The sequence below is a fragment of the Rattus norvegicus genome, chromosome 10 (genome assembly GCF_021556685.1).
Source record: "Rattus norvegicus strain SHRSP/BbbUtx chromosome 10, alternate assembly SHRSP_T2T, whole genome shotgun sequence".
NCBI classification, from domain to species: domain Eukaryota; kingdom Metazoa; phylum Chordata; class Mammalia; order Rodentia; family Muridae; genus Rattus; species Rattus norvegicus.
Window position 1 is genome coordinate 108,320,829 of NC_141543.1, and position 140,237 is coordinate 108,461,065.

General features: G+C 49.5%; 6 protein-coding genes across 35 annotated transcripts; 2 read left to right on the forward strand and 4 right to left on the reverse strand.

Moving 5' to 3' along the window:
* Positions 1-13,036: 13,036 nt before the first annotated feature.
* On the reverse strand, positions 13,037-23,440 carry St6galnac1 (ST6 N-acetylgalactosaminide alpha-2,6-sialyltransferase 1). The gene is given in 9 exon segments (NM_001105859.1): positions 13,037-13,986; positions 14,136-14,235; positions 14,321-14,410; positions 14,607-14,710; positions 15,042-15,180; positions 15,782-15,953; positions 16,046-16,214; positions 16,906-17,407; positions 23,227-23,440. Coding segments are annotated over 9 exon segments (1,563 nt in total). The 5' UTR covers positions 23,343-23,440; the 3' UTR covers positions 13,037-13,815.
* A 19,930-nt stretch (positions 23,441-43,370) lies between these two features.
* Positions 43,371-68,715, reverse strand: Mxra7 (matrix remodeling associated 7). Of its 7 annotated transcripts, none has more exons than XM_087574486.1 (5): positions 68,385-68,658; positions 56,871-56,928; positions 52,250-52,343; positions 51,096-51,175; positions 43,371-45,080 (listed from the first exon to the last, which is right to left on the reverse strand). In XM_087574486.1, the coding sequence occupies exons 1-4, from the start codon at positions 68,637-68,639 to the stop codon at positions 51,142-51,144; spliced, it is 441 nt and encodes a 146-aa protein (XP_087430612.1). In that variant the 5' UTR covers positions 68,640-68,658; the 3' UTR covers positions 43,371-45,080; positions 51,096-51,141.
* A 9,692-nt stretch (positions 68,716-78,407) lies between these two features.
* On the reverse strand, positions 78,408-84,497 carry Jmjd6 (jumonji domain containing 6, arginine demethylase and lysine hydroxylase). 6 transcript variants are annotated; one of them, XR_015630830.1, is made up of 7 exons: positions 84,082-84,304; positions 83,349-83,737; positions 81,992-82,278; positions 81,313-81,410; positions 80,716-80,809; positions 79,870-80,008; positions 78,408-78,740 (listed from the first exon to the last, which is right to left on the reverse strand). XR_015630830.1 is itself a non-coding variant. In XM_087573301.1 (7 exons), the coding sequence occupies exons 1-7, from the start codon at positions 84,208-84,210 to the stop codon at positions 78,609-78,611; spliced, it is 1,263 nt and encodes a 420-aa protein (XP_087429427.1). In that variant the 5' UTR covers positions 84,211-84,304; the 3' UTR covers positions 78,408-78,608. The 6 variants fall into 6 exon arrangements, 2 of the variants coding, with proteins under 2 accessions (XP_087429427.1, NP_001012143.2); XR_015630829.1 differs by having other exon boundaries at positions 80,716-80,804; positions 81,275-81,410; XR_015630828.1 differs by having other exon boundaries at positions 81,275-81,410.
* Positions 84,498-84,564: 67 nt separating this feature from the next.
* Mettl23 (methyltransferase 23, arginine) lies at positions 84,565-89,293 on the forward strand. Of its 2 annotated transcripts, none has more exons than XM_087571052.1 (5): positions 84,565-84,930; positions 87,748-87,852; positions 88,495-88,732; positions 88,805-88,889; positions 88,973-89,293. In XM_087571052.1, exons 1-5 carry the CDS (start codon positions 84,928-84,930, stop codon positions 89,136-89,138), a joined length of 597 nt encoding a protein of 198 aa, XP_087427178.1. In that variant the 5' UTR covers positions 84,565-84,927; the 3' UTR covers positions 89,139-89,293.
* Positions 89,294-89,472: 179 nt separating this feature from the next.
* Positions 89,473-92,649, reverse strand: Srsf2 (serine and arginine rich splicing factor 2). Of its 7 annotated transcripts, none has more exons than XR_015630871.1 (5): positions 92,125-92,648; positions 91,577-91,887; positions 91,201-91,304; positions 90,431-90,536; positions 89,478-89,928 (listed from the first exon to the last, which is right to left on the reverse strand). XR_015630871.1 is itself a non-coding variant. In NM_001009720.2 (3 exon segments), coding segments are annotated over 2 exon segments (666 nt in total). In that variant the 5' UTR covers positions 92,487-92,649; the 3' UTR covers positions 89,473-90,536; positions 91,577-91,583.
* On the forward strand, positions 92,055-112,466 carry Mfsd11 (major facilitator superfamily domain containing 11). 12 transcript variants are annotated; one of them, XM_087573304.1, is made up of 14 exons: positions 92,055-92,635; positions 93,561-93,726; positions 94,198-94,253; positions 98,018-98,125; positions 98,874-98,953; positions 99,079-99,175; positions 100,644-100,702; positions 100,939-101,086; positions 101,567-101,607; positions 103,624-103,689; positions 106,552-106,677; positions 108,985-109,159; positions 110,522-110,657; positions 111,038-112,137. In XM_087573304.1, the coding sequence occupies exons 2-14, from the start codon at positions 93,631-93,633 to the stop codon at positions 111,200-111,202; spliced, it is 1,353 nt and encodes a 450-aa protein (XP_087429430.1). In that variant the 5' UTR covers positions 92,055-92,635; positions 93,561-93,630; the 3' UTR covers positions 111,203-112,137.
* Positions 112,467-140,237: the final 27,771 nt, after the last annotated feature.

The window sequence follows — 140,237 nt, forward strand, 5'->3', positions numbered from 1 at the left end:
TGAAGTTTCCCCAGGGAATGTTACTCCAATATGTGGATGATCTCCTCATCAGAGCAACTAACATGGACGCCTGCACACTGGCCACTGAAGGGCTACTAGAACCTCTCCAATGGCTAAGGTATTGGATATGTCCCAAGAAGGCTCAACTCTGCACCATGAATGCCACATACTTGTGATTCCACGAAGGTAGGAAAACCTAGTCCGTGTCATATGAACAGCAATCTTGAGAATTCCCAACCCACAACAAAAAGGCAAGTCAGAGATTGTAAGCTCTGGATTCCTGGATATGCTGAACTAGGCAGACATTTATATGAAGCCACTAAGGGGCCTAACAATACCTTTCAATAGACTGAGGCTGAAGAGATGGCCTTCAGATTGATTAAACGAGCCCTGTTTTCTGTCCTAGTCTTATCACTTTCTGACATTAGTAAGGGTTTACACTGATTTGTGCATGAGAAGAGGAGGATCACGAAAGGGGTCCTTATCAAACAGTTGGCCCATAGCAGTAAAAAAAAAATTAGACCCTGTTGCCGCTGGTTGGCTTCCCTGCCTAAGAATTAATGCAGCCACAGCCTTATTGACAAAAGACTAAGAAAAATGGACTTTTGGACACAACTTGATCACTACCACTCCTCCTCTGGGATAGACCCTACTCATGAGTCCCCTGTGACTGGTGCATGACTAATGAACAGCTGACTCAACATCAGGCTTGCTTCTTTTTTTTTTTGTTTGTTTGTTTTGTTTTGTTTTGTTTTTTTTCGGAGCTGGGGACCGAACCCAGGGCCTTGCAGTTGCTAGGCAAGCGCCCTACCGCTGAGCCAAATCCCCAACCCCCAGGCTTGCTTCTTGAACTAACTAAAAATAACCTTTGACCAGTCAGTCGACTTAAACCTTGCCACCCTGTTGTCTGCCACAGCCATGTGTGTTTGGAAATAACCTCGAAGTTCGAAGAGTTGAGACCTGACCTAACTGATAAGCCTTGGAGAGATTGTCATCTTATCAGTTTTACTGATGGGAGTGGCTTCATGGAGCAAGGCTGTAGGTGACTTCATCAGAGGTTCTCTGGGCATATGCATTGCCAAGGGAAACTTTGGCCCAATGGGTTGATTTAATAGCCCTCACTGAAGCCCTTGTTTTGTTCTAAGGAAAGACAGGACATCTACACACATAGCAGATAGCAGATATGCATTTGGTACTGCACGTGGATATGAGGCTATCTACTGGGAAAAGGGGCTTCTTACCATAGAAGGAAAGACCATCAAAAACAAACTAGAAATCTTAGACCTACTGGCAGCTATCTGGGTACTCACCAAAACTGGTTATAATTCACTGCCCTGGCAATCAAAAGGATATTCATCGATAATCATCGATATCAAGGAATCCATAAAGCACAACAAGTTTCCAAGAAAGAATCCAGTGCTCCAAATGTATGTAACTTGATCCTGGTACCTGTACCAGCCCTACTCAGATGACACTTTTATTCTAAAGAAGACTTCAAGCCATTCAAAGCCTCCCCAATACCTCCACTATGGAAGACTGGCACTTCACTACTGATATGAGACAAATCCTTCCCTAGTTCCTGGGAATAACATTGGTACAGCAATAATATAGAAGGAGTCATCTAGCTAAGGGTAAATTGACCACTGTACTCCATAGCCCTGGTCTAGACCAGGTTCTGCAAAATACAGTCTCCAGATTTCTAACCTGTCAGGTAACTGACCCTATTCAGAGGAAGGGGAACTACCCTGGGGGTATGCTGGGAAATGGGCTTCACTGAGATCAAACCAGTTCAACGTAGACACGGGTAGTTTGTACTTCTTGTTGATACCTTTTCAGGGTGGACTGAAGCATTCCTGAAAAAAAAAAAAACTGCCAACATCACACGTAGTTGGAAAGAAACTCTTGGATGAACTCATTGCCAGGTGTGGTATTCCATTAACCTTAGAGTCTCACAATGGCCTGAATTTATATCTCGACTTGTACAAGGTATAACTAGAGCTTTCGGGTTAGTTGGAAATTACACTGTGAACATCGTCACCAGAGTTCAGGGCAGGTAGAATGAACAAATTGGCCCCTAAAGAGACCTTAACTAAATTACCACAGTCGTGTGAGGACTGAATGGCTTGCCTCCACTTTGAGTTTTAAGAGGTAGAAATATTCCCTACATGCAAGGAGTCACTCCTTATGAAATTATGTGTGGAAGAACTCCCTTCAATATGCCCTAGACTGAAGTTTGAATTAGTGACAGAAATATCTATCCAATACTTACTCCAGTCTTTCAGATCTTACAAAAGGTCTGTTGCTCCCCACCCCTGTCCCACATGGTATCCAGCCCTTAGATCAAATCTTATGTGGTGACCCTGATCACTCTGACAGCTGCCAGTGTTGACAGAATTTGTTCTTGGATTCATCATTACCGCCTGAAGGTGGTACCTGAGGAAGAAAGAAGACTCCTTGACGGTGTACCAGTGGGTCATTAATGAGACCCTACTTGCCTGCTGAAGCTAAGACTGGTCAAACCTTGATGTTCTGCTGTTGGGTTTCCATGTCCAGGACTAGCCCCAACAATTAGCAGCCTAAGGTTTATGACCAGGAAGTACTGAACATTTATGACAGACTCTGTCATAACTAAGGGTATTGTGGATTTCCCTGGTGTTGTGTATTTTGATGCTAATTCTATTTCCTCAATCGGGGCTGCCCCAAGGAGGAGTGGATCACGAACTCAGGTGATTTCATGTGAATCTTCTTCCCTTTCTAACTGGCCACATAAATGCTAGAGCCTTTGATTGGGCAGTGGAAGGAAAGGTGAGGCTGGAGGTTTTAGAGAGAGGAGAGGAGGAGGAGTATGGGGAGATGAGGAGATAGAGGAGACAGAGGAAGAGGAGGTAGAAGGGAGATGGAACAGACCCAAGTGGCTTGGACAAACAGCAAGTAGCGAGGGGTCTCCTAGCCGGGGAATAGAGTAGTGAGTGGTGGATCTGCCCAATCTAGGTGTGCAGTTTATAAATATTCTAGCTGAGTTGTGTGCATGGGCTTATTGGGGTCAGAGATTTACTTCAGCATAAGGGTGCTCAGCAGAAGGATGTACTGCTAACCTTTAAGAGATATCTCTGCCACCTATGGGCAGACTTAGGATCACACATTCAGGCATTGGCTGGCTTGATAGAAGGAAGGTTTGCATTCGGTTTTATAACCCCTACCTGGTAGGGGTGTGGAAGACTCGATTTTGAGATCTCATTTTGGAATCCCCAATTTTATACTTGTCCTGCTAATACTGAATCAAGTTGTGAACAAGATGACGGATGTCACTGTAAAAACTGGGGCTGCCAGACTAGGTCCTCTTCATCCCAAGACAATGATCCTTGTATCTGTATTATCAAAAAGGCCAGTAGAGCTTACAAGACTCTTGGCTACTGTAATCCTGTAAGCATAACCCTGAAAATTGGATGTGTTCCCTCCAGGAGATATCTGGGATGAAGAACAGATGGGGGGGCTTGGAAAATGTCAGACAGTCTGAGACCTGGGGACTGAGTTTACTATCCAGAGACAGCACTTTAGGCTACTCTCAAACCCTATCGGACCAAATACGGAGATCTTCCTCCACTTGATACCTAGAACAAAACCAGAAACAGAGGCTGACAACCCATACATCAGGACCTGATGGTCAGCCTACTGCTTCAGTGATCAATATAGAAACAGCAAGCCTCTCCCAAAGCGGTACAAAGTCTGATTTTCTAGTCACTGGATTGTGAAATGCAGGTGTCCCTTATCTGTATCTGTCTGCTCACTCGGCATTCTAAGATTACTTAGCCAACAATAAAAGGAGGTAGCACTGAATGCTGCTGACCCAGCAATGCCAACTTCCACAAACAAAAGGACTAGGAAGGGATTGGCTCTCCATTGTCACATGACAGACTCCCTGAGCGTCCACGATGGGCTCTTCCAGCTGCCCCCATCAAAGTAGTGGACCTGAGCAATGATGAGAACTACCGCACAAAGCTCTAGGACAGAGCAAGAAAACTAAAGACACATAGACAGGGTGATATCAAAGGTGTAAGCAAACTATGAAGCAGTGGGGCCCTAGCTGGATAGAGTCTCATAGTCAACACCCTCATTAGCTTCATTCCAAAACAGATCTATTAAACTTATGGTCATGAGAACTCACTATAAGTCTTTGTACACAGATGATCAACGACTCAATCTACCTTCAAAAAAACAGAGGTGGTAAAAGGGTGAAGGTTGGCTTGAGTGTCCCCATCTTGACCCAGCCACCCATTTGCTGGGACTCGAACCCGATTTAAAGTCAAGCCAAGGAGACAGATGTGCCCTTTTGTACTCCCCAACCCCATTCCTTCCAAGGTCCAAACACAGAACCCATGACTCGGGAAACCTGTTATTAAGTAGCCAACCTGCTATTGTGCCCTTTTGTGTAATCTTACATGGTCCACTGCTTGTGGGTTTAGATTTTGTGATGATATCTTACGCTTGTTACTTGTGGGTTTTGAACTTATAATCTGCTCACGTAGAAGAGCTGGGGTCTCAGTATGATCTCCTTCAGTTTGCCGTCCAAATCAATCAAGTTTCTCTGGTTAAGAAAACTTGATATGTCTCCCTGTTAGATTTTCTCGGGACCCCACAATGATGCACAATTCAGGCTGTGCCTCACATTGTTGTTTCAGAGTGTGTTAACCTCACTAAATTTTCTTAAGGACAGACAGCCTTGCTTGACCTGTGCGCTCCAGGGCAATTTCAGTAAAATTCAATTTCCGGTTTTTGCTGGGACTGTGTCCCTTTTTTTTTTTTTTTTTTTTTTTTTTTTTCTTTTTTCCGGAGCTGGGGATCGAACCCAGAGCCTTGTGCTTCCTAGGCAAGCGCTCTACCACTGAGCTAAATCCCCAACCCCGTGTCCCTTGTTTTGAATCCCCATTGGAGCTGATTTTCCCTTCTTGCATTTACCTGGGTGCAGGCAGCCCAGCAGTTGGTGATTTCTTTTGTAAGGGCTAAAGTTTTAAGGGCTGTGTTTTAAGTGTTGATTACTGTGCTTAAGAGATCTATTAAACAGAAATGCCTCTAACCTATAAGCCCCACTTGCCCACGTCCAGATAACTCTATTGAGTGCTAGGTGTTGTTATTCATGTAAGATAAACTATCCATGTGTTTTCACTTCTTTAAATGAGTTTTGGTGCTTCAACTACACAAGATATGCTTGATCACATATAGCTGGGAGTTATGTAGATAGGAAATATGTCAGAATGTATCCTTGCCCCTGGTTGGTCAAAGACAGGAAGTGAAAGATCCCCGAAGGGAGACCCTTACTCAAGTCTCGCGAAGTTGTAGACCCCAGACACAGGAGAGACAATTTTGATGCAATACACAGAGGTGATGTTTATTACAGAGAGCTCTGGGCCGACACGTATCCCACGTAGAAGACAGAGGTGTGGACCCTGAGTGGCTGGGAGAAGGCTTTTTAAAGGAAGAAGTCACAAGCCCCAGGAGATGAGGGGATGTCAAAAGGAAATACCAAAAATGTCACAAGGGGAAACTCTCAAAGTCCCAGGAATCTTCTTAAGACTCTAGGGGTTTAAACCAGGGGAAAGGTCAAGCCCTCATTCTCCTGAGAACAGATCTTGATTCCTGTCCTTTAAGGTAAAGTTTGTCAGAGTTGACGAAGCATCTGCATCTGATACACCTCTGGTTAGGCTTTGGCCCCGGTTTCCTGGAATACCATCTGCAGGATACAATGGCTGGAACATTATCTGTAGGGCACAATGGGGGCTTGAACAAACATCACAGGGGCGGAACAGAACCCGTTACTCATTTACCCATGTCTGGTGAAATCCAGAGTGTCAGTGAGTCTGCACCAGTCCTCCTGCATTTTTAACCATCTGTCTTCCTGAGTCAGATCCTGTTGCTGAGTTTTGAGCTAATTTAAAACTCTCTCTCATTCCCCTCTTCTTCTAATAAGTAATTCTAATCTTAGAATTTTGGTATCAAGTCTCGTATTCTGCTTCACCAGTTGTCCTAATTGATTGGTAGTATTGTCTCAGAACCATCAACTGAACAGCACTCACCCGATGTTAAGCAAAAGCCATTAGACTATTTGCCACGCATGGGCCAAAAACTAAAACCAAGCGAATTATCAGTAATGGCCCAACTAGAGCAGAGAGTAATTAGTGGCAGCTGCCGTAGAACTAATTACTGTTTGGTTAAACAAATGCTTATGGGAGGCTGGTGGGGTTCCCAAACAGAGTCCCATTAGATGTCCTTGTAGCTGTCCTTGTAGCACCTAGGCTCAGCCTTAGGATCTTACTAAGTCTTTAGCATCAGGATTCCAATCTGGACATTATCTGAACCTACACACCAAGGTCATGACTGTCTTTTAGAACTTTTAAACTTATATAGGTTGTGGGTTGGGGATTTAGCTCAGTGGTAGAGCGCTTGCCTAGCAACCGGAAGGCCCTGGGTTCGGTTCCCAGCTCTGGAAAAAAAAAAAAAACTTATACAGGTTGTGATCCCTGAGGCACAGTACCAAGAAGTGTTAGGAGTACTAACATATGCAATGTTACATCATTTGCAATAGAAATCAAGCCTATCCCCACACCTATCCCAATGGAACCCAGGGTAAACATGAAATTCTTGTTTCTAAAGCACACTCTTTAAGTGAGCATAATAGCAACCTCCCAGTCACATCTCTGATGTATCCACTTATCTGATGTGCAAGTCTAGTGAGCTTTTTGAAGATCTGAGTGTCCCTCTGGGTCCCAGTTCTCAGCCCCAACAGCTAGTACGCGGCTAATGAGGGCTGAGAATTGATGGCTGTCAGGATGGTCAGCAGCACCAAGTATGGTTTTTTTCCAGCGAGGCTCGAGTGTCTGGGCTCGGTGTCGTCATATGTAGCCGAGTCTCCGACCTGGAACTGGTGAGATGTCTCAGGGGTCCCTGGGTCATAGACTGCTGCCAGCTGTGACCAGATTTTTTTCTGTATCACCTGTAGGTCTTTTAGCCTGGCATACAAATCATTATTACTATGACATGTTGGTTCAATAACATCATCTAATACAGTCAGAGGAGCCCAGGCCCCATATAAGATCTCAAAATGGGGTAAGGCTGAATCTGGAAGGGGTATTTCTTGCTCTGAAGAGAGCAAGAGGGAAGGAGTGCCACCCAGTCTGCGCCAGTCTCCATGATCAATTTGGTCAGGGTCTCTTTTAGAGTTTTATTTATTTACTCTACCTGTCCTGAACTTTGAGGTCTGTAAACACAATGTAATTTCTAATTGACCTCTAAATACTTGGCCACACCCTGGCTTACCTTGGCAACAAAAGTAGGGCCATTGTCTGACCAGATTACCTTGGGCACTCCAAATCGGGGGAAGATTTCTTCCAGTATCATCTTGATGACTATCGAGTCTGCCTCTTGCTTGGTGAGGAAAGCTTTTATCTATTCCTGAAAAGGTATCTACAAGCACTAGAAGATACTTGTAACCATATTTTCCTGGTTTTATCTCAGTGAAGATCACTTTGACTTCCCATGAAACACTCTAGGTCTCTTTGCCCTGTTAGTTTGCTAAGCATTCACTTACTGACATACCTTATACTTTTTTATTGCCTCTCTGGCTAAAATCTTAAAGTCTATTACATACACCTTAACTACTTGGACAAGCTTCTTATCTCCTAAATGAGTCCATTTCTGTATTTGGCAAAGTGAGTCTTTTGTTTGTTCTCTGGGGAGTATAGCTTTCCCCTCAGGTGTGCCATTGTCCTTTTTCTTTTAAGCAATTTGGGCCTTTTCTTCTGTTGTACATTCTAAGTGAGGCCATCCTTTAGTCCGATCCCAGTTCCCAGTGGCTGTCTCTTGCAGGCCTGTAACCAGGATAGGCTCCTGTATATTCATTTTTTGAGCCACTTAATCTACTTTGTTATTGTCCCATGCCACTGAATCTCTTCCCTCCTGATGTCCTGGGCAATGAATAATACTCACAGTTGCTGGCTTTATCAGGGCATCCAAGAGATGGCAAACGCATCTGTGGCACTGTTGTGCTGGTGGGTAGAGGTTCAGCCATTCCAGATGACATTTGTGTTGTCCACTATGGCAGCACCCACTTATCTCTGACCTTCATGAAGAGAACTGTTCCTGTCTGTGGACAAGGTAGCCTCGGCTTTCAGCAGGGGTCGATTGGTCAGTCACAGAGGTCTTTCCTCTACCCATGGGCTTCTGCCAGTGTTTGATACTCGTGCTGTTGTGGCTCCAGGTCAGGATTGGGCAGCAAGGTGACCAGATTGTCCCCAACCGGTGGAGAATCTAGTTCATGGCAGCTGACCAGTGGTCCTATCTTCTGGGACATTCTATTCAAAGGCAAAACATCAGCCACTCTATCACAGTTTAAGTCCTGGATTGGGTGATAATTGTTAGTGCCCGGCTGGCAGGAACGGTGTGTTCCAGGCAGAACAGCACTAAGCCACACATCTTTCAGCATCAGGTACTGGTGCACTGAGACAGGTCTTAAGCTCTACATACACAGTCTGCAGATGTGCATACACATGGCCTCACCCAGCCATTTTAGTCCATGCAAGCCATTTTGGAGAGCAAATTTCTCATGAGGAAGGGATAGGGGCAGTCATGGCAGGGATGACCATGAACTAGTGGGTTACCAGCCCACACCAAGGTCCACTGTTCTTCGGGAAGTCCATAAGTATTGTTTGTTGCCAGTAGCCCCCTGTACTCAAGGTCTTTTGTTGGACACTAGTCCATTTGGGTGTAGGAGCACAGAGTGTTGGGCCCCGTATTCACAAAACAACTGAGCAGGCTTCCCTTCTATCTTTGTGCATAGCCAGCACTCTAGGACCGAGAGGCTTGCCTTTGGGGCCACTGGAGAGGCCTCTCTTGTTCTTCCTGGGGCAGTCCCTGGCCCAGTGTCCTTTTTCTTTGCATTAGGCACTCTCACTCTGATCTTTAGCCAGGAATTCTCTTCTGTTGCCAGGTATTGTCTTCCTAGGTTCCCTAACTACTGTGGCCAGTATATGTTCCTCTCTCGTCTTCTATCTCTCTAGCTTCCTCTTCTTTTTCTCTCTTTTCTTCTCTAGCTTCCTGCTCTTTCTACCTTTTTTCTCCTTCTCTTTCTCAGTCTCTCTGTTCAATCTTACTTTCTCTGTAACTTACACTAACTCTCTCAACAGTTTAGCTTAACCCCTCAAGTTTCTTCATATCTTTTCTTTACCTTAGCCAAATTGGTGGGGCGTTTTCCAGCCCCTCAGAGACCCACCATTGGAGTCTGGAGGTAGACCTGGTGCTCCCTACCTTCAGGCATCTGAAGAGAGCAGGCAGAAATGAGTGCCTTCCATCCGTGTCTGGACCATTTTTTCTGGCCTCTAGTAGGATTCTGTATTTCCTGTAACAGCTACTAACAAGCATCTCAAGTGGGATGGTGAGAAAACAAGAAGAGAGACCAGAAAATAGAGATCCGCTGAAAAGGACAAAAGCATTCAGTCACACAGAAAGACAATCAAAAGATTAACAGTAAAAAAAAAAGAGTGTGCACAAAAACAAAAAACAAGTGGCTGCCGCGAGATCACCACAAAACTGAACTGATTCAGATGGGAGCTTTTGTAAGCTCACCAAAAACAGATGAAGGGAAGCAGATTCCACATCACTCCTCTTTTACAACCAGAGTCCACTAGTAGCAAAAAACAAGACCTAAGACACACAGACAAAGACCACTCTGGAAATACAGACAGCCGGGAGGGCGGGTCTCTTCTCCAGTCCAGGAGAATCACTGAATCCTCACCGGCACCCAGATGGGAATCTCCCACGTGTCCCTGGGGTCCCTTCTCACCTCCTGGAACGTCTCTCAGGGTTGCAGCCTGCAGTGCCGGACACTTCTGTCCCCTGCAGCCGTGGGGTCCTCATGGTCCTCTGCTAAAGCTGCCCAAAAAGCAGATCCGTGTCGCTCCTACCTGGAGACGACTGAAAACGAAAGTAAGGAACAGACAGACTGACAGATGCGGCGCCGCTCATTCAGAAACACTCAGGCAAACATCCAACTCACCTCCAAAGGGTCTTCGGGGTCTGGGGTGGGCGCAAAGATCCCGGACGAGCCCCCAAATGAAAGATCCCCAAAGGGAGACCCTTACTCAAGTCTCAGGAAGTTGCAGACCCCAGACACACCATTCCTGCTGATATCCCCACTCAATACAATAGTTTACTAGTGAACAGAGTCCATTTTGTAGGTTCTTAGTCTCATAGATAAAAGAACTTAAAGGCAGCCAGCCGTAACGTTGTACACCTTTAATCCCAGCACTTGGAGGCAGAGGCAGGAAGATCTCTGAGTTTGAGGCCAGCCTGGTCTACACAGTGGGTTCCAAGGCAGTCAAGTTTATATAGAAAGACTTTTTCTCAAGGGAATGAGCAAACAGATAATTAAAAACCAGATTCAGACGGAAAAGGAGGAACATTTTATTTTTTGGTGTTTAAGTCCTTCTATCTCCACCTTCCTTCATCTTATAAGGTGTTTTTAATTTATTCTAAATGGATTGTTTTTCAATTTTAAAAAAAAATGTTTACTTTTATTTATGTGTATATTTCCATGAGCCTGTTCGTATGCACCATGGAAATGTCTCTTATTTCTTCTGATGAGGGGATGAGATGAGAGCCAGACCCAAGCTGTTCTAATACACGGCTTGAGCAGAGCCCAGAGTGTTTCTAACTCTGTATTAACTATCCCTGGGCCTAGGCCTGGAAGCTTCTAGCCTCCATACAATCTAAAATTCTGCAAGCCTGGACCTTAAAGGCTTCAGCTTCCAGCCTCTGTCTGCTAACCTAGGCCTGGAATGTTTCAGCCTCCGAGACTTGCCGCTGGATAAACTCACTCTTTCTAGCTCTTTCTGAACTCTAGCTGGCCTCTCCAAGCTGACTGATTCAAACTGGCTTCTCTTAGCTTCCGACTGAGTTGCTCTACTTGGAAAGACTGCCTCTAAACTCCATGAACTGAACCGCCCCAGACTCAACTGCTCTGCTCCAAAAGGAACTGGACTGAATTGAACTCTCTCTGTGTTCTTTAAGTCACCTCTCTCTCCTGCTGTTCTCATGAGAGTTAGGTGTATCCTATCTCTGACCCATTCTGTCAAATCTTTCTCTGATTCCCTTTGTCTACCCTTCAATCAGACACCATTGTTTGGGATTAAAGGTGTGTACTATTGCAGCCAGAGGAATTGAAGGTGTGTGTCGTGCCCGCATTCCAGCTAAACCATGTCTCTGAATCTCAGTCCTCGCCAGAGCAGCCATGTTGCTGGATTAAAATTCTTCTACTGCACTGTGCGGAGCTCAGTACCCTCAAAGGGCAAAGGAGGTCATTGGACCCCCTGAAGCTGAAGTTACAGGCAGTTTTGAAATACCCAACATGGATGCTAGGACCCAAACTTGGTCCTCTGCAAGGGTAGCAAGTGCTCTTAACTGATGAGCCCCTTATGGAATATTCAGGTCTGAAATACTCTGGCTGTACTGTGCTTCACTGCATGAGTTACTAACTAAACAATCAACTCATTTACTGAGACATAGTTTTTCTGTGTAGCTTAGGTTAGCTCCTCTCTGGGCCTCCCTCCCACTGCTGGGATTGCAGACCTGCAACATTATTCCTTCTGTTCACACTTTCTGTGTTTAACATTTGTGGTTTGAGACTGACTCCCACTGTGTGGCTCAGGCTGGCCTCTAACTTGATATGCAGACCAGGCCTGGCCTGCAACTTGTTATGTAGACCAGGCTAGCCTCTAACTTAGAGAAATCTGGCTGCCTCTGCTTCAGGATTGCCCTGCTTTAACTACAAAGCCTTTACAGTGTGGTTTTCTTTTTTTTAGTCTTTTACTTGATGGTTTTCTTTTTCAGTTTCCTGGCCGTTCTTACTGTTCATTCATTGAGGGTCAGGTTAGGGACAATTTTCAGTCCAGAGAAAACAGTTTGCCAATTTTATTGGAATTGCACTCTGCGTATAAATTACTGTGTGTGTGTGTGTGTGTGTCTATGTGTGTGTGTATATGTATGTGTGTGTGGTGTGTGTGTGTCTGTGTCTCTGTGAGTTTCGGTGTGTGTGTGTCTGTGTGAGTGTCTGTGTGAGTGTCTCTGTGAGCATGTGTGTCTGTGTGTCTATTTGTTTATGTGTGTGTGTCTGTGTGTCTATGTGTGTGTGTCTGTGTGTCTATGTGTTTGTGTGTATCTGTGTGTATGTCTGTGTGTATGTGTGTGTGGTGTGTTTGTGTGGTATGTGTATGTCTGTGTGTCTGTGTGTGTGTCTGTCAATGTGTCTGTGTGTGTGTCCATGTGGTGTGTGTCTGTGTATATGTCTGTGTGTATGTCTGTGTGGTGTGTGTCTGTGTGGTATATGTGTGTCTATGTCTCTATGTGTTTGTATGTATGTGTGTCTGTGTGTCTTTGTATGTCTCCATGTGGTGTGTGTCTGTGTGTATGTCTGTGTGGTGTGTGTCTGTGTGGTGTGTGTAGACAGGCGACTAAGAAGTTTATTGCACTGAGTCACCTTTTGCAGAAACATTCTTTACTTGATTAGAGGCCAGAAGTAGCATTGCATCCCCTGGATCTGGGGTTATAAATGTCTCTAAACTTCCAAGTGTGGACTGAGAATCAAACCCAGGACCTCTGGAACAGCGTCCAGTGCTCTTAACCGCTGAGCCGTCCCTCCAGCCCATGGATATCACCTGTCTTAGTCAGGGTTACTATCGCTGTGATGAAACACCATGACCAAAGTAGCTTAGGATGCGAGGGATCGGTGGGCTTACACTTCCAGTTCATCACTGGAGGAAGTCAGGACAGGAACTCACACAGGGCAGGAACCTGGAGGCAGGAGCTGATGCAGAGGCCGTGGAGGGATGTTACTTACTGGCTTGCTCCCCATGGCTTGCTAGGCCTGCTTTCTTATAGAACCCAGGACCACCAGCCCAGGGATGGCTCCGCCCACAGTGGGTGGGGTACTTCACCATCAGTCTCTAATTAAGGAAATGCCCTATAGGCTTGCCTGCAGCCCGATCTTAGGGCATATTTTTTTCAGTTGAAGTCCCCTCTTCTCATATCTATCCTATGTCAAGTTGACCTAAAACCAGCCAGGACATCACCTGTGTACAGGCAGTTGAGCGTTGTGTAACATAGCCACTGGGATCCAAACTCAGGTCCTCTGCTAGAGCAGCATGTGCTCTTAACCCCTGAGCCATCCGTGTCCTGCTCAGCTTGCAGCGTCCTCCTGGACTTCATCCTGCTCAGCCCTGAACCCTGCCCGCTGGGCCGGCTACACCTTGCAGAAGCGCTGCTCCAGCAAAGCAAAAGTCAATCTGCTCTCGGGCGCCCAGCTGCCGCCCCCTGCCGGCCGGAGTCGCTACTGCAGTCTGAGCAAATCATAAGCAGTATAGTACCCTACTGGGCACTAAATCTAAATGAAGTTGGTTTTTATCTCGCTTTGTTTTCCTTCCACCCACTAATAAGCACCTCGATTTGGGCTTTACTGATACTCTGCGTTCCAGAGGCCAAATTTCTGAAGGCAGTGTTTGAAAAGTAAAGTAAGGTGGACTAAATTGTTTGGGGTTTGGCTCTGTTTCTAAGGCTGCGGTTTGAGCAGGAAATGCCCAGAGCCTGTGGTGATTTTCCAAAGGACTCCAAACCCTCTGTCATGCACACCTGTTCCTTGGGACTCTGGAAGGGCATGGAGCAGGTTTGAGTCTGGGAGACAGGAAGGAGCATTTGAGGAACCCTTACACCCCTGTTGTAAGTGATTGAGGGGAACCTCGATCCAGGCCCTAGTCAGTTCTTTGCTTTGCCACTCTACGGGCGCTGGTACAGCTGGATGATGCCTTCATCATGCAGCCTCTTCCAGACCGTTCTCTCTAACGCGAAGTCATGGTTTATGTAAAAGATGAGCCGTTTCCACGATGTATCATAGTAGTGATCAGAGAAGCGCTCGTGGCCCTGGGTGATGAAGCCATAGGCGCTCACCTGCAGAAAAATGGAAGAGGAGCTGGGACTGGAGTGGCTGCCTCCTGAGGCACTGTCCCTTTATCCTGGTCCTGGCCTAAGGGCTCTGAACACAGGTCCCTGTGGTGTACATGTTCACTCCCATTCCTGTCAGGGGTTCACAGCCTTACCTTGTCACAGAGATGAAGGGCTGTAAGCAGCAGGAGGGCACCAGTGGTGGGGCGGTATAGTCTCCAGTGGGCAGTGTCCAGGGTCTTTGACCTCAAAAACCTGTTCAAAGTAGCCAGATTCCCAACTGTCAGGAGCCAGCCAGGATGAGAGGCACCCGGCCCCCCTGTGGGCTTCCTACTCTTACCTGTTCTTCATGTAACGGAGAAAGTCTGGGTGTACCAGAAAGTATCGATCCAAGTCCAAGGCCTCTCTAAAGGCTTCCTGGGGTCTATGCCTGCGGCCAGAGATGGATCACTCAGGCCCCATTCTCTCTCTGGGGCCGTTGGAGGCCAAGTCATGGTCATGGTGTGACCGCTTTCCCATCACCACGTGGCACAGAGGCAGTCCTACCTGACTAACCTTTTTGAAATCACTCACCCACTTCTCAGTCTGGCCGGGTTGTTTCAGGGGCTGGAGGGGAAAGTGGTTACCTGAACCAGTAAAGTTTAGTATTTGCCATGGTCCGATTCAAGAACATAGCTTCCAGCCACTCATAGTCCCGGGTGCCTTCCAGGAAGTGTAGATATCGGACATCCTGAAGACCAAGGAGAACTGCCTTGAGGACCCTGAGTTGAAGGTAACCCACTTCTCACTCGAGACTGTTCCCTAACTATCCCATGGCCTTAGTAGCTGTTGTCACTGCTCTTGTCCTCCTCATGTGAACAGAGCTTGTGGTGATCTAGGTTCCATCCACACAAGGCACACCTATCTCCCCTGTCCAGAAGCCATGTAGCCACGCCCACCCTGTCTAAGGATTGTATAGCCATGCCTATTCTGTCTTCCGGGCTGTGTGGCCACGCCCATTCACTCTCAGTGGCCTCCCCTGTCCATGGACTTTATGGCCACGCCCATTCCTCACTTCTCACCTTCCCCAGAGGCACATGCTGGAAACCTTGACGACCCAAATTGAGGATAGACTGGACCAGGGAGAAGGCAGTGAAGCCATAGAAGGATGTCCGGGTCCCCACATCCTGTTCATATCCTTTAATAACGGCTCCACTCAGTCTGTATAGAAAAATCAAACCAGATGATGTGAATGGAGGAGAGACATTTTTGTGGAGTCCCGTGAGAAAGGTGAAGCAGGGAGGCAGGAGTTGTAGACACGCTTCATTTTCTAGATAAAGATATGGAGACACGTCTTACATAGGGATTTGTAGCTGTGAAGAGACACTGTGACCACAATGCCAACCCTTAAAAAGAAAAACATTTCCTTGGGGCTGGCTTACAGTTTCAGAGGTTCAGTCCCTCGTCATCATGGTGAGGAACATGGTGGATTGCAGGCAGGCATGGTACAGGAGAAGGGGCTGAGAGTGCTACATCTTAATCCACAGGCAGCAGCAGGAGACTACATGCCACACTTAGTGGAGCTTCAGCATAGACCTCCAAGACCACCCCCACAGTGACCCACTTCCTCCAAGAAGTCCACGCCCACTCCAACAAGGCCACACCTCTTAATCGGGCCACGCCCATGGGCCAAGCATTCACCCAGATGTGTGTATGCGGGCCATTCCTATTCGAATCACTACAGGACACTTATTGGGTCTCCCAGAAGAGCCTGTATCTACAGGCAACGGAGGAAGAACATAGCAAGGGAGGGAGAACATACCGGAAGACGTAGTCATGGCTGTCTATCTCCTGGCCCATACGTGAATTATTGAGGATGCCTCCGTTGCCCACTACAGCACAGGTGATACACGTCAAGTTCCTAGTGGGGAGGCTGGCAAGGAGGAGCTGCTGCTGGGGTACCGGAGGGAAGCGGCTCACCACCTTCTGTACCACTGGAACAGAGCGGGGCTCCATTCAGAGCCCTGGAAGGAGGCTGACCCAAGGCAGGAAACCAGCCACCCTCTGCTCTGAAGAAAGGACTCACGGGACTGATTGAGCTCCATGAAGCCGAAGGGTGGAGTGAAGTGCTCTAGCCTGTACCACTCGCTCTGGTTGAAGCGCCCAGAGTCCAGGAACAGAGTGATGTTGGGCAGAAAGATATTTTGTAGCCATGGTGAATGGGAAGCCTTGATCTTCACAGAGCCAGGGCAGGTCTATGTGCAGGAAGACATTTAAAGGTCAGGCAATGGAGTGGCTAGGGGCTGGGTGGGTTCCACTAGACAGAGGCTGGGCTTAGGGGGTGCAGTTTGAAAGTTCTTGCTCCCTACACTCTCTTTCACTGTGGACCCCAGGGTCTGGCTTCCTAACTCCCCATGTCTGGGTCCATCTTGGTCCCAGAAAATGGTCCCTCTCAGCTCCTAAGCACCTTACAATTCTGAAGGCCACACGTGTGTGCACTGTTCTGATGGGGAATGACCCTGCTCTGCGTGTATACACAAGCAGCTTTTCAGTATTTCCATCCCGGCGGGGTGAGAAGGACTAGGGAGGTGACGTGGGGCTGAGTGTTTGCAGCTTTTCTCGAGAACCCCTGGGAGGGGAACAGTTGTGCACTAGGCTGTGCCTTCTCGTCTGCTAGTCCCGTGTACTGAACCCCAGACCTGGCCACACTCTCTTCTCACAGAATGTCGGCCTGCCCCACGTCTTCTTCAACGGTTCCCAAACAAATCCCTTCCCAGCCACAGCTTTCTGAGTTGTCCAGACCTTGATCTGGACCTGCCTTCTCCTCCCTGACTCTGGCTGTTAGGAGAAGGAAGTGTGGGCCCATAGCAAGTGTCAGGCTGAGCACGGGCAGAAATGGCTGCTTGGGTTGCATAGTGCAGAATCATGGCGAAGGATCAGACTCACCGTCTGTAGGCTGCCCCCATCCAAGCTATATTCCTCCTCAAAATCCCACCGAGGCTCAGACTTGAAGTCGGAGGCCTTCAACCTTTGGCGTCTTTGTGTGGTGAGGTGTGGGAAAGAGGCAGGGGTTGGGGTGGGCTGGACCACCTTCTTCTTGGCTGGGGCAGCTCCTGTGGCCATTTGTGTCTTCCTTGTTGACAGTGCTCCTGTAGCTCTTGGTAGTTTGTCCAGATGTTTTGAAGCAGGCGTCTTTACCTCAGGTTCTGCCTTGCCCTTAGGATTCTCTGGTGCTAGCCTTATAGCTTGCAACTTCTTCTCCACCCCCTCTCCTCGCTCTCCTCGGGCTGTCGCTCTGTCCTGTTTCTGCAGCTCCACCCACTTTGTCCTGACAGAGGTTGTCTTCTTGTTGTGAACTGTGGGTGTCAGGGTCACGATGGGTCCTTGGGGTGCAGGCTTTTGTGGAATCCCCTGCAGACTTGATTCATTGTCCTCTATAAACTGGTACCTGGACACAGAGAACACGTGATGAAGGCTGGACGTTCCATAAAACCGTCACACACATCGCTAGCGGGCTGAGGAGACTGCTCAGATTGTAGAGCGTGGGCTCTTACTTACTCTTCAAACGTGAGCTCTTGCGTTTGAATCCTCAGCTCCCAGAGTGAACAACAACATACCACAAATAGAGCCGTGCCTGCGCCTGCGCCTGCACGCCCACATGTCTTCCTTCGTCACCTTCTACATTATTTTATGAGACAGAGTTTCTCACTGAACCCGATTCTCACTGACTTGGGTAGAGTGGTTGGCCGACCGCACCCCACAGATCCTCTGCCTCTGAACATCGGTATTACATGCTGGCGCCTGTGGGTGTGAGGCTCGAACTCAGATCCTCATGCTTGTGCACCAATAACTTTATCATTTGCCTGTGTCTTACACACAAACAGAATAAAACTAACAAGTCTTGGACTTAGGTCCGCTCAGTCTCCCATGAGTCTCACATTCCTGAGTGAGTCCTCTCTTTGGTTAGACTTTGCATCTCTTGAGAGCTCAGAATGAAGTGGAGTAAAAATGGCACCCAGGGCCTTAACCTCTGTGTTTTGCAGCCTCCAGGTTGGGTAGGACCACCATTGACCTTTATGGACCTCATATCTATCATCTTTAAAAAAGTGTGCAAACATCAGACTTGTACCGTTGTAAAGATCAAAGTCACACACAGAGTGACCCCAGTTCTGAATTGACGTGTCATCATAAAAGAGGGTGTTGCCACCTTCACAATGAGCCTCATAAAGCAATGTAAACTTTTCACAGCTCCCTTTCAGCATTTTAAACTTTATTAAATTACCTGTGTATGTGTCAGTGTATATGTATGAGTGTGTGCATCTGCACGTGTGTGCATGTACTCATGGGTGTGCATATGTCCACATGTGTGCATGTGTTCATGTGTTCTTGTACTCATCATGTGTGTGCATGCGCCCATTTGTGTGCATATACACGTGTGTGTATATGTTCATGTGTGCATATGCTCATGTGTGTCCATGTGTTCATGTGTGTGTATTTGCTCATGTGTGTATATGTGCTCATGTGTGCATGTGTTCATGTGTGTGCATGCATGTGGAGACAAGAGATTGGCCTCTGGTGTCTTCCTTAGAAACCTTCTTTGATCTTTGAGACAGATCTCTTGTTCGATTAGAGCTTGCTAAGGAAGCTTGGATGGCCATCATCTCTCCAGGATCTACCTGTCTCTACCTCCTAAGCACTGAGATTTGGAGCACTCCCCACCATGCCTGGATTTTACATGAATGCTGGGAATCGAACTCAGAACCTTGTGCTTGTGTGACAAGTGCTAGATTGACTGAGCCATCTCCCCAGTCCCTTCAAAGCTTTGCCTTGCTGTTTGAGTCAGGGTTCTATGTGGTGATGGCTAGCCTCAGACTCAAGGTCCACCAACGCCAGTGCTGGAGGTCATGGCTGATCCACTCCACTTGTCTATTGCTATCTGGTTTTTACTGGTTTTTACTGCTTCCATTCTTCTGCCCCTGCAGCAGCACGGTGACCCCTCCAAGCTGTAAAACCTGTAGTCACCTTTGTGCCCCCTCTTCCTCCCACCACTCCTTTAAAATATCTCCTGAAGTTCAGTTCTTTCTTGTCCCTCCCTGGGCTTCAGTGGCGGAAGCCTCCTCCCTCAGCACTTCCTGCCCGAGTTAACTACTTAGGCAATCTCTCCACCCCTGCCCTGGACTGCCTCACTGGATGGGTCAAACCCTCGCCTTCTTTTTTTTTTCCGGAGCTGGGGACTGAACCCAGGGCCTTGCATTTGCTAGGCAAGCGCTCTACCACTGAGCTAAATCCCCAACCCCAACACTTACCTTCTTGAAGCTGCCTTTCTGTTCTAAAAATCCTTTGCTACCATCCACCCCACCTATCTCCTGGGCTAGCCCTCCATAGTGGGGATGTGACTTCCCCATTGAGGAAGGCTGGGGGATTTTCTATGTGAGCTCATTCTCTGTAGACTCCTCGTCTGCTGCAGGCCATTTACTGGTCACTCAACCGAACTGCATACTGTCTGTGTGTGTACCTCCACGGCGCCCTCCTAGACTCTCTCTCTTCCAGAGACCTCTCCATGGCAATTTCTCCCTCTGTCAGTCTTTTGTAACTTAATTATATGCAATGTATTCAACAGGCTTCGTGTTACAGTCACTTGAGCTGATTGAAACTCATTCTAGTTTTGAGTGGCAGTGCATGCCTGTAATCCCTGCACCTGGGAGGCTAAGGCAGGAGCAGCAGTGTGAGTCTAGCCTGGTTCATATGGTGAGACACTGTGTTTCTGCCTGTGTTCAGTCTATCATCTATCTATCCAGCCAGCCATCCAGCCAGCCATCCATCCATCTATCTACAAATCTATTTATCTATAAGTCTATCAACCTAACTATAAATCTATTTATCATCCTAATACTCTATAAATCTATCTATAAATCTGTCTACCTGCCCAACTATCTTTTTTTTAAGATTTATTTATTTATTTAATGTATATGAATACACTGTAGCTATCTTCAGACACACAAGAGCTCATTACAGATGGTTGTGAGCCACCACGTGGTTGATGGGAATTGAACTCAGGACCTCTGGAAGAGCAGTCAGAGCTCTTAACCACTGAGCCATCTCTCCAGCCCCCAACTATCAATCTATCTATCTATCTATCTATCTATCTATCTATCTATCTATCAACCTATTTATCTATAAATCTATGTATCTATCAACCTAACTATCTCTAAATCAATCAATTTATCTATAAATATTTTTATCTATCAGCTTAACAATCTGTAAATCTATCTATAAATCTATTTATCGACCAACTTACCTATCTGTAAATATATCTATCAATCTACCTATCAATCTATCTCTAACCCTATTTATCTATAAATCTATATATCTATAAATTTAACTATGTATAAATCTACTTTTCAACCTAACTATCTATAAATCTATCTGTCTGTTTATCCAGTCATCCATCCACTCCCTTCTTCCTTTTTCCAGTGCTGGAATCAAACCCAGGGCCTCATAGATGCTGGGCAAGTTCTCTACCACTGAACTACACTTTCTCCTTTTGCAAACGTTCTTCAGGTTATATATTCTACCACCTGGTGTGGCCAGAGAGGCTCCTGCTTGCTCTGTGGTTCAGTCAGCTTGTTGGATGCCCCAGCTCTTGCTGACATGGCCTTAACAGTCAATATCTGAGGTTTTCCTAGGGAAATCCCTCCATTCTCCAGAACTCCTGAATCCTTTTCAGGATCCTGCCCCCCATCCCCCCACTGCTCTGATAACATCATTGTCCACAAACACATACCGGGGAGTGTGTGTTCCAGTTCCTGACTCCTGATGAAGGGGGTGCTAAGCTCCTGTCCCACAGCTCCCCAGGCCATGGAGACTTGGGACAGCAGAGCACAGCTGTTTTCTTTCCTTGTGTTACACAATGGACGGCTGCATTCAGCCTTTAGCAGTATCTAGACGACAATGGGTACCAAGCTGTTTGCCATACCCCTTAACTCAACAGAGTGTGGCATTGACTGACTGTGGGAGCTGGAGTGATTCTTCTGCAGACTAATCCTACTACTTTCTAGCACCCCTGGAGCCCTCCAACCCCTTCCCACATCTCCATGTGATTCTAGGGATGCTCTGACACTGTGACAGCCATTGATGTCTGAAATGCATACTTGAAAACTGATCTCTCAAATAACACAAATAAATAGTCCAGAGGGCTGGGCACAGGCACACACGCCTGTGGTCCTGGCACTTGGGAGGCAGAGGCAGGTGGATCTCTGTGAGTCTGAGGCTAGCCTGGTCTACATAGCAAATTCCAGGACAGCCAGGGCTACACAGAGACACTTTGTCTCAAAGGAGTCCCAGCAGACACAAACACAACTTCTTACTGTAAGAAGGATCCAAACTGAAGCTGTTTTGAGGGAAACTTCCATTTTGAATAGGGGTCAAATAAAGTTTTAGCCCCAAGACCTCACTGGGTAACGGACATCCTTCTTGGCAGAAAGAGTCATGTAACTGGGTAATTTACTTCCTGGTTGGCAAGTTGAGATATGAATGTTTGGCGGGTTGCCCCTCCAGGGTTGAATGGGAGCAGGGGAGCAGGAAAAGTGAAGCACAAAGACATGCTCCACAGGAAGTCCCCATCCCTAAATCCTGATTGGTGGGATAACTTGGCACAGGTGTTTGTAGTTTTTGGAGCTTAAAAACTCCGGGGCTGGGGATTTAGCTCAGTGGTAGAGCGCTTGCCTAGGAAGTGCAAGGCCCTGGGTTCGGTCCCCAGCTCCGGAAAAAAAAAAAAAAAAAAAAGAACCAAAAAAAAAAAAAACAAAAACAAAAACAAAAAAAAAAAACTGTACCATTCTGACTCGGGGTCACAGTTCAGTTCCTACATCTCTCTTGCAGCCCTGACTGATTGGTAGTGGTCTGAATACAATACACTTTGCCACCTGCTTAAGTACGTATTAAAATAACCTTTGAATACTCGGTCAGCTCCTGAGTCTGCGCTGTTGTCCCTGACTGGTCGGTTTCTGGCCTAATTCAAAGAAAGATCTTGCTTTGCTGCACTCCCTTGCCTTCTTGGGTTGTTTTGGATGATCGGACGCTAACAATAAATATCACAAGCAAAATCAAATGCCTTCTAAATGAACTCTTGAAGCTTAGTGAACCCAAGGACCGAGACAGTAGCAGGAGACACATAGGAAGTTTTGCACATTTGGGGGGAGCGTTGAACCAACCTTTCTCCGAAGTCACAATCTAATGACCCTAAAGGAAAGGCACACAAATCTGCCGTGACAGGCAGGGCAGTGTAGTTATTGTTGAATGACTCACCTTAGCCATCTGTCTTCCTCATAACGAGGAGTGAGAACCTGGACCTGAAGGTTTTAGGACAGGGCCCGGTGCATAGAAACACCACAGAAGGGTCAGCTACTGTGGCAGTGCGAATTCTGTGCAACCCAAGTCTTAAGGAGTAACAGAGTTAGGGAGACCCCACTTCCTGCTTCACTACTCTGATTTTTTTTTTTTTTTTTAAAAACTGGCTCTCCCGGAGCTCAGGCTGGCCTTGAACTTGCAATGTAGAAAAACTCGTTCCCTGATCATCCTGCCTCTGCATCAGAAGTGCCGAGATGTGCCACCATCCTGGTGTGACACCAGAATCAGTCTTTATTCACACTGGGCAATTACTTGGACTTCTCTGTACTACCCCCCCCCGCCCCGCCATCTTGTTAGAGAATGAATGTGTCGTTTTCAAATATCAAGGGCAGTAAAACAAAAAGAGAGACGCATTTTCATCGAGTCTGTCAGGAAAAAGGTGTCGCTGCTGGAGATGTGCTAAGTGGTCTAGAGGTTCTTGTGGAGATCTCTCTTGGAGCACAGATTTGGAGGCTCCCCTTCACCCCCACCCGTGGGCAGTCCTGACTTTCCTGACTCACTTTTCAGGGTGAGAATGCTTCTGAGTCATGGGAAATCCACAGCCTAGGTCTGGGCTTTGGGTCTAGGGGAGTGGCATGTAAAAGCCAGCACTTCAGCTGCCCTAGTACTTTAGCAGCCCGTGGGGGTAACAGTGTCAGCCTGCCCTCTGCAGACTCCGTCCACGAGTCCCAGCTCATCCTTGCCTTTTCACACAAGCCTCCTGGTATCCTAGGCACCTTGGTCAACACCACCAATTCCTTCCTGGTTCTTTACGAGACTCCTGACCTTAACACCCCTGGAACCCATGGGTGGCTCAGAGTTCCCCAGGCCTCCCCTCAGATGCTCTTTCTGGGGATGACAGGATTGGCATTTTCTTACCTGGAAACCCTTGTGCTTGGCTCCTTGACAACGGAGGGCAGGATAAAGAGCAACATCAACCCAGTCAGAAGCAGGAAAGTTTGCCCCTGGGAAAGCCCTCTACAACGGTTCTCCATGGTGGGCGGCTGGCCCCCAAACGCACGTGTGATGAGCGAGCCTCCTGAGGTAGCAGGTCACCTCCTTGTCCAGATGAGAGTGAGGGAGCCCTGACCTTTATCATGTCGCTGAGCTGCTCTTTGGGTCTGGAGAGCACAACATGTAAATGAGGGGTGGAGTACTGGTTTAAGCTGACATGATGAAGGAGAGAAACTCTTATTCAAACAAGGTTTGTTTGTTTTTGTCTCTGAATCCAAACTCCGGAAACTATATGAGACCATGTATCTGTCATAAAAAAACCTCAATTTTTTTTTATCTGGTCATTTCCTCTCCCAGCCTTATCCGTAAGTGGGAGAAGCAGAGGCATTCGGTGCGCTCGGGTGCTCAAGGGAGGAACCCTGCCTGGTCACTATTTCGGGTGTTAGCCGCCTCTCTGAGGTTGGGGCTGGAGTGTCGCCAGGAAGACTTGCTCACATCCAGGGACCATTAAAGGCTTTACAAAAAGGCTCCTATAGAGAGCCGGGGAGAAGGCTCTGTGGGTGAGCTGCTAGTACAGAGGAGTTAGGTTCAGTTCCCAGCATCCACAACCATCTCTAACTCCAGCTCCAGGGGATCTGCTGCCCTCCTCTGACCTCTGTGCACCCATGCACATTCGTGCACTGATACACACACACACACACATACACATGCACAGGCACACACGTACATGCATACACACACATACACACACGTACATGTACATACACACATGCAACGCACATGCACATACACACATGCATATACACACACACACACAACATAACTTTTGGGTAAAACAATATGGTGTGAAGCAATAAATTCAGACTTTCAGGAAACAGAAGTATTGTGGATTACTGGTTAAAGGGTCTTCTGGCTTCTGGGATGCTGTTCGGGACAAGCACTCTCGATACCACAGGTATCACTTGGAAGGTGAGCTTCTGATGGTGAAGGGCTGGGTTCATTGCTCAAATCTCACTGCTTCTGTTTCTGTCCCCCAAAGCCCTTGGCTTTCGTCCACAGCACGCACCAGTATGTGCCTCAGCCGCCCTCCTAGGGATGAAGGAGTGAAAGCAGGAGCCTGGGCTTGCAGGACAAGGCTAGGTTTAAACCCCGTAGTGCCTACTGCAGCTCCTGGCACCAGAACAAGAGCACACATTCCTTTCGAGGGGTTCTCATGCCCTGTGTCCGTCCCACTGTCTTTCTGTCTTCTGCCTATCTCTAGGCAACAACTCTAGACGCACTTTCTGAATAGGCTCGTGACTACTCGTCACCCTTGGGACTTGGGCGATGCCCAGGGTAAAGCGTTTTGCAAGGATGAAGGCCTAATTGGTTCAATCCTCAAAAGCCACATGAAAGAAAACAGGGGGCAGGGAGCAGGGAAAGCACCAGGTGCAGTAAATCTGGTTCAGCAGGCTAAGGTCCTTGCTGTTCAACCCTGGTGATCCCCAAAATCCACATACAGGCAGAAGGAGAAAACCAGCTCCCTGGGACTGTCCTCTGACACAGTGCCTCAGCCCCAATAATAATAAAGTCAAATTAAAATGTAGCAGCAGAGCGTGGTGCATGCTAAGAATTCTAGCAATGGGGAGTGGGAGGCAGGCAGATCTCTGGCCTGCAAAGGCTACTTGGTGGAGGGAGATCAAATCAGAAACGGTATGCCTTGCAGGTTAAGGGTTCTGTTTGTTATTAAGAAGACCCTGTTCCTTAGATCTGATGTAAACTGTTTGAGACCCCATCCACACGGTGTATATGCCTAACAATGTATAACTCTCCCTTGTGGATACCTAACAGTGTATAACAGCCCATTCTCCCCTGTGAATACCTTATCTCGACCATATAAGGGACTTCAAAAGGCCAGCAGGGGCTGCTTCTACGAATCCCGACTTAGGGCGAGAGAGCTGGCTGACCAGTCTCAGGTGCCCCACAAAATACAGTTTGCTTTAATTGGACAATAGTGGATTTGGTCTCTCCTTACAGTTCTCAGGTTTTACGGTGGGTACCCAGCAGTGAGAGTTCCTGTCTCAACAAAAGGGGACGGCTCATAGGAATGACAAAGTTGTTTTTAGTCTCCACCTGCATATGGTCACACTGTGCGCGTGCGTGCGCGCGCGCACACACACACACACACACACACACACACACATACACATACGAACATGCATGCACACACACAGAAGCTGTAAGTGGTTTCGTGGCGACCGAAGGGCCGCCTCGGTGTTAGAATATCCCATGGTGACAGACACAGGAGCGGCGCTGACTCCTAGAGATGACACGTCTCATTGCTGGGTCCAAGAGCTGGATGCTAACACAAGGAATGCCACGAAGTCATACATGGAAGAGACTTATCGGGGTGGGGGTGGCATGCAAAAGGCTGCCTCTGAGCAGGGATAGAAAGGGGGCAGGCTGTGAACGTGCAGGTTTTATAATGTACAGCTCACGTGCATAGAGAGAATTTATAACTGTGATGACAGTTGGAAACGTGGCATTTGTCGACTGTCGATGATGCAGCCACAGGTGCCGAGTCACTGAAGGTGGCAAGACACTGATACATAAAAGGTGTGTCACACACTTACAGTTGTGAGACATGAGAATCTGGTAACAGTTCATTCTGCTCCAGACAGAACCAGGCACTGGAAACAGCCAGTTCAAGAGAGGCGAGCAGAAACTTACATTAATTCCCTATTCTGAAGCAAAAATGATTATACATGTTGGGGCAAAACTGGTTTTTTTTTTCAGAGAAGAAGGGAAATCAGAGAGGGGAGAATTATTTTATGTCTCTATCCACTACCTAATATTTTGATGGTAAAATTCCTTGAAGGGGTTGCAAGGTAAAACCAGCCAATCCGGAGGGCTGTTCTCAGCAAGCAGCCTGTGTTTGCACAGTTTTCTAGAGTGAGCAAGCCTTGAACTCCCTCTGACACTGGAATCGTGTGTGTGTGTGTGTGTGTGTGTGTGTGTGTGTGTATGAGTGTGTTGTGTGTGGTGTATAAGAGAGTATGTGTGTCATGTGTGTAAGTGTGTGTGTGTCTGAGTATGTGTGTATGTGTTGGGGGAGGGTGCACTTGAGCATAGGCAGAGGGCAGAGGTCGACCAATGTCAGGTGTCCTCCTTGATGCCTCTCTACCTTTTAAGAAATTATTGTGGGGGCTGGAGAGATGGCTCAGTGGTTAAGAGCACCGGCTGCTCTTCCAGAGGTCCTGAGTTCAATTCCCAGCAACCACATGGTGGCTCACAACCATCTATAATGAGATCCGATGCCCTCTTCTGGTGTATCTGAAGACAGCTACAGTGTACTTATATATAATAAATGAATAAATCTTTAAAAAAAAAAGAAAGAAATTATTGTGGGGGGGGGAGGATGGGAAGGGGATCACCCAGAGAGAAGGGGAAGAGGAGGGGTTAGCGGGATGTTGGCCTGGAAACCAGGAAAGGGAATAACAATTGAAATGTAAATAAGAAATACCCAAGTTAATAAAGATGAAAAAAATAAATTATCGGCATGTGATATGTGAGGGCATGTGTTGGTGTGTTTACGTGTGTGGGCATGCACACGCCTGAGGATGTCACAGGACAAGCTCTGAATGTCAGTCTTCGCCTTTACCTTGTCTGAAACACAGTCTCCTCGCCACTGTGTAAGCCAGACTGGCCCACGTGTTTCTGAATTCCATCTTCCCGTAGGGGTGTACCGGGACACCGGGCCCATGGGTTCTGGGGTCCCAAGTCAGGCTGCTGAGTTTGCATAGCAAGCACTTTACCCACTGAGTCATGTCCCCAGCTCACCGTGTGACCTTATTTTTCGAGACCGAGACCGGGTCTCCCACTGAACCTGGAGATCGCAGATCAGGCTGGCTGGCCAGAGGACCCTAGCAATCCACCCATTCCCCTCCCCAGGAATTACAAGCATGCACTTTTAATCCTGCTAGGGGAGACAAGATCACTACTGCAGTTTTTGAGCCAAATTCAAAGAAAGCTTTATTAAATACTGGCCAGGACGGTGAACTGTTGGTGCCTGGTTCACAACTGGGATTCCCAGAGTGCGGCACCAAATTACATTAGTCAGAGGTCTCAAAAAGCAAACCCCCACAAGGCTACATACTTCCCTCCTTCGTTCAATGGGGGGGGGGGGGAGCATACATCCCGACATCCTGCCATCCTACCACCCACTTACAACACCTGAACGGGCACATCCCGTATCCTGTATCGTTGGGGCAATCAAGCTTGTTTACAGAAGTGAAAACACAAGGCTTATCTTACACAAACAAAAGCCCTGAGCATTCCAGGGCGCTACCTGTCCTTGGGCAAGTGGGGCTTCCAATCAGAGGCAATTTTTGTCTTATAAATCTCTTAAGCACAGTAATTTAAACTGAAAACATAACTTGAGCCGTTGCAACAGCACCTTACCCAGGTTTTCATGAGTTCAGGGAGTTGAATTCAGATCTTTGTTCTTACAAGGAAAGCACGTTACCAACTGAGCATCTCCCCAGCCCCAGACTGGAATTCATTTTTTAAAAGATTTATTTACTTTGATTTTTATGCATAAGAGGGTCTTGCCTGCACTTAAGTCTGTGAAATGTTACGGAGTTCAAGACCGGTGAGGTAGGATGACCACAGACTCAATTCAAATTATAGTTGGATGGATTTATTTAAGCTTCTAATCTCAGCAGCCTTAAAGCCGAGTTGAAGGTGTGCTGCCCAGAGGGTGTTTTAGGAAGGTGTTTTTTAAAAGGCTAAAACTATGAAAGGCACCTTGAATTTTTGCACAAGCCAAGAACTCTTTTATTTTGCCAAGATTAAGTGGTTAGAGTGACCCCCCCCCCAAAAAAAACCCTTGAGTGTCTGTGTAAGTGAGTTACAGAAATCATAAAGCGGCTAGTCCTATCCTTGACATGACAACCCAAATGGGAACTTGTCTTCCAGGAATTCAAACCTGGGACAAGCAGTTATTAGGTATTAAGACGGAGACCTGCCACAAAATGGAGTCCCGTTTGCCATCGCAGCACCGCGTGCGTATCTGGTACTTGCAAGTCCCCCTTTAGATTTGGGATCCTTTGGGTTATGAGCTCTTTTGTGTTATAAGCTCTTGTTTTGTTTTATTTTGGGACACCATCTCGCGCATCCTAGGCTAGGTTCCTCCCCCAGAGTCAAGAGCAGAAGGGATGAATGGGTTCCTGCGTGGCAGCGGCAGCGCTCCGCAGCTTCTCTCCTTTTCCTTCAGTCCAGAGCCCCGCCCACAAAATACTGACGCCCACATTCGGAATGGGGTCTCCTCAACTCAGTTACTTCTATGATGTAAATCTATTATAACCTCAAAAAGAAAAAAAGTGAAAGAAGAAGAAACACAAAGTCAAGGGAAAAAAATAATTATTTTAGGTGTATGAATGATGTTTTTTTGTTTTGTTTGGTTTTTTCCGGAGCTGGGGACCGAACCCAGGGCCTTGCGCTTCCTAGGCAAGCGCTCTACCACTGAGCTAAATCCCCAACCCCGATGTTTTGTTTTGAATCTGTCTGGCCTCCATGTTCATGCGTGGTACCCTTGAGGATCAGAAAAGAGTGTCAGAGCCCCTGGAACTAGGGCCTGAGCAGCCTTGTAGGTGATGGGAATCAAACCCTGGTCCTTGTGCTACAACAAGTGCTCTTAACTACTCACTCAGCCTTATCTCCAGCCCCATAAGAAAAATCTCAAAAATCAAAACAAACAGGCAAACACATAGTGATGCGCGCCCTTCATCCCAAGACTTGGGAGGCAGAGACAGGGGATCTCCGTAATTTTCAAGCCAGCCTGGTCTACTTTGGGAGTTCCAGGCTTGCCGAGATTACACAGAGAGACTCTGTCTTAAAAACAAAGCAAAGCGGGCTGGAGAGACGGCTCAGTGGTTAGAGCGCCAGAGGTCCTGAGTTCAAATCCCAGCAACCACATGGTGGCTCACAACCATCTGTGATGGGCTCCGATGCCCTCTTCTGGTGTGTGTGAGGACAGCAGCAGTGTACCCACATACAAATAAAAACAAAACAAAGCAAAACAAAACAAAACAAAACAGAACAAAAAACAAACAAGACGAGATTAATCAAGCAAAAATACTAAACAACAAACCCGTACAAGCTAAGCTTTCTGCTTGTGAGCAGATTCTGTATTTATTAAGAGAAACATACAGGTTAGGTTTCTAGAGGAGCTCTATGAATTGGTGTGTAAATATACACAGGGAACATACAGAGCCCCTAGAGCCACACAGAAGGGGCATCTAATGAGCTCAGCCCAGCCACAGACAGACACTTCATCCCGAGTTCCCATCCCAGCCTGTGGAATAACACGGATCCATCGACCCCCAACACCTAGAGGTTGAGATTCAGTCAGGAGTCAGTCCTGGCCCCATCTGGTTCAGATCTCCCCCATGCCAGAGAGGGTCTGGAAGAGATCACTGGAGTCACAGAGTCCCACAGTTGACAAGGCTCAGTGCTGACAGCTGCTTTGTCAGAGACGCCCTCATGGAGGGGGTTCTCGGAGCTGGCTGGAGAGTTAATTTAATTCCCCGACCGCAGTTCCCAGGGGTGCCATAGACACACAACCAGGTCCTTCCTTATCAAGACTTCTAGACCAGAGACAAAAGAGTGAATCAACCATATAAATCGTGCTTTGGGGTTTAGAAGCAAGAGGTTGAGGAAGGGCTATGCAGAGGAGACCAGGTAGAGAAGGAAACGCCATTGGGTGGAAGCAGAAGGAACCAGGAGCATCAGGAACTGGCTTCCTGCTTTGGAGATTAACAAGAAGCCAGCATGTCTGACCCAGACAGGTTGTGGGAGGGAACTTGGGAATTAAAATTTCCTCCTGACCCAGAAAACCTCTCCACAGAGGAGGAAGAGAGAGAAAACCAATTTGCTTAGTGAATCTCATGTGCGCTCTGAGAGAGCCCAAAGATGGGAGGAAATCTTGCCCTTCCAGAAAGGCACAGCTCATCACATGAGCAGCCAGGCCCTTTTCCGACCAGGATAGTTGCTAGAAGGGAGAAGATGGGGGTGGAGTGGTGGCGTTTGCCTATACACTTCCTCCAAATACCCAACTCCAACAAGGCCATATCTCCCGATAGTGCCAGTCCCTGAGTCAAGCATATTGAAACCACCGCAGACCATTACTCAAATTCTTTGGTCAAATCAGGCAAACTCTGTTTTCTGACAGACAGGGTTATCTGCTTAAAGCAGGGTCTGAGAAAGTGGCATTAGACATAGAAAAGACTAAGATTTATATAGCCCCAAATATTGCAAGACTGGGGTTTTCCAAGGATTTCTGGACATGTAGGAACTTGGTAGAACATTTCATTCGCTGTTAGCCAAAAGGCGGGGGAGCGATAGAACATTTCAAAATTACTTGGCAGACCATATTATCAGGGTGAAGGTCAGTCAAGGCCTAGGGTGTGTAGCATATCAAATTTCAGAAAATGGGTCAAGACCCGGTCAAATGCAAGTTTTACAGAAAACAGAAACGGGGCTGGAGAGATGGCTCAGCGGTTAAGAGCACTGACTGCTCTTCCAGAGGTCCTGAGCTCAATTCCTAGCAACTACATGGTGGCTCACAACCATCTATAATAAGATCTGTTGCCCTCTTCTAGTGTGCGTGAAGACAATAAGTGTACTCATATACATAAAATAAAATAAATATTTTAAAAAGGAGAAGGACTATGTTTTAATAAATAAATAAATAAATATTTTTGAAAATGTTTATTTTGTTCAAGGTTCCAGCTCACAGTCTATCATGGAGGGGAAATCAAGGCAGGAGCTTGAGGTAGCTGGTCACATCCACAGTCAAGAATGGAGGGAGAACAAATGCACGATTACCTGTATCTTCTCAAATAGCCCAGGACTCTCTGCCTAGAGAATGGCGCTGCCCACAGTGGGTGGATTTCCAGCGGTCCTCTGTTGAGATGCTCTTTCCAGGTGAACTGTGTCACTTTGACAGTTTACGTTACTTTCTCCTTTTTTGCCACTGTAAAAAAACGAAACAAAACAAAACAAAAAACCCCATTCGGGCAAACAGGTCTAGAAAAGAAGCATAGTGACCACTCGGGTCCCTTTTTTTTTTTTTTCCGGAGCTGGGGACCGAACCCAGGGCCTTGCGCTTGCTAGGCAAGCGCTCTACCACTGAGCTAAATCCCCAACCCCCCCTTTAGGCGTTTTATTCAGAACTGTGAAGAGTTGTGAAGAGTTGTGAGACAGACAGCACTTGCTACAGCTGGAGCAGTGCAGACTAACAGCGGGAATCAAGCAAGAAGTGACTGCTGCTCTCTACGAGTCTTCCCGATCCTTGGGAGGTGGTGTTGGCCGCGGAGGCGGAGGCCTGGATGTTTGACAGCCAAAGGAATGCCATATATCTTGGGTAGCAGTCACCCTACGATCGGGAAACTTAAAAGATTGACAGAGCCCTTCCTGACATTACCGAAGTGGGAGGAACTTCTGGGAAGATGAGACTGGGGTAGAGATGCCTGAGTCACTCGTGCGCCATCTACGCCCTAATCAACCCGTCACCCGTGCCCCTGGAGCAACAACTTATCCGTGCAGCAGGAATTCATTCCACTAAATCCACTGGTTTGCCAAACTATCCTCGGGCTGGATCTTTTCCTTCAGGCGCCAGCAGCGAGCAGACGTTTGTTACATCTCTCGGGGCAAAGTTGCACAACAGAGACCAACAGCAAGAGATGGAACCCGACCGGATCTGGGTTCTCCCCTTTGGGTCTATCCCGTCTGGCCTGAACTAATCATTTCCATTTCAGTGTCTGCACCAGCGCAGCTAGGAGCTAGCCCTAGTAAGAGAGAGAAAAGCATTTCAGACCTAGACTATGCAGCCTCACTGCCACGGCTTCACTCAGTGGCCAGGGCGCATGCGTTCCAGCTTGTGCTCCCGGAAGGAGGTGGAGGTGGCCGATTCAGATAGTGGGTTTAAAGCACGGTGGATCTGACACTTCTCAGCTGTCATAGTTAGGGTTTTTCTGCAGCTCTTATAAGAACAACATTTAATTGGAATTGACTTAGAGGTTCCGAAGTTCAGACCACTATTGTCAAGGTGGGAGCAGGTCCAGGTAGATGTGAGGCTGGAGTTGCTGAGAGGTCCACCTCTTGTTCCAAAGGCAGCTGGGTGAAGACTGGCTTCCAGGCAGCTAGGATGAGGGTCTTAAAGCCCAAGCCCACGGAGACACACCTACTCCAACAAGGCCACACCTTTTAACAGTGCCACTGCTTGGCCAAACCATCACCAGCCTAAAGTGAGGAGTTAGCCAGACGCTGTCAAGGGACTGAGGGAATGGGAGGGTGGTTATGGAACAGAGGAGACTACTCCGCGTTAAATCTCCCCATTGTAAGGCGGGAAGGGGCCCAGGAGTTGGCACAGAACACACCCAGACACGAGGTCCTCAGCACAAAGGAGATTTACTACCCCGGAGGGACAAGCACTGGGGGTCTACCTCTGGATGGGACAAAGGCAGGTGTGTCTGCAAGAGTGGGCTTTTCAAGAGAAACAAGGGTAAGTCTGTGTTAGGATGAGTTGGTGAGTCCTGATTGGACCGTGTAGCCAGTGATGCTGAATTATGAATTCTGATCGCTGGAACGAAGTTTTAGTCAGGCATAACCAAGTGGCCGAATAAGGGACTGGACCTTGGAGGGCTTTAGGAATGTGATCTGACGTTTAGCAAGGGAAAAGGCCAAAGGTGCCGTCAGGACTGCTCACGAGTCCCTCACCAGTGAGCTGAGCTATCTCAAAGGAAACACTATAGGGCTGGGGAGATGTCTCACTGGGTAAAGGTGCCTTCTCACAAGCTCGAAGGCTTGAATTTGATCCCTGGGACCTTCATGGAAGAGGGAGAAAACTAACTCCTGAAAGTCTTTTTCTAACTTACACACACATGCACATGCATGCACACGCATACTCACATACACACACGCACACACACACATTCACACACACATACACACTCACACAGACACACATACTCACACACAGCACACACACAGCACACTCAGCACATACACACTCTCTCTCACACACACACACTCAGCACACACTCTCTCTCTCACACACACACACACACACAAGATTAATTAAAACAACAGAAGCAACACCAAAAAACTCACAATAAATAAAACAAACAGAAACGACAAGATAACCACGCTTAGATTCTTGTTCCACTCGATTCTATTGCTTTCCCTGCTTGTCCCGCTCAGACACCACCTTTTATTCTGTAACCTTTGCCTCTGGCAGCCCTGCAGCGAACCTGCTACCCACTGTCTGGGGAATGTAGAAGCTGAACTGAAGCTGTGGCTGGGTCAGTAGAGTACTTTCCCAGCATGCATTTGAGGTCTTATACTTTAGAAATCAGGCATGGTAGTGCTTGACTGTACTCCAGCTTTTGGGAGGCAGAAGCTGGAAGATCAAAAATTCAAGGTCACCATCACCTACATGGTGAGTTCATGGTCATCCATAACGAAAACCCTGTTTAAAAAATACAACAAAACAAAACAAACCTAAAAATAGCTGGGTGGTGGTGGTGGCACACCTTTGATCCCAACACTCCGGAAGCAGAGGCAGCTGGAACTTTTAGTTCCGAGGGCAGCATGGCCCAAAGAGTGAGTTCCAGGACTGCCAGGGCTCTGAAGAGGAAACCATGTTTCAAAATGAAACAAACAAACAAACAAAAACAAAAGAAATGAAAACTTAGAAGCTAAATGTTCCAGAGCACCAGTGTGGTGTCCTGAGCCCTGCAAGGGGAGGAACACTTTTTCTGGACCTTTATTTGTATCTGTGTACCAGTCCCCAGAGACTTTGTGACCCTAGAGATGGTACAGTGGTAGGAATCCAAGTTTGTGTATCTCTAAGGATGTTGGTTGTATTTAAAACATTCACAAAAATAAGAGAAAGGGACAGACACACACACACACACACACACACACACACACACACACACACGAGAGAGAGAGAGAGAGAGAGAGAGAGAGAGAGAGAGAGAGAGCGCAGCTATTCCTGCGATTCACTGACCCTGTGAGCCTCCTCCATCCAGGCAGGAAGCCTGTGTCCAAGAATAGTAACTTCCAGAGCTGAGCAGCCTTGCTGGGCCGCCTGGACAGAAAGAAGCCTTTGTCCCTCTGTGTATTTATTGCATGACTATAATCCAAGGTGTTTGGCCCAGTCCCCCCCTTCTTATAACACTTAATCCTTCCTGGACATCTTGTCGATGCCGTAACTCTCTGCTGGTGTTACGAGTGTCGATACTAAATCAAAACACTAGATAAGAAAGGCAGGTGAATGCAATATCTAAAGCAAAATACGCGCTGTCATTTAAAAGCGTGGCTTAGGGGGCTGGAGAGATGGCTCAGCGGTTAAGAGCACTGACTGCTCTTCCAGAGGTCCTGAGTTCAATTCCCAGCAACCACATGGTGGCTCACAACCATCTGTAATGGCGATCTGATGCCCTCTTCTGGTGTGTCTGACGACAGCTACATGTACTCATAAAATAAATAAAGCTTTAAAAAAAAAAAAAAGCATGGCTTAGGGCTAGAGAAATGGCTCGGTCAGTCAAGTGCCCCGAGTCGTGATTACATGCTAGGGAGTTGAGACAGGAGGACGCCTAGGCTTGCTAGTCAGCTAGCCTGGCCATACAGACTGGCTTCAGGTTAGGGAGAGGCCCTGTCTCAAAAACAAAAACAAAAACAAAAACAAAAAAACATTGTTAATGGGGGCTAAAGAGATCGATCACTTAGTGATTGAGAGGGTTTTCTGTTCTTCCACAGGACCTGAGTTTGGTTCTCAGCAGCCGCACAGGGCAGCTCACAATCATCTGTTTGTTACTCTGCCTCCAGGGGATATGACATCTTCTTCTGGTCTCTGAGGTGAGGGTGTACACCCACACCCACACACACACACACACACACACACACACACGGGGGGGGGGGCAGCTGGGGCAGGAGAGAAATAAAATAAATCTTTAAAGAAAAATCAAGTAGGCATGATTGAGGAATATGTCCAAAGTCAAGCTTTGGTCGCCACACACACACATGCACACATCCATGCACACACATGCACATACATATACATATGCACACATATACGTAAAAACATGGGTAGGAAAGATTAGTTTTTTTTAAATAAAGGACAAATGGCAAAGCCATGTTGAGTGAGCCATGTCCAGAGACGTTCAAGTGGGTGAGACCCACAAGCCCCCTGGGTTCACCTTGGTGTTAGTGTCATTAAAAACTGAGTCACTGGGCTGGAGAGATGGCTCAGTGGTTAGAGCACTGACTGTTCTTCCAGAGGTGCTGAGTTCAAATCCCAGCACCCACACGGTGGCTCACAACCATCTGTAATGGGGTCTGATGCCCTCTTCTGGTGTGTCTGAAGACAGCTACAGTCTACTCACATAAAATAAATAAAATACATAAAATAAATCTTAAAAAAAATTAAAAACTGAGTCATGAAGAGCATCCAGGCCTAGGGCTTCCGTGGGCACCATCCAGCTTCCTGTCTCCTCTCAGCCCGCAACATGGCTGCCAGGGGGCAGGTCTCATCTCTGAACACCTTTTCCAATGTTAGGAGGCAGGGAAGGGAGCAATTCGGAGAAACAGCTCCTGGGAATCTAAAGCAAGAGGCATACAGCTGACCACGGGGCACCATGTTCCAGCAGAGAGCAAGGAGGCTTTCAAAGACTACCCGAGTCTCTCCACAGCCACTGTCTGCTACTCTTTAGCACTGTCGTGGTTTCAAAGACAGAGACGCTTTTCAAGGAAAGGACAGATGCCATAGGAGTGTCATAGATTAAATGGTAGAATTATACAAATTTCTGTTGTTTTGTTTTTGTTTTTGGTTTTTTTTGGTTCTTTTTTTCAGAGCTGGGGACCGAACCCAGGGCCTTGCGCTTCCTAGGCAAGCGCTCTACCACTGAACTAAATCCCCAACCCCAAATTTCCGTTTTCTAATGGAATTCACACACACACCCCTCCTTTAACAGGGTAGAGCTCCACCGACCGTGGTCCTGAACCTGAGGAAACTGCAGGAGTCGGCACATCCAGAGAGCAATCTCTACTCCTCACCCTGGGAAAACCCTCTCTATGACCAGGCTGTCACCTCTGCAAGGTGACAAGTACTCTAAAAAAGTTCTGACTGGCCATTATGTCACAGTATTTGTTCTGTTCTGGGCACACCCACACATCCCAGACTACTCACTGGTAAAGTTCTATGCTTTTGCTTTCAATCTTCTTTGTGTTGTTGTAACAAAGTACCCCAGACCCGGTAGTTTACAAACAACAGAAGTTGATTCAGCTGCCAGTTGTCACATCTAGTGCAGACCACCGTGCTGTGTCTGTTTTAAAAAGTGGCCCAAGGGGCTGGAGAGATGGCTCAGTGGTTAAGAGCACTGACTGCTCTTCCAGAGGTCCTGAGTTCAATTCCCAGCAACCACATGGTGGCTCACAACCATCTGTAATGAGATCTGATGCCCTCTTCTGGTGTGTCTGAAGAGAGTGACAGTGTACTCACATGCATTAAATAAAGAAATCTTTGAAAAAAAAAAAAGTGGCCCAAGGCTTACATGCATGGGAGGGAGAAAGAAGAGGCCTGCCTTGTCAGGAATCTGCTCTGGTGGGAGTGAACCAACTCCTAAAACAATGGTGTAATCCATTCAGGGAGGCAAAGCCCTTTGACCTGAGCTCTCTCAGTGGTTCCACCTCTCATTGCTTCTTTCCCCGCCTTCTCTCCCTTCCATTCCTCTCCTCCTCCTCCTAGTCCCACCTTCTTCTCTCCCTCCCTTCCTCTCTCTTTCTGAGATAGTCTATGTAGTCCATGCCAGTATAAAGACTGGAGCCCATGCTGCACTTGGGATGTGGTGAGAGGTGCCCTTCCTCCTGACCCTCCTACTACCTCTAGAGCCCTGCCATCAAGGTACCGCCACCTCACCCCGTAGCACTGAGGTCAAACCCAGGGCTTTGTGCGTGCTAGGCAAGCACTCTACCAACTGTCTGTTAACAGACAGTCCAGCACTGTCATGTGTGTGTGTGTGTGTGTGTGTGTGTGTGTGTGTGTGTGAGAGAGAGAGAGAGAGAGAGAGAGAGAGAGAGAGAGAGAGAGAGAATATGATACAATGTTAAGCACTGAGGTGCCTGGGTACTGTTTTGTAGCTTTTCTACGAGTTTAACATTATTTCTAACTTTTAAAAAGTTACCAAAAGAGAAAAGAAGTCCACAGGCACCAGCATAAAAACAAAAGAACTCCTCCCTTGTACAAACTATGGTTTTTTGCAAAAACCACATAAAACTGATAAGGGAAAATTATTTTCAGAACTCTGGGTAAGACCTGGGCGTGACAGCACAGGAAGATGCAGAGGCCAACACTTCTCTGTGAGTTTGAGGGTAACCTGGTCTACATAGTGAGTTCCAGGCTAGCCAAAGCCAAGAGTGAGTTTGTCCCAAAACAAATGAAGAAAAAGAATTCTGACTAAAAGTGCACCTGGGTGAATACAGTTCCAAGCGTGCAGAAAGTATATAGCAAAGAGAAGAGGAAGAAAAATAACGTCATTATCCAGATCTCTTTTCTTAGGGCTGGAGAGAAGGTTCGGCAGTTAAGAGAACTGACAGAGGACCAAGTCTATTCCCAGCACCCCCCAGGGTAAGTTCAGCTTTAGAAAATCTGACACTCCCCTCTGGCCTCCAAGGGCACTTGCCTGAACTCTGAGTTTAGCACAGACTGCACACTTATCAGACTCTTGATTCACCTTGCCCAGAAGGTCGAAACCCAGTCTAGTGGTTCTGCCTTACATCGCCTGCTCGGTGAGCATGCAGACAGTAGCAATCAACATCTGAAAGTGAGATTTACACTCCCTAGTATTCAAAGTTGAATCCTCCATGCCCGGCCTGCTTCTCTCATCACTTCTTTTCTTCCTAGAACAATTTTCTTAATTTTGTCAGCTGCTTCCTCCCCTGAAGCCTAGTGTGAGAGAGCCAGCCACCGTCTTGCCGGTGAGTATGATCAATTATTAATCAGGCTAGACGTCTGACAGCCTATTTACACAGCTACCATTTTGGAGAGCTTAGCACAGGCAATGAAAGAATATAAAAGGAGTGAGAAGAAAGACTTTTCAAAATCCTTGATTGCAGACAGAATTCAACATAATTCAGGGAACATAAACTGAAGGAGATGGCTCAGAAAGTGCCCAAGCTGCCACCTGGGTCCAAATCCATTCTGCCCTGATGGTGTGGCATCCCCAGGGCCCCGAGGGTTGTTGGTGAGTCAGGGGATGAAAACTCTGGGCCCCCAGAGGATTTCACACTGAGCGCTGCTTTGTTAAGTCAGGGCAGAAGGGCCAAGGTATATATATACACCAAGGGGCAGGTTCAGATGCTGACGATATGATGGCACACATCTGACCTGGCACCTCCCAAGGACATGGCTGTGCACAGGACTAGCTGGATTTCCCAGGTTGGGTGTAATGGGAGTGTATGTAGCCTGCAGGATCGAGGTCTATGCCCAGAGCTCTAGAGTCCACTTAGGGGAGAACACTAGGTAATGGGCTGGGCAGAGAATGGCTCCAATCTTTCTGGCGTTGAGGCGCATTAAGACAGTATAGTTTGATGAGTTTAGGAACCAGTCTTTCAGAAACCCCGCAGGATGTGGCAGTACGGCAGTCCACCCCAGAGCCACTGGGAGCCGCCCCAACCTTCAGTGCTTCCCCAACCTCACTGGTTGGGTTCGGAAGGCTCCGAACTCCTGTGGATGGGCGAGTCAACCCTTGCTCCTCATTGAGGAGTGGGAATCAATCACTGAGGACAATAGACCTTGGGCAAGGCGCATGCCCGGGACTGTTTAACTACCCGTGAAGAACTGGAATGGATAGAGTTGGAGCAGTGGGTGGAAGATTGGCAAAGCTCGAATCACTGAAGTGCCACATGGGGGCCTGCGCGGTGGAGAGCGATCCGCATCCGCGGGGACTCGCCACCACGGTTTCCTGCAGCTGGTTTCTCCTGAAATTGAGAATGGAGCAAAACGGAGCATAATTGAGATGCATAAATTTCTTTTTGGCAGTGGGGGCGGGGAGCGGGGTGCGGCTCACTATGTCACTCTGGCTATCCTGGAACTAGCTATGTAGACTAGGCTGGTTGCCTACTCAATGAAATCCACTTCCTTCTGCCTCTTGGGTGCTGGGATTACAGGCGTGAACTGTTCCTAGGGCCAACATGATATTTAAAATGCTTTTAACGCTTGTTCATTTGGTATGAATGTGTGTGAAGGGCAGAGGACAACTTGCAGGGATCCGTTCTCTCTCTTCACTGTGTGGCTCGCAGGGACCCGCCTCCAACATCAAGCTTGGTAGCAAGTGCCTTTCTTTACCCGCTGGTCCTTGTCAGGGGACTGGGTTAAAATGAGCTTTTTGATAAACCAAAGCTGCATCAAGCACGCAGTAGTTAACAGAACGCGAGAGACGAGCAGTTTGGGTGAGCTGGAGGGGGCAATGCCAAAGGAACGTTTGAGAGCACGCAGCCCTTTGCACAGGAGAAACGACGCTAATTAAAATGTAACTGGAGCTGAGCCCAGTGGGGCACCTGTTGAAGTGTTCAGGTTCTGACAAGGAAATTGGATGGGGATGGGTGGTTAAAAATAGCCATAATTTATTAGGAAAGAGAATGGGGTGGCTTCTGAGCCTTGGAGAAAGCTCTGCTTTAAAACAATACACCGAGGGGGCTGGAGAGATGGCTCAGCGGTTAAGAGCACTGACTGCCCTTCCCGAGGTTCTGAGTTCAATTCCCAGCAACCACATGGTGGCTCACAACCATCTGTAATGGGATCTGACTCTCTCTTCTGGTGTCTGAAGAGAGTGATGGTGTACTCACATACATAAAATAAATCTTTAAAAAAAAAACCTGGTTTGGTTTCCGGCACCCACGTGGTGGCTCACAACCGTCTGCAACTCCAGTTCCAGGGAATCTGATGCCCTTGTCTGGCCTTTGTGGGTTCCAAGCAAATACAAGTGTGTATCCATGCATCAGGCAAAACCACTCCTACACATGAAAATAAGAGGAAAAACAAATTAAAAAAAAAAAAAGATTCCACCGAGGGCCAGGCAGTGGTGGCTCACACCTTTAATCTTAGCACTCAGGACCCAGAGTCAGGTGGATCTCTGAGTTCGAGGGCCCAAGTGCCCTCCTCAACACCCACGCTGGCTGTTGGATGGTTGCCTGTAACTCCAACTCAAGTGGATCTGAAGCCTTCTGGCCGCCATAGCTACCTGTGCTCGTGCGCACATACATAATTACACATAATAAATAATATTTATTAATAATCACATTGGGGAGAAAACAAAGTAATTCATCCTTAATAAAACTTATGAGGCCAAGTGTGGTAGAACACATCTTTAATCCCAGCACTTGGGAGGCAGAGGCAGGTGGATCTCTGTGGGTTGCAGACCAGCCTGGTCTACAGAGTGAGTTCTGGGACAGACAGGGCTACATAATAGAGAGATCCTGTTTCAAAAAGCAAAGAAATTACATTTTCAGATTTAAGAGAAAGTGAAAACCAGTATAGACGGCCCATGTGGGTCCAAGCAGAGCTGCAGTCCATTTGGGGAGTGTATCCTGCTTCCACGGTTGCACATTCTCCTCAGCACGGCCCCCTGAGAGCAGCAAGGACTTTTAGTATAGGAAGCCTGGTGGCAGATGTGGTGGTGCACGGTGGCTTTAAGGAAAGAGGAGCCTGAAACCGTTCTAACAAAGGAGGGCTCGATAACTACACATAAACGTCTCCGACTTGAACCACTACAGGCGTGTCAGGCGTGTCAGGACTGACAAGACGCTGCTGTTTGTGTTAGATGGGCAGCCTAGCCGGGAACAGGGTTCCAGAGCGGTGCGGTCGGCCAGTTCCGTGCGGGAGCCAAAGGCTCTGGGGCTGGTTCCCATGGTTGGACAGAAGCTCAGAGTTCCATAGGTCCTCTCAATCAAAAGAACATTCCAGGGGTTGGGGATTTGGCTCAGTGGTAGAGCGCTTGCCTAGCAACCGCAAGGCCCTGGGTTCGGTCCCCAGCTCCGAAAAAAAGAAAAAAAAAAAAAAAAAAAAAGAACATTCCACTGGGGTTGCTGTCTTCAACTACTGTGGCTCAGGCCCAGGAACTAGAATCCCTGATGAACACCCTGTTGTGGCCTGTCACATGTATGTCCTCTGTTTGCTGTCTCCTTCCAGCCCAGTTTTTTGTTTTGTTGTATTTTTTAAGATTTATTTTGTGCGTGTGCGTGTGTACATGTGTGCATGCTTGTGTGTGTGTGTGTGACATGTTCAGGTGTCCACAGAGAACAGAAGAGCCCATCAGATCCCATGGAGGTAAAGTTACAGGCAGTTTTGAGCCACACCAACACGGGTGCTGGTCAGCCACTCTGGGTCCTCTGAAGAAGCCAATGCTCTTAACTGCGAAGCCACCTCTCTTCCCTGCCCCACTTTTTAAAGCAGTGCCTTTACATTTTTTAAGATTGTGTGTGTTCGGGGCTGGAGAGATGGCTCAGCGGTTAAGAGCACTGACTGCTCTTCCAGAGGTCCTGAGTTCAATTCCCAGCAACCACATGGTGGCTCACAGTCATCTATAATGAGATCTGATGCCCTCTTCTGGTGTGTCTGAAGATAGCTACAGTGTACTCACATACATGAAATAAATAAATAAATCTTAAAAAAAAAAGATTGTGTGTGTTCGTGTGGGGAGGGCAACTCAGCAGCCGTGTGGGGGTCAGAGGACAACTAAAGGGAAATCAGTTCTCTCCTTCCATCATGTGGGGCCCGGGGACTGAACTCTGGTGGCAGGTGCCTTTACTTGGCTGAGCCAACTCTCCTGCTGCCTCCTCTTCCCTCTTCCTCCTCTCTTCTTCTTCTTCTTCTTCTTCTTCTTCTTCTTCTTCTTCTTCTTCTTCTTCTTCTTCTTCTTCTTCTTCTTCTCCTCCTCCTCCTCCTCCTCCTCCTCCTCCTCCTCCTCTTCCTCCTCCTCTTCTTCCTCCTCCTCCTCTTCTTCCTCCTCCTTCTTCATCATCATCGTTATTGACCCAAGGTCTCTCTATGTAATCCTGGGTATCCTGAAACCCATTTTGTAGGTCAGATTGGCCTCCTTCCATGTACCCCCATCAGTGATTTTTTTCTTTTAAAAATAATCTTTATTTTTACGTGTGTGTGTGTGTTTGTGTGTGTGTATGTGTGTGTGTGAATGTGTGTTCGTGAAAGAGAGAGAGATGTATACTCACGTCTTCATGCACATATGGAGGTCAAAAGAGAGTATCAAGTGTCAGTCCTCATCCCCCATCCCCATTAGGGCCCCCTCTTCCTCAGAACCAATAGTCTGCACCCCTCAGCCAAGGGGGAAGACAACCCCAGTAATCCTCCTGCGTCCACTCCCATCAAAACCAAGGCCACAGGTGTTTGTGGGGACATACCCAGCTTGTGAGACCGATGCTGGGATTCAAACTTCCATCCTCACCACCGTGGAGCAAGTTGTTCCGCCTGAAGCCCATGTCCTGCATCTCTGTGTCGTCAATAACACCTCTCGATGCTGTGACCAAGTATCTGACAAGATGTAAATTAAGGGAGGAGGGCTTGTTCTGCCCACAAGTGTATGGTCCACCCTGTAACCATGGTGAGGAGGTCCCAGCAGGAGTGTGGTACTGCTGGCCACAGTGTGTCCATAGCCAGGAAGCAGAGAGGGATGGACACCCGGGTTCAGCTCACTTTTCCCTTTGTTATCCAGTCAGGGTGGCAGCCCGTGGAACCTTGCTGCCCACCTTCAGCATGGGCCTTCCCTCTTCAGTTAAACCTCCCTGGAAACGGCCACCCAGACACAGCCAGCGGTGCGTCTCCTAGGTGATGCTAGGTCTTGGGTGCTAACCATCACACACGCCTTAGCTTGTCAGCAGCCCTCCTGGAGTTGATCTGTCTTCCTTTTGACGTGTGTGAGTAAATGGGGTTTCCTCTTGGTTCCTCATGGGATGGAGGGAACACTCTGTATTGAATCTTACCAGTGACGCCAGGGATGTTTAAGAATGGCTTCTGAGTCTGCGGATACATTTATTTCATCATTCGTGCGCGAGCGTGTACATGAGTGTGGTACCCGTGGAGGCAAGGAGAGGAGGAGGTTCCTACACCGTGGAGCTGGAGTAACTGGAGGCTGTGGGTTGCCTGCCATGGGCTGTGGGAACTGCACTGAGGTCCTGTGGAAGAGCACCCTTGGCTGAGCCCTCTCTCCAGACACCTGAGCTCACATACGCAATCCAGACTCCGTTAGAAAGAAAGTTAATCTTTAAAAGGTTAACTCTGGCCTCCACATTCCGAGCTATGTCTCTGTATCCATTCAGTTTTATTTTAGCAAATAAAATCGGACCTTAAGAACTTTCCTACTGGCCAGGTGGTGGCAGCACAAGGTTTTAATCCCAGCACTTGGGGGCAGAGGCAGATGGATCTCTGTGAGTTCCAGACCAGCCTGGTTTACCGAGCAAGTTCCAGAACAGCCAGCCAGTGAATGTTACACAGAGAAGCCTTATCTGGAAAAAGAAACAAAGAAACGAACAAACAAAAACCAAAAACATGGGGCTGGGGATTTAGCTCAGTGGTAGAGCGCTTACCTAGGAAGCGCAAGGCCCTGGGTTCGGTCCCCAGCTCCGAAAAAAAGAACAAAAACAAAACAAAACAAAACAAAACAAAACAAAAAAACAAAAAACAAAAAACAAAAACAAAAACATTTCCTCCTTCTGTCTTAGGATACCCTTGATTCAGTCTGCTTGGGCTATGAACTTTCTGGCAAGTGGGGTGATAAAAAGTAGGACAAGATGTGGACTATGGTTCCCAACACCATTGTCACTGAGCGGTCTGCTTTGGCACTTAAGAGGACACTGGAGAACTTCCCTGGATGCTTTCTGGTAGTTTCTCATTTTCTAAAGGCCACTGGTCTCACCAAAGGTACCAATCGGGTTGTCTTTTGGGTCCAGGGTGGGGTGTGGGGGTGGGGAGGGTGTCTGGTGCTGAAACTCGGAGGCCTTGAACTTAGGACACACATGCTCTACCCCTGCTGTGTGTCGACCATAATCCCCTGTGTGCAAACACGCTCGAGGCATGACTATACTAAAGACAGACTTCAGCAGCGGCCCACTGTTCTGCCCCAGGGTGACGGCTGAGCAGTTCAATCAGACTTTTGCTAAAATATTGCTCCTCTACTGCTTGCTTCAGCAGCCACCCGAGATGCTTCCAGAAATACCCCTAGGGCAGAATGAAGAATGTGGTGTTACTAGAAGACGCCTATCCCCCCTATAGCACCCCGTATTTTGTCTACACCGAGTACTTAGGTCCCAAGCTCCAAACCCCCATCATCTCTCCTGGCCCTCCCGCCCTGAGTCTGTAGAACACAGCACAGCTGGACCCTCACTAGCAAGCCGAAGCCAGAGGGAGCAGGGGAAGTTTCCTCCTCTGAAGAAATAATGTCGATTCCTCTGGCAGGATATATACATTGCAGGGACCAAGCAGATCCTTATATAACACAGGTCTGTCTGTTTTTATAAGACCGTCTCTTCAAATAAAGTCACAACTGCCCGGACCAAGTTCCTCAGGGTTATCGGGATGTCCTGGGTCACGCCTTGCCTGGTGACAGGCCTACATGTCATAGAGTCGGAGTTGCTCCTGCATGTCCCCATCCGACATCTCGCCAAAGGTGTCCTTGTTGTCCTTCATGAGTTTAAGGATGGCAGTCAGCTGTTCTTTCTGAACTCTGTGAGGAGAGAAGATGAGAGGAAGAAGACGCTCCCGACCCAGGGCAGGGGCGGGGCGGGGCGGGGCGGGGCGGGGCGGGGCGGGGCGGGGCGGGGCGGGGGCGGGGCCTGTGCTGGCGCCGGGTGCAAAATGCAGGTGGTTTGCCCTAACACTTTTAGCCCTGAAACCTTGATCTCAAACCACCGAGCCTCAATTTTTGCCTGTGCCTATTACAGCTGATCTGCATGTCACAGTGGGGTGAGGAGGAAGGACCCCTGTGTCGCTAAGTGGCTTGAGGCGCTGAGAGAAAATACGTTAGGAGCAACCTGGGTTTAGAGAGACGAACCAGCAGGGAAGGAAATGGAGGCATAGAGATGTGGGCATACAGATGTGCAGGCCAGAGCGCTGGGCAATGCGGAGGGTGGGTTAAAATCTAGCCCCTGGGTTCTGCTGCCTTGAGAAAGGGGTGCTTCCTTACGTGAAGGAAGTAGGTGCGGGTGGATGCGGGAGCCTCCGTGTTGGCCACATGGTTTTCATGGCTGCCTTGTGGTTTGTGAGACTACGGCCACATTACCTGACCCGCACAGAAGGACTCCCATAGCTACTAGCAAGGGTGGGCTGAGCAGCCGAAGCCAGGAATAGTGTGTGCCCTGTCAGCATGGATTCTTGACCCTCCATGACACACACTACTGCTTTGGGACCTAGAGAGAATTCGAGCCACGGTTAAGCTCAGATCTCAGCCCTCCCCGGACCACGGCTGCTACAGCTATGCAGTAGGTCTGATATAACCGAGCGGGTCTCAGCAAAGCTTTTGCCCACTGGATTGATTGTCTGGAGGGGTGGTCCTGACGTGTCAGGTCTTAGGCTGCGGTTTTCACTTTGTAGCCCTGGCTATCCTGGAACTCACCATGTAGACCAGGCTGTCCTCAGACTCTCAGAGATCACCTGCCTCTGCCTCCCGAGTGTCAGGTTGGCCCTTGTGCATTCTTACTTCTGTGAGTTCTCACCCCACCCCCGCCCCACACCCTCCACTCGGCAAACGGTTTTCTGTCTACAGTGGCATCTAGCAGTTGGAGTCCCGGTGTTCCAATTCCTACCTTCCTCTGTCTGGACAGACTAGGTCTGTCTTCAGTTCTGCTGTAAGGGCACGTAGGTTGCACTTTGTACCCTACGATGTGAAGAATAGGTAGGGTGAACAGAGAGGGTGTCCTGAGAGCCATGGATAAAATCACCGTCGGGTGCATGGTTAGGCTGACCCTTAATGAACTGTCCGTAAGGTTTTGGTGGCCATGATGGTTGTGTATTTTTTTTTTCTTTTTCTTTTTTCGGAGCTGGGGACCGAACCCAGGGCCTTGCGCTTGCTAGACAAGCGCTCTACCACTGAGCTAAATCCCCAACCCCGCAGTTGTGTATTTATTATAATAATCATTATTAGGGTTATTGGGGGGCAGGAGTGTTGAGACAGGGTCTCACTATGTAGACTTTGCTAGCCTGGAATCCACTATGTAAAATCTGCCTGCAGATACCGGGATCGTGGCTGGTACCACCACTTCCCCATAACTACAGGGCTGTGGCATTCATTTATTTATTTACTTATTTATATTTATTTTTATGTGCATGGAAGTCTCACCTACATGGTGTATAGACAATGCCCTCAGGGGTCAGAAGAGGGAACTGGATCCCTGAGACTGGAGTTATAGATGGCTGTGAACCACACCATCTGGGTGCCGGGAACTGAACCCATATCTATCCTCTGCAAGAACAAATGCTCTTAGCCAAAGAGCCATCTCTCCGGCCCCGGGATGTGTATCTCCAATCAGGTGTGCACACTGTGGCTCCACACTCTGCTGGGATCGTCAAAGGCATCAAAACATGAGAGTAGGCTAAAATGTTACGCCTATTGTTTCTAAAGATTTTTTTTTTAAATAAAGCAAACTGAAGAAACACACAGTAACCGAGGTTCTCTACTCAATGTTTATTGGCCTGAACACAGAGAGCTGAGCCACCAGCCATGCGAGGGGCTTGCTGCCCACAAGTCATGCTCTGGTTCCACACAAGCCTAGCTAGCCACATCCAGAGGCAGTCGCTATTCTATGTGGAGGAAATCCCAGCTTAGGCAGGGAATTCACTATTGCTGTTCAGGGACAAGGGAGTGAGACTGTGCCGGTCACGTGGCCCTGTGTCTAACTAAGGCAGTGTCTGCGGCTGCTTCGTTGCCTGTTCAGACCTAAGCCCTGAACCCGAGTTATCAGGGAGAGGACCGTCAGGAATACTCAGCTAAGCAGCCGATGTTGGACATTTTCCAGGCTCCCATTAAATGGGAAGTCTTCTAAAAACCTAGTGCTTTAGGAAAAAAAACACACACACACATACACACAAAATGTTTTCGCCAACACGTCTGCGACTTCCAAGTCGTCTGGTATAAATACTGTCAAATATAAAATTCTAGAAAAGCTAACCTGGGACCTGTGGGTGATTATCTGCTGGGGGTTCTGAGTCAGCTAGGAAAAAAGCCTTAGAAAATGCACAATCCAGCAGTCTGCTGGAAGCTAGCACTGTTCCTGCTTCTGCGAGCAAAAGTGGAGACTAGGCTGAGGCGATAAGAACACTAGTGAAAAAGGCTTCTTAGTACTGAGAGCCCTGGACTCCCGGGGTGTGGGTGGGAGTAAAGGGAAACCATATTAAAGCTAATACCTGGTATCAATCATTCCGGCCAGAGCGGAAAGAGCCCCTGCCCGGTGTATGTGTGTGGGTATGGGTGACCATCTCTGGGTGACCACCCTTGACCACAAGTGAGCACCAGTGGGCTTCACTTCCTTTGTCTGTTACTTCTCAAACCTGGTGGTTTGGCTTCAGTGAGGACAAAAGCATAGAGGGATTGTGGGAACGGGGTGTTGGGTGGGGTGGGGTGGGGCTCGAAGGTTGTGTGGGGAGCAAACATGGCTGGTAAAAGCCAGAGCCTATACTGTTGGCAAGCTTCCCCCTCATAAACACCTCTGAGAAGGACAGAGACAAGGCCATTCCCAGGATCTTGCTAGTCCAGGGGAGCCCAAGGAGGGGCTGGTCAATGTGCAACCCTCCCCCACCCCAGGCTGCATTGGCTCCTCCCTGAGGGAGGGGGGCTTTTTTTTTTTAACTCTCTCAAGCTTTTAGGATGTCAAAAGGAAAGAAAGCCTTCAGGAGGAGGCTAAGGGACACCTTCTTTATTCTTCGGTTCTGTAAAGAGAAACAGGGAGAGAGAGATCATGTTTCTGGCTCAGTTGACTTTAGGAGCAGCACAGGACAGGAGAGTGGGCACAGGGATGAGAAGGAGGATGTTTGGAATTGCAGAGGCCATGGCAGACTCTGCCGCTTTCTCAGATCAGCAGTTCCCAGTGGCACAGCTCTGGCAGTCCCCACCCCCGCACCCCCAGAGCCGGGTGGTCTCGGGCCACTTCCAGCTCCTGAGAGACAGCCGATGCTCAGTGAGCTTGCTAAGCCTTGGCTCTGTGGTTACACCGACGCATTCCTATTGCCTTAGATAATTTCTGCTTCCTGCTGCCTGGGTCTTAGTCTGCCGCGAGGGCTCTGGACCTAACCCTGCAGATTCCCCCAGAAGCTCTCTGAGGGCCAGAGGTCTGATTGTGTGCCTTTGGCGCCCTCTGCTGGACGCCGGAGTCAGTGCATACTTTCAGCCCTGTGGGGTTTCCACCTCCCTAACTGCCCTAATAGGCCATAGGAAACCCTCTTCTTGGGTCCAGTTTATTTCCATGATCGAAAAGATAACAGCCCTACAGCAGGTCAGCCACAATTGTGAGGGGCCTGTCCTGTCCTGTCAGCACCAGCTTAGTTAGTGTACAAGCAGGTAGAATATCCTGCTAAGAAGCAAAGCCAGCCGGGTTTCTCTGCCCGGGAGAGCAAGAGCCCGCTAGCCAACGATCCACAACGAGGGAGGTGGCACCCGCCATAGAAGCCTTGGAAAGAAGCATTGGAGAGCGGCAGGGACAGAGCCGATGTGGGGAGCAGGGGAGGAGGAGTGTGCATGTTAACCCAGAGGGAATTCAAAAAGGTTAGTGTGCAGAGCGGCCAAGACTTAAGCGGTCACTGCTTTCTCTCTTCCCAGGCCCTGGACAGGAGTTTTGTCTGAGCAGATCCAGGGGCAGAAAGTCTCAACTGAGACTGTAGGAGAACCCATTGGGGACATCCAGCTTCCTAAGTGCCACTCCCTAAGGACTGTGTGATCAAGCCCGGGGGTGGGGGGAAGCAGGGAGCCCGCTGAAGAGCTGGGTTCTAGGCGCAGCTGTGGCGGCCCAGCTAATGACTGAAAGTGAGGGGATGCTGCACTGTTCACCTGCTAACAGGGTGCTTCCCTGTTTATCTAAGCCTAGAAACAGAAGGAGGCAGTCTGGTAGGGACAAGTCAGCAAGTCAGACAGGCACCCCGCCAGCTGGAGAGGGTAATTCATTAGTTTGGTGGTAACATGAATGGGTATTATTATTACTATTATTAATTATTACATTTTATTCGTTTTGCGCGGATTCAAGAGTATGAATGTTGTGGATGTGTGCCTGTGGAACTCGGGGGACAATTCATACCACTGGGCTCTCCCTATTTATCGAACTAGTTTGAGGATCGGACTCAGGTCGGCAGGCAGCAGGGTTTGGCAGCAAGCACTTTTATTTGCTGAGCCATCTCACCAGCTCTGCACTCGTGCTATTTCTCAGGGGACAGGTTCTAGGGCCGCTCCCCCAAATTCGGCTGGGTCCAGTTCTGTCTCGTAGCTATCTTCTCTCCAGAACCCAGAGACAGGAGGGCGAAGCCAGCCTGAGCAGCCTCTGCAAGCCCCAGCATCAGACGTAGCACAGAGGTGTGGTCAGGGGATGCCCCCTCCAGCTGGGCCTGCATGCAGGGGTGGGAGAGCAAGCAGATGTCAGGTGAGATGGGCAGGCGCATGATGGGCGGGCGCGTGAGAGCCTCGGGAAGCATGCTGGGGAGGTCAATGGAATGAACATGAACTCAGACCCTGCTGGGACCTCTAGCAGCCCTTCCTGCACACAGCGAGGACTGCCCTAAGCTGGGGAGTCAGGGACTCCTCCTTCACCGCAGGAGCAGCTCCTTGGCATACTCTCCAGCTCACAGAACAGCCGAGTGTCCACAGTGGAGCGCGTCATGCACGGGTGGTCTGGTGACACCCAGAGACACAGAGAAAGAAGACGGCCCTCGGGCAGTGGGGAGTCTGCTGTCTTTGAAAATGACAAAGAAGCGACTTTGCCTTTTCATTTCCTGGCCTCAGCTCTGACGGGGGTCAGTGACAGACCCCAGACTTGAGATCTAACGGCTCTCCTGCTATGACAGCCCCTCAAGGCCTCCAGTGCATTAACCTTTGTGGATAGAATGGGGCCATGACGCTGCCAAAGCCCCATCCCCGGGAACCTTTAGGATGGCAGGGCGCCCTGCCCTCTCTCTCCTCTCCAGTCAGGGCTGGATCTGTGGCAACACCTCAGCTGGAGTTCCAAAACAGCCTCAGGAAAATGACCCTGTCTGTCCTCTGGATTAACACCAGCAGGGGGTGGGGGGAACCACAGGAGGCTTCTGGCCTTAGTCTGAAGATTAATAGCTATGGCTGTCCCGCACCATGGAGAGGGTACAGGCCCTCTCAGGGTTTCTATCCTGCACTGAACAGCCAACTGCCTCTCCTTCTCTGGGTGAGACAAAGCCACATCGGGCACCTAGCAAGGGCACCTCGCAAGACGTATGCACATCCCCATAGCAGCCCTGCTCTCAGACAGGATGGTCTCTGCCTAAGTACACCAGCACCTATATCAGTGGGCCCTTGAGGTCCTCCAGGGACTTGAATGGACCTCGGAGGCTCTTTCTGTGTCTGGGATTCCTCATGCACAGGCAGAACGAGATGGATTCAGAGGAGACAGAATGCGTTAATTGGTTATGGAGGCGGTGGAGGGGGTGGGTTTAGACCACGTCAGTGGTGGGCGTTGGGGACACAGAGCAGACAATGTAAGGAAGCACTGCTAGTCTACGAAACCAACCTCCTTACCACAAGGGTTTGCAAGAACATTTGTGGCCCGGGGCTAGGGGACCCTCTACAGGGAGGTGAGGTCAGAGGTCAGCTCAATCCTGAAATATAAAGGTGGCAAAATGGGGGTCACAACGAGAGGCAGCAGTGTCCTCATAAAAAGTCAGGGAGTCCCACAGTAAGGGCTTCTTCCTGCCTGTGTCTTCACTGGCATCCCTCTGCTCCCAGCATCTTGACAGGGAGACAGGATTGTGCAAGGAGGGCAATCAGCATAGTGGAGGGATGCTGGTGGCCCTAGAGCCAGCTAGAGAGGTGGGGTGAGCCGTGGGGTCAGCCTTCTACTCCTCATGAATCAAGCCTCGTCCCCAAAAGACCCCTCTGGGTGCCGAGGTTGGAAAACGGTTCTGTTCTCGACTGGACTTCACTATAATCAGGGGCTGTGCTCACATTGCTGGGGGTGGGGTGGGGGGCAGGGCGGCAGGTGCACGCGGGGGGGTGGGGCACGGCTGGGCTGTGGCCACCTTGACATTCTATTTGCTTCCGAGCACCCCTTCAGCCACCCATGCAGTCTGGATAAAATGTTGGGGGGGGGGAAGCTGATCGACATCCTGGGGCTCTAGTGGTTGAGAGGAGAATGAATGGCCTGATTCCAGAAGCCAGAAGCCATACAGCTGCCTTTGAGCTCTGCAAAGCGGCGGCGCTGCGCTGAGAGCCGCGCGGGCGCGCGCAGAGCGGAATAGATAGAGAATGACGTGGTGGGTGGGGGCCGGGAGGAGGGAGGCTGCCAGATGGATGAGCACCAAGAATCCCGCTCTGTCCTCAAGTGACAAATTGGTTTTGTCAGGGACTCTACGCATAAGTGAGCAGTGAGGCTGCTCCGGGCCCTTTCCTGGCATCTCGCTCCTTTGTTTTCCAGGTCGGGCAGAGAGGATACAAGAAATAGACTCTCCTCTCCTCTCTCTCACGCCCTCCCTCCCTGCTGCCTCCCTGGGGAGCTTCTTCCCTCGGTCGAAGCTGGCTGAATATTCCCAGGATGAGAAGGGACCCGCACCCCCTCCCCCGCCCCCCACAAAACAGAAAACGGAAAACGAAGGGAAGAGGGCATAGTGGGCGGGGGCTTGCGGGAGGCCCACCGCTGCTTGGCCCACGAATTAGTGTTCCAGAAATCGGCCTACCTCTGTTCCTCCTCCAGTTCTTCTTTGGTCATCATCTTCTTGTACTGGCTTCCCCTCAGCTGCCCAGGGCTGTACTTAAAGGAGAAGGCTGCTCCTGTGGGGACAATGTGTACGTTTATTGATGACGGGGTTGAGGGGGGCAGAGCAGACCCTCTCAATGCTCAGCAGTATCCCCTTTCCCTGGTTAGATTCTCTCTCTCTCTCTCTCTCTCTCTCTCTCTCTCTCTCTCTCTCTCTCTCTCTCTGTGTGTGTGTGTGTGTGTGTGTGTGTGTCGGTATGTCTGTGTGTCTGTGTAGCCAGGGATTGAACTCAGGACCTTGTACATAGTAGGCAAGCATTCTTTCTTGACCGACATCCTCAGCTCTCCCTTCATTAATTTTCAGAGACAGAGGGGCTGGAGAGATGGCTCAGCGGTTAAGAGTATTGGCTGCTCTTCCAGAAGTCCTGAGTTCAAATCCCAGCAACCACATGGTGGCTCACAACCATCTGTAATGGGATCTGATGCCCTCCTCTGGTGTGTCTGAAGACAGCGACAGGGTACTTATATATAATAAATAAATATTTAAAAGAATTTTTTTTTTTCAAAGAAAGTGTCCAGCAACATAGCTCAGTTGGCAGGAAAAAGAAAAAAAAAAGCCAGGAGGTAGTGTCACACTCTTCCGGAGTCCCGGCACTCGGGGGACAGAGGCAGGTAAATCTCTGAGTTCAAGGCCAGCCTAGTCTACAAAGAGATACACGAAGCAAGCAACACTGTCTCAACGAACAAAGAAGCAAACAAACCCAACCCCTAAAAACAACCAAACCGAACCAAAAACAAAACAGAAAGAGAAACGGGAAGATAAAAAGAAGAAAGACCTGCTGTCAGATCAGCCCTTGTAGCCCGAGTGCAGCCCTGGAGGCACCGCGCATGCAGTGACGTCACGGTCTCACCCCAGCACCTGGCCCCAGGCTCACCCTATGCTTCCTGTGAACCCCTGTGGCTTCTTACACCTTGGTCTTTAATGGGGAGCAGAGGGGGCACAGATGAAACTGAGTGACACAGAGAGAAACCAGCCGCTGGGCTGCTCCATCTTCCAGATGACATTCCCCGCCCAGGCCAGGTTAAGGCAACCCAGAGCTGTCTGTCTGTCTGTCTGTCTGTCTGTCTGTCTGCCCGCCTGTGTCAACAGTACGGTTTGCCTGCAAGGCTGCCTCGGTGCTACTGTGGCCTCCCCCGACCTCAGTCCGTGCTGATCGGACCAATAGCAGGTACCATTCACATGCTGGGCCCCAGGGACTCAGGCCTTCCTTTTCTTCTCCCAGGCTTGGGACAGATGGGCCCAGGCTCTCCATCCTTCCCCCAGGTTATCAGCAATCGAAGGCATACATCGGGCCATGATGGGATGCACAAATGAACAGGCTTGGCTGACTGCCAACGTCTGAGAGCGGCCTTCAGCCCTGCAGACTATTAAAAGGGGCAGCTCTGCAGGTCTGACAGGAGGAAGGGGGAGCAGAGGGAGGCAGGGCAGCATGGAAAAGCGGGGAGTCCTGATGTAATAATCCGCTTGGAAGCAAAGCCTCCAGTGTCCCTTAATCCAACCTGTATCTGAGATGGAGAATGGCGGGCAGGCTGGCCGGCTTCTAGCTAATGCCTGTTAGGGTAGACCGGCTGGGGACGGTGACAGCCAGTGAGTGACCCTGGTATCCCCTCTTTCAGCTGCTATTCTAGAGTTTTCTACCACCTCCCCGAGAGTCTGAGACACCTCCACACCCTCTCACAGCAGGTCAGGCTCCCCACTCACACACGTCCTCAGATGTATAGATGCTGCCAAGAAGGAAGAAAAGCCACTGGGATCAGGATCCTCTCTTCGCTGAAAGGAAAGAGGTTCTGAAGGTGATCTCAGAACCCAAACATTCCGCAGGGCCACACTGTCCCCTCATCAAGCCTCCCTTAGGAGGACCGGGGTCCTACCTAGCCAGATGCCCAGGGCCCGAGGCCTTCCCTGAGAAGCAATCTCTACCTTTTATAAGGGTCTGCTTTGCTTCGCAAATCGTTGCACACGCATTTCGAGAGCATGCGATGCTATGGTGACCAGAAGACAAGTATGCAGTTAAGGAAGACTCAAGTGGGCAGCTGGTCCCAGACAAGGGTGACTGAGGGGAGCGACATGAGGTAGACGGCTGAAAGAGCAGGTGTGTGCATCTTTAGTCCCAGCATTTCCCGGTAGGGAGAGGCAGGGCTCTGTGAGTTCCAGGCCAGCCTGGTCCACATCAAGTTTCAGGCCAACGATATAGAGAGTCCGGGACAGCAAGCTGACTATGGGTGAGGGGACAGAGGCATATGGGTCAACTGGGCTTTGCTTGGCTGTCGGAGCTCTTGCTGGAATGAGGCAGTGGCTCTGGGGGTCTGAAGCTCTTTCTTTCCCTTCCCAGAAACCCTCTGCTCTCCTCTGCAGCTCCCTAGCAAGCCAACCAGGATAATAGGCATAGCACAGGATAGCCCACTTGTCCGGTCAAGCTCATAGGAACCAAGAGCTTTTCAAGTCCGGGGTGTAGACCGAGGAGGAGGCTGGAGATGGGGAGCTCCCTGAGCAACTGCTGCAGCTTTCATACTGAGACGGTCTTTGTTTATCCCAGATCCCTGAATTATCCTGCACGCCAGGGGCAACAACTAGCAATAGAGCTCTGAGTTCAGAAGCACCCCCAGGTTGGACCCAGAAGCGCCGACGGAAACGGCGGAAACCAGCGAACCTCAACATCTGGGTTCCTGTGCTGCTGTTGTAGAAAAATAAACGTAGAAAAGAAGCTCCCGCAGCTTGGCGCGCGCCTAGGTTCTGGTTGGTGGGAGGAGTCTGATTAGCCGGATGCTTCTCCGCTAGGACAGCTGCCCTAACTCGGGCTTTAACTTAATCACACGAGGCGGCGGCGGCCCGATCCAATTTAGTTAGAGCCAGAGGGCCCGGTGTGAGAGTCCCCAGGGAGTGTGTACGGGGTGGGGGCTTCCTCTTCCAGGCATCAAGTCTCTCGGGGGAAGTCATTTTAGCAGCGCTAATCAATTAGCCTGGGAGGCTGAGCTGCTTATTCCAAGGGGGGAGGGGGCGGGGAGGGCAGTCTTGCTTGCTTCTAACAGCTGAGACCGTTGGCCTTCCTCCCCTCTGCCTGGTTATAGCTGGGAGGCCATGGGTGTTGGGGGCCATCCAGGGACAGCGGCTCAGACGAAAGGGAGGACTCGGGAGCAGCCATGCGGCTGGGCACAGGGCTTAGCCTATGTGAGAGTGTCCTGAGTTAGGAATGATGGCCTGTAGGTGTGCCTGCTTTTTCTGCACCCGGTTTTAACCTCCCTTCTGCATGCTCCAGTCAACAGAAGGACTTTGGTAGCCACACCGACAGGGATAGACAGACTGGTGGGCCACAGCTGCTGTTAACTCCTCACTCCATGATCCAGGAGTGGAGAGCAAGGAAGGGCCTGGCTGCCCAGGGGCTGACATCCCCACGTGCCTCTGCAGCACCAGGGGCTAAACCAATAGAAACCTCCGGCCTGTTCTCCTCTAGAGGGCCTGGGGACTTTCTGGGCCCCGCAGCTGTTGACCCCCACAGCCTCCTAACCACGCTTCTGAAACCCCTGCTGCCCATGGATCCGGCCAGCCAGTGGCTAAAGATGCAGCCGGGTTTGCTTTAAAATTAAAAAAAAAAAAAAAAAAAAAAGGAAGAAGAAAAGGAAAAAAGAAATATCTCTGGGCACTAGCTGTACTGATCTGATAAATATTAACAGTTTAGTTTGTTTTGTTTTGTTTTGCTCCGGTTTCTCTTTGAAGGAAATAAAATGGGATAGGTCAGCCAGCCAGCCTGTCTGCTTGTCTAGGATGCACAGGGGCCCTTTGCCTCCGTGTGTTCCTCTGGCTCCCCGTCTGCCCCACCCAGGGCTCTGGAGAAGCAGCCCCATCTCCTAGAGGGCTTCTCAACAGAATGTACCAGAGAAAGACAACAGAAAGACAGGAATGGTTGGGAGAGAGGAGAAGACACCCAGCAGCCAGGGAAGGCCAGGGAGCTATTACCTCTAAGGAGGAGGTCCTCCTGCACCCAAAGATACTTATATCAGACAGAAAAGCAAGGAACAAAAGTTCAAACATGGAATGGAGGGAGGGTGGACAGGGAGGGGAGGAGGAGGGGTGGGGGGAGAGGAGGAGGAAGAGGAGGAGAGTGAGGGAGAAAGGGGAGGGGAGAATAAGGGGGAGGGTGGGCAGGAAGGGGAGGAGGAGGGGAGAAGGGTAGAGAGGGAGGGGAGGGGGAGGGTGGACAGGAAGGGGAAGGGGAGGGGAGGGGGAGTATGAGGGAGAGAGGGGGATGGGAAGGGGAGGATAAGGGGGAGGGGGGATAAGGAGGAAGGTGGGTAGGAAGGGGAGAGTGGTAAGGACCCCCCCTTAGAGGGGGAGGGTAAGGGTAAGGGTGGGCGGGAAGGGGAGGGGCAGGGGAGGGAGGGCAGGTGCAGGTGAAGGGGAGGTGAGGGTGAGCAGAGCCTTGGTCTCATCATCCCACAGCCCCCCTCATGCACTTGGTCCCCCAGTTTCAGATGGCACTGCCCCAAGACTGGCCCAGGAGGAGAGAAAGACTGCAGCCCAGGAGGGAGAGGGCGCTGCTCACCGGCTTCTTCCTCAGGTTCTTCAGTGGGTGGTCCCATCTCGCTGTCTGAGTCTTCATCCTGGAGGACAATGGCAGGGGTCAGTGCTGCTTAACCAGCTGAAATGTCTCTGAGGTTCAGTGTGGGCATGTCCAGCTACCATGGAGGAACCTGGGTGTCAGGGCAAACTCAGGGGTGAAGAGGAGGAGGTGACGGGGGGGGGGTGCTGGGCACCAGGAGCCCTCAAAATCTGGCTGTTCCCAGGTAGTGCCTGTCCAGGCATTTAGGTACCTTTTTTTTTTAATGATTTATTATTTTTTATTTTATGTGCATTGGTGTCTATGTCTGTGTGAGGGTGCTGGATCCCCTGGATCTGGGGTATAGAAGTTGTGAGCCACAATGAGGTTGCTGGGAATTGAACCCAGGTCCTCTGGAAGAGCAGCCAGTGCTCTTAACCGGTAAGGCATCTCTCCAGCCTCAGGTGCCATTTTGGTAAGTGGCCTGGAACTGCCCCCCTCACCTTAGTAAGTAAACCGAGGCACTAAGAAAGCTGCATACACTACCCAGGGCCAAGGTCGGCTCAACAGCCCAGGTATTCCAAGATGGTGGCCTTTCCTCACTTCTACCAGCATCATTTTCTGTCTCCAGTCAGCTTAGTGACCATTTATCCCAAACTGGAACTCCACCCCCTTATCCTGGTCTCTCCCACACAAGGATTCAATAAACAGATGGCTGGAGAGAGGCATCCCGTCCTAGGATGGCCTTGGTGGAAGGAAGGAGTGACTTCAACTTTAGGAATGTTTGAGGATGAGAGAGACTTGTGACCGGCTAGCTATGTAGGCCTGGAGGGTGTGGGCAGGCCAAGAGAGGCTTGGAAGTCTAGCAGGCCAGTGTGGAAATTTGAGGTTTGAGGGGGGAGGGCATGGGTGGCTGTGAAATGTCTGCAGTAGAGACAAACACTGGTGTGGGTCTGAGGTGCCCCAAATACCTCAAGAGGCAGCCAGCCTCTACAGGAAGGGGTTCTACAACAGAACAGCAAACTGAGCCTGGAACTAAAGCTTTCGAAAGTCCCATGGTAGTGGGTCCCAAGCATCGAATTCTGGGGCCTTGCTGTCCTAAGGATGTGGGCCAGCACCCTCTACTTAGCAGCTTGTGGACTTGGTGCCTAGCTGTGTAGAAACCACACTGCCCCAGCACTGGTAAGGCTGTGTCCTGGGGGACCAGACACCTTCCCAGTTTTGCACAGCAAAGTATCTTTGTGGCTAAGGGAGGTGGGCAGGTTGAAAAAGGAGATAACCCGTTGATGCACAGGACTCATTCTAAACGGTCTGTTGTCTAGATTGGAACTATCTATCTACACATCTATCTGGGACTTCTATACACCAGGGCTAGAAACTGGCAAGGACAGGAGGAGTACCTCTTAGCTAGATTCAGTTGGCTCACATGATCTCTGAAATGCCAACCAGTCCAAAATCACCAGGCATGTATACCACAGAGGGAACACGGGGGAGGTATATGCATCCTGACTGTGTGAAGGGGTCAGGGGAAATTAAAGGGAGTTGCTCCGTGGGGCGAAGCACACAAGTCTGAGAAACTGGGTTTGGATTCCCAGCGGCCATGAAAAAAAGGAAGGGTGTGGTTGTGTATATGTCAGTATGGGTATGTCAGTAACTCTAGTGTTGGGGTTTGTGGGGGCTGGACAGAGGCAGATCCTTAGAGTTGACCAGCTAGCCAGCCTTGGCAACTTGAGAACTCTGGATTCAGTGAGAGATCCCAAAAGAGAAGGTGGGGCTGGACATGGAGTCACAGCCGTTAACGCCAGCACTCAAAAGGCAGAAGCAGGGGGAATTCTGAGTTCTTGGCCAGACTGATCTAATTAGTGAGTTCCAGGTCAGAGCTACATAGCAAGACTGTCTCAAAAACAAAATAAAGCCATGATGATAGGGGTGTGTGTGTGTGTGTGTGTGTGTGTGCGCGCGCGCGCTAGCGTATGCACATGTGTGCCTATGCATGTGTGTATTTGTGTATATGCACATGTGTCTGTCTATGCACCTGTGTGCCTATGTGTATGTGTTTATGTACGTGTATGCACATGTATGCCAATTCATGTGTGTGTGCACCTGTGTGCCTATGCATGTGTGTATGCACATGTTTGTGTCTATGCACCTGTGTGCCTATGTGTGTATGTCCATGCGCATGTGTGTTTGCACATGTATGCCTATACATGTGTGTGTGCACCTGTGTGCCTATGTGTTTGTGTCCATGCACATGTATATTTGCACATGTATGTCTATGCATGTGTGTGTGTTTGTATGTACAGTGAGTATAGAGGCCAAAGAAGCACATCAGGTGCTATGCTCCATTACTCTCTGCTTTGTTCCCTTCAGACAGAGTCTCTCACTGAACCTGGAGCCAGGCTGGCAGCCATTACACCCCAGTGAGTCTCCTGTCTCTGGCCCCCTTAGTTTTGGGGTTATAGGTATATGTGAATGTGTTGTTTTTACCTGGGTCCTGGGGATTCAAACTCAGGCCCTCAAGCCTGTGCAGCAAGGTTCTTACCCACTGAGCTATGTATCCAGTCTCTAGGATGGGTCTTAATCCAAGGTCTACTGTCCTTACCAGACACAAATGGAGAGACACACACACACAGAGGATCCCATGCACGCCAAGGAGAGGCTCCCGGAGAGATGCACCCTGCCAACACCTTGCTCATGGACTTTTGATCCCAAGGCTATGAGAAAAGAAATTGTTGTTGTTTGGGTCCCTGGCCCATGGCAGTTTACTGCAGTGGCCCTGGCAGGCCCATACATCAGGCTTCCGGTGACAGTAAACCAACCTGGTGAAAAAAACTAGATGCTGTAACACAGGCTGATGTCATCCTGGCTGATCCCCCAGCAGGCCTGACTGAGGCTCAAAGCCAATCACCTCACAGGCAGTTCTGTTGCTGCCCTGCCTGCTGCTCTCTGCAGTGTACTAAATAAACCTGCGAGCTTTCTAAACAAAGCAAAGCAAACGCCAACCGCCCCATTGAGTCCGAGTGCTATACTGGATGGACACTGTGTTAACTGCCTATGTTCTGAGGTAAGGTTCCAGATCAGCTTCTTCCAGAGGCAATAAGGGGCAGAAAGTCTCCAGTTAGCATCCCCAAAGACCCAGGCAGACAGCGCTGCAGAGGGTGGATCAGGCAGGCTTCTGGATGATTAGAGCAATGCAAAGTGTGTGTGTGTGTGTGTGTGTGTGTGTGTGTGTGTGTGTGTGTGTGCGCGCGCGCGTGCTCTGTGTGTGTCTCTGTGTGTGTGGTGTCTGTATGTGTGTCTGTGTGTGTGTGTGTCTGCTCTGTGTATTTGTGTGTGGTATCTCTGTGTGTGTGTGTGTGTGTGTATGTCTATATGTGTGCTCTGTGTGTGTATGTGTCTGTGTGTGGTGTCTGTATGTGTCTGCATGTGTGTCTATGTGTGTATCTGTATCTATGTCTGTGCATGGTGTCTGTGTGTGTCTGTATGTCTGTATATCTGTCTGTGTGTATGCATCTGTGTCTGTGTGGTATCTGTATATGTGTGTCTGTGTATGGTGTCTGTGTGTCTGTGTGTGTGTGCATGCATGCATTAGAGTATATACACATCTGCTGCCCCAGGAGATGGACCCTACCAAAAGATCAGCAGGAGCCCTGTGGTGGCCAAAGCTATCCCAGCTATGATGCTCACTGAACTGGCTTTAGATTACAACAGTTCTACTAGGCATCTGGTCCCAACTCTGTTTTTTTTTTTGGGGGGGGAGGGGTGTGGGAGGAGTAGATAGGCCCTTTCTGTGTAGCCTTAGCTATCCTGGAACTAGCTCTGTAGACTAGGCTGTCCTCGAACTTAGATATTGACCCACCTCTGCCTCCTAAGTCCTGGGATTAAAGGTGTGTGCCACCATGCCCGGCTAGCTGGTCCCAACTCTTCAGGGGTAGGGGTGGAGGAGGCTGCCTGCAGGTCTCTCCCCCTAAAGAAGGCTCAGTTTTCATCTCTGCGTGGTGGTGGAGGGGAGGACAGGCAGTATGGCTGGAAAGCAGGACTGGCTAGTGCCAGCCAGTTCAAACCTAGAGTCCTGCTCCTCAAAGCTTCCAGCAGACCAGTTTGGCCACCTCCCTGTCCCCAAACAATGTTTCTGGGGGACACTCGGATGCCACTCAGTAAGTCTACACTTGCCACTGGTGAAAAGACTTGCTCCTTAGGGCAAGGAAACCGAACCTTCCATTCTGTTCCAAGCTGGCCCTCGAAGCCCATCCAGCTCTTCTGGGCAACAGCATGCCTGACACTCATTCCATCCATCGCAGCTTCCGAGGAGACTCCAGCCAGACTCCCAGTTCCCCCTCGCTCCCCGAGAGTCACTGTGTTTGTTCTCTGCTTTCTGCTGGCACGCTCAGGCCTCCCTCAGGCTCTGGGCCTACTCTCTCCTAATTTTTCCCACTTTGAGAACACATCAGGCAATCTTTTGGACTGCAGCCTCTATTTTTTGCTTTATGTGTGTGGATGCCTTGCCTGTGTTGTGTCTGGTACCACGGGCATACCCAGTGCCACAGAGGTCAGAGGAAAACATTGGATCCCCTGGAACAGTTGTCAGCTGCCCTATGGGTGCTGAGAACCAAACCCAGGTCCTCTGGGAGAGCAGCCAGTGTTCTTAATCAAGGAACCAGCTTAAAAAAAAAAAAAAAAAAAAAAAAAAAAAAAAAAAAAAAAAAGAACCGAAAACACTTTTAGTTTATTTTTGAGATAGAGTTTCAGGTAGCCCAGGCTGGCCTTGAACTTGCTGAGGCTGACACTCAACTTCCATCCTCCTGCCTCTACCTCCCAAGTGCTTGGATTACAGGCGTGTGGCACCAGCTAGGTACACCAGTCTTTTAGGGTCTATGGTCTGTCGTTTGTCATTCGCTCCTGGGTCCCGATTCCCTCGGTCGGGCCAGAGGAAGACAAGGTCTGACAGCTGAGAGCTGGTTTGGACCCTGGAACTACAGGACAGTAAGTGGGATTCCCTGTACAGGGCAGCTCCCTTTGGCTTTGTGCACTGAACTCTGTCAGGCCAAAGAGAGAGAAAAGTACTTCAGCAGACACCAGAACCCTCAGATCATAGGGACAGAACCCATTGTAAAACATGTCCCAGTTTCTGCTTGAACAACTCCCACCTCGGGGAGTTCACTCCCTTACAGAGCTTGGGAGTTAAGTTCTGCAGCAGGGGGATGCCAGCTAGGCCACAGGCAGGGACAGAAGGAAGATGCCTTTCTCCCACTGAGGTTAGACATAAGGAGACTGAGCCGGCCTTTGGAGAAGAACCAGCAGCAAGTTTTTGTTTTGATTTTTATGGGCTTTGCGTGTTATTTTTCAGACCTCATGGGCGCCTGCTGTGTGGTGGACCTGTCACAGGAGTGGGGAGGGGACGGTGAACACCCTGGGCAAAGGCCTTTTCTCATTCCTCTGCACAGACAATGTGCTCAAAAATAAAAGATGACCTCATGCTGGTTAAGTGCTCCGAGGAGAGCCAAACAGGATGATGCATGAGAGAGAGAGAAAGAGAGAGAGAGAGAGAGAGAGAGAGAGAGAGAGAGGAGAGAGAGAGAGAGAGAGAGAGAGAGAGAGAGAGAGAGATTGATTTACATCTGCTAACGTAGTCAAGGGCACGGAGCATGGAGACAGAATGCGATCAGTGCTTTTATAAAGATGCAGGCTGGGCATCACAGGCAGTCAGTCAACACACGACTGTCTGGCCGTGGGTCTGAGCACTGGGAAGACACTGGTGGCCTCAGTGGGAACAGTGAGAATCGTGTCCAAGGTCCATCATGGAGTCTACCCTGCTGCAGGAGCTGCAGAGGGCTTCAAGCAAGGAAGCTGGGATGTGGCTTCTGGGATATGAAAGGCAAGCAGGGAGGTGGTGGAGCCAGCCAGCCTAGGGCAGCGGGAGCCTTGGGAAAGGTTATCAGGCAGGCTGCAGGAGCCCAGCATGGAGTCGCAGCCAGCAAGACTACAGGGGAGCTGGTCCTTTGGGAGTAGGCCCTGGGAGATAGCCAAGAAGACTTGGGGGCAGGCAGAGGAAAATGGACATCGAGACGGGTCTGGGCTTCAGTAGGGAGCAGGGAGGAGGAGGAGACATCGGGGGAGGAGGGCAGACTATGACAGACACCTGAGGAAGATGGGTGCCCACGGGAGATGGGAGAGGGCTGTGTGAGTGGTATCATCAGGACAATGGCGACTCAAGTGCTCTATAGGACAGCACTGGTGGGGAGGACCCTTAAGTCTCAGTTGATGTAGACATGAACCTTCCAACAGGAGGAGGGAGAAGGAGAGGGGCAGGGAAAGGACAGATTCTAGGCATGACAGCAGGCTAAGACGCACGTATGCACTGGGTAAGGGGCTAGCTTATGTAGGGAAGATTCGAGACGAGACACGGAGAGGAATGAAGGCATGGGGGTGGGGCAACAGTCTGAGAGAGAGAGAGGGAGGGGGACACCAACCCGTCCGTTTTATGGCTAGCGCCCATATACCTCTAACCCCCACCCTGTTCACTTCCATCCCAGGCGCTAAGCACACAGCCCAGGCAAGGGCACATTTGCAAACTCACTCCAGTGAGGACAGTCATGACAGGTTCAATCCCATCAGATTAACAGTTTTGGTCAATGCTCTCACGGCAGGGTTTAGAGGAGACCAGCTTCATAAAAACAAAACGAAACAAACACACAAAAGCCCTGTGGGCAGCTGTCGGGTACTTTACCGAACCCCCCAGGGCAGATGCTGGGCTGAAGTACAGCAGCTACGTCTCAGAATAAACCAACTTAAGTCAGAGAAGTCAGTCAAGAAGGGACTGAGAAAGTCAGACCTGAGAAGGCTGGAGGATATTGTCATTCAGGAATCCCAGGCTGGATGGCTTTGATAAACAGACTCTAACAGAAGGTTGGGCCTAGAGCACTTGCTGACACACGCTCCCACATGTGAACAACAGGTGGGCGGATTCTAAACCCTCTCCCAGGCTTCCTCGGGAGGGCTGGCCCGTTTTAGACTGTCCAAGAGTGGGAGATGTGGGCAGTTTGGCCCAGAGAGATCAGCAGTAACCAGCAGCCCACAGTGCTGGAGGAGGTATTTCCATGTTTTGAGATTTATCTCCAGACTCCTGAGTTCTCAAAAACTAAGACTCCACCCAGGAGAAAACAGGGAACTCACCCTTGTCCATGGTTGGGTGTCCTTCAGTCTCTGCTTTTTTTTTTTTTTTTTTTAAATTAAGAAAATTTTAGAGGCTGGAAAGATGACTCAGAGGTTAAGAACACCGGCTGCTCTTGCAGAGAACCTGGGTTCAGTTTTCAGCACCTACCAGTTGGATAACAACCAATCCTAAACTCCAGTTTCAGAGATCCAACGCCCTCTTCTGACCTCTGAGGGAGGGTACCAGGTACAGAGGGTCGGTCCATAGGTACCAGGTCCATACATCCAGGCAAAGCACTCATACATTTAAAATAAGAATTTTAAAATGTGGGGGCTGGAGAGATGGCTCAGAGGTTAAGGGCACTGACTGCTCTTCTGAGTTCAATTCCCAGCAACCACATGGTGGCTCACAACCATCTGTAACGGGATCTGATGCCCTCTTCTGGTGTGTCTGAAGACGGCTACCGTGTACTCATATACATAAAATAAATAAAATTTTTAAATTTTTTTAAAAAAGAAATTTAATTTTTAGTGTGTGAATGTGTGTAATTTTTATTTATATGTACGTTGTGTGTCAACTTGGTTGTATGGGCATCGCATGCATACCGTGCCCTCTGGGGCTAAAAGAGGGTGTCTGATCCTCTGGAACTGGAGCGAGGTAGATTATGAGCTGCCTGACATGGGTTCTGGAAACAGAACCCCAATCCTCTTCAAGAGCAGCAAGGGTTGAGCCATTCCCCCCAGCACCCCATTTTTGAAGATTTATTTTTGGGTTTCCTGCCGCAACGAGCGCCTGGGGCGCAAGCTCGGAACGAGAACCCACGAGTTGTAGGAAAATGGCGGACATGGCGGAAATCGCCAGCCTCGATAAAGCCGAGCTGAAGAAAACTGAGACGCAGGAGACGAACGCCCTGCAAACTGAAGGGGCCATTGAACAGTAAAAGAGGAGTGAAATGCCCTAAAAGCCTAGGAAGATTTCCCCATCCATCCCTTCATTTCCAAGACCCCCTCGTGATGTGGAGGAAGAGCCCCCTTCAAAATGGACGCGAGCCACAAGCTGCACTGTGAACCCGGGCACTCCGTGCAGGTGCCACCGGCTTGTGCGTCTCTGAAGGGGACCCTCCACTAATTGGACCGTCGAATTTCAACAGTTTGCCCTGGGTTATTATAGAAAACTATTTGTATGACTGCTGAAAATAAAACACACCTCGTGGCAAAAAAAAAAAAAAAAAAGATTTATTTTTAAGCTGGCACACTCCTTTAATCCCGGCAACTGGGGAGGCAGAGGCAGGAGCATCTCTGAGTTCAAGACTAGCCTGGTCTACAGAGTGAGTTCCAGAGTTCCAGAACAGCCGGGGCTACACAGAGAAACCTTGTCTAGAAACAGAGAGAGAGAGAGAGAGAGAGAGAGATCTGCTCCCTGGCTTTACGAAGGTCCAGCTTTCATCTAGACCCTGCTGCCTCAGTTCTCTGTGGGAGCTTGGTGTGCTCACCATGCTTCCAGCACTGCCGGCCCCAAGTAATCCCCCTGCCCCCAGAGAGATGAAAGTACACTGTAATAATAATCTTCTGCCCTCTCAGACTGCCCCCAGCCCAGACAGCCGGGGAGTGAGGAGGAAGGTGGCCTTGCCTGTCATGTTGGCTCCCTTCACTCTACCTCCTGCCCCTCAAGCTTTGAGTCTCCACTCAGGACCTCAGTCCTACAACTGCCTCTGCCCACCACCTGGTCCCAGCCTTCAGGGCACCCAGCCTGAAAGAGCGGATGCTGCCCAAGGGACCAACCTGTGCCAGCAGCTGAAGGCTGCCTCCCGGGTCCTTTTCAATAACCAATCAGCTTTTCGGGTCGTAGGCCGCAGCTGCCCCAGGCTGCCCAGGCCTCACCACCCCATCCGGGAAGGAGCAGACAGAGTCCGGAAGGAAGCCGATGGAAATGGGAATATGAAGAGGCGACTGGGCTTGGTGGGTAGGGTTGGGGCGGGTCTTGAACCTCTCAGGCTTCTATACTAACAGCAGGTGGGGTGGTCCCTGATTCTGGGGACCATGAAGGAGGCCTTCTCTGAAGGCATCATTCAGCTGCAGCTTACTGTCCCAGCTGGAGTTATCTTCCTGGGGGGAACATTCTTCCCTCCTCTCCCCAGGCAGTATGACCATCGGAAGAAAGCGCTGGAAATGCTTGGAAAGGCCTGAGGCTATCTCAAGACAATTTCTAAGCAGCTACTTCTAGCATTGAGCCCACTACGGAAAGGGTGGAAGGGATGCAAAGACACCTGTATCTCTCAGTCCCTCACCGGGGACTCCCGCCACTTGACATTTAGGGCAGGAGTAGAGGGAGTTGGAGCATGCTCGAAGGAGATGCTCCTGATCTCCAAACGTTGAAACTGCCTTCCTGTTGGCGGATTCCCTCACTACAGCCCAGATGCAGTCTTGAACGCCCTGCATGGTATCCTGCCCTTCGAAGCACCCTGAGATCCTAGGGTTTTGTTTTGTTCTTCCTTTTGGGATGGGGGTCTCATTATGTAGACCAAGCTGGACTGGAACTCACAGAGATCTGTTCTACTCTGTCTCCCGAGTGCCTAGAGTAAAGGCAAAAGTCGCCGGGCTCACTCAGTTTACACGATAGGCTTTGGGAAGCTGAGGCAGGCAGAGGATTTTGAGATTGAGGTCAGGCTTGAATACATAGTGGGTTCTAGGTCAGCCGAAGCTACGCGTCAAGAATCTGTGTTGGGCTGGAGAGGTGGCTCAGTGGTTAAGAGCACTGACTGCTCTTCCAGAGGTCCTGAGTTCAAGTCCCAACAACCACATGGTGGCTCACAACCATCTGTAACGGGATCCTATGCTCTCTTCTGGTGTGTCTGAAGAGAGTGGCAGTATACTCACACACATAAGATAAATAAATCTTAAAAAAATAAAATAAAAAGAATCTGTCTCAGTCAACCAACCAAGCAACCAACCAAAACCAGAAAAAATATCCAAAGTGCCCACTCGGGTAGATGACATGATGGCCCCTATTTCAACACTACTACCCTACTCCAGGATGAGTGTGAAGAAACACCTTGTAGAAAGTCCCTGTACTCCAAAGGATCAAGTTAGGGCTGTGCCCTGCTCAAAGAAAGACACCTTGGACTTTGGTCTAGAATCTGCTGCTGAGAAATGGATGAACAATTTGAAACCCGGCTGATGGAGACAGCCAGAGGGAGCAAGCCTGAGAAGAGTCCCAAACCCACCTGCCCCTCACCCCAGGTCTGTGAGCCTCCAGCAGCCCCCCACCCCATCCTCCCTGGGTTGAACACAATAGTTCTCCTCGTGGCCCTATGCAGGGATAGTTAGAAGCCACTCTAATGACACAATTAGTCACCCACTTGTCAAGCAAAGAGCCTGCTAGTAGGGAGTCTGGCAGACTCAGCAGAGAAAGGCCTGAGCCCAGTCTCATTGCCGCCTCGCAGGTCTCAAGAGCTTCACTCCAGGGTAACGGTTGTATTCCTCTGCACATGTGCTCGCTGACCACGAACCAAAGCGCCAAGCCCACGGCTTCCACTGTGCTAGCCTTCCTGCCCTCCAAGCACCACGAAGAAGAGTAACAAGAAGAAATAAAGTATTGAAATCTGACCAGAGGCCAGAGCTGGTGGCCTGGCCTGACGCAGTGACATCCCAGTATCCCGGGCAAGCACGGATCCAATCTACAAAGACGCATCTGAAGAGACTGAGTCAATGATGGGTACCCTGAACACTGGTCAACTGATGGCCGGCTCCTAGGAAGTGGGGAAGGTGTTTGGAGGTATCAGCTGCGATGCAGGAGAGCTCTTCTTGCACCTTTTGTTTCATACAAGCCCGCAGGGGGTTCCATCAGCAATGCAGGGGGTGGGGACTGGGGGTGTCAACGCCTACAAGCAGTTTGAAAACTACAATAACATGGTCCCAATAAGTGTCTTTCCTCTCAGTCCTGTCCTCCCAGCCTCAAAATAAAACGCCCACACTGGCTCTGGAATCTGGATTCAAGTTGACCTAAACCACAGGCGACTTCTCTTCTTGCACATCCCACCCCGAAGTGCTGTGTTGTCAAGAGTAACCTAACTCCAATTCAGACCTTGAAGTAGGACACGTGTCCGTGGACTTAATCAAGGGTGGGCAGAAGCGGTGCAAGAGGAGGGCAGAGTCAAGGGCCTTGGGAGGCCCCGGAGGGCCAGAGCTGGGAGGAAGGGAGGGCAGCTCCAAAGCACGGCACTCAGAGGCACTTTGGGGAGGAGGGAGCGTCCCAGCCTCAGGAACCCTCCTTTCCTGTCGGCCACTGGCTCGGCCCTTCCTGGGGAGGTCCGACCAGCCGGCTCGTAGGTGCCCTCCCGGGGACCCCACGGCGACCTCGGTGCATACCTGCCTCCCCTCGGCCTCTGGCTCCTCCTCCTCCGGCTCCGCCAGGCGCTCGAACTGGCACGGTCCCACGGATGGGGGCTCCAGGGCGCAGGGCTCGGGAGGCTCAGGCGGCGCGGGAGCCCCGGGGTCCCCGGCCCGGGTAGTGCTCTCCGGAGCTCTGGCCGCCCCACGCCGCAGCAGCAGCCAGGCGAACAGCAGCGCCAGCGCCGTGATCAGCGCGGGTAGCGCGGCCAGCAGTTCGAGCGGCGACTCCATCGCGCCGTGGCCGCCGAGTGTCGGCCAGCCGGGACCCCGAGGGAGCACGCCGCGCCCCGCCGCCACGCCACGCCCAGGGGCGGAGCCTCGCCGAGACCACGCCTCTCTCGCCCTCGGGGTGATTCCGAGTTCGGACCTTGGGAGGCGCTGAAAAGCTCTCTGGTTTTCACCATCTCAGCTCAGGCTTGCTGGGTGGGGTGAAAGGCTCATTGTCTTTAGATGGGCTTCATTTCAGCCTTGTGCAAAAGTTCATTTAGAGATGGTGGTGCAAACCTGTGGTCCTACTATTTGAAAGGTGCAGGGGGATCAGGAGGTCAAAGTCAAGTCGTCTTCAGTTACAGTGAGCTCTGGAACATAGATCTGGTCTCAACACAAACACACACTAAAATGCTCATCTTGGAGTATACTGGCAATCTGGGCATTATGGGGTCGTGTGGATGCAGGTTCAAGAAGGTTCATGGGAATTGAAATTCCTCTAAATTGAATTTCCTCTAAAGTCGACAAAAATTGAAGTGGGACATGTAACTAATTTTTTTTTTCAAATCCTACTTTTAATTATGGTTCTTAAACACTTTAACCTTCCTTGTAGCCTATCACCCACCAGAGAGAGTGGAAAAGAAAGGATACGGGGGAAGTGGACCTGTTTAGAAAGATTCTAACTTAGGGGTTTATTGCTGTGAACAGAAACCATGACCAAGGCAAGTCTTATAAGGATGTATGTAAGGACAACATTTAATTGGGGCTCGCTTACTGGTTCAGAGATTCAGTCCAGTATCATCAAGGCGGGAGCATAGCAGCATCCAGTCAGATGTGGTGCTAGAGGAGCTGAGAGTTTTGTTTTGAAGGCAGATAGCAGAAGGCAGGCTTCCAGGCAGCTTGGACAAGGGTCCGTGCACACAGCGACACACCTACTCCAACAAGGCTACACCTAATAGTGCCATTCCCTGGGCCAAACATATCTCAGGTTCTTTGGAGCAAATCCAGTCTGTATTGTCTGGAAATTGGCAGTTCCGTTTACGGGTCAGTAGCGGCAGCTAGACCCACTCACAAACACTTCACAGTTACACTAGCAGTCCAGTTTGGTACAGTCAGGACAGGACAGCAAAGACAAGTCAGCAGCAGTGGCACTACCTAGTAGAGACAGCCAGGCCTCAGCCTCTGCACCAGGCAGGAGAGACACCCGGAGCTCCTTTCCGTGCCTCAGTGAAGCAAAGATCAGTAATCTGTAAGCAAGGCTAGCTCAGCTTCTGACCACTGATCACTGAGTCCTTCTCATACTCCCTTCAAACATCACGGTAACATCTATGGAGTCCCGACAAATGGAGCTCAACTGTGCAATGTAAGGTGGACCAATACATGCAGCTCCTTAGCAAAGAACCTGTCATCACGAGTCCTTTCGCGTTCCTGCCTTAGCAGAACATCCTCTCTTCTGAGTCTACCTTAGCCTCTCACCTACGTCCACTTCAGGAAAACACTCCTTCAGGTGTTTTGCCCCAGCGAAACGCCATCGGACACAGTTGACTCTCCAAAGAACCCTTAAGTTTCCTCTTCGGGAACATGGTGGCTCTCGCCTTTCATACCAGATCCCAGCACTCCAGAGGCAGAGACGGATGGGTCTATGTGAGTTCAAATACATCCTGGTTTACACAAGCAAGCCCCAGGCTGTCGAGGCTACATATGAGCCCATGCCAGAAAGAGACAAGGAATATCTCTCATGAAGTGGATTGTTGACAGCGTGGCCCATAATTGCAGTATTCACAAGTTTTCACCAACTACCACTGAGAGGAGACACATCCCCCTTAAGCCCAGAGGCTCTGGGTATAAGACTGAGCTCTTCCTCATGCTGTCTGGAGCTCACCGCTGTGATGGTGGTTTCTTCTCATCCCCGGCTCCAGCAAAAGGATGGAATAAGGTGAAAAGAAGGCTGATTTTGTTTTTCATATCTTTCCCAAGGCTCTATTGTTTTTGTTTTTGTTTTTTTAAGATTTATGTATGTATGAGTCCACTGTCGCTGTCTTCAGGCACACCTGCAGAGGGCATCAGATCCCATTACAGATGGTTGTGAGCCACCATGCGGTTGCTGGGATTTGAACTCAGGACCTCTGGAAGAGCAATCAGTGCTCTTAACCGCCAGGCCATCTCTCCAGCCCCAGCTCTATTGTTTAAAGTGTAAAAAACACACTGTACCAACTGTGTTATTTCCCTAGCACACCCCCACCCACCTTTTAGTTTTTTTGAATAAAATACAAGGCAAAGTTTGTCAGAAACAAAGGACAAAAAAAAAAAAAAAAAAAAAAAAAGTCCACTGGACCTGTTCATGTGTGCCTGTAACCCCAGCGCTCAGGAAGCCGAGGCAGGATTAGATCAAAGTCTGTCCAGGTTACACAGCCAGGCCCGGTCTAGCCCGAGCAACATGTCTGGAAAGAAGAGAAAGGGGTTGGGCTTTCTGAGCCTGGGATGGTGGCGCACATCTGTAATCCTATTTGGAAAAGCCGGGTAGACCAGGCTGAGCAGTCTCAGCTCATGAAACAAAACGGGCTTCCAGCTTTCTTTAAGATGCTAGACCAGAGTTGTTTTGCTGCAGGCCTGTGATAGAGGGGAAGGAACCCTAATCACACCGACATACTTAGACATACAATGGTGAGTCTTCTACCATTGAACTACATCCTGCCAGGCAGAGTGATTATTTTACCTGGAAGAAATAGCGCCATCCCAGAGGTGAGCTCCAGCCCGTGACAGGAGCATTCCCAACAGCGGGAGAACTCAAATCCTGTAACTATAGCCTCTGGGCTTGCGCGGTATGTGTCTCCTCTAATCGGTAGTTGACTGGGGGGGGGGGGCGCACACCACACGGGACCCATCACTATACAAAAGGGTTTGGCCCCTAGGCTCCTGGCTTCTGACCGCTACAGGACGGGCAAGGTATATGAGCCTTATTTTAGCCTAAGACACTGACTGATCCCTTCCAGAGGGATTCAGATGTGAGCTACCACACGCTCCTGATCCTCCCGGTTCTGTTTATTTGCTTTTGAGTGTTTTGCTTTCATGTATGTCTGTGCAACACATGCAATCCTGGTGCCCATGAGGGCCAGAAGAGGGTACTGGGTTCCCTAGAACTGGGGTTGAGGTACGGTTCTGCGTTCTGTTCCGTCTTGCTGCTGGGTGTGTGACTCTGCTTGGGCAGACCGGCACTAGGCTACATTCCATCCTTGCCGCCATCAGAGTGCAGGGGTGGCTGAACACAGCCTAAGATGGGGGGCCCAGCCGGGTGAGAAATGACGCAGGCTGGAACCAAAGAGGCAGGGGTTTCCAAACTCCCCAGCGGCGTTCAGAAACCTCTGGGGATCTCGTGGAGCCAGGAACTTGGGGGCCGGAACTAGGGGACCGCGAGGACCCGTGGCCAGGGGGTTCCCAAACTCCCGGACACCAAGAGGAGGGGGTTACATGGGACAGAGAGCATAGCCGCCAAATAGGAGCTGGGGGAGAATGGCCTAAGAGTGCTGCACGTCTGGGTCCAGGGCAGCCGAGATGGAATATAGGATTTAGTAAGTAATAATTTGAGATTATCGGAGGGAGGTGGATTAGCCATGTGGAAGTCAGGAAATGGTCTTCGTGTTTTTCATTCGGGAACCCAGGACAGTGGGAAGGAGAGTGAGGGACAAGCCGCAGCGGGGATCAATTTAAATAATCGGGTACTACTACAGCCAGTGACCAGCTGGGGGCGGCGAGGGGAGCTAGTTGGGGTGGGGAATCGCTTAGCTCAGGGGCTATTTGGGTGGTGTGGCTCTACCTGAAGGCTTCCTTCTAGGCGCTTCTTGATGAGAGACAGTCCTTGCTTGTCCAAGCTGTTTATTCACTGTTCATTGTGGAAAATGGGTGCATACAACTCGCTCAGGGTGGACCAGGGCTTAAATACCTTCTGCAGGGAGGACGGTCAGGGAAAGGAAGCTCATTGGCTAAACCCTCGGGCCCATCTAGATACCTCATTAGCATGGAGAACTCTATGCTATGGGACTAGTGGTCACGATGCTCATGTGGGGTGTTGCGGTCACGTGTGCCAGGACAGGAATGGGGTCAGGAATAGATGAAACTCTTACTGGGGTTTTGGTATCCCCTCAACCTTCCCAGTGTTTGTCTGATGACACAGTTCCACGTGCCCTACACTGAGGTTCAAGCTGTGAGCTATCATGTGGGTGCTAGGAACTAAACCCCCGTTCCTCTGCAAAAGTGCTCTTAACCAATGAGCCATGTCTCCAGCTCCCTAGCCCCGTTTATTTTTAGTGCGCTTCTAGCCCAGCACACTAAAAATTTTGTGGCTGAGGTAGGAGGGTCCAAAGTTGGAGGCCATCCTGTTTCAAAAAAAAAAAAAGTATAAAATGTATTTCAAAGTGTTTTGAGACAGGTAGTCCTAGCTATCAACCAGGTTTGGCATAGTGGTACAGGCCTTTAAGCCCAGCTTTCAGGAGGCAGGCAAAGGCAGATCTCTGTGAGTTCCAAGTCAGTCTAGTCTACATAGTAGGTTTCAGGACAGCCAGGGCTACAGAAAAAGACCTTGTCTCAAACACTGAAACAAAACATATAGTCAGTTTTGCTAACAGAGTGCATCCTAATGACCTTGGCCTCAGAATTAGAAAGGATGAGAAGACACAGGAGGAAAACACTGCAAAGACACAATCCCAAATCCACTTGCTTTATTCAAAACGACAAACAAGTTTTACACGAGTTAAAACACCAGAGCAGAGCCCACTGTGAGAGGGCCACTTGATAAGAGCTTGGGGCAGTCTGGTTCCTAGGAGGCATCCAGTTACCATGGAGACAGCAGGCTTGGGCAGGTTCTCCCTGGGGAGATTCCTGGGGAATTAATGGTTCCAGTTCTTGAACTAAACAATGAGACATAGCTGCGGGTCATGGGGACACACACACACACACACACACACACACACACACACACACACTCTTCTGTGGCAATGCCGTACCACACACAAGCTAAGGACCTACAGTTGCATCCTCACACCTGCCTCCTACGTAGAATTTCTAGCTCCATCCTCCTCTTGCCTAAAGCTCAAAGCCTCTGTGGAAGGCGCTGGCACAAGCAACTGCCCCCATCTTTAGCTACAGCACTTCAGCTGCTCTCCAGATGCCACATGCTCACTCAAGCAATGGCTAGGATGCTGCTCCTGTTCTGTCCTGGGGTCTGACACTTACATTTGCTGAGAGCTGCACTTGACTCCTGGCTTGAGATGCACTCGTTCAAGCCTCCTACTCCACTAGCTTGTGAATAGCAGCGGCTGCTGCCCACTGAGTGCCACACAGCGGGACAGGGCCTGTGTCAGATGTACCCGCAGGTACTCAAGGCTTGAATATCTAGGAACTGGGCACCTGCAATCACATAAAGACAGGAATGGTGCTCCTGCTCCGTAGCTTTCTCTGCCAAGATGTGACCCTAGGTCCCTGGGTATCTGTGCAGTGTGAGATTCACCAGACTGAAGAACTGTGCTCTGACTTTCTGTTCTTTCTCATCAGCCGGGTCTCCCTTTGCCCAGAACCCAGCTCTTTGGTTTAAGCACAACAGTGGCTTAGCAGCAGTCTGGTGCTGTTGAATTCTCTGATGCTCACCTAGCTCACGCCAAGAGAAAGGGAACGGGTGGGAGGCCCCACCTCCTTGTCCTGAGCACTTGGCCACTCCTCCGCCCCTCTGCCTAACTTCCGCCCCCTACCTAACCTCTCCTCTCCTCGCACAGTGGAGTATTTGCGGTGTACATCAGGTCAGTAAGCGGAGACAGGGACACAGAACCTCTGGCCCAGTGCTCCATTCCTGGTGGCGTTTGGTGACTGGGAGGCACTTCTGGCAGCTGATTTTGCCATGAGACCTCTGTACCTCAGCCACTGATATTGTATCTCATCAGACCCCGGTAGCGGAGATCTCTCCTTTGGCTGTTCATTTTATTTTCAAGTTTTGTTTTGAAACAGGATCTCAGTCTGCCAAGGCTGGGCCTGAACTTGGTATGTGGCTGAGGCTGGCCTTGAACTCCTGACCCCTTTGCCTAACTTCCCTTGCCCTGTGGTCCAGGATAGTCTTTTTTTTTTTTTTCTTCTCTTTTTTCTTTTTCTTTTTTTTTTTTTTTTCGGAGCTGGGGACCGAACCCAGGGCCTTGCGCTTGCTAGGCAAGCGCTCTACCACTGAGCTAAATCCCCAACCCCCAGGATAGTCTTGAGGTGATCCTCCCTCGTCAGCTTGACACAGCTGCCCTACTACCAGCACACTGCCTTGCTCAGTTTCTTGTTTTATTAGATTTTTTTTGAGAAACACTATTACTTTAGGCTCTTTTGTCGTTTTTCCAGACAAGCTCTACTATGTTCCTTGGAAGACTAGGATTCACTGTGTAGGCCAGGCTGGCCTTCACTCAGAGATCCACCTGCCTCTGCCTCCTAATGTTGTAATAATTAAAGGGGTGCCACCTGGCCAGCTTTTTTTTTTTTTTAAGTTTTTTAAGTTGTGGTGGGTGGCACAGGCCCCTAATACCAGCATTTGGGGGAAAGGGGTAGAGGAAGAGTCAGGAAGATCTCTAAGTTTGAGACCAGCCTAGTTTACAAAATGAGTTCTAGGACAGCCTGGGCTAAAGAAACTCAGTCTCAGGGGGAAAAAAGATTTATGTGCATGAGTATTTTGTGTGTGTGTGTGTGTGTGTGTACATTAGGAGACAACTTAAGGAAATCAGTTCTTATTCTATCATGGCAGCTCTACGAAGCTGTCTTGGAGATACTGTTATTTCCTGCAGAGCCATCTCACGGTCTTCTCATTCTAACAGGTTGGGAGAGGAGCAGTTAGAAAGAGTGAGTGAAGTATTCCAGCAGTAACACCTGAACAGCTTCCTGAAGACAAAAGTGCTTTTCAGATAGAAAATCACCTGGACATAACTAAGGATGGAAATTCAGGGTTTCCCAACCCACTGGACCAGAAGGCTATGCTGTTTAGAGTATAGTTCAGCTCACCAGACACCACCTCTGCAGAAGGTCACACATCTTCCCACTCAGGTACGCACATAACACAGCAACCCGAAGTTCCTGTGTCTTGGGGTGCTCTGACGGGCAATACCGCAGTTCCAGTGCATCTACAGAAGCTCCATAGGTCACAGTCTCACTTGGGACAATCCCCTCCACTCATCTACATATCCTTGGCTATAGGACACAGTAAGGCAAGCAGGTGTGTAAAGGCCAACCCCAGCTGTATTTTTCTTGTCCTGTAGGAATTGTCTCGGAGGCTCACTGCCTCATTTGGCTAACCTAGGCCTCAAAGCTTCTGGCATCCATACAATGTAATTAAGCCTAGAATATTTTCAGCCTCTGAGACTGACTGCTGACTACACTCACCCTTTCTTGTCCTTTCTGAACTCTGGATGGCTGGTCAACCCAGCTAATTCTGGCTTGGACTCCTCTCCAAGCTGACTGATTCAGTCTGGCTTCTCTCTTGGTCTCCAACTTTCTGCTTTGCTTGACCTCAAACTAACTCTGGCGATCTGTTCTAACCTTCTGGCTCCTTCTCATTCCCTGGCTCATTCTGTCTTCACCTGTTCCTAGCTTGTTCTCTCTGCAGCCTGTCTTTGTACAACAGTCTTAGGAAAACTGCCTCCTTTGTCTTTTTCTTCTTGTCAAGTAGTTTCCCTTCCCTCTCTCTTCCTGTCAGAGTTGGGCACATTCTATTCTGTCAAATCTTTCTCTGATTCGTCACTTTGTCTGCCACTCAATTAGACATCACTTTCACACATGGGTGCTTCCTTCTACGAACTAACTTTACTTTCATTATTTGGAATTAAAGGTGTGTGCTAAGGACTGAGCCACACAACTGGAAACAGGGTTTTTCAGTAAATGGCACAGTGAGATCAAACATCCTGAGATACCCAGTTCTACCACAGCTATTCAGAAGGACCCATAGATCCTGAAACATCCCAGTCCCACCCCAGGATTTCTTCTCCTACATGTACTAGCTATTGCTGATGCATCCTGATGACATATATGGGGGACACAGATCAAGAAGTTCCCTGTGGAGTAGACAGAGCATTCCTTACTCATTAGCACCTGTGGGAACCCACCCATCAGAACCTGGCCTATTTACAACTCCAGTTCTGAGATGACAACTCCACAAACATCTACCTGCCCTGAGGCCCAAGCATGTCTTCTACTGTTCCCCAGAATATACCACACTGAGACTTCAGCCTCCCCTGCTCAGAACAATTCTAATACAGCACAGAATTGTCAGCAATGGCGCAGGGTCCACAGTAGGATCACTGCCCTGAGTAGCATTTGAGTTACAGCATGCTCAAACACAACAGTACGAAGCCTTCTGACCCACCGTCTTAGTGCCAGCATGGCTCTGTGCTAGCTGAGCTCACACATTCCTGGGAGCGAGCGGGAAGACAGACCAGCATCTGCCCAGAGAAAGGCGCTTGTGTCAGGGAAGGAAGATCCACAGCCAAAGACAGGCTAGCAGGCAGATAGGAGCAGAAGACTGAGAACTGAGGTGGGTGACAACCAAAAGTTTACACGGGAAACCCCCTGGGAGTCTACTGGCTCAGGGATGAACACAGTCTCCCTCCACAGAGGTTCCTAATCCGCTGAGGAAAAGAACAACTGTCTGACTGGCTGGTAGACACAGAACTGGGCTAAAGCTAGCCGGCAACAAGAAAACAGAACCCCATCAGGCAAGGTGGCGCACGCCTTTAGTCCCAGCACTCAGGAGGCAGAGGCAGGCACATCTCCAAGTTCAAGGGCAGCCTGGTCTACAAACAAAAGTTCTAGGACAGCCAGGGCTAGCAACAGAGAGAAACCCTGTCTGGAAAATGAAATGGCAAGCAACTTGGTAATGCATGGTCCTAGCACTGAAGAGGTTGAAGCAGGAGGATCCTGAGTTCAAAGCCAGCATGATTATGTAATCAATCAGATACTATCTCAACTGTCCCCACCTCAAATGGGCAAAACCTCAGATCTCACATTACAGCCTACAGTCACTTCCCAAGCACAGATGGGGATGTGTGACATGAGTCACAGAGCATATGTGAAAACGCCAGTGGAAAGGACAACCAGCCCCATAGATTCAACTGAGAAGAAAACAGGATTCTCCCCACTCAATTCCAGTCACATCAGAGAATGTAGAAGAAAAAACCCAGGATCCCGGACTTTCGTTGTGCGTTCCCAACTGCTCAAGGACAAGGCAGGCAAAGGGCTGCCCCTCAGCTGTGGTGCTCGAGCACTTCAGAGTGCCGCAGGCCCAACACCAGCCAGGGTCAATCCACCTTCCACCATGGCCTGTCACTAGCCACACAGGAGCAGATGCAAATGGTTTTTGGTTTTGGAGTTAGCTTAAATCCAATCTCTCTCGGTCTCTTTTGGGACAGGGTTCTTCTGTGTAGCCCTGGCTGCCCTAAACTCTGTAGACCAGGTTGGCCCCTGCCTTCAGCATGCTGGGATTGAACACTTACACCCACCACCCACACCTGACTTACTTAGAACCAATCTTGTTTAAAAAGAGAAACAGAAAACAAGTCTAGAGAAATGATTAAGATATTATACAGGAAGTCTGTTTAGCCTTCAGAGACGACTGCTCCAATAATTCCCCTACTGTTCTAGTCACCCCGCAACAGGATACACACCAGCAGGCACCCCTAACTCCACACACACCCACACACACACACACACACACACACACCCACACACCCCACAAGAAAGGAGCACAGGGGACTACAGTATGCCCAAAGGAAGCTGTCCACAATATAAAATGTATTCGTCTTTATTAAATAGGTAAAGGGTTTCGTTGGCACCATCCACACACCTTTGCCCCTAAGATATGACCATGGAGAAAAGCCACTGTACCAAATGCTACCAACTCCCATCTCAGTGTCCTTGTTCTCTGGGTGTCAGCCCTCCTAAGCCTTGCTGCAAGCACAGCCTTGCACAGACAGCGGCCACATGTGGTCACCTGGAGGAACTGCGCTCTTTGCTCACGCAGTCATCCTGTGAGGTAGTGTCCCCATTTCCCACCATGCTGCAAGTTCTCCTCTTCTTCCTGCGATGTGTTGTCCCATCACCTTCTGACCCAGATTCACACTGGACACAGGGAGGAAAAACAATTCAGGGCCAGGGAGACAGCTCAATGGATAAGGCTTGACACTAAGCTTCATGACCTCAGTTCAACCCCTGGGGCTCACTCCATAGGAGAACCAACTCCCTCAAGCCATTTTCTGCCTCCACATGTGTACTACGGTAAATACCTAGATGACAAGCACACACATAAGCCAATGGAACATCAGAAGCTGTAGGTGCTGGAGAGAGAGCTCAGTAGCCAAGAGCACTTCTCTTGGTGGAGCAGCCTTTTATCTGGGCACTCAGGAAGCAGTGGCAGGCAGATCTCTGTGGGTTCAAGAGCAGCCTGGTTTACAGAATGAGTTCCAGGATAGCCACAGCCGGAGTGAGAGACTCTCTCAGAAACAAACCAAAACCAAAAAACCTTTAATCCCAGCACCTGGGAAGCAGATTCAGGTGAATGTCTGTTTCTCCAAGGCCAGCTTAGCCTCCAGAATGAGTTCCAAGACAGCCAGAGAGACTCTGACTCAAAAAAAAAAAAAAGAAAAAAAAGGAAAAAGAAAGCCAGACACGGTATTTCATGCCTTTAATCCAGCATTTGAGTCCAGCCTGATTTACAGACTGGGTTCCAGGAAAGCCAGGGCTACACAGAGAAACCCTGTTTTGAGAAGCAAAAACAAAAAATAATCAAAAAAGCCCCAAAACTGAAACCACAAAACAAGAATTCCACATGGACAAAACGTCTTCCCTTTTTCCCTTTTTTTCTGAATTGTCGAACATGGAGCACAGGGCCTTTCTAGGCCAGACACATTAGCAGGGTGACACCAGCAGCAATCCTGTCAGGGCAGACGACCTTCTCACTTTGAGCTGGTGTTAAACTGAAGCAGATCACTGGGTATCCTGTTTCTAGACTTACGTGTAACAAGGGCTTTGAGATGGTCAGAATAGTCTAAATCCTGACACTGTGCTCCCTGGGATCACAAGGCCACCATTTCACAAACCTTCACACACCCAGGCACCTCTGCAGGAGCTGAGCTCACACGTGTGAGACGCTGTAAACTGGTGCTATCATGGGGACGACAGCACCTGTCCCGAATGAGGAAACTGAGACCCACTGCCTGACTGAGGGAGCCTGGGCAGCTGAGGGCCTCACCTCCGAGTCTGAGTCCGACGAGCTGGAGCTGGAGGAGCTAGAAGAGTCACTGGAGCTGTCAGAGGCGATGCCTGTGGACTCTTGGAGGTCAACAGCGTCGGCAAGCACTGCCAGCTCAGGGTGCTCCTGCTTCAAGATCCTGAAGGGCAAAAGGTATTGTTCTCAGGGCTGTGACAGCTGGTGGCAACCCCCGCTCACAATGACACAGACTCAAAGTAGAGGCCTCCACTGCTACAGCACCTGGCCATGCCTAGTGCTTTGGCTGGATTGGCTCCAGGCGACAGGCCACACAGGCTGCCCACATTCGCTGAAGGAAAACAACCTTCTAGAGCCACACACCTGCGTGAGCACCAGCCACGAACCTCTGGAGGCGGGGTTTCTTGAGGGAGGGGTCCTTAAGATTCCCCTGAGAGAAACAGCTCCTTTCCTACTTTCTCCCTAAACCTTTTCTGGCTCATTTTCCTTTTTTAAAAGCCTTTCCTTCCCAAAGCGTGGTGCTAGTGAGGGGGGTGGGAGCTGGTTAGAGTATACTAGTAAGAGCAGAAACAATTAGGTTCATAAGAAATAAGAGGTCACACGAGAGACCACCCCCTCACTCGGAAGAGAAACCGAGCTAAGAGCAGTAGCCCCCCCCAGCAGCAACCTAACCTGGCATCCACTTTGACCAGCAACAAAAGACCTGCCGTGTGCTGAGGCCTTGGAGTGGCCTCACTGCGGCACACAGTGGTCTACAGGACAGAGTAAGTAGGCCTCATGCCCCAGAGTCCAGGGGAACAGCAGCCACCACCCTTGCTGGCCTCTCAGCAGGGAGGCAGAGCACTGAGCAAGCCAGAATCCCTCTCTTACCCCGAGAGCTGGTCCCTCCAGGTCAGGGTTGGGACACAGTGGCACGGGGTGGCTGGGGGTGGCTTGCACTGCCGCTGCCCGTGCTGTATCTGTTCTGTGGATAAACAGAGGAGCTAAGTCTCCAGGGCAGTTGCCTCACAAGAACTGAAGGTAGCAAGTTCAAATGAATGTTTCCAGGGAAAAGGAAAACCTCAACCAAGACTTTTGTTGTTGTTTTGGCTGGTGCTAGTTTTTATTTTTAAAAAATAACAAACAAACAAAAAAGAATAAAAAGAATAAGAAAAAAGGAGAAAACAGAGCAGGGAAACCAAATTAAGAAACAATCCCAATTGTGACCATGTCTTCACTGTGATGTTGACCAACCATGCAGAGCCAGCCGCAGCCTGCCACCTGAGGCCAGCAGACGCCCTGCCGACTGACTAGCCCTGACCTCGGCCCTCTACCCACAAGGCTACAAGCCCCAGCCGTCCCCACGCACAGCGTTGCAGCAGGGAGCTCCTCCCTTTTCACGTCTGGGGAAAGAACTGGGACAAAGTGAAGGGAATAGAAAGCTTCTCACCTATACCACTTCCTGGATAACTTTGGCCGCCCTCTTACCGTCTTGTGCCACACAACAGGGAAGTTGGTGCTGCTGGCAAAGTTCTGGGTGATGGCAATGGTGGTGTCAAGATTGAGGACGACGTGCCACCAGCCCCCTGAAATCCAACAAATGAAGAACTCAGTGAGGACCAGCCCCACAGACACCCTGGGGTCTAGCTCAGGGGCCTGTACTCTCTCCACTGTTTACAGACCCTGAGGCAGAGCTGAGGAGTGCAGCAGACTGAGTGCCTCCTGGTACGCTAGCTGGGGCCAACACTGTAAAAGCAAACTTCTCAGAGGACCCCTGGCCTTTAACTGATGGAAACTGCATTCATCCAGCTCTGCACTCACTTCAGCAAAAAGCCAGGGAGAGCAGGCAGAACCCGGACTACTACTCAGACACAGGCACTGGGACGTGAAGGTTCTCTCTCTCCCTTTGGATTTGAGACTCTAACTCTATCGTCATGGGGGGTGTGTGTGTGTGTGTGTGTGTGTGTGTGTGTGTGTGTGTGTGTGTGTGTCCGCGTGTGTGTGTGTGTGTGTGTGTGTGTGTGTGTGTCCGCGCGCGCGCGCGCACACCCAGCAGATAGAACGGACCTTTCTGTCTCATTCTTATTCTACTCCAAAAGGACAATACAGTACAACTCCAACACGGCTGGAGCTCGCAAGAACGTAGCTTATTCTAGCTCATCTATACCTGGTACAAAGACAGTTTCTCCTGGTTTCTGCAATATCTCCAGGGGTTTGAATTCGGGTGGCCAGGTTGGAAGCTGTGTCCGGGGATAAATGACATTAAACCAGGTAATTGCTTCATCCTGTTGGTTTCCTCCTTCTTCTCGGGTCACCTTGATGAGTTCTCGGGGTGTGTTTGTTGGGAACAGGCACCACCGCTTGTGACCCTGAACTAAGGCATTCCAGGCACTGGTCCCCAGAGGGTCAATGTGAATCCCAGTTCCAGAACGTGGTGGCCCCATCACAAACCACCTACAGGGTGCAGACATGAAGACATGAAAGGTAATGTGAAATGTGTGTGATACAAAAGCCTCTATAATACACCGTCACACATGTCCTCAGAGACTCTACATTCTGATATACCACACTGAGTGGACAGTATATGAACTGATGTCTGACAGAAAAAATAAAATCCACTAAAGCAAGTTATAGCTGGACTTTGATCCATTTGCTGGGTGTGGTGGGCCAAGCTTTTAATCCCAACACTCTGGAGAGCAGGTAGATGTCAATTCAAAGCCTACCAGGGCTACACAGAGACCCCTATCTCAAAAAAAAACGCAAACCAAGCCAGGCGTAATATTGAACATCTTTAATGCCCAGCACTTAGAAGGCAGGGGCAGACGAATATCTGTGAGTTTAAGGTCAGCCTGGTAACTAGTGAATTACAGGACAAGAAGTCACACTTGTATAAATGTGAGTAAAACTTCCTTAATAATCAGTGATTACACTAAAATGTCCTGGGGCTGGGCTGGAGAGATGGCTCAGGTTAGGAGCACTGAATTCTCAAAAGCACCATGGTTCAATTCTTAGCACCCCACATGGGGCCCAATGGCTCACAACTCTCCCTAATTTCAGCTCCGGAGAATCTGACCCTCTCTTCTGACCTCAGGCAGCCCGCACACACTGGCACATATGCATGCATGAAGTTAAAAAAAAAAGCTAGATGGCCTGAAGAGTGAATTTGAGGAATCCAGATGTCTGGAAGAACCCTCCAGTACACATACCAACGGAACCCCATCTTCTCAAGCAGGACCATAAACAAGTCAACATGTAGGGAAGACCCTCACGGCTTTTACAAGGTTAGACAGAGTTCTGCTGACCTTACACTCTGGAAGGTTTTCAGATTTGTGATTTTTTTTTCCCCCTGAGACAGGGTTTCTTTGTGTAAGCCCTTGCTTTCCTTGCTTTTCTGTAGCCTAGGCTGGCCTCACAGAGATTTGCCTGTCTCAGCCTCCCAAGTGCTGGGATTAAAGGTGTGTGCTATGCTACCACTGCCTGTCACTGTTGGAAGATTTTTGAACACTTGACATGAAATACTTTACCTGTAAGGGGGTCTGCGCTTCTCCCCCGCATATTGGAAAAGATCATCTGTGAAAAACTTGGGCACCTTATAGTCTTCCAAAAGTTTCCTTCTTTTGGGGTGTTCACCATAGCTGCTATCAAAGATGTAAAGGGGACTGTCATCGCGGGTGCTCTCCATGTACTCGATGTAATATTTCATTTTCATCTTCACCGAGTAGCCGTCATTATCCTCACCGCATTTGAACTTCTGGTTCCGGTATTTCCTTTTGAGACGCTCCAGAGTCCATTTCTCCTGTGCGGACCAGCCCTCTTGTGCATTCAGCAGAACCACGGGCTTGTAAGGTCTTTCATACCGCTCTACAAATTCTTTCACCGACAGCTGCAAAGCATCAGCTCTCTCCACGTTATCCTGGGGGAACAACAAAAGACCTGTCCGGTTAAGACCCTGGAAGAAGTCCAGTGGCGGATAAAGGTGTCCCACGGGGCCAATTAGCAAAGACACACATTAGCAATGACACACATTAGCAATGAACGTGCCTTTGCTCCTCCAGGGGGAGGGAGCGAGGCCCACGTGCGTGAGAGTGAGCACGTCGCACCCGGAGCCACCCCTTCAAGGGAGGGAGGGGCTCGAAGCTCCCACGAATGAGCGAGTTTTGACAGCCCGGCTGCGGGGCCCGGTCGGGGACAAGCGGCCCTCGGATAGCGGGCACCGAAGGCGGAGAGCCGCTGAGTGGGGTCCCGCGCCCCGCTCACCGGCACGGCCGCAGGGCTCAGCGGGTAGCTCTCATAGTAATTGTGTCGCGTCCAGTCAAGCGAGTCCTTGAGCTCGGGCCGCGCACTCCGCTTGGCCTCGCGGATGCGCTTCTTGCTCTTGTGGTTCATCGTGAGCGGGTAGTCGTCCGGTTCCGCCACGACCTCGACGCGACTCGCTTCCTGCCACCAAGTGCGCCCTCCCCAGCTGGCGCGGCACCGAAACGCCCTTCGCTCCGGCCCGGCGCCTTTAAAGTCGCCTTCCAGAAAATTCACTCCCCAGCCACCACCGGAGCTTCGGGTTGGGCGAACAGCAGCCGTCCTCCCCGCCCCACCGCCTCATGCGGTCCGCCATTGGCCTCAGCGACTTGCCAGGTCCGCCTTCACGCGCGCCAATTGGGCGCCATGTTGGGAAGGTCGTGTGGCTGACGCCCTGCCCCTCCCTGCTTTGGCTACGCAATACTTCCGGGTGCGCGTCGCTTCCCTATGGTCCGCTTCCGGCCGGGCCCGCTGCGGCCGCCTGCTTCCTGTATTTGGTTTGGACGGCGTCCGACCTGGAGCCCCTGAGCACCGCCCCTTAACCCGGCGTCCCTGGACACCCCTCCGTGTGAGCTCGGCCTCATGGCCGGAGCCCGGCTCTTTCGGTTCCGGGACGAGCCAGGCCCCGGAGCCGACCCGACCGTGCTGGAGGTCCGCGTCCCGCAGGTGCGTGCATCGGCACCCACGTGGAAGCGCCCTCTGGTTGGAGCGTTGGGAATGGGGCATCCCTCACTTCTGGACTTCGTTCATTAGTGGCGGGTCTGGTATGAAGCCCGATGAAGAGTTCTAGCGGGAAAGTCTTGTCCTGTGATGGTAACTTAGAACCTTTTTGAAAGCATGTATCAATATATCTAACACACCACACCCACACCTCTGGGTACTTGATTGACCCTCTGCCTGTTAGGCAAGTGCTCCACCACTGAGGGATATTCCCGACTCCCTTTCTGTTTTATTTTTGAGCTCAGGCAGGCTTTGAATTTGAACCACGGTTTCCCACTTCCTTAGGTTACAAGTGTGCACCACCATGCTGACTTAAGCACTGCTGGGGATCAAACCTAAGACTCATACATGCTATGCAAAAGTCGTGCCTTTGAGTTTATACCTAACCCCGTAATTCTCACTTGGTTTAACTTTTGAGGCCAGGGATTCCTGTCTCCAGCACCCCAATAAAGTTTTCTACATCGGCCCTGGCTTGTTCCTCTGAACTCATAGCTACCCTAAAACTGGATAGTCGGGCTTTACAAGGGATTTTTTTGTGATGTAATGTTAGCAGCTGGCCCATAGGTAGGTGTTTCTGGCAGTAGGGGGAGCAGAAGGTACAACCCTATGCTGCCACCTGTAGCAGCCACGTTTTTCTCCAGAGATTTCTACACAAGTGAAGCAGAGGTTTTGTCTTGGGACAGGGTTTCTATATGCTTCTCTGGCTGTTGTGAAACTCACTCTGTGGACCAGTCTGGACTTAAGATCAGCATGCCTCTACCTTGGAGTGTTGGGATTAAAGATGTACTACTCCTCCACCCCAGTAACTCTGCCATTCATTAGAGTAGAGATTCTTGGCTGTTTACTACAGAAAAACATTTCAGGACAATTCGGCGTGAAGCAGAGTTGGAAGATACTAATAATATAACCTGGATTTAAGTTGGGAGCGAATGCTTAGGGAAAGGACACAGAAGGCAAGGCTCGAGGTACAGGCTTCACAAGTCAGAATACTGCACTTAAGTGTCTTAACTGCCATATGGATGGCTTGGTAACATCTGAAGTTAAATTGTTTAAGGAATCCTAAGCTGTTCTTTTAGTAAATAAGACCATAGGGTGATTGGTGAGGTGCACTAGGCAGGAAGGGTTACAGTGATTGTGCCAAAACCATATGCTACAAGGGTCAAAGGAAACTTTACACTAGGTACATGTTTATAATATTGTGAGATCCTCAGAGTTGCAGGTTACAGCTGGAAAAGCTGTGAGGTTACATTCAAGGGTCAGCTTCAGGAGAAGCTTGTCTGTTTTGTTTTGAGGGATTTTCTTTGTGCGGTTTTGAGACAGTCTCACTCTGGCTGTAGCTGTCCTCGAACTGGCTCTGTAGACCAGGCTGGTCTTGAACCCATAAAGTTCCACCTGCCTCCACTTCCTAAGAGCTGGTGGTTATGTATCCTGCTGGTTCTTAGATATTTTAACATTCTGGTTTGAACTATCTCTGTGTAAAGAACTTTGCTCCTCTGTAGACAAACTTCACAGTGAGTTTTGTTGTACTAAGATTTGACCCTGACCTGGTGAGACTCCAAGCAGACTCAGGCATAAGGAGCTCTTTACTTTGTCTTGTACTCCTTATTCTTCCTGTCTGTCCTGTCTGAGCAGTTCCGTGTTACAGGGGACAACACAGCATAAGAGGGAGACTGAAGCAGAACTTGTTTCCTGAAGCCTCCAAATGTCTTCATGTCAAAAACTCTTGAATTTCCTTCCAAATCTAGGGAGTAAAGATACTCCCTATGAGTAAAGAAGCCCAGTTTCTTTATATAAAGATCTGCATTTCTTCTAGAAACATCCTTCTCTGGGCCCTTATTGTACTCAACGGTAAAGTCTACCAGGCCAGGCCTTCCCTCAAGCCCAGTCCACTGTGGTATAGGCATGTATGTGTTGAGTCAGGCAGGGTTTGATGCTTAGGCACTGATATTTATCTGAGATAGGATTTCATTATGTAGTTCTGGCTGGCCTGGCACAACTACCAGAGACCTGCCCACTTCTGCCTTTCAAGTGTACTAAAGCCATGCACTACCATACCCTGCTTTATTTTTTTTTTTAAAGATTTATTATATATGAGTACACTATAGCTGTCTTCAGACACAGCAGAAGAGGGCATCAGATCCCATTGCAGATGGTTGTGAGCCACCATGTGGATGCTGTGATCTGAACTCAGGACCTTTGGACAAGCAGTCAGTGCTCTTAACCTCTGAGCCATCTTTCTCAGCACCACCCCCACAGCTTTATTTAATTTACAGATTAACTTTCAGGGCATGGTGGCACATGCCCTCAATCCCTCCTTTAATCCCAGCATTCAAGAGGAATGCTGCAGTTTGAGGCCAGCAGTCTGCATAGTTGCAGGACATGCCCAGCAATACAGTGACTTCATCTCAGCTATGCCTGTGGGCTGTACTCAGACTAGAGGCACTTGTTCAGGCCACCCTGTCTATTCCTGCTATACCCTCACATCCTCTTACTTTACTGCTGTATCCTTTATTACCAACCAGATACCCTCGTTTGCACATCATCGTCCAGTATGTAATATGTACGGTGTACATTCTAGTCCTAAAAGTTGTCCTGTCCCTGAATCTCATTTTATTAAATACTTGTGGAGGGGCAGAAGAGATGGCTTAGTATTAAGAACATTTGCTGCTCTTGCAGAGACCTGGGCTCAGAGTCACCGGGCATTCAAGTAGTACATATACAAAACCCATACACAATGCCTGGGTTCAACGTAGGTGTGGTATATGCCTATAATTCTAGCACTCAGGAGACTTTAGCAGGATGAGGCCAGCCTGGGCTACATTGGACTAAGAGTATTAGTTTCAGATCTGCAGGTGGTAGATTGGAGAGCACCATCATGGTGGATGTCAATGATTAACTTTCTCATTCCAGGTCCTGCATGTCCAGTATGGGATGTATGTTTGGCCCTGTGCTGTAGTCCTGGCCCAATACCTGTGGTTTCACAGAAGAGTTCTGCCAGGCAAAGCTGTCTTAGAGGTAACCAGTTACTAAAATGTTGGGATCATATTCCCTCTGCCTAGACAGTCTGTATTTAAACTTGGTTAGTTTGGCAAAGTTTGGATTTCTGAACTGGGAAAAGCATTCATGTTCTTACTTTTAGTTGGTAGAGTGCTTTTTTTTTCGGAGCTAAATCCCCAACCCCTCTTAATTACTTTTAAAAAGTGATTTGACAGTCTGGAGATTTTAGCTGTAAAGGGAATACCAATTAGTAGCCTAACTGGCTAAGTCACCTTTTCTGGTACTACATGCTGTCAGGTGCTTCTATTCTAGATCCTACTAATGAGACTATCTGTAGTACAAATTAAAACTGCCTTCAACACTTCAAGCAAGCATACACTCACTCTTGAACAAACTAGTTAGCCATTAACTTATTCGTTGAGTTTTTTTTCCAGAGCTGAGGATTGAACCCAGGGCCTTGCGCTTGCAAGGCAAGCGCTCTACCACTGAGCTAAATCCCCGACCCTAGCCATTAACTCCTAAGCCTGAATTTTAGATCTGTAATTGCCTTTAGTCCCAGCCTTGAGATGCAACAGGCAGATGTTCAAGGCCAGACTAGAATATGCAAACTCTCATTGGAGGGGGAAAGCTAAATTCTTCTTAAATACCATCTTCATTTAGATTGGAGCTGGAGTGAGCCTTCCAGGAATTTTGGCTGCCAAATGTGGTGCTAAAGTAACACTATCTGACAGCCCAGAGCTTCCTCATTGTCTGGATATTTGTTGGCAAAGTTGCCAGATGAATAACCTGCCACAGGTGCAAATTGTAGGACTGACGTGGGGCCACATATCAAAGGACACTTTGTCATTGCCACCACAAGACATCATTCTTGGATCTGATGTTTTCTTTGAACCAGAAGGTAAGTCTAATTTATAGCAAACTTGGCCAGATGTATCTTATAAAACTAACTTAACTCCACCACTCCCCTCAGACTTTGAAAGCATTTTAGCCACAGTATACTTTCTGATGCAGAAGAATCCCAAAGTTCAATTCTGGTCTACATACCAGGTCAGAAGGTAAGGACAATTTACTAGCTGCTTTCCTAATAAAAGAAATACATTAAAAAACAGGCCTAAAATCATGGTTTATTTCTTTTCAGTGCTGACTGGTCACTGGAAGGCTTGCTCTACAAGTGGGATATGAGGTGTGTGCACATTCCTCTGGAGTCTTTTGATGCAGACAAGGAAGATATAGCAGAGTCTACCCTTCCAGGAAGACATACTATTGAAATGCTGATCATCTCCTTTGCAAAGGATAGTTCCTGAATGAATTATACCTCAAGCTATTCTGGGACAATGTCTAAATAACATGGCATAAAGATGAATTATCTTGAGAAAACTCAGCGGGTGCAAGTCTTAATGCTGTGATGTCATGCCTACGGCCAACATTTAACTTCAACAAAATTAAACATTGAAAAGGACTTGGTCTCTGTTCCCAATCGTTAAAGTTGGTACTGCTATGCCACTAAAAAGCAGAGTCCAACCCACATTTTCATACCGAGGGAAGGGGCTCAGTATCTTGCATTTTATACTTCTAAGGCTGTTAACATTCAAAGTAATCACATAGACCTTAAGCTGAGGGAAATAAAAGACCAGGACATATTCTCAAAAAAGCTAACACCAAGAAAACACTTTAATCAAACTACAGAAACAATGGTTATAGTACAGAATATTCATAAGCAAAAGATACACCATGTTTTAAGTACTTACAAAGTTACAAACCATTTGCTTCCTTAACATTTTCTGTTTTTTTTTTTAAGTTCACAACACAAGTATCAGATTTACCATTTTGCGCTTTTTTTTTGAGGGAAGGGGGGTGTATTTATCATCAGCTAGATGTGCTCACTGTATGCTCCATTATTTATATGCAAGGCCCGGGTGACTGGAAGTGCAGTTGTCAGGCATTTTAATAAACTGGACAGCCATTTGTTTCTGCACGACAAGGCATCTTTACACAGGAGCAATCAGGAGAAAACAGGAAACAGCCAAGCACTCTGCACTGCAACACGCCACCTTAACAGCTAACCAGCATTACTCAACTGCTACACAACTGCGCCTAGTGCACAAAAATACATAAGAGAAGAGATTAGAATTGTGTCGGGTAAACAATCCTTTAAAAAAAAAATAAGTCTTTTCACCTGAAAAGTCTTTATACAAATTTGGGTTCAGATTATCATTTAGACCTGAAGGTAAATAACATATATGAGCAAATTACACCAACTTTCATAGGTTTCTAATTTTTAAGGAGTGAAGGCAATGTTGAGTCAATCTGCTGACAGCTTTAGGCTGTATGTAATGGCTGCACACGTTTCTTTATTAAGTCAGGAGGCCACAAATTAGGTTACCAATCTGTTTAATTTCAAACAAAAAAAGTCAGCACTATAAACAAAAATGAAATTTTACCTCAAATATCCAATCCAATAATGAAATCTGAAGTCGCTCACCTCACTAAATTACAAGAAATTTGAATAACAGCAACAAAATGGCACATAAAATGAAGTTTGCCACCTGAGGCAGATTAAAACAAGTAAAAAGTTAGACAAATGTTACAAAATAACCTTTTTAATAGCCAGTTGCTTGTTCCAAGGACTCTTCCACGGACCGATGGACTGAGTTTGTGGTCCTTTCCCCCAAAGTCCTCTGTTAAGCGGCTTGCCGATCCATCTAGGTTTGAAAAGAAAGAGGTTCAGTTACTTTCCACTACTACAAAGGCACCAAAGTGCGCATGGTTTTGGTTTCAGTATCAGGCATGTACTTACTAAGGCTCTGGTGAAACAAGTGGGTTACAGAAGGTTCCACCTGGCCATTATCAGTTTTAAAAGGCCCAAATGGGAGTTTTTCCAAAGGGTACCACCAGCACGTTCAGATATGTGTGACTCTTGGCCAAATAACCAAGGCAAAAAGAAAAAAGAAAAAAAAAAAAAAAAGGCAAGGGAGGGTTGGTTTAAAAGAAAAAAAAAAGGGGGGGGGGGTAGGGTGGGGCTGTATCCAAACAAAAACTTGCTCTCAGAATTAGTCTACCCTTTGAGATGTTTGAGAATGGAACATTTGGCAGTTGAGGATGTTCTTAATCAGCTACTTAGGGCCCTTTCCTTTAAAAAGAAAAATAGGACCAAACAATTTTAGAGTTAAAGACACACTATCCTTTCCCCACCCAGTGCGGATCAATACCTGTAACTTTCTTTTGGGGTTCCAAAAGTTCATTGCTCCTTAATTGCAATTCCTTTGCCTCATCCACTAGAGTAAGAAGTCCCAGGCAGCACAACAGCAGTTGCACTGATTGCTTTTCTCTATGAGGATAGTGCATCTTTAACATTTAAAGACAAACCTGCTCCAATACACGCCCACAGAAACTGGTCCCTGGAGGATCAGCCAAATCAGTTAAAATCTGCAATACTGGCCAATATTCTTTTATCAAACAGGAGACCGCAGCTTTAAAGGGGGAAAATGCAGACGTTGGATAAAAACAGCAAGAAATAGTCATTTTCATTAATAGGTCTCAAACAGAATGAAACAGCCATTACTATCTAAGCTTTACACAATCCTCTCTGCAGACCCCTCTTCAGCATCACTCCCAAAGCCGAATAACTTCAGAGTAGTAGCACTCTTAACATCAGGAGTCTCTTTTATGCTAACACGACTCAAAAAACCTACACCATACCCCTCGGGAGTTAGGGCGTGTCTCAGATCCCCGCAGACATTACCATTCTCTTAAGATGAAACCGCTCCCTCTTCTTCTGGAGACTTGGGTGGGCTCTTGGACCGCGACCTAGACTTGGACTCTCTCTTCGACACAGGCGGAGGACTTCTGGATCGCGACCTGGACCTGGACCTCGAGCGGGATCTGGAGACCGACGAGGACTTGGACTTGGATCTTCGGGCAGATCTGGACTTGGAGGTCGACCTCGAGCGAGAACGAGTGCGGGACCGAGACTTGGAGCGGCTGTAGCGAGAGCGGCTTCGGGACCTGGAACGGCTCCGGCTCCGGGATCGGCTGCGCCGGCGGCGCCGAGGACTGCGAATGGGACGCGAGCGACGCGACACGGTGAGCTGCAGGCCGCCGGTTCTGCCCCGCCCGCTCTACCCGCCCCGCCGCCATTATCTGGCTGCCAGGCGCCATTTCCCTCGCCGCGAGGCGGGGTCTCGCACCGAATGGCCTGGCGCTGCTGCCGCCCCAGCCACGAGGGAGGGGCCCGCTCCACGTGCTCCGCGCACCTTTGTGCCCGTCCGCCTCCCTCTCCGCCCTACTCACCTGCGGCTCCGTCGCCCGTAGCCGCCGCCGCCGTACCTACGGGGTGGCGGTCCCCGGCGGCTGTGGTGCGAGTCGGGAGGACGGCCGTAGCGCGCCATCTGCACCCGCAGCTCGCGGCCATCGAGCACGGCCCCATCCATGGCGTCCATGGCGTCTTCGGCGTCACGCTTGTCGTGGAACCGGACGAAAGCGAAGCCACGGGACTCCTTGGTGTAGCGGTCCCGCGGGATGTACACGTCGCCGACGCGCCCGTACTTCTCGAAGACGCGCCTCAGGGTGTCGGGTGAGGTGCGGTAGGTCAGGTTGTCCACCTTGAGGGAGGTCATGCCCTCCACATCGGGAGGCGGGCGGCCGTAGCTCATGGCTGCGAAGCGGCGCCGAGACCCCAACGCCCCGGACAGGCCCTCGCTCTCAGGAAACGCGGCTTCTCTCTGGCTTTCGGCAGCTACAATCCTCGTGGATCAGCCAAGAGCCGCAAGGCCGCCGCGTAGCACCCTCGCGGGAAGGACTCGTAAGCAGCAACTAAACGGGCGGGCGGGCCCCAGCGCACATTTATATCCACCCTCACAAAATGGCGCCCGCGCCACCCGGAAATGAATCTCCTGATTGGCTCATTCGGCCGCGTTGCGTAACGTCGCTGCCGCGCGCCCCGCCCCTCCCGGGCGCGCCTGCGCACAGCGCGGCGGGCGGGCGGAAAGCGCGCAGTCACTGCTGTGGGGAGGGGGGAGCGGCCCGTGGAGGCAGTTAGAAAGCCCGCCAAATGCTCTTCCGTGGGCGAGGCCCGCGAAGGCGGGGGGAGGGGGAAAGAACGGAGTTCTACGGAGGGAGGAAGAGGAAGCGCTCCCTACCAGGGCCCCGCCCTCTTCCCCACGCCAATACCCGGGCTCCACGCGCCGTTCCGCTTAGCGGTCAGCCCCGCCTGTCTGGCGGTACTGTGCACCCATTTGCCTCTCTGTGTCCCTGGCTGCCTCGCGTTCCCCTCTCCCGCCGCTCCTGACTTAGGCTCCCTGCGTAGGGTTACCTCGGTTTCACTTCTCGGGGCCATTCCTCTCCCTGAAGGGGCGGGTAGTGTAAACCTAAGGCACGCGCTAACCACAGCGTGCGGGTACCCTCCCCCAGCCCCGCGCCGGAGACTACATTTCCCGGCGGGTCCTGCGCCCACACCGTGGTCAGCTGACCGGTCTCGTGATCTGCTGTGAGTCAGGCGGGGAGAGCGGGCCCCCGCTGCTGGTACTGCTCGTCTTTACCCAGATCCCTGTCCCTGCACCCGGAGTTGCTGTGGGCAGACCCCAGGTCTCCGCTGCACTCGGTCGCGTCCCTGGAGTGTCCGGACTGTGCCGGTGGGGAGAGTTTTCCCCTAAGCCTGCGATTCCCATCTCAGGACTGGAAATCGGCAGTCTGGCTGCGTGGTTCTCTCATCTCGTTTCTTCCCTCAGGACTGTAAGGGGGTTCGACTGGAGGTGATTATCCTGGGCCGCTCCTGACCTCCGAGCAAGCGGAGCCAAAATGTCTCCGGAATCTAAAAAGCTTTTCAACATCGTAATTTTAGGAGTTGCCTTTATGTTTATGTTCACCGCCTTTCAGACTTGTGGAAATGTGGCGGTGAGTTGGAATCTGTATTCCTTCCTTTGAAAAGCCTGTCAGAATGCACTCCATCTGTGACAATAAACGTTTATGTCCGCTACCACGCCAAGCTCGCACCTCCTACTTTTCAACCCTTCCTCGTTTTTTCTTAATTCCGTGTATCAGATACTTCTCGTTTATGGGGTGTTAAACACTGGCATTTATTACTCAGATGCGGCTTGCAGTTTGAGTGTCGACCATATTTTAATTCTTGTGAGTGTTAAACTCTGCGTTTAGTGCTTGGGTGGCTAGGGCTCTAAAACCCATTGTGGGTACAGCTGATTGTTGGTTCCCCATCTCGAGTATGTCTTCTGCAAATGAGTCTTTTTTTTTTTCTCCTCTTGTGGTGGACTTGGGTCAGAAGTGTGTACCATAACATTTTTCTAAGGCTTTCCCGCGGGGAGGGAGATGGCAAGACGTTTTCGTTGATTAGTTTTATCTTCCACGCAGCAAACTGTCATCAGGAGCTTAAATAGCACAGATTTTCATGGCAGTGGATATACCAGGTATTGTACTGTGTGCATGACTTTATTTTGCATGTCATACGTAGTTCCATACATCTCTTCAGGAAAACCAGCAATAAAATGTTGTAACTGGATGGTAGCAATGATTGGGTCAAATCTGTCCGTCTCGTTTTCTGGTTTTAGAGCCAGCCTGCTAGATCAGTAAGGACAGAGGCACACACACCTCCAAGAGTGTTTGAATTAATCCTCAGAACCTACCTGGTGGAGGAAGAGAACCTCTCGTGGGTTGTCCTGTGGCTTCCACACAGGAGTACACTCTCGTACCACACAAGCATAAGTTTTAAAATGTAGTAATTAGAAAGTTACAGGCCGGGCATGGGGGTGCATGCCTTCAATCCCAAAATAATACGTGGTGGTAAATGTCTTTACGATGACAGCCTCCGATTTTCTGTAGAATTAGACTTTGGGATTGAGAGCCTGACTTCAGAACTGGAGTGCTTTGCTACTTCAGGCAAGTCCTGTCAGTGACCCCAGGTTCCTTGCTAAGATCATGCCAATGCGGGCAGTGCAGTGCTTTCTGTTTAATATGCATGCAAGTCGTGTCCAAATCACCTTCTAACCCTAAACAGCGCTGTGATTGTTGAAACATTGGATCTTCGTGGCTCTGTGATTTCATAATCATTGTAACTTCATTCTCAGTTTGTAATTTCATCAGGAGCTTTAAGATTTTTATGCTGTTTAGACCCAATTTTATGCACAGAGAAAATGAAAACCTCACAAGTCCATAGTACTTTGTTTGTAGCTGGAAGTGTGCTGAACACATGCACATCCTCTCCCAACCCCTGCCCTCTCAAGTAGCCTTGCCCCCTGTCTAGCCTTGAACTTCTGATTGTCTCCCTCCCTACTGATAAGCTTAAAAACCTGTAGCACCAAGCCTGGCCTCAGGGTTCCCTTTTTTTTTCCCCCCCTCTTTTCCTCTTTTTCCAATCTACATCAAAAAATTTAGCATCCTGCAGCCCAAGACTACTGAGAGCCTCTCTGGCCCTCACTCCCTGTTGTCCCAAAGGTGACTATGAGGCCTCTGTCAGCCTGGCTTTACCCACTGCTGAGATACGGGACAAACCGGGCACCGGCGGTTGCTTTGTGGTTAACAGGGTCTCACTCTAACCCTGGCTAGTCTTACCTATTTATTTGCTTTTTTTTTTTTTTTTTTTTTTTTTTTGGTTCTTTTTTTCCGGAGCTGGGGACCGAACCCAGGACCTTGTGCTTCCTAGGCAACCACTCTACCACTGAGCTAAATCCCCAACCCCGCTTTGGTTTTTCAATACAGGGTTTCTTGGAGTTGGGGATTTAGCTCAGTGGTTAGAGCGCTTGCCTAGGAAGCGCAAGGGCCTGGGTTCGGTCCCCAACTCCAAAAAAAAGAACCAAAAAAAAAAAAAAAAAATACAGGGTTTCTTTGTTTACCCTTGGCTATCCTGAAACTCATCGTTCTAAGACCAAATTGGTCTTAAAGTCACAGAGATCCTCTTGCTTCTGCCTCCCAAGTGCTGCGATTAACCAAATGTGCCACTTCCTCTAACTTTGGGTTCTCTTTAAAATAAAAACCCAAAACTTTTAGTTGACAAGAGTTGTACGTGTTTATCTCTACTGTGTATACATTACAGAATTGTGATATTAAGCTATACACACACTTTTTTTTTTTTTCTTTTTTCCGGAGCTGGGGACTGAACCCAGGGCCTTGCACTTGCTAGGCAAGAGCTCTACCACTGAGCTAAATCCCCAACCCCTACACACACTCTTTAAATGCATTTGATTGATTTAAGAAATTTGAAAAATAGGGGCTGGGGATTTAGCTCAGTGGTAGAGCCCTTACCTAGGAAGCGCAAGGTCCTGGGTTCGGTCCCCAGCTCCGAAAAAAAGAACAAAAAAAAAAAAAAGAAAGAAATTTGAAAAGGACATACCTTGTAGTACACTCTGGCCCGGAACCCAGCCATGCTTAGCCTGCTGAGTACTGGGATGTCAGGCATGCCTTGCTGTGCCTGGGTACCTTTTCTTCATTTCTCTCTGCTTATAGGTTTGTCGTATCCCCCAATTCTAAAACTCTCCTTATTTTGGTTCTTTATTACCTAAACATAGTATGTGGTATCTGAGGATAAGTGGGTGTTGGTGTCCTTTTTTTTTTTAGGTAATTAAAAATGTTACCAACTTTGCAATATTTTGTTTTCTGTGTATTTCAAAGAACAAGTGAAAAGATACATTCAATATCTGAGCAGTTTATTGAACCCAAAGTAATATGAATTTACAGATTCGAACGGTTTAGGCAGATAGACACTGCCTAATAAGTGAAATGAGGCCCTCAAGATAGCTTTAGCTCTACTCTGTTTAGGGTATGTGTAGTAAACTGGGTTAATCCCAGCACTCGGGAGGCAGAGGCAAGGGGATATTTGTGAGTTCAAGGCCAGCTGGTCTACAGAGAGAGCTGCAGTATAGCCAGAGCTACATAAGGGACCTTATCCCAAACAACAGCAAAAGATGCGTATAGTAGCAAGGGAAAAGAAAAGATAACATGTAGTAGGATTAGGTAAGGGGTATATGCTTGTAATCCTGATATATGGGAGACTCAGGCAGGAGAATTGTGGGTTCAAGGCCAGCCCTGGTGACATAGTGATATCCTGTCTCAAAACCAACTGCCCATATGGATAACTTGTATATTTATATAACCTATATTTGTAACTGAACTGTGTGTAACAGTGCTGAGGAATGGGTGAAAAATGTTGAGGCAAGTAAAGTAGATTGCAGCGTGAGCAGGTTATAACCTAGCTTGTTGTCTATAACAGACGTGCCATGAAGCTGCAAGGGAACAGACTGCTTGAGCCCCAGGAGCAAAGTCTCCCAGGCTGGAGCCTGACTCACCACTCTCTGAGGACTGGTTGAACTGGAGGCAACACTCAGGGCAATTCTGTTTCCTGTAAAGTGAGGTTGGGTAGGAATGCCTTCCCTCTGTAGCATCTAGACTTCAGAGAGGAAAGTGCCTGGCACAGCACTTCTTACCGCTGTTCAGGCAAGCTGGCAGAGAGAACGTGATGCAGACACTTGATACGAGCCAGACGTGGTGACACATGCTAGTAACCCCAGCAGTCTCCTGTGACAGACAGACAGGAGCGTAGGTGCAGGTTTGAGACCAGCCAGGGTAAGTCTTAGAGACCCTGTCATAACCAACAAATAAAACCCAGCCAGTTTTTATTGTTTGCATGCCTCGAATGCCTACAGTCAGCACTCGGGAGGCTGAGGCCGTGAGTTCAAACTCAGCCTGGGCTATACAGTGACTCACTAGTTCAGTTGAGCCAGGGCTACATAGTAGGGCCCGGTCTCAACCAAAACCTTTACTCATCTATCAGTAACTAATATGTTAATATGTGAAATGAATGTGTACTTTCGTATGTTACATAAAATGAGAACTTTATTCTGAGGGTATTAATGTAAATTCTGACTACAGTCTGTGACATTTTTTGTGAACTTATAAAATTTCCATATTATGAATAGGATTTTAGATATCTTATTCTGTGTGTGTGCATCTGGGTGCCTGCACACCACACTGTGTGCGTGGAGATCAGAGGACAGCTTGGGAGTTGGTTCTCTCCTCCCACGTGGTGGGTTCTGGAGATGGAGCTGGGGTCTCTGGGTTTGCCAGAGATGCCTCTGCCCATTGGGCCATCTGGCCGCCTACGCAAAATTTTAAACGTGAATTTTTGGGGGATGTTACTTAAGGTTTTTATTCTCTTTCCCCCCCTCTGTGTATTGAGCAGCTTGGCAATTATTTATGGCGTGTTCTCTGCCTCAAATTTGATCACTCCGTCCGTGGTCGCCATTGTCGGGCCTCAGATCTCTATGTTTGTCAGTGGTTTGTTCTACAGGTGAGTGAGTCATCTTTTTCCATCGATTGTTTAGTGGGGAGCACTTCAGATCATCTCTCAAGCACCACATAGGAAGTTACTTCAGGGGTCCGACTCTCAGCTTTCTGCTCAGAAACACTGAAATTCTAACCCACGAGTGTATCAAGGTGGTTCTTGTGTTTCAGACCAGGTCTCACGGTTTGCTTACCTCAAACTGGCGATCCTCCTGGCTCAGCCTTCAGAGTGTGTCTTATTATCTTCAGGTTCCTACATGTCTGGCAAATTCAGCGTTTGCCTTACTATTAATCAGGGTCCAAAAATCTCTGTGCTGTGGTCGAAAAGAACCTTCCACGAAATAAGCTTGCTTTCCGTTACATCGGCAAGCAGGTTTACGTGAACTTAAGGAGATGATTCTGGGCTCAGGCTTCATCCTGCACGGAGCTCACGGCAGTCGTTGCAAACCTGCGAGGTGTCCATTGTCAACACCTAGAGATAGATGGGAAAAGACAAGCAGCTTGGGCTGGAGAAGGCTCAGTGGCAGAGTACTGGCCTGTCAGACTCAGAGGGCCGGACTCCATCTCTTCCAGGGGCAAAGGGGGCAGTGGGGCAAACCAACTCTCATTCATGCCCCTTTCATAAAGCCAAAACTAAGAGAGTGCTTTCCAGGTCGAGGCTGAGGGTGAGAGCCTCTGTGCTGGCCCCGGGGCTGCATGCTTAGCTCTGTCTCACGGACTGTTTGACTGTAATGCACTGACCTATTGCATTTTAGCATATACATTGCCGTTTTTATCCAACCTTTCCCATGGTCCTTCTACACAGCATCTGTTTTCATCGGGATCGCAGCTGCCGGTGAGCATCTCCCACGCCCCCTCCCCCAAACACACCTCCCCAGGGCGCAGCGGGTGCACGGCGCACATTAGTATCGGAAGCTACCCGATGCCATGCCTTTAATGAACTTTTGGTTTGAATTTCAGTCCTTTGGACAGCACAAGGAAATTGCCTGACAATAAACTCTGATGAACACACAATCGGGAGAAACAGCGGGATTTTCTGGGCACTCTTGCAATCTAGGTAATGATCTCTTTGGAGCTCAGTCTGCCCCTGGGTCTCCTTGTGACGTCGCTTACTAGATCTTTACCAGGCGGTACAGATTCTCTCTCCATGATTTACACAAAGCTCGTGGAATGATTTTACTAAAGTTTAAAATCAGCAAGCGGAAAATGTTATCCTCCACGTTAACATCCTCTGTGGTTAAGGGCTTTGGGTTATTTGTTACATGTGGAGACTGAAAGTTAACCCACGTAAATATGGCTGTCTGGAGCCCAGGAGCCACATCCTTCCACCAAGCTGCGCGGCCAGGTAGCTGTGAGCAAATACACTCTATTCGGAAGGGAGAATGGCGGGACCAAGGCTGAAGCATGCAGTGGGTATCTTCTGAGACAAACCCCAGCAGTCATTCTTCCTATGCCTTTGGTCTCCCTATTTCCTGAAGAGCTTGGTACAGGGGAGTGCACCTATAATTCCAGCACTCACGAGGTAGAGACAGAAAGATTGCAGTTAACTCAAGGCCAGCCCGGAGCCAGCGAGATGGCTCACGGATAAAAGAACTTGCCACCAGACCTGATGTCCTGAGTTCTGTCCCTAGATTCACATGATAGTAAGAGAGAAAAACTCCCTCAGCAGGTCATCCTCTGACCTCCAGCATACACCGTGTCATCCTGGAACGCCTCCCCTGAACAAACAACTAACTAAATGTAACTTAAAAAAAAAAAAAGAAAAAAGAAAAACTTAAAGATTTTTGGGTTTTCATAAAGACTTAATTTTGACTGTTTAGTTGACGGTGGTGGTAGGGATTGTGTGTGTTTGGTTGGGAGACTCGGTAGGCTGGCCTTAAACTCCTGGTCTCAGGGGGATGGTTTTGCTTCAAGCCTCCCAAGTATCGGGGACCACAGGTGCACCCCACCAGGCCTGGTACAAAAGTTTAGCTTTAAGACGTTAGAGATTAAGAAACAGGAGAGCTAGTGAGTGACTGTTCCTCAGGGAAGTATTCCAAACGGTTGGATACTTAAATTGTGTGGTTTGTTCACAGACTCTTCAAATTTTACCATTTAAAAATAGCATGCTTGTTCCCGACTTAATTCAAGAGTCCCAGTAAGTCACGTGTGTCTGAATGAATCAAGTCCTGCTGGGCGGTGCCCAGTCAGGTTACTGTCACATGCTTACGGGTCAGTTAACTCTCAGAAAGTCAGGTGGTGTGGCCCTGTTAAGTAACCTAGGGCAGGCAGGGTCTTTACAACATCGCCTCCCGTTTTCTCACAAGCTTCCTTCCCCCTCCAAATAATGGGAATGGCTTTAAAGGCTTTAAAGACCCTCAATCCCAGCCTGACACAGTGTCCCAGGCCTTTTTTCCCAGTACTCAGAAAGGCAGAGGGAGTTCCAGGCCAGCCAAGGGTACAGAGCAAAACCCCGTTTCAAGTAAATCACCAACATAACCGGAGGACTCCAGTGATCCCCGAATCTTCTCCTTTCTCTCCCACAGCTTGTTCTTTGGGAATCTCTACATATATTTTGCCTGGCAAGGGAAAACCCAGATTTCAGGTGGGTCTTACTCATGTCAAGGGTCTGTGCCCTCCCCAGGTGAGAAGGGGAGGGAAGGTCGTGTCCTCCGACTGTTGTTCTTCTGCTCTTAGTATTCTCTAGCTAGAAGACAAGGATGGAGGTTTCCTTCTCCTAAGTGCTGACTGATACCTTGAAATAAAAATGTACTGAGGAAAGGTTTCACTGCCTGGGGGCAGCCAGGGGGCGAGGCACTCACCCTCTTCTTTTGTCCCTAGAGAATGACAGAAGGACTGTGTTCATCGCTCTGACAGTCATAAGCCTCGTGGGGACCGTTCTGTTCTTTCTCATTCGGAAACCAGATCCTGAGAATGTCCTAGGAGAAGAAGATGAGTCTTGCGATGATCAGGACATGGAAGCCACCGAGTAAGACGCCTGGGGCATGCCTCGAGTTAGAGTAGATTTTGAATAGTCATGGCCTAGGGATTGATTACTAAACCGTTTTATCCCAGCTACTGTCATGTCTGACAGATGGGCACAGGGAGAACTTTCAAAGCAAAGGTGAAGGAATGCGGCAGGCACAGAAGGGAAGGGCCTTCTGTAGAAGGGAGGCCGTGAAAGGTCCCCAGGGACTTAAGTCCTCCCCCCACCCACTGCTCTCAGCCGCTAAGTCTGCTCTCCTTACCTTTAGTTTTTAACACATTTGTCTGTTTGTGTACACATGTATCTGTGTTTGAGACAGGGTCTCACTTTGTAAATCTGGCTGGCCTAGAACTCCCCAAGAGCCAACTGCCCGTGCCTCTGACCTGACCCAGCCGAGGCCTGCAATTTTACAGACCTTAGTGGAAATGGGGCTTTTTTCTTGGGAGTTTCCGAGGGAGAAACCAGTCTGTTTTCTTTTCCCAGGTCTGCCCAGAACAACGTGACAAAGGCAGTCGATGCGTTTAGTAAGTATTCTCTTGTGTCTGAAATGCAAGAACTATTTGGGAACACCTCCAGCATTTGCCTCCCCCTTTCCCTGGTAACTCTGGATTGACGACTCCCAGTCTTTTCAGTCTTCCAGGTATGCCCTTCTAAAGTAGCTCAGTTTCTCCGCCAGTGTCTCTAACGTGGGGCTGTTGTGAATGAATGAGAGCACCACCCACCTGAGGAGTGTGTGAGCGCTGGGAGGAGGCCTCAGGTGTGGGGACTCTGTGCTGACACAGGGAGGTGAGAAAACCCCAGGCTGCTCCTTTAGCAAGCATTCCATAGGGTTTCTTGCTGCCGTGTGCACAGTGGTTCTAAGGATTCTGAAACAGGCAGGCGCCTCCATTCCAGAGAAGAGAGCTGAGGTTTCCAGAGTCTGTACTGAGCCCTCTCAGAGCTCTTTACAAGTAACCGAGCAGTGCTGGAAGCATGGAGGAAGTTTGATCCAGTGAGATTGAGATGAGGAACACTGCTTGCTCATGAGGTTGCGGTCAGGTGGCTCAGTTGTTGGCACGTGATTATCAGCGTCCACTGTAACTTCTATAAACAAGCACCATCTAACTTACTGACCCAACAGGCTGTCAAGAAGTCCTACCCAGGGTCAACCAGCTGGTCAGAAGGTGACTGAGGTGGATTTGAACGCAGACTGATTCACAAGGGAGACAGTTATTCCCTCAGACATGGGTAGGCTCTGACCCCGCCTCTCAGCCTCTTTGCTTCCCAGGAGAGACGCTTGCTAAGGCAGTTACTTCACGGAGCAGCTCGCTGCAGGCCATCAGCTCTGACAGCTTCATAGTGCCTGCGGCCCTTGGGGATATGAAGCCTTGTCATTTCCTTCTGCCCGAGTGGAAATTCTTGATCTCATCAGCCGATGCCTGGCTCAGAGGTCACAAGGCCTCCTCTTAGAAAGAACCTAGGATGTGGGACATGTGTGCTCTGTCATTAGAGCTGTTTAATCCGGCTTTTACACACTGCCCGTGTTTGAGGGATACAGTCATAATTATAAATTATAAATTGGGGTTTCGTGTATTAGCATTAGGGTATAGCTGTGTTTCCTGCCATGATGAGAGGTCACTGGAGGTCTGGCTGCCCAGTCTGGAGTCTAGGAGCTTGTCTGCCAAAGGGTCAGAGAATCGAGGTTAAAACTCACAGAAACAGATCAGCAACTTTCTTTAGACTGATTTGCAGAAGGTAGCTCAGACTTGCCTGACGCTTATAGATTCTTCATTTCAGCCCTGTAATTCCAATACTTGAGGGCAAGAGGGTCAGCCATCATCCTCTTATACCAGCCCGGGATACAGGAGAGTCTCTGGAAAAACATCCAGATGTGATCTTGCATGTATGCTAGTCTGTGTCCGTGATCCTAACAGCGGGACATTGACAGGAGATTGGCTTGTTCCAGACCATCTTGGACTACATAGTACATTTCAGTGTAGCCTGGGCCAGAGTGAGACCCTGTCTTCAAAAGAGGCATGGGGTGCATTTTTAGAAATGCAGTCTCCACTGGGGATCTCATCTACACCTCTCGGTGCTAAGGTTGAGGTCGAGGTGTCTGCAGTGCGTGGACACCATAGCCTGGTCTGCAGTCAGTCTCTGACCCAGGTGCTCTCGGCTGGCTCCTCTGTGGCCTCTCTGCAAACTCTTTATCGTCTTGTGTAATTCTGGTTTCTTTCCCCTCTCGTTATTAAGATCTAAAGACACGAGGGGGACAGTGTGTCTAGCACTTGAAATGAGCATTCCGTTTACACAGCAGGCCTCGTTCATGTCTCCTGCATTTTACTCTGAGGGTTTAGGTTCCTTGTTTTCTGGCCTCAGCAGTGACAGGACTGTTCTGACTGAAGGAAACGGTTGCCGATTAAAATCTAGCTAAGTTGGGTTGGGGATTTAGCTCAGTGGTAGAGCACTTGCCTAGGAGGCACAAGGCCCTGGGTTCGGTCCCCAGCTCCAAAAAAAAAAAAAAAAATCTAGCTAAGTCTGTCCCGTTTTTCTCCTTACAGAAAAGTCTCTGAGGTTGTGCGTCACCAAGGAGATGCTCCTCCTGAGTGTTACGACTGCCTACACAGGTATAGCTGCTCCTTCTGCCCTGCTGCTGTGTGGTGATGGCGGGACTCCTCATGCTTGGCTCCAACTGCGCAGTGCTACCCTGAGGCTGCTTTCAGAGCAGCTGCCTCTAAGACAGTTTCATGCACATGTCCGGTACCTTCCTGGTGTCTGATAGAAGACTGAGTCCTAGGCCGACGTCAGGGCTCTGACCTGCTCTCTGAATAACCTTCTTCCTCCTTGAGCTCTTCATGTGAGTCACAGGAGAGGTAGACCTCAGTGTGGCCAAAGATCCCAAAGGAGAGCAGAAAAAGCTCACCAAGCTTTCTGCAGGCCTGTCCTAGACCTAGCCTTGTGTCACTTCTACTGCGTTCTGTGGCAGCCAGCCACGGGGCCAGACCAGAGTCAGTGCCAGGTAGCCTGAACCAGCGAAGTCAGAGCAGCAGGGAGCACTCAGGGCATACCCAGGAGGGCTGAGTGACTCTGGTATCTCTTAGGGAACGAACGAGGGCCGTGTGAGACTGAGGTATGAGAATAGCCACAGCCCTTGGTCTCAGGAACGATGAGGTCTTGTACACCTCATTGTAATGCCAGTGTTGGGAGGCTAAGACAGGATTGCTACAGCTTCAAGGCTGGCCTGAGCTGTAGTGTGAGAGCCATCTCAAGAACAATGAGTAGGATGGCCTGAGCCAATGGCTGGAACCGCATGATGGGCTTCTCTGTCCTCTGACCTCACACGCAAACACACACTTGGCGTGCAACGGCAAGGCCCAGGCACTTAGCCTCTTCTTGGGAAAGTGAGATAAACATATTTTTAAGGTTTTATAGGATTAGGATTAGGGTGTAGAGACTTTCCTGACTTTATCTTAATCTGTTACTTAATTTTTCCTTGCTCTTTATGTGTGTGCACTGTGTGTTACTGCCAGTGCTGGCCAGAGGAGAACATCAGCACCTCTGGAACTAGAGTTACAGACAGTTGTGAGCCGCCGTGTGGGTGCTGGGAACTGAACCGGGATCCTCTGGAAGAGCAGGCAGTTGTCTTACCCATGGAGCCATGGCTGCAGCCCCAGCCGACTTCACTGTCAGTTCAGGAACCCCCTTTGCATGTTGGAAAGAGCCCGTGAAGCATCGCTGTGTCCACAGGAGCAGCTAACGGGCTCCCTGGCTCTCCGGGGCGGCTTTCTTACCGGCTGGTGAGCCCTTCCGTACGTGCTATTTCTGTCCGCTGATTTCACATCCTTGCGGTATCCTGCCTGATGCCAGCCTCACAGAAGAATGTCTGTTTAACCCGTGTTTTCACCAAAGACGGGGAAACTGCCCCCCTTGACCTGTCTTACTTTGAGCCTCTGGAGAACTTAACATGGACTGGGCTTTAAATCAGGGCTTTTAGAACTTTTTCTACTCTTGGGCTTTACCCAGGAAACTTTTATGTAATTCCATGCGAGCACAGGTGAGTAGGTCCAGGGTGGAGGATATGCTGGGACCTGCCTTCAGTCCCAGCCCTCAGGAGGCAGAGGCAGGTGGGCCTCTGAGTTCGAGGCCAGCCTGGCCTGCAGAGCGAGCCAAGACAGCCAGGGCTGGTCGTTTGTTTGTTTGTTTGTTTGTTTAGTTTGGGTTTGGTGGTTCTTGTTTGTTTGCTTGCTTTATTTTTGAGGCCTGATCTCCTGTTGAGCCCAGGGTGGCCTAGAACTCACTGTGAAGCTGAAACTGATCTCAAACTCTTGATCCTCTTTCTCTATCCCAAGTGCTGGGTTACCATTTAATGGTTTTTTCATAAAGATTTATTTATTTATTATATATAAGTACACTGTAGCCGTCCTCAGACACGCCAGAAGAGGGCACCATTACAGATGGTTGTGAGCCACCATGTGGTTGCTGGGAATTGAACTCATGACCTCTGGAAGAGCAGTCAGTGCTCCTAACCACTGAGCCATCTGTCCAGCCCTTAATGATATTTTTTAAAATGTAACTCAAACAGCAGTGTTTAAAATCAAGTGCTCTGGCCCAGTGTGGTGGCACACACCTATAATCCCAGTTTGACTTTCAGATGAGCAAGACCCTGTGTCCAAAAAAAAACCCAAAAGCTGTGACCGGACTGAGGATGTAATTGCATAATTGAGTGACAGAGCGGTTACCTAGCAAAAACAGGGCCGTAGATAAGAGTGCTAGCATTGGAGTAAGAATGGGGGCAGCCCAAAAACGCAGGCCAGAGTGATGGCTCGGTGGTTGAGAACACTTCTTGCTCTTCCAGAGGTTTGGTTCTCGGCACTCACAATGGTGGCTCAACTGCACACATATGGTGCATAGACATACGTACCTACAGGCAAAGCACCATACACATAGCAGTAGAAAATAAGTCAGCTGGGGCGTGGGGGGTGGTACACGCCTTTAATCCAAGCACTGGGAAGGAGAGGCAAGAGGGTCTCTGAGTTTGAGGCCAACCTGGTCTACAGAATGAGTCCCAGGACAGCCAAGGTTACCCAGAGAAACCTGTCTCAGGTTCAGAGGTCAGAGAGCCTGTGTCAGCACAGTCAGGTTCCCCCCTGGTTGTCACCTTCTGTGCAGTCACAGGGCTGGCAGAAAAAGCAGGAAGCAACCACCCTAGTGCCTCCTGCAAGATTGCTGATCTCAGCGGGAACTGTCACATGACCCCGTCATTTGAAGGCTGCCGCTGCAGAGCCTCCGTGTTGGGGAGTTCAGTTTGGTGTGGCTTTGGGAGACGGCCGTGACCAGTTGTGCAGCATAGAGCCACCCGCTCCAGAATTGTTTAGTCTCTGACTTTTGTCTGTGTGTCCTCATATACGTCAGGCTTAGCTGCTACTAGACACAAGCCAAAGACAGGAAAGAGCCTGGCCTAGAGTTAAATTAACCCTGTTTCCCCCAAGGTCTGGAGCTGACCTTCTTCTCCGGGGTGTACGGAACCTGTATTGGGGCCGTAAACAAGTTTGGGACAGAAGAGAAAAGCCTCATTGGACTTTCTGGCATCTTCATCGGCATTGGAGAGATTTTAGGTAGGTTGGTTTGTTTACTTTAAAAATCTTTCATTCAGAGTCAGGCTGGAAAGCTGTATCTGTGGGAGTTCAGGGCTGGCCTGGGCAATAAACGGAGACCCTGATTCGGTTTTAAAAAGGAAGAAGAGGCAGGCATGATGGATGACGCACGACTCCATTCTTGAATCTTGAGAGGTGCAAGCAGGATGACAGAGGTCATTCTTGGCTGTATAGTGGCTTTGGGTCAGCCTGGGCTACTTAAGACCTTATCTCAAAAAGAAAGAAAAACAACAACATTTCGTTAGCATAAAGATAGAAATCTTAAGTCTCCTTCACCTCTTTGTCCTTGGGTTTCTAGCATCCTACTTACTTACATCCACTTGGGTATATTTTATTTTTATTTTTGTCCATATTTTATTTTTCGATCATCACTATTTTTTTAACTTTTGCTTATTTGTGGGTGTGGGTGTGGGTGTGTGCACACAGACCAGTGGAGGGCATCTAGAGTCCCCTATCACTGTCTGTCATTTGTCTGAGGCAGGGTCTCTCCCTAAACTTGGAGTTGACAAACCCTTGGGCAGGCTGGAAGCCTTTGGGCCCCAGCAGTCTTCCCCGTCCTCCCAGGCAGAAGGTGTGCGATTAGGCGGCTGTGGCTACACTGTTGTTGGCTGTGGCAGTTCTGGTTCTGCAAGGTAGTGCAAAGAAAGCCTATTGCTTAAGGAACAGTCTGGCTCTCCTGGAATGATTGTTCCCGCTTGAGGTGATGTCATCACAGGGCGAGCTGTCCAAGGCTCTGCTGCTTCTCAGCGGGATGGATGTCAGAAACCTGCTGGCACCTTTTCGGGGTCTGGTATAGAACACTCACTGTACAGGCGGACAGTAAGACACCTCAGGACCCTCAGCCTTGTGCTCGCTTGGGGGTAAGACAGGTTGGATGCCCTCAGTTTCCACAGACCTGCATGGTGGCTGTGTGTGCAGAACTAAGGGTGTGACTCAGAAAGCAGGACAGCAGAGACTGGGGGAGGGGCAGGCCTCATCCTGCCTTCAGTTTCCTAATGGGCACGATGAGTCAACAGGGTTAGATGTAACTCACAGAACCTGGGAAAGTTCTAGACGTATGTACTCTGTTGCTCATTAAGAAGAGTGCAGGTTAACAACGCTAGGTACCCCAGGAGTTGTTCTCCAGGAGTGCTGCACCAGCAGTGAGGGCACGAGGGGCCAGGGCACGGAGTGGCATTGCATTGTGCAATGACCAGATCCCAGATCAGGGTAATGACATCTTAACCACCTCAGGTCTTTATCACCTCTTTGTGTTGTAGAAGTTTTCAAATCCTTCCTACTAGCTATCTTGCAACCCACACGTAATTATTATTAGCCATAGTTACCTCTCTGTGCTATAGAATATTAATTACCCTTTTTTTTTTTTTGAGATGGTCTTGCTATGTAGCTGTTGGCTGACTCAGAACTCACTATATAGGCTTAGGCTAGCCTCAAACTTGTTACAAGTTTGTACAACAAGCCCCATGCATATTAGAAGTTTTTTAACTGCTAACCTTGGGGGTGAAGGTGGGGAGGGGTGCTAGGAGTTACCTGAGCCTTGTACATAGTAGACCAAGGACTCTACCCCTGTGCTACCTGCTTACCCCAGTCTGTTTTTAAAACCCTGAGACAGAATCTCACGAAGTTGTCCAGGCTGGCTTTGAACTCCACCTCCCTCAGTCGCCTCGGTCGGTCCCTAGACCTATAGGACATGCCACCATCCTTGGCGCTGAGTTGTTACGATGGGTGAGCCTTCCTTAAAGCCTTTATTGCCTGCTACCTTACAGTTTGACAGTGATTCGTCCAGTCATGAAGTGGACAAGCTGTAATGAGAACGAAAGCATTGGGTGGGTGACCACCATGGGGGAGGTGGAGGCAGGGTCAGCACAGGCCTGGCCTGCCTGAGACCAGGTCTCAGGACAGCAGTGATGGTGAGCTATGAAAGCCTTTGTCTCTCTAAGAGGGCAGCAAGCGCAGGAGGTGCACTGGGTGTGTGGGAGGTGCACTGGGTGCAGGAGGTGCACTGGGTGTGCGGGAGGTGCACCAGGGGTGCAGGAGGTGTACTGAGTGTATTAACTCAGAAAAATAGCAGGAGCGTCTCTGGCTAGACATGCAGCTGACATGGAGGCCATGGCTGAGTGCCGTGGTCATCCTCGATGTCCTCACTGTGATGGTCTGTTTAGGGGCAGACATAGGACATCTGAGAGTCATTCTCTGCTCCACATTAGAACCTGTGACTGGTTCTGTGGTTGGTGAAAGCCTGAAGTGTTACTGCGTCCTCACCTACAGGTGGAAGCCTTTTCGGCCTGCTGAGCAAGAACAGTCGCTTCGGCAGGAACCCCGTGGTGCTGCTGGGCACCCTGGTGCACTTCGTAGCCTTTTACTTGATCTTCCTCAACATGCCTGGAGACGCGCCCATTGCCCCCGTGGAAGGGACCAACAGCAGTGCATACATCAGGCCCAGGTACGCTGCCCTTTGCTGGGTGGGTCCAAGTGGAGCGCTTAATCCTCAGAGTCTGTCAGCTTTGAGAGGTTGCCTGTCAAGAGTCGAGAGAGCAGAGAGTCCCACGGTCGTTTTGCAATGGTTGCTTTTACCTCTACCCTCCTGGTTCCTCCCTTGATCCGTGAAGGATACAGAAGTATCTGATGAGAATTTTATCCCCCCTCTTTAGCAGTGAACCATTCCTGTGTTAGAGGAGGAACAAGGCAGCAGCTGTTGGCTGAGCAGCTGCTCGGGCCTTCACGGTTTGAGGGCGTCAGTTGATTTCATTCGACTAGTTCATCACAGATGCCGTGTCTGGGGATAAATCCACAGACCCAAGGGAGCCTAGCCCAAAAGGCAGTATTTGCTTTCCAAAGAGAATAGACCAGAATTTGCTAGACTGCAAAGGTCCGTCATGTAGGCATAATTGTTTACAGATTCTAGTAGGGAGGCTGAAGTTGGAACCCTGAGTATAACATGTTTGCTTGCAGCCAGGCATGGTGGTGGTGCACGCCTTTAGTCCCAGCACTCGAGAGGCAGAGGCCGGTGGATCTACATCAGTTCAAAGCCAGCCTGGTCTACAAAGTGAGTTCTAGGACAGACGGCCAGAGTTACACAGAGAAACCCTGTCTCGGGGAAAAAACAAACAAAAGGAAGTTTCCCTCAAATCTGCGAGGCCTTGGGTTCAATCTCCAATAGCACAGAAGCCCTCAGCCAGGGTAGTATTTTCTTGTTTTGGGGCAGGACTATGCACACCTGTGACCTTACGTCTGAGGAAGCTGGGGCTTCAGGACCACAAGTACCAGGGCAGCCTGGGGTCTGTATGGGGCCTGAGGAGTGGCAGTGGCAGGGGTTGCCTAGCATTAAGGAGTTCCTGAACTCAGTCCCCAGTGTCCCCTTCACCAAGTAAAACACAAAACAAATATAAATGGCTTTTAAAGATTCATTTTTATGTATTTATGCATTCATATATGTACTTACTGAGACAGTTCTTTCTACATGGTCCTGGCTGTCCTGGAACTCTGTGTAGACCAGGATGGCCTTGAGCTGGCAGAGATCCACCTGGCTCTACCTTTGGAATGCTGAGATTAAAAGCATGCCCCCTCCCCCCAAAGCTTGTTTTTTATTTAAATTATATGTATGTATGGGCATGTTTGAGTTCTGGTGGTGCCTATGGAGTTCAAAGGAGCGCTTTGGGGCCTCTGGTGCTGGAGTTGTGGGTTCTGGGAACCAAACTCAGGGCCTTTACAGAGGCAGCGTATGCCCCTGACCACTGGGCCATCTTCCCTGTCCTACATCCCCTGACCACTGAGCCATCTTTCCAGTTCTATTTTTTTCCTTCAGCAAAGAAGTTGCCATCCTCTGCAGCTTTCTGCTGGGTCTGGGAGACAGCTGCTTCAACACCCAGCTGCTCAGCATATTGGGTTTTCTCTACTCGGAAGACAGCGCACCGGCCTTCGCCGTCTTTAAGTTTGTTCAGGTAACTGGGCCTGGGCTGCAGTCCGTCTCTTCCCTGTTCTCCTCGGTCACCCCCTCCCATGGGTAAAGGGGTTGTGAGGAGAACTGGGCACAGTGGGCTTTCACTCTGGGCTCTGCACTCAGGTGAACACTCCCGTAGGTCCCGGGTCCTCCTCTGCAGTCTCAGCCTCTCATCCGTGCACATCAATGTGCTGTTGTAATGCCCGCAGCTTACTGGGCGCTTGCTATCAGGAGAGTTGGGGTGCATCTGTGAGCTGGTGACCAGCAGGCTGTCTGATGGGCACTGCCGCTTGCAGATGTCCTTTGGGTCAGAAATGGCGGGCTGACTACGGAAGAGCTGAGGCCCCGGGGTCACTTGGTGACTTGTCTGGTTTCTTCCAGTCGATCTGCGCAGCCGTGGCTTTCTTCTACAGCAACTACCTGCTCCTCCACTGGCAGCTCCTGGTCATGGTGATATTTGGGTTTTTTGGAACCATTTCCTTCTTCGCCGTGGAGTGGGACGCTGCTGCCATCGTGGCCAGAGGCTCTGACTACCGAAGCATCTGATGCGATAAGGGAGCATCTCTGGGAAACACAGCCGGTCACTGCTGGTTAAAGCGGCCGCCTGTCTCACAATCGCTGGACGATGCTGAGTGTGGAAAGTGAGAACCAGGGCTGTAAAGTCAGGCGGGTTGACAGACCTTAGCAGCTCCCGCTAGCCAGCGGAGAAAGGGAATCCTGCTCTGTCAGTTACAACTGTTCCAAGATGTCTGTCCGCCCCCTCCCTGAGTCCCTCACAATCACATCCCCTTGGAAAGACTCTGCCTGGCTCGCCATGTGTCACAGGTGTTCTTGCTGGCTGTGGAGTGTTTCACTCTTTGGGAATAGGGAGCAGTTGCCACTCTGTGTGGATCCGGAAATGACTCCAACACATATCAGGGATGCTAAGACAGTTGTTTAGAGACAGGACCTCACTGTGTAGCCCAGGCTGGTCTTGGACTTGCAGCCCTCCCTCCCCCGCCTCCAGTGTTGGGTTATCCTAGGTGCCCAACACGGATTTAAAATACTCCAGTCTTTTTGAGTTAGGGTCTTGATACGCAGCCTTGGCTGGCCTGGACCTTGTACACCAGGCAATGCTCCTGCCTTCGTCTCCAGACTGCCAGGGTGGTGAGAAATGCTACCACACACCACTTGGCCTGAGACCTCAACCTCTCTTTAACGCTTTGTTGAACAAGTCTTACCTTGTTATTCCCAGCAGGGGGTGGCCAGTTATGTACCATGAGGTAAAGACTGTGTCATTTGTCAATCTTAAAAGCATATTTTTAATAGGAAAGAATATTAACTGGGGAAGGACTTCTGCTGTGGCTGTCCTGACAGTTACAATAAAGAAAACTCCATCCTTGAGTGGGTTCTGCATAGCCGTCCTCTCTGGGAGAATGCTTGAGTCCCCATAAGAACTGACACTCTTAGGATTGAGACATTAAATTAATTAAGCATCATGATCAGGACTTCTGTGTACCACAGGTTGGCCTCCAATTTGTGTTCTTCAACAACATTTTATTTTTAAATTCTTTTTTATTTATGTGTGTATGTGTCTGCCTGCTGTCTGTATGTGCATTGTGTGCGTGCGTGCCTGCAGAACTCAAGGAAGTCAGTGTGGGGATCGGACCTCTGTGGACTGAAGTCACGGACGGTTGGGGACTGTCTGGTAAGAGGTGTGGTGTCTTACTTAAACTTTGCTCTTGTTGTGAAGAGACCCCAGGCCACTTTTTTTTTTTTGAGACAGGGTTTCTCTGTGTATCACTGGCTGTCCTAGAACTCACAAGGCTGGCCTTGAAGTGTCTGTCCCCCATGCCTTTCTGTTTCTCTCCGAGATTTATTCTTCTTCTTGATTCTGCGTGTATGCTTGTGTCTGTCAGAGGTATCCGGATCCCTTGGAGCTAGAGTGGTTGTGAGCCACCCAGTGTGGGCACTGAGAACCACACTCACATCCTCTGGAAGAGCAGCGCACACTCTTAACCCATGAGCCTCTCTCTAGGTCCGTGCTTCAGCTTCTCAGGCCATCCTCCATCTCACCGTGTAGCGTAGGCTGGCCTCACATGCCTGCTCCTCCTGCTCCCACCTACTGAACGCTGGGAGCGCTTGGCCCACCAAGCTAATCTGGCTTTCTTTTTGGTTTTGTAAGGGTTTCATGTGTTGAATTTGGCCTTGAGCCTTGGTCCACCCAATGCTGGATTATAGGCTTGCAACCACACCAGGCTAAGGTCTGACTTCTTTGCTTCCTTGCTTTCTTTGAGATTTATTTATTTAATGTATATGAGTACACTGTAGCTGTCTTCAGACACACCGGAAGAGGGCATCGGATCCCATTACAGGTGGTCCTGAGCCACCATGTGGTTTCTGGGAATTGAACTCAGGACCTCTGGAAGAGCAGCCAGTGCTCTTAACCTCTGAGCCGTCTCTCCAGCCCCCCTGGATTGCTTTCTTGAAGCTGAGATAACCTTGCTGTTGTCCTTCGTTCTTTGAGTAGTCTTATCCACCCAGGTATCTGTTTTCTAATGCTCACCATATAAGCAGTTGCTCTCAGGCAAAAGTTCTCAAAGGTCCTGACCCCTGACCCCTTTGCAGGGGTTGCCTAAAAGGCCATCAGAAAACACAAGTGTTTACAGTATAATCCATAACAGTAGCAGAACTCCAGCTATGAAGTAGCAACAAAAATAGGGTTGGGGCTCATCACAACATAAGGACAGGTATTAAAGGGCAGCACCATAAGGAATGTTGAGAACCACTGCCCAGTTAAGACATCTGCACTCTGAGGTTCCTGGGGGTAAGAACTCTTGGCCCATCCCTCAGGGCTGCCATCCAGGCACGAGCTGACTCTATGAGGAAGACAGGGTGTTCAGCTCACTCAAACTTTTGTGCCAGGAATCTGCCGAGGACCATCCTCTGGCCAGGGCTGCTGTCGGAACAACTCACAGCAGGACAGCTGTGTTCACCACAGAGACTAAGAAAAGCCACAGAGAGAGCAAAGGCAGGACGGAAGCCCTGGTCCTTCCTGACTCACTTCTGTGGGCCTGTGGTCACTGCTTTCAGCACGCACGCGCACACACACACACACACATACATACACACACACATACAACACACACATACACAACACACACGCACACACAACACATACACACTTACACACACAACACACACACACATACACACACCTGGGATAAGACTGTCCGGCTAAAGCGTCGGTATGAAGAGGAGTCAGCCCTACGTCCCCAGGCTGGTATTGTCCCAGGCTCTCGCTGAGGATGGGCTACAGAGCTGGGTGGCAGAAGGTGGCTGAGAGTATCTGTCTCTAACACCAATGCTTCATACGAGAAGCCACCTCTCGCCGTTTGGAGGATTCTGGTGATGACTGTCAGCAGGGAGAACACATGTTGAAGTTGGGAGCCCAGCTTCTGGTCTGCTTCCTTACTGCTGTCCGGTCTGTGTTTCTCACTTTACGCTCTAGGTGAATTCAGAGTCCACATGGGGAGTTCCAGGCTGTGTAAAACAATGGCGTGAGAGAGACCCTGTCTCAAAACAGCCACAACAGAAGCCCCGAAACAGAAGACAAACACAAAATGTGGTTTAGGCATAAAGTAGAATAGTGCCTATCCTTTAAAGGGAGCTCATTGGGACACATGCTACAACATGGGTGGGTGATACACACTCCAACACGGGTAAACCTACAGGATACCTTGTTAAGTGAAATGAGACAGCGAGACATTGAACACTCTATGGCGGCTCCACTTATGTGAGGTGCCTACCAGGGGAAGCTCATAGAGACAGTAGAATGGTGGGCACACAACAAGGTGGACACTATCGACACTGCCTGCTGAAATGCCCCTCAACGTTGTTAAGGTGGTAGGTTTCTGAGTACCCGTTAAAGTAATGTCTTAAGCCGAGCATGGTGGCACAGAGCTCTTATCCCAGCACTTGGGAGGCAGAGGCAGGCAGATCTGAGTTCAAGGCCTGATGCAGTTCCCAACTAATCCTACTCAAATTGACCCTGGCCGTGGCAGCAGCACTCCTTGCTACCCGCCCCAGTGTTCTGGGTTTTTGAATGAAAGTCTCTTTCTCTCTCTCTCTCTCTCTCTCTCTCTCTCTCTCTCTCTCTCTCTCTCTCTCTCTTTCTCACACACACGCACACACAACAGCTTAACGGGCCGCATCTAAACCACCAAGTGGCTAACTACCCACCCCACCCCCATATATTCCTGAGTTATTACTAAAACCTATATCCAACTTGGCTGTCCCGGACCCAGACCTGCAGCACTCTGAATTCCCCAGCACCTATGTGACAATTATGTTCTCTGTCCAGCATAACTCAGATGTGGCATCTCCTCCTTTCCCTGCACAGTGGCTATCACCCTCCCTGCTTCCTCCTCAGTCCCTTGCCTAGGAATCCTGTCTCCCTGCTCAGCCATTGGCCACCAGCAACTTTCCCAATCAAGACCAACAGGGGACAGGACCCCTCAGCACCTCACCTGCGAGTGCTGACTGGGCAGTTTTGGAGAGCAGATTAGCATCCTAAAGCAGCATTAGACCAAATCCACAGCAAAGACCTGGTCTCATAGTGAGTTTCAGGACAGCCAGAGCCATGTGTAGGGAGACCATCTAAAAAGTCATGAAAAATGCAACACTGAGGTAGGGCTGGAACACAGCTTAGCAGCATATTTGGCTAGTTTGAATGAGATCTGGGATTCTATCCCCAGTGCTGGGGGCACAGGTCATGAGGGTACAGTAGACAGCAGCAGGGTTCTAATCACAGCTATTTGGGGGGTTCAAATGGGGGCCTGAAAAAATCCAAAGCCTGTTAAGACTAATTTGAGCAACTCTGAGACTCTGCCTCAGAAAGTAAGATGGGGGCATTTGGGAGGCAGAGGCAGTCGGATTTCTGAGCTCGTCTAGCCTGATCTACAATGTGAGTTCCAAGGCTACACTGAGACCCTGTCTCAAGACAATAATAATAAGACTATTAGCTGTACACATCTACATATGCCTGTAATACCTGGATTCGGAGAAGCTGAGACAAAAGAATTGACACAGGCCTGCTGAGATCATACAACGTGTGTGTGTGTGTGTGTGTGTGTGTGTGTGTGTGTGTGTGTGTGTGTGTGGTGGTGGTGGTGGTGGTGGTGGTGGTGGTGATGGGACAGCCAAGTTGGATATAGGTTTTAGTAATAACTCAGGAATATATGGGGGTGGGGTGGGTAGTTAGCCACTTGGTGGTTTAGATGCGGCCCGTTAAGCTGTTGTGTGTGCGTGTGTGTATGTGTGTGTGTGTGTGTGTGTGTGTGTGTGTGTGTGTGTGTGTGTGAGTGAGAAAGAGAGAGAGAGAGAGAGAGAGAGAGAGAGAGAGAGAGAAAGAGACTTTCATTCAAAAACCCAGAACACTGGGGCGGGTAGCAAGGAGTGCTGCTGCCACGGCCAGGGTCAATTTGAGTAGGATTAGTTGGGAACTGCATCAGGCCTTGAACTCAGATCTGCCTGCCTCTGCCTCCCAAGTGCTGGGATAAGAGCTCTGTGCCACCATGCTCGGCTTAAGACATTACTTTAACGGGTACTCAGAAACCTACCACCTTAACAACGTTGAGGGGCATTTCAGCAGGCAGTGTCGATAGTGTCCAACTGGTGAGACATGGCTCAGCAGTTCAAAGCATTGACTATTCTTCCAAAAGACCCAGATTCCATTTCTAGCACTCACATGGTATCTTATAATCATCCATAACCCCAATTCCAGGGGATCTGACTCCCTCTTCTGGCCTGGGAAGGCCCAGGCCTCCTGTCCATGGTGCACAGACATGTAGGACTGGTGTGTGTGTGTGTGTGTGTGTGTGTGTGTGTGTGTGTGTGTGTGTGAATAGAAGCCCAGTAGGCTGGCAACAGGACTCAAACATATAAAGCTAGATGACCTGAGTTTAATCCCTGGAACTCACATGGTCAAAGGAGAGAACAGACTCCTGAAAGTTGCCCTTTGACCTCTTCTTGCCTACTCATTCCACACAGAGCACGGACAGCAGATGGCTCAAAGGGGCCGCTCCACCTAAATATCTCCCGGTGAGGACTGAGTCCCCCCTTACACACACACACACACACACACACACACACACACACACACACACACACACACAGAAGCTTCTCCCAAGACTGACGTGACAGCCTGGGCAATCAGAGTGGAGGCTCATCCAACTGTGGAAGGAACAGTGCGAAGTAGGTGGAATCAGCCAGGGTCCAGCGACCCTCCTCGCCCTCTCCTATGAGGTAATGTCACCGGTCACCAAGCCAGCTTTGGGGTGACGGGCCACTAGGATGAGGATACTGACCAAAGGTAACACTCTATAGCAGCTTGTGTCCGAGGAGATCCAAGGAACATCTCTGACAATGGCCATCTGCTAGGAAGGCGCACATGACTGCATGTGGGCACACTCATGACTAACTAAGGCCACACATGGGTGACACTTCACAGCCACATGTGCTGTGTGACTGCTGGGAATGTACACTAGCCAGACCTTATATGGAAGGGTTTCCCTGGGGTCTGACATCTCACTCAGCCTCAGCCTGCCTCGGGCCACTCCCAGAAGGCAGGCAGGTGTGTGTTTCATTTGCATAAAATATGTTGATGGCTCGACCAGTCCAGGCACAAGGAACTGCTCTCAGCTGCTGGGGATGCAGTTTCACACAAAGATGGGAATCTTTGTGACTGTGGAGAGTTGGAGTGTTGGCAGTCCAGAGCCTAATTATCTTGGGCCCCCTTTAGCCCTCTTAACAACCACTTTTTACCCTCCTCTCTTTGTCAGCCAACGTCTGTCGTTGTGACCACGACCATTAAGTAAATCCTCTGGCATGTACAGAAACCCGTCTCCCATTAACCAGAGCTTAGGAGCTCCTGAGGCCTGTAACGGAGATTTCTTGGATTTGCATCAACCCACACACCTCCTGTTTCCACTGTATTTAAAAAGTGCCTCAGCCTTTGAGGATGGCACTCACCTTTAATCCCAGCACTCAGGAGGCAGAGGCAGGAGGATCTCTGGAGTTTGAGGCCAGCCAGGTCTACAGAGACAGTTCCAGGATAGCCAGGGCTACACAGAGAGACCCTGTCTCCAAAACAAAAAGAAACAAACAAACAAAAAAAAGAAACATTGAAACATCTCTCCTAGAAATAACGTTTTGTTGTTCATATTACTGTTGTTAACGCTGGGGGTGAAATCCAGGGCCTACCGCATGCTTAAATAAAAGTGCTGTGCCACCGAATACTACCCCCAGCCTGCAGTACTAAATAATGTGTTTATGTATGTGGTGGAAGGTACATGCCACAGCCTTATGTCTAGAGGTCAGAGGTCAACCTTGACGTGGTCTCTCCTGCTCCTTGGGTCCCTAGGTCCTCCAGTTTGGCAGCAGACACCTTTATCTACGGAGCCATCACAGTGGTCCCCACATTTTAGTTTTTTAAAATTGTAGTTTGTGTGTGCGCATGCACGCACGCGTGTGCGTTCAAGTACCTGCTGAGGTCCAGAGGCGGCATCAGATCCTCTGTCACTGGAAGGTGAGCTCTCCTCATGGGAGCTGGGCATTGAACCCAGGTACTTTGGGAAAACAGTGAGCGCTCTTAACCACTGAGTCATCCATCTATCTCTCCAGCCTCCGGACCCCCTAGCCCTCTTTTCACGGTAGGCTGTGTGTGTTGAGAAGCTGCGGTCCTGGCTGCCAGCCCACTTGGCTTTCTCCTCAGCTCGGCTGCAGGTGTGTGAAGAGGCGCCGCTCTGTGCAGGAGCTGGCACCCGGCTTCCTCGGGTTTTTCTCGGAGCTGATTTTAGGTCTGGGAGGTCTGTTGCTCCTGTCAGAACTGGTTCTGCCCAGTCCTGTGTGAACCGAGCCTGGGAGTTTGAAAGCACTGACTGCAAGCTAGAAATGTTGACTCATTTCTAGTTTCTAGTTCATTTCTATTCAAAGGTCCCCTTTCCTCCTGAAATCCTGAAATTTCCTCCAGAAAGTCAGCTCCCCATCATCCTCCAGTCTTTTTTGTTTACATTCTCAGCCTGATTGCCTTTTTCTTTTTTATTGGATTAGTTCTTCGGGTTTTGCATTTGAAAGAGCTCTGCCGGGACAGTTGCTACACCAGCTGAAAGCAAGTGGAGTCTCCGACTCGTTTTAGGTGGTGTGGGAGCTTGGGAACATACCGAGTTAACACAGGCCGCCCCCAGTGTGTGTGTGTGTGTGTGTGTGTGTGTGTGTGTGTGTGTGTGTGTGTTCTCTAGGTTTCTCATTCTGTGACCAAATAACTCAAAAGCAATTCAAGGGAGCAAGGATTCATTTTGGCTCACGGATTTAGGGGACAACCAGCCTGTTGTTGGGAGGCATTCCCAGCTGCATGTGTGCCAGCCGGTGGGTGGATCCGGTGGGTGGATCCGGATCAGGAGGCTTTCTCCCCTTCCCCTTCTATTTGTCCTTCCCCCACCCCTGGGACCGCCCTGCCCACACTCAGTTTGTCTTCTGTTTTTTTTTTTTAATATTATTTGTTTATTATATATGAGTACACTGCAGCTGTCTTCAGACACACCAGAAGAGGGCATCAGATCTCATTACAGATGGTTGTGAGCCACCATGTGGTTGCTGGGATTTGAACTCAGGACCTCTGGAAGAGCAGTCACTGCTCTTATCCGCTGAGCCATCTCTCCAGCCCCCTCAGTTTGTCTTCTTTGGAAGTGTTTTCACCGAGACATCCACAGTTGTGTCTCACTAAGTAAATACAAGCCTGGGGCATTTACTGATTCAGTCAGGTTGACAAATTAACTGTCAAACTTGGGGTGTCAGGGATGTTCACGGGTGGGGGGTCTGTTTTCTTTACAGGGATTCATACTGTGCGTCCCTGCTGTGTTGGGCCTGGGTCTGCTCCTGTTCAGTATTTGTACTAGGGTTGTACCAGGCTTGGTGTGTGCTCCAGTGCTTGTGTGCATGCTTGTGTGCATGTTTGTGTGCATTCTTGTAAGTATGCTTGTGTGCATGTTTGTGTGCATGCTTGTGTGCATGCTTGTGTGTATGCTTGTGTGCAGGCTTGTGTTCTATGTTTGGTGTATGCTTGTGTGCAGCCTTGTGTGCATGTTTGTGTGCACATTTGTGTGCATGCTTGTGTGCACATTTGTGTGCATGCTTGTGTGCACGTTTGTGTGCATGCTTGTGTGCAGGCTTGTGAGGCAGTTTGTTTGAGGTCAGATCACATTTAGCCTGAAGGACATCCTTTTGGCTCTGGCTAACCTTTTACTTAGAGGGCATTGGCTCATCCCATTAGCTTGTAAGATTAAGCGTCTGTGTTTGCGGGCAGTTTAGTTTCTTTGGTTAGTGAGCTGTTTGGCTGGTTGTTGTTTTGTCTTTTCTGAGTGTGTGTGTATATGTGTGTGTGTGTGTGTGTGTTTGTGTGTGAAAGAGAGACAGAGACAGAGACAGACAGACAGAGAGAATGTGTACACCAGTGTGTTTGTGTGTGGTCAAAAAGTAACCCTGGATGTCACATAAATGTCATCCACCCTGTTATTTTTAACAAACCCCTTTTCTGTCTCTGGACCACACTTTTTGGATATGTTCACACACATACAGATGAAAACATACCAATAACACATTTATTTTATGTATTATTTATTTTGAAAGAAATCTTTCTGAAATTCCATTTATTTATTTGTTTGTGTTTTTTTTTTTTTTTTTTTCAAGACAGGGTTTTTCTCTCTGTAGCCCTGGCTGTCTGGAACTCACTCTGTAGACCCAAGATAGTCTCGAACCTGGGCTGTAGAGTGCTTTCCTAGGATGTTCAGATACCCGGGTTCCATTCCCCTGTGCCATTAAAAACAAAACAAAACAAAACAAAACCGGGGCGTTGCGGCACCTGATTGCAGTCCCGCACTCAGGAGTTAGAGGCAGGACGATCAGGAGTCCAAGGTCAGCCTTGGCCATGTAGCCAATTTGAGGCCAGCTTGGGCTATAGACTCAATCAAATCAAATTTATTACAAATGTCTGGGGTTGGGTGTTGGGGGGAGGTCTGAACCGCGGCTGTCTGTCCAGCTCTTGAATCCTCTCAGAGCACAGAAACCAGATCTTGGTACAGAGGCTGAGTGCATATCCTTGGATGTCCAGCAGAGGGCAACCGACTCTTGCGATCTGTTTTTGCTGGTTTGGACCCGGGCTCGGACTGAACTCAAGGCCTAGGGTGGAAGAGGTGTGGAGCCTGCATTGTAAATACAGCTATAAACCTCGGTTTGAGGGAAGCCTCTGCTGAATTTCAGTCTCCCACTCCTAGGTCTCCTATGTGGTCTGTTGTCCCGGCGTGAATCTCTGAGTTTATAGGTTGACTTTCCGAAAGAACGAGTGAAAAGGCTCAGTCAGTGTGGGTTGTGCAGGGGTGGGAGGTGGGGGTGGAGATGGCGGTGGGGGGTGGGGAGTTGCATCCTCTGGCTCTGCTCAGAACCAGCTGAAAAGAGACTTAGGCTCCTTCACCCTGTACTCCCTCTGTGTGTACAGGGGTCCTATGGCTCTCAGTGCCTCTCCAGTGGGGGGGGGGGGGGGGCGGAGAGGACCGGGTGAGGAGGGGAGGGAGGCAGGTGACTGATCCTTTGAAAGGGAATAGGAAGACCTTGGCTGGCCTCAGCAGGTTGCTAAGGAACAAGAGACCTCAGGGGTGCTCGGCAGGTAAGATGGATCCCTTACCAGCTGTCTACCTTGGCAGTTTCTGTTCCCCTCAGAGCACAGGGTGGGAGGTGAAGCGTGGTTACCCAGATCTACCTACTTCTGTAACAAACTGGGCACCTGCCTCATTCTGTAACAAACTGGGCACCTGCCTCAGGCTGGCAAAGGGCCCAGGTGGGGCACCGCGTTTGGAAGGACTCAGTTCTTCCAAAGGGTGAGGACTTTTCCCTCCCTATGAGAGGCTGTCTCTCTCATCTCTGTGTGGGCTGGGCTTTGGTTTTCTGTAGGTAGTGGCTGAACCAGGGCCTTATGCGTGCTAAACAAGCACTCTGCCGCTAAGCCACTCCCACACTCAAAGGCAGGTGGAAGTGGTGGTGTGGTGGTGGTGGTGGTGGTGGTGGTGGTGGTGGTGGTGGTGGTGGTGGTGGTGGTGGAGGAACACAACTTCAATTCCAGTACTTGTTTCAGTACTTGGGAGACAGAGGATGGCAGATCTGTGAGTTCTGGTCTGCATAGCAAATTTCAAACCAGCCAGGGATGCATAGTGAGAACCTTCCTCAAAACAAATTATTCTTTCATAGTTTCATACATGTGTGTGTGTGTGTGTGTGTGTGTGTGTGTGTGTGTGTGAGAGAGAGAGAGAGAGAGAGAGAGAGAGAGAGAGAGAGAGAGACTAAGTATGCTGCTGACAGACTGAATGGCTGACTGACTAAGGATGCTGCTGAGACAGAGAAAGACAGACAAACCGACAAAGGATGCTGCTGTCAGTAGCCAGGTCCAAAAGCAAAGTAGCACCCACTCAGAACTGCAGACACGATGATACTTTTCCCTTCACTGTGGTCGGAATGGGGACCTGGGGACACATAAACTCCCGTTCAAGTTACAACCTGTCGCTCCTCAGGTGTCACTGTGGATGAGAGCTCTTAACTGTCCCAGGGCTCACTTTCACCAAGTTAGAACCTGGGAGAAATGGCCGGGTGACAGAGTCCTTCTGCCCCTCACTGCAGGGAGCTCAGCCCATGGGCACCCAAGAGATGAGCACAGAGGAGGCCGTGCTCAGTGAGTGGACACTTCCTTCATCTCATCTCCTGGGCGGAGGCTCCTATTGACCAGTGCCCACCCCAACGGAAGTGCCTGCCGTACACCCTGGGTCCCAGGAGAGTGCTGGGAAGAGCTGGAGTCAGGCAGGAACATGGGAAGGGGCGTCCGCTGGTCCACACCTCTGCTTCTGCACTCCTGATCCTTAGATCTGTAGAGGCCAACCAAGCCACAGGATGGAGTTAACTGGTTCATCTCCTGCTTCTGCACGTGCAAGTTCTTGGAGCTCTGAAGTAGGGAAGGCGGTGGGGCCCAGGGCCTCGCTTCCCTGAGGTGTCAGAATGAGGCAAAAAGAGGAGAAAACTTGGGAGGGCGCACTCCCAAGCATCCGCTCACTCAAGGCCTTCCTAGGGCGGGTGCATCTCTGGTTTCATGACCTCAACTCCCACATTCCCCCAGTGGCGTCCAGGGCAAAGAAAAGTGAATTTGCATACGAGGGGCAATAAGTGGAGGGGGATATGAGGCCAGGCTGTTCAGAGGGGACCCAGGACTGCTGTCAAGTCTGGACCCAACCCTCTGCATTGTTCATACTGGACATGGTGTTGGATAGAATGGATTCTTTTTTTTTTTTTTCTTTTTTCTTTTTTTCGGAGCTGGGGGCCGAACCCAGGGCCTTGTGTTTGCTAGGCAAGCGCTGTACCACTGAGCTAAATCCCCAACCCCGATAGAATGGATTCTTACTGTTCACAGACATTAGTTTATAGATGTGAAGAAAACACTCACTTTCCAGGATTTCTCTGCAACAAAATGTTACGGGTGTGCTAAATGCCATTGAACTGCAAGCGTCACAGAGACACTGAGAGGGAGTAGATCCATCCACTCACCCTTTTCTCATTCTTGCCTGACTCAGTCTCTCCTCTGCCTGCCTCCACCTGATTTTCTGTCCCCTCCCCATGATCCCTCCACCCTGAGAGGCCAGTAGATGTGGCCCTGCCTTGCAGTCCTGGGTTCACCAGCCTCTGACTTGGCCCAGCTTCAAGATCTTCTGCATGTGCGCCCCTCGCCGCAGCGTGGGCCAGAGACCTCTCTTCCTGGTATTTCTCATCAGCCATGGGTGGAAGAGTCAGGCTGGCTTGATCAGTCTTTTATGTATGCAAAATACCCTTTCTGCAAAGGAGATCTCTCTCACAGGTTCTGCAATGTGGGCATAGTGGGGAGGATTCTTATTGATGATATAGTACAGGGGACAGCAGGTATATACTGGGGTGCAGCTTGAGTTTCTTAGCTCTATCTACTTCTGGGCCCCTTTGTCCTTTGTGTGTGTGTGTGTGTGTGTGTGTGTCTGTCTGTCTGTCTGTCTGTCTGTCTGCCTGTGTATGTGTCTCTGTAGGTGTGTGTGTGTCTGTCTGCCTGTATGTGTCTCTCTATAGGTGTGTGTCCGTCTGTCTGTCTTTGTCTCTCTATAGGTGTGTCCATCTGTCTGTATGTATGTGTCTCTCTGTAGGTATGTGTCTATGTATGTCTCTTTCTGTAGGGGTGTCTGTGTGTGTGTGTGTGTGTGTGTGTGTGTGTGTGTGTGTACTGGCTGGTTTTGTGTGTCAACTTGACACAAGCTGGAATTATTACAGAGAAAGGAGACTCAGTTGAGGAAAGGCCTCCATGAGACCCAGCTGTAAGGCATTTTCTCAATTAGTGGTCAAGGCCGGAGGGTCCAGCCCATTGTGGGTGGTGCCATCCCTGGGCTGGTGGTCTTGGGTTCTATAAGAAAGAAGCTGAGCAAGCCAGGGCAGGCAAGCCAGTAAGTAACATCCCTCCATGGCCTCTGCATCCGCTCCTGCTTCCTGACATGCTTGAGTTCCAGTCCTGACTTCCTTTGGTGATGAACAGCAATGTGGAAGTGTAAGCTGAATAAACCCTTTCTTCCCCAACTTGCTTCTTGGTCCTGATGTTTGTGCAGGAATAGAAGCCCTAAGACAGTGTGTGTCTGTGTATGTGTCTCTCTGTAGGTATATGTGTGCGTGTGTGTGTGCGTGTGTGTGTGTGTGTGTGTGTGTGTGTGTGTATGTGTGTATACATTACTGGAGGTGGGACACAAGACTTCACACATGTTAGGCAAGCAATCTATTGTTAGTGCATGTGTGATAGGCGTGTTGTGCCACAGTGCACATGTAGGAGCAAAGAGGACAATTTTAGGTGGGACAAACTCAGATCATCAGGCCTGACCAGCACCCTTACCTGCTGAGCTGTCTACTGGATCCTTTGCCTCGTTTTAAATTTTGAGATGAAGTTGCCTAGGCTTTGGATTTTGGACTTTCAATCCTCCTGTTTCAGCCCCTGGAGTGGGAGTAATCTAGGCCTCTGCCATCAGGAACAGACACCTCTAAAACACATACTGTCTTCTCTTGGCTGCAGTCCTCCCGCACACCTATACTCTCCCCTCCAGCACCTGCTCACTTTCTAAAGCAGACTGAAGGCTCTCCCTAGGTCTCCAACCACCCATCCTCCTTGGCTCTAGTACTGCCCAGCAGAGCAAGATCATCCTTGAATTCTCCACCGTGAGGCTCCCCCTATACTGTGGCCTACATGTATGTCTTTGTAAGGATGGTCTGGCCCTTTGGGGCTCTCTCTCACTGAACTCTGTGTGGTGGGCAGTTTTTCCCAGCTGGAGCGCACAGGTCTCTCATCTGGGCAGTGTGGTGACTGAGCCAAGTTCTCCTTCTCTGGGTCCCTTGCTGCACTTTGAGGGGACCAAGGGAAACTTGTAAGGACAGGGTATCCACTGGGGCTTAGTCACAGGGTTGAGGTGGCCATTTCTTCCTCTCTACCCAGGATTCGGGCCTCAGGTACCTGCTTGCGTGGCTGGATTTTTGTTTTTTAATTTTCCTGTGAATGTGGGCCTGCATGTCTGTCCGTCCGTCTGTCTGTGCACCATGGGCATGCCTGGTGCCCACAGAAGCCAGACGAGAGACCCATCTGGTGTTTCAGACAGTAGTGAGTCTCCGTGTGGTTGCTGGGAATTGAACCTGCGTCCTCTGGAAGAGCAGCCATTGTGGGTCTTTCTGGTACGTGGTGAGCTGTACCGTATTTTACCTTGCAGGCAAGCAGGACAATCCTTCTCTCCATGCTCTATTCTGAGGAGGGGAGGCAGAACGGGGCCTGAGGTCTGAGCCTTTCTCAGCCCTGGTCTGCTTGCTCAATCCAGGCCTCATCTTTTTTTTTTTTCTTTTTGGCGCTGGCTTTTTCCTCTGAATCTCTATTAGCAGGCAGATCCCGCCCGCCCGGCTTGAGACTCTGGTTAACGAGGCTCCCCTACCTGCTGAGGCCAGGCTGGAGAGAGCTTATGTCTCTGCTCCGAAATTCTATGCGGATTAATTAAAACTGTGGAGAGCCTTCCCCCTGAATTATTTACAACCTCGAGGAGACCAAACAACTACCAAGGAATCTAGTTACAGATGCATGTACCTCTCCTTGGTGGGAGTGCAAGGCTGGGGGTGGGGAAGGGGGGGCCTTCCTTCCAGGGCTTTGAATGGTTTTATTTCAGGAGAGCCACAGGAGCTGGTGGTATCCATCATGCGGGAAGCCAGCCGCGGAATGGTCTAGAAAGTTCTGCCCACAGAGAAGCCGGACCACATCACCTTTAATCTTTCTTTCCCTTTTATCGCAGGAATAAGGCTCCTGTCTTCAGGGAGGTCCCAGGAGACTCGTTTTCCATCCTGGCCTTGCTCCAGGCTGTGGTCTGTCTGGGCCCTGCTGTGACAGATCTAGGGCACACACTGTTCCACGAACACATCCCTGGGGGCTGGAGGAGGTTATTATGCTTTTCTGCCACAGAGGAGGTGGCCCCCATTAGGTCCAACCCCTCTGGACATGGCACCCATCATAAATGTAACGGGTAAGGATGCTGGTCTGACTTGTCAGGATAGCCTGCAGCCTCTTTGCTGGTCCCTAGACGAGGGGCTCCCCTCCCCCAAAGGTGATGCTGGATCCATTCTCTCCCCTGCCATCTTGATTTGGACAAGGACCCCAAGTTTTCCCTTCCGGATCTCCCCGTCTCCTATCTCTGAGTAGAAAGTCCAAAGCACATGTGTCTACACCAGGCCAGATTTTTCCTTTCCAATGATGGGCGTCACCGTAGCCCAGGCTGCCCTTCAACTTGATAGGAACACAAGGATGACTTTGAGCTTCTGACCCCACTGTTTCCTCTTCTGAGGACTGGAATGACAGTAGTGTGCCACCGCATTCTGTGTGTGCAGTACTGGGATGACACCCAGGGCTCTGTGTGCTACACAAGCACTCTCCCACCTCGGCTACCTTCCTGGTTAATGACCTTTTATTATTATTATTAATTTATTATTTAAATAATTATTATTATTTTATTTTTTTAAGATTTATTTATTTATTTTACGTATGTGAGTACACCATTGCTGTCTTGAGACACACCAGAAGAGGGCATCGGATCCCATTCCTATGGTTGTGGGCCACCCTGTGGTTGCTGGGAACTGAACTCAGGACCTCTAGAAGAATAGTCAGTGCTCTTAACCGCTGAGCCATCTCTCTGGCCCTAAAGATTTATTTTATGTGTGGGAATTTTGCCTCCATGCATATACATGTGTGCCACATGCATGCCTGGTGCCAGGGGTCCCCTGGAACCGGAGTTACAGACAGTGGTGAGCTGCCATGGGAGGCTGGGAATTGAACCTGGGTCCTCTAGAGGAACAGCCAGTGCTCCTCATGGCTGAGGCATTTCTCCAGCCCTACTCTTTTTTTTTAAACTTGAATCAAGCCAACTTCAAAGCTGTCCCTGAGCTTCAGGATAAAGTGATGGTTGGGGGCTGGAGAGACGGCTCAGCGGTTAAGAGCACTGATGCTCTTCCAGAGGTCCTGAGTTCCATTCCCAGCAACCACGTGGTGGCTCACAACCATCTGTAAAGGGATCTGATGCCCTCTTCTGGTGTGTCTGAGGACAGTGACAGTGTGTACTCATATACATGAAATAAATAAATAAATAAATACTTAAAAAAAAAAAAGAAAAAGAGATAAAGTGATGGCGTCACTGGCCACCTCTCCCTAGGATGCTGTTGTCTTCCTAAGGCCGACTGTGGCCTTGTTACACTTGCCCCTCCCCCATTCTTAAACCATACATCACCCCTTCTTTGTAGACTAAGGATCTGTCAAATGCTAGTGCTAAGCTGTGTATGGTGGTGCAGGCCTTTAATCTCAGCACTCACGGAAGCAGAGGCAGGAGGATCTCTGCAAATTTCAGGCCTGGTCTACGGAGCAAGTCCCTTTGGTTGTCCAGTGGCTCTCCTGTCTGTGGTGAGGGAGTAGTGTTCCAGGCCCAGGCTCCACCCGCCACTGTTTATACACAGGAACCCAATAGATGCCAGCTCCTCGATTCATCTCAATCTTGCCAAAGAAAAAGTGACTGTGTCCGGTATGGTGGCTCACTTCACTTTTCTTCATTTTCTAGAGAAAGGCACCATAATGGGTCCCAGATTTACCGGCATGGCGACCCCCTTGGTGCGTTTAGTCATGTTGCTAGGACTCAGGCCGTGTCAGGGGTCACTCCTCCCTTTTAAAGAAGCACTTTCAGAGTAATAATTATTCACCTGTATCCTGTAGAGAGAGGACTTGTCGACAGGTGTAATGGCTATTCCTGGTTGTCAACTTGACTAGATCTGGAATGAACTTCAATCCAGAATTGGAGGGCTCAACTGTGATCCAGATCTCGAGGCTGGAAGACACAGGTTTCTGATCTGGATCTTGGCATGGAGATCTTGAGGCACAGTGGCCATGAAAAGCTTAGGCCCAGGCAAGGTAGTAGACATCTTTAATCCCAGGAGACTGAGACAAGCAGACCTCTGAGTTCAAGGTCAGCCTGGGACAAAGCAAGTCTCAGATCCAGGTGAGGTGGTACACACCTTTAATCTGGGTCACACTTTCTGCTGGAGACCTACATAAGGACATTGGAAGAAGGAAGATTCATTCTTCGACTGCTTGCATTTACTTACCAGCACATCTGTTGGAACCGACTTCTGCAGAAGACCAGCTGAAACAACCAGCCTCGTGGGACTGAGCAACTACTCGATTCTTGGACTTCCCGTTCACTGCCCATTGTTGGGGAGTTGGACTACAGACCGTCAGACATCATAATAAATCCCCTCAATATAGAAAGACATTCCATACGTCCTGTGGCTCTAGAGAACCCTGACTAGTACAGCGGGTTTCACCCTGGGGAGGGGTTGGTTCTTAGAGCCTGCAGTAATCAATTCCCACCTGGGGAAGAGCAAATGTGGCTGGTGCCCCAGTGACACTTGTGCCCTGAGACCAAGAGAAATCCGTCTGCATGCTGGGTAATGTGGCTGTGAGCTGAGTTTAATGAGACAGTGTCTTGCAGAGTCTCCTGTGGATAGATTCTTTGCATACATTTAAGGCATTCAAATTAAATGATTAGTGATATATTTGTCTTTTATTTTTGACAGGATCTCACTATAGCCCTGGCTGATCTCTTTGCCTCTGTTGGGATGAAAGGCAGCCACCCCCATGCTCTGCTAAAATGATTCTTAAAGGGGGTTTGGATGTAGCTTAGTCAGTAGATGCTTGCTTAGCATACAGGAACCCCAGCACTCTAAGGGAGAGGCAGAAGGATTAGAAAGTTTGGGAACCTGTCTGAAAAAAAAAGTAAAGAAAAGAAAGCAAACCACGATCCTTTTTCTTGGAGCTGGGGACCGAACCCAGGGCCTTGCGCTTGCTAGGCAAGTGCTCTACCACTGAGCTAAATCCCCAACCCCCACAAACCACGATTCTTAAAAGCTTGCCTTAGAAACAGTAGATTCAGACAGGGTGGTACGCACCAGCACATTCCCAGCGCTGGGGCCATGGAGGCAGGAAGGCCATCCTTGGCTACACAGTCCAACACAGTTTTCTGGGAATGAGATGTCCCCAGCAGGGTAACTTAGTGGGTAAGGCTGGCTTGCAGACAAGCCTGAAAACCTAAGTTCAATTCCTGGGAACGCATCGCAGGATAGAAATGAACTGACTCCTATGAGTTGTCCTCCAACCTCTGCAGTCATGTGGTGGTATAGGTGCATGAACGCATTAAATAAGTGTAAAAAGTAAATGATAGATAGATAAGTAGATAGATAGATAGATGATAGATAGATAGATAGATGATAGATAGATAGATAGATAATATATAGATGATAGGTAGAAAGATGATAGATGGATAGATGATAGATAGATAGATAGATAATATATAGATGATAGGTAGAAAGATGATAGATGGATAGATGATAGATAGATAGATAGATAGATAGATAGATAGATAGATAGATAGAGGTAGATGATAGGTAGATAGATGATAGATAGGTAGATGATAGGTAGATAGATGATAGATAGACCTATAGATAGATAGGTAGGTAGGTAGACAGGTAGGTAGATAAATTGATGGATGGATGGATGGATGGATAGATAGATGATAGATCTATAGATAGATAGATAGATAGATGATAGGTAGAAAGATGATAGATGGATAGATGATAGATAGATAGGTAGATAGATAGATAGATGATAGGTAGATAGATGATAGATAGATAGATAGATAGATAGATAGATAGATAGATAGATAATAGATAGATAGATGATAGGTAGGTGATAGGTAGATAGATGATAGATAGACCTATAGATAGATAGGTAGGTAGGTAGACAGGTAGGTAGATGGATGGATGGATGATAGATCTATAGATAGATAGATAGATAGATAGATAGATAGATTGATTGATTGATTGATGATAGAGCCAATTGGGCTACATACTACCCACCTCAACTAAACGAACACCGTAGATGAAGAAATTGCACCACACAGTAAGCAGGATGGTACTCTCTTCAGTTGTCACCCAATGCTTTCCAGACATGGTATTTTCATGGAGGAGAGAGTATATCAGAAGCAGAGACTCATTTTCCTCTAGTGTTCAGAGGCTGTGCCCAGTCTCCTTTCTGTGAGCATCAGGCTGGTCCGGAGCTCACACTATATACCAGACTGACCCCAGCTTCAAAGTCACTGTGATTACAGGTCTGAGGCACCAAGCTCAGCTTCCCCACGGTTTTTTAAAGGCTTAATTGTGCAGGCGATAGCTCTCCACTCCCGTAGTTTACTATCAGCAGCAAATCTTTGAGTCCAGCCCACACCAAGGGGACGGGCACTTGGGTCCTCTCAGAGGCTACCATTGCCTCTCCCTGTGCAGGCACCTGTGTGTGTGTGTGTGTGTGTGTGTGTGTGTGTGTGTGTGTACACTTTGGTTTTTGTTGGAGCAGTGAACTCCTATAGATTAATACATCAAGCGCTTTCTCCTTTTGGCTATCTGGAAGGGAGAACCCCCCCCCCCTTAATGGCCCATTAATTTTCTTGACTTGTACATTGTGCAAACACTTGCTTTTGCCTCTGACGGAACATCCGATTGAAATCCACAAATTACGGGTCCCTGTAACAGTAGGCGGCGGCCTACATATGAAGACACCAGCTATAAAATGCCAGCATGCGAAGGTGTTTTGCCAACGGCTGTGAGTTTGCAGATGGGGCGCTGCCTTAAAGGCAGGTGCACCTCTGTCATCCTGGCAGCTGGGCCAGGTCTGTACTAAGGAATGTGCAGACAACCCCATCCTGCTCACCCGGAAGACAGCCCAGTCCTTAAGTGGAGGGTGAGGGTGGGGGTGGGGGTGGGACCCCCTCTGTGTGAGAGGGACAAGACAAACTGGAGTTCTGGCTAGAGGGACAGCCCCTGGGGCAGAGCACAAGTGGAGGGTGAGAGGGACCAGATCACTGTCCTGTCCTGCGCAAGAGCATACTTTATGTCAAGTGGGGCCACCTACCTCTGTCATTCACACCCCGCAAGGATGAAGGGGGAGGGACTGACGCTGGAAGCTTGCTGTGAGGTGAGGGCTAGCCTGGACTACAGAGTGAGATTCTGTTTGAAAAAAACAAAACAAGAGACTGGAGAGATGGCTCAGCAGTTAAGAGCACTGTCTGCTCTTCCAGAGGACCCAGGTTCAATTCCCAGCACCCACATGGCAGCTCACAGCTGACCGGTTCCAGCTCCAGGGGATCTGGAGCTCACAAAGACATGCATGCAGTCAAAATGCCAACGTACACAAAATAAAAATAAATAAATGAAAACAAAGCGGAATCGGGTTGAGGGTTGACGATGGTACCTCAAGCCCACGAGGCTCTGTGTTCTCACCCCGGAGAAAGTGAGTGATTGGTGCACACCTGTGATCCAGCACTTGGGAGGTTGGAAAGAAGAGACTAGAAGTTCAAAGTTATCTTCAGCTGCATAGTGAGTTTGGGCTAGCCTGAACTACACGATATCTGTTTTCAAATAAACAAGCAAGAGAACACAAGAATAAAAAGGATACTTTGAAGCCAGGCATCAGTAGTGCACTCAGGAGGCAGAGGCAGGAGGATCTCTATGAGTTCGAGGTCAGCTCTGCCTACAGAGTGAATTCCGGGACAGCCAGGGCTACTCAGAGAAACCCTGTGGCAAACAAACAAACAAACAAACAAACAAACAAACAAACAAACACAAAGTAAAGATACTTTGAGCCTTCTTAGCGAGCCCCAGCACATGCCTTGATGTTATCCCATCTTTTTGTGACTATCTTCCAAGTGGCCACTTTTGGTCCTGTGTCTGTCTGGTCCGGCGTCTGTCTTCAGCCTACTGTTACATCTGTATCACTTGTCTGTAAGTTTCTGCCCCTTGGGGAAATCCCTCTCAGCCTGGGAGGCCCCAGCAGCTCTGAGCGTGTGATATGGTCAAAGACACATGGCTGTGGGACAGGATGGCAGGCTAGGGTAAGCTTTCCAGCCCTGAGCCCTCAGTTTCCCCTTCTGTCAACTGGGAATCGTGCTGGCTACTCAGTGGGATTGTATGAAATGGATAACTCACCCAGCCCCGCATTACAGCAGGCAGTACACAGTATCCCCCTGCCCTCCATCCCTCCTCAGACCCCAAAGCAGCTTTCCTTTCTTGTGAAGATAGTATTCCTATACGGGTGTTCTTTCTGAGTATGTGCAAAGGGAGGAGCACAGAAGTCGAGGGGTTGAGGCTCAGGGCAGAGCAGAAGGGCCGGCGGACATGGCTCTGCTCCACTCTGCATGCTGGGAAGAGCAACAATGTTGCTGTCCACTGCCAGGGCGCTCTGTTGCTGGAGAAGCTGCTGCATTGATCCAGCCCTGCCCCAGTGACATCGCCAATCCATTCCTCTGTGGGGGGCTTCTTGGCCCAGCAGTTTCCTTTGTGTGTGTGTGTGTGTGTGTGTGTGTGTGTGTGTGTGTGTGTGTGTGACATGTCTATGCCTTTGTGATATGTATGCCTGTGTGGTACGTGTGTCTGTGTGATATGTGTGTGTGCATGTGTGTGTAAGTGTGACGTGTCTCTGTGTGCATGTGTCTGTATGTGGTATGTGTGTGTTTATACCTTTATGATATATGTGTCTGTGTGGTATGTGTGTCTGTGATATGCGTGTGCATATGTGTGTGTAAGTATGGCATGTCAGTGTGTGTGTGCGTGTGTGTGTATCTGTATGTGGGGTGTGTGTGTGTGTGTGTGTGTGTGTGTGTGTGTGTGTGTGTGTGTGTAATAGAAAAGGAACCTTGGATACCACCATAGACTATGCATATCTGCAATCCCAACACTGGGAGGCAGAGAAAGACGCACTGACCAGCCAGTCTTGCCAATTGGTGAGCTGTAGGTTCAGTGAGAGATCATGTCTCAAAACAGTAAGGTGGGGGGCATGAGGTGGCTCAGTGTGTAAAGGCACTTGCTGGCATGTCTAGTGATAGGAGCCTCATTCCCGGGACCCACAACACCCACAGATTGTCCTCTGACCTCTACACATGCGCGCACACACACACACACACACACACACACACACACACACACACACACCAAGTTACCAATATGATAGTATTAAGAGACAGGCCCTTTCGGGGTTAGGGATTTAGCTCAGTGGTAGAGTGCTTGCCTAGTAAGTGCAAGGCCCTGGGTTCCGTTCTCAGCTCCGGAAAAAAGAGAGAGAGAGAGAGAGAGAGAGAGAGAGAGAGAGAGAGAGAGAGAGAGAGAGAGAGAGAGAGAGAGAGACAGGCCTTTGGGAGGCAGATATGGTTAGAGGACACCAGCCTCATCTTGATTAGTGGGCTTTCTGCCACAGCAGCAGAGTGCACACCAGCCAGGTGGCCATCTGCAAACCAAGAAGCTTCACCAGGACTTGTTTGCTCTTGGGCCCACCAGCTCCCTGAACCATGAGCACCGGAGTCCTCTGTTTGAGCCCCAGACTCAAACATTTCATGACAGCAGCTGGAGCCAACTCTTCTGGATAGCTTTCTGGGCTAAGGTTTCTGCCTTCTTTGCAGCTCCTGTTAGTTGGGAGGAGAGCGCCTCTCTGACAGAAGAAAGGAGCCTGCTGTCCTTGTCCCTGGTCTTTGCAGCTCTGGCAAAGCCCCCTGGAGAGCTGGGCCTCTGAATCCAGTAGACTGCCTCCAAGTTTTCTGCATCTCAAGCTGGGGGCTCCGACGCTCCTACCTTGTCATCTGGGAGTGCTGTGGATCGAAGGGCTCCGCACATCCACAGACTGCGCTCTGGGGGTGCTGGTCCTTCTTGTGGAATTTATTTTTCTCTTGTCTGTGACCTGAACTAGGCTTATTTGCCTCTATGGCCTGTTCTAAATCAGGGGTGGAGAAGGGACAGGGTGGAGGGGTGGTATTGGCTCATTGTGTCTACAAAGTGCACGTTTTCTTTGTGTGACTGGAAAATGTCTGAGCTTTGAAAGTGAGCCTTAAGTGACCTAATTGTCTGGTCTCAGTCCTGGCTTGGCGCCCCACGTCTGGCTCTTTGTGGATTTGAATGGGGGAGGGGGCACTGCTAGGACACACCTAACTTGGGGATATTTTTGGCAAACCATAGCTTGCTTCTTGGGTCAAGTCTGTTATCTACAGAAGCTGCTGCCTGCTGCCTCGGATCTCAAAGCCTTTGTCTCTGGCTTGCCCTGAGCTGCTGAGTTACCACAGGACCACTACAGCCTCTGTCATACCCAGGCCAGGACACCTCATCCAGCCCTGTCACAGGGAAGAGAAAGGGTGCTGTTTGGACCCTGGATCCATAGAGCCCCAAGATGATAAGGGTTGGCGGTGGCAGCCATGCCAGTCTGTGATATTCCCCCCGCTGGTTTCATTAGCTCTCCATCACTGTGGCTGGTCTTCCTATGATTATAAGAGGGCTATCCCACGTACATCTCTGCAGAAGCAGGCATGGAAGGTCTGGGGGTGTGGCCCAGTTGGGCGAGCACTTGCCTAGCACCCAGGAAGCCCTGGGTTTGATCTCCAACACCACATAAAGCAGACATGGTGATGCACGCTTATACTCTCTGAATTTGGGGGGAGGCAGGAGCTCCCAGACAATTGTTTCAAGCTTGCTAAGTAGACCAGGCTAGACCTGAACTCAGAGCTCGACGGTCTTGGACTCCCAAACACTGGGATTAAAGACATGCACCAGTGTACCTGGCTCCTCAAACTGCCTTCTCCACCCTGGCGTGGCTGTGCTGCCACCGAGAGAGGCCCAAGGCTGTCACTGTCTGCAACACCACCTGCAGCTGGAGCAGACCTCGGCTCCACGCAGCAGCAATGGATTCCGGCCTGCTCCCCGCCCCTTTTTGTTAAAGATTTATTCTGGTCAGGGTGGTGGTACACTCGTTTAATCCCAGCACTCAAGAGGCAGAGGCAAGTGGATCTCTGTGAGTTCCAGGACAGCCAGGGCTACATTTGTGCCCCTGTCTCAAACAAACAACCCCCCCAAAGATTTTTGTTTAATTCGCTGGTGTGTGGGACTCTGTGTGTGTGAGTGTGTGAGTGTAAGTGTGTGAGTGTGTGTGAGTGTGTGTGTGTGTGTGTGTTTGTGCCCACAGGGCCCAGAGACATCGGATCCCTGTGAAGCCGGAGTTGCACATGGTTCTGAGCTGCTGCATGTGAGTGCCATCCAAGTCCCTGCTCCCACTTCTTGCTCACTGAGCTCCCTCCCGGCTGCTCTGACCCTCTCTAGTCCAGACTTCCAAGTTGCCATGTCTGCCCCTGTGGGGTCCCTCCCGTCTTTACATGAAACCTTCTCCTTCCTCCCTGAGAGTGACTTTCTCCCACCAATCTCCAGATGAGCCCCCGTCCCATGTGGAAGACAAGCCCTTCCAATCCAGGACCCTGCCTTTATTACTTATTTATTTATTTTTATTTATTTATATTTTTTTTAGTCAGGGTCTTATTCCGTTGCCCAGGCTGACCTAGACTTCATCATGTAGCTCAGGATGGCTCCAAACTCATGGCACTGCTACCTCAGCCTCCAGAATGTCAATCACAGGGGGAGCCCGGCCACCTGGATCTGGACCCTGTTTTGTACTGTGTTCCCTGAAAATGCTTGCTGGCCCTGAGTCAAGGGCCACCTTTCCTCTCTGTATTCTTCCACCTTTGCCTCCTCTCTCACAGCTCCCTTTTTTCTCTTCTGATTTTTTTTTCTTTCTTTTTGATTGTGGGAGGGAGGAAGATCAGGTAGAATTCCTAAGCACAGGAGGTTGGCATGGTAGTGTGGCCCTGTCCCCAAGGCCACTCCAGCTGTAGCGTGGGGGGGGGGGGCGTTTCAGCCTGGCTCCTTTACCTGCCTGACCCACCCTGAGTGCCCACAGGCCACAGCCTGGATCTATTCTTATCCAAACACGGAGCACCTGGGCCAGAGTCCCCCATTTCTGCTGCCCCACCCCTCAATACACGTGCTGACAGTGTGAAGCCAGACCTCCCCGCTTAGAGTCAGCGGGGGATCCCCGCACAAATTAGGAGGCAGGGGAACTGCTGCGCTTCTCAGCCTGACTGTAATTCCACTAATTATAGCTGAGGCCTGGAGCAGCACTTTCCCATATCCTGCTTTTAATTCAAGTTCTCCCCCAGTGCAGCCCAGTGCAGCCCAGTGCAGCCCAGCCCACCTGGGCCGCTGGCTTCAATCCTCCTGCTGCTGGGGGAGTGGCTTTCCGTGTGGGACCACTTTTAGATTGGCTATGCCCCTCCCACCGCATACAAGGAAGCTTAAACTTCCAGGACCAGAGCGAGACCACATTGGAGGCAGTCTTTATTTAAAGGGGTGATTAAATTAACCCCGGGTCGGTAGGGCAGGATCCAGAGTTGCTGTGTGCCATGAGGAGGTGGCGAGGTGGATGATGGTGGTTTCTTCAAGCCCAATGCTTAGGTTCTCTTCCTGGAACCCACACACCTCTCTGACCTCCACACGTGTGTCCCACGGCATGGGTACACTCTCCCCTCCCCACAAATTACAAAATAAAAAGAACCGTCAGTTTCGGCTGGACATGGTGGCTCACACCTTCAACCCCAGCACTCTACAGGTTAAGAAAGGAGGATTCTAAATTGGAGGCCACTGGACTATGGAGTGAGACCTTGGTCTTAAATAGAAGGGGGAGGAGGGAAGCAAAAAGGACCCAAGAAAAGATCCTAGAAAGACAAGCCAATGTCCTCAGAGAAAATGCTTCTGCCCACAGATTGACATCAAACTCCCAGCCTCGGGAATTGTGGGAAAAATTTCATTTCTGTCCTTCAAGACACCTGGTATGCAGTACAGTGACATGTCAATTCCATGAATTGTGATGGCAACACCCTTGGGAGAAAATCCTGAAGGGCACCACGGGGCCTGCATGCACACCTGCCCCAGGAAGAAGCCACTCAGGGGGTCCTGCTCCAGCACCAGCCAAAGGTCGTCAGTCCTGCACAGGAGTGTCAGTTCTGTGCTGGCCTGGCCCCGCAGTGAGTGTGGGAACACGCTGGTGTACCCCAGCTGGATCCCCATACGTGTTCTTGGCCGGTGCACATGAGCAGTGCAAGGTGGGTAGCAGGGTGTGTTCATGCGGATGTCCGTGTGTACCTGTGTGTTCAGACAACCACCTCCATCCTGTGGAGCACACACCGCGCCCACTCTGCGAGTGTGTCAGGAAATCGATTGGTGTCAGCGTGTGTCTCCTGAGTGTGTCTGGCCCCCAGTATCCGTTCTGCGGCCTGAGGAAAAGGAAGCAGAACTCATGCAGACACTCAGTCCCAGAAGGCTAGATCTGAAGGACTCGGAATGACATGGTAGCCTCCCTCCTGTACCACTCTCTGTGGGAGACCTGCTGAAGGGCACTCTGAGAATGGGATCCAAGCAAAACAGAGGTCATCTTCATTAGATCAGCGTGTGGGCAAGCATCTGGACTGGGCCTGCTGACTGTTGCCTCAGAGAAGGAGAGGGTAAAGATGATATCAGACCCTCACAGGAGATTCCAGCCATTCCTTGGAGCCATGTCTATCCAATTCTGCCCTAATTGCAGGTGGCCTTTGGGGACAGTTACTGAGAGCATCTCCACCAGGCGTGATGATGAGGAAGCCATCATCATGTTGAGTGAGACTTGCCCATTGCAAAGGCTACTCTGGGGTCCCCTATGTCCTGTAAGCAGACCCTTCCTGTGCATTGGAAGTGGGCCCAGTAAACTCATTTGTTGAGGTTTGGTCTGTTGTAATGCTAAATCTGTACCAGAAGGTCGAGGCCTACAAGTGCCTCCTCACATTGACAAGCTTCCATTGTGCAAGCCTTGCCCCTAGATTTAAAACTGTTGGTTAAATAAGATTGACTGGGGTTGGGGATTTAGCTCAGCGGTAGAGCGCTTGCCTAGGGAGCGCAAGGCCCTGGGTTTGGTCCCCAGCTCTGGAAAAAAAAAATAAGATTGACTACAGCCAGTGCCTCCTCACATTGACAAGCTTCTGTTGTGCAAGCCTTGCCCCTAGATTTAAAACTGTTGGTTAAATAAGATTGACTGGGGTTGGGGATTTAGCTCAGCGGTAGAGCGCTTGCCTAGGGAGCGCAAGGCCCTGGGTTTGGTCCCCAGCTCCGGGAAAAAAAAAATAAGATTGACTACAGCCAGTCACTGGAGGGATTTTGAGTTGCCTAGTTAGGGGTGGAGAAGAGAGAGGAGAGACCAGGAGAGAGCCACCTTGAGGGGAGATGGACCCTGGCACATGGCCAGGAGAAACAGCAAGTATCTGGGGTACACCACTGGGGAGGTAGCCAGGCCAGCAGTTAGAAAAGCAGATGGGGGGGTGGTTGGGGATTTAACTCAGTGGTAGAGCCAAGTGCAAGGCCCTGGGTTCGGTCCCCAGCTCCGAAAACAAACAAAACAAAACAAAACAAAACAAAAAACAAAAAACAAAAAACAAAACAAGAAAAAAAAAAAGAAAAGAAAAGCAGATCGGGGTTGAAAGATCCCCGAAGGGAGACCTCACTTAAGTCTCGGGAAGTCTCAGACCCCAGACACACGAGAGACCAGTCTTGATGCAATACGCAGAGGCAAGGTTTATTATGGAGGGCTCCGGACTGACACGTATCCCAAGCAGGAGACAGAGGTGTCGACCCTGAGTGGCTGGGAGAAGGGCTTTTTAAAGGAGGAAGTCACAAGCCCCAGGAGATGAGGTGTTGTCAAAAGGAAATACCAAAAATGTCACAAGGGGAAACTCTCAAAGTCACAGGATTGTTCTTAAGACTCTAGGGTTTAAACCAGGGGAAAGGTCAAGCCCTCATTCTCCTGAGAACAGATCTTGATTCCTCTCCTTTAGGGTAAAGTTTGTCAGAGTTGACGAAGCATCTGCATCTGATACACCTCTGGTTAGGCTTTGGCCCCGGTTTCCTGGAATACCATCTGCAGGATACAATGGCTGGAACATTATCTGTAGGGCACAATGGGGGCTTGAACAAACATCACAGGGGCGGAACAGAACCTGTTACTCATTTACTCACGTCCGGTGACATCCGGAGGGTCAGTGAGTCTGTACCAGTCCTCCTGCATTTTTAACCATCTGTCTTCCTGAATCAGATCCTGTTGCTGAGTTTTGAGCTAGTTTAAAACTCTATCTCTCAGGGGTGACCCCCAGTAATTACCAAAGCCAAATAAAATGACCACAGTCTGAGTCTCGTTTATTTGTGAGCTAATGGGGATACGTTTAAAATGGCTCTACTACGCTCATTTGTTCCCAGGTTGCACTTGGGTGGAATTCTGCTTTGGCAAATTCTTAGGACCTTAGAAGGAGGGGTTGCGTACATCTTCCCAGAGAGGGGATTCTCCCAGCAGTCACTGCCAAGTGTCTCATCCTTCATGCTCCAGGGCCAGGCAGGAGGTACCCCACGGATCATGCACAGCAAAGGATTGGTCCCCTCAGAAAGAAGAACATCAAATGTGCTTTGTAGAGCAGATGGAGTTGACGTCTCACCTACCGGACGGGATGGAATCTATGGCTTGGAAATAGGTCAGGTCACCTGTCCTTCCTTCCTGTCCCTTAACGGTGTGGTTGCTGGCTACCACAATTGGTGGATCCAGAGAGGGAAGAGAGGCGTTAACAACCCAGAATCTCGGGGTTGGGGATTTAGCTCAGTGGTAGAGCGCTTGCCTAGGAAGCGCAAGGCCCTGGGTTCAGTCCCCAGCTCCGAAAAAAAGAACCAAAAAAAAAAAAAAAAAAAAAAAAACAACCCAGAATCTCACTGGAGGTGATCATGTTAGCCATCTCCACACGGCAGAAGTCCAAAGGAGCGCCCCTGAAGAAAAGATGCCCCCAAGTTGGTTGGGTCCTTAGTTTAATTGTGCACAAAGCTCTGGGTTTGGTTTCCCAGTACTGATTTGAAAACAGAGGGGGCAGGTGCATGACCAAGCTAGGCTAAAAACCTCATCGGGCGGTGCACTTAATTAACGCTGTTGATTTTACCTCAATAAAAGAAAGAAATGAGGATGTCT

Coding starts and splice junctions, on each gene's coding strand:
- Mxra7 (XM_087574483.1), bottom strand. CDS start 68,639: ATGGAGTCGCCGCTCGAACTGCTGGCCGCGCTACCCGCGCTGATCACG. Junction 56,929..68,384: donor CAGAGGCCGAGGGGAGGCAG/GTATGCACCGAG, acceptor ATTGTCCTCCAG/GATGAAGACTCAGACAGCGA. Junction 52,344..56,870: donor AGAACCTGAGGAAGAAGCCG/GTGAGCAGCGCC, acceptor TTGTCCCCACAG/GAGCAGCCTTCTCCTTTAAG.
- Jmjd6 (XM_087573301.1), bottom strand. CDS start 84,210: ATGAACCACAAGAGCAAGAAGCGCATCCGCGAGGCCAAGCGGAGTGCG. Junction 80,009..80,715: donor TGGAGGGACCAGCTCTCGGG/GTAAGAGAGGGA, acceptor TTTGCCCTTCAG/GATCTTGAAGCAGGAGCACC. Junction 78,741..79,869: donor CGTCGGACTCAGACTCGGAG/GTGAGGCCCTCA, acceptor CCCTGTGTCCAG/TGTGAATCTGGGTCAGAAGG.
- Mettl23 (XM_087571052.1), top strand. Junction 88,733..88,804: donor TGTTTTCTTTGAACCAGAAG/GTAAGTCTAATT, acceptor CACTCCCCTCAG/ACTTTGAAAGCATTTTAGCC. Junction 88,890..88,972: donor TCTACATACCAGGTCAGAAG/GTAAGGACAATT, acceptor ATTTCTTTTCAG/TGCTGACTGGTCACTGGAAG.
- Mfsd11 (XM_087573304.1), top strand. CDS start 93,631: ATGTCTCCGGAATCTAAAAAGCTTTTCAACATCGTAATTTTAGGAGTT. Junction 93,727..94,197: donor AGACTTGTGGAAATGTGGCG/GTGAGTTGGAAT, acceptor TCTTCCACGCAG/CAAACTGTCATCAGGAGCTT. Junction 106,678..108,984: donor CGGCATTGGAGAGATTTTAG/GTAGGTTGGTTT, acceptor CCTCACCTACAG/GTGGAAGCCTTTTCGGCCTG.